Genomic DNA, 121,896 nt, shown 5'->3' with positions numbered 1-121,896 from the left:
CTAACATCTATGAATCTATGAATAAGATCCCAGTGGGGCAAGTTGAAGAGATACAGACTTGTTCATGGTGTCCACTAAACACACTCATTAAAAGGAGAGAGTATAAGTGTGTTTCTGTTCTGTTCAGTTAAACTGTTTCACTAACCAGTACTGAACCTTCCTTAGCCTGATGAAGGGTTTTTGAACCCAAAAGCTTGCTTAATAACTTTTCTCCAACTATTTGGCTTGGTCTAATAAAAGATATCAAATTCACCCAAGGAACCTTGTCTGCCTCTGTCCTTAGACCAACAAGGCTACAACCTAAACCCCTGCAGACATGAGGACTAGAGTTTGAGTAGATTTTATGGCCTTAGTCCAGGTACCAAATTTCTGCTGATTTTGAATATTCAGGAGTCTCCCCTGTATGTTCATATAAAGAGAACTGTTAATTCTGAAGACATCTAGAACAGGTCTGTCCAACTGGCAGCCAACAAGGGGTTAAGTTGTGGGTCTCAGGCTCCTGCCTGGCCACTCTTGCCATCTATGGCTGTGACTGCAATAGCAGCTAGTCTCCACCTTCCCACCCTCCTTTCCCTCAACCACTCTTGTTGCAGCTTTTCTGCCTGTCAGGAGTTGCCCAGCCCCCTGCTGCTTAGAAGTTGGGTAGCCCTGATCTAGAAGGTGCAGTCAAAATATATTTGGACAAATACTGTTTTGAGACACCATACAAGCTTAAGTAGTTTTGAAAATTTTATTGTAAAATTTCACACAAAAACCCTTTCACAACCCGCCCCCCCCAACCTTTCTGTTGGTGTGTTCATGGAAGTGCTGTATTGCTTTAAGTCTGTTGCATTTTAAAACTATGAAGCTTGAATCAGTCCTAGAAGTCTTTATTCATATGGTAATTCCACTGAAACAAGTAAACTTGTATTCCAGAAGTTTAAAGGATCAACTGTTCTTGCATACCTACAGTTCAGTTGGTTTATGGCTTTCTGCTGGACAGAGGTTTGTGTGAAGTGGGTAGGCATTTCAGTGGTGACTCTTCACATCAGAAGTAATTCGTGTAATAAGCCAAATCAGTTTAAATTTTACTACTGACAACTGTTCCAAATCCATTATCAAGAGATTGTATTGGAGAGGTTTTATGGTACTTCATATCTGCACTGCAACTGACTGTTACTCCTGATAGTGCCATAGGTAGTCAGATGATGCAAGATGCTTGGAGGCCAAGCACAGATTAGGATGGTTTATCAGCTAGGTCATGCTGATCAAAATACCTGTTGGAGAGAGACAAGTGAAATATATTGGTCTTTCAAAGGCAAATTAGAATGTTTTTTACATGTCTTTCCTTTATTTTACAGTATATTTATTGTCAAGGGGAGTATTAAAAACACTCATGCCAAAATACTTGTTTTCCTATGAATAGCATCAGGTTTACTCAAAGACCAGTAGCTGATCATCAGGACATTAGAAAACCCCCACTTTTTGGAGGGAGTTGATACATGCTTGTTTTAGCAGCACCAAGGCAAGACCAGATCCTTTCAGTAGAGCAAACGTATATTACAGTATACAAAAGCTTGGATTGGTTTTCTTTGCCTGGAAAGAATATAGATTATGAGAACATATGTACATACAACATATAATGCAAAAAGTCATTGTAATTTTTATTTAGATATCTAATTTGCAGTACCTGCTAACCAAACAGATTAGCAAATTTAGAGCAGACACTCTTTCTTCACTCTTGTTCTCCTGCAAAACAAAAATATTAGATCAGATACTTGCTACTGTGGTTCAGAAAATAATATTAAACAGCTTGTTGAGCTCCTACAATAATCTCAAATGTCCCCAGAAATTAATGATTATTTAAGTGAATGAAAAACAATCTACACCCAGTTAGATCTTCAGTTAGTTGAAAGAGTATTCCAGAGTCCTAGTTTTTCCACAACTGTCAGATCATCCCCACACCACTGTAACTCTTCTACTTTTACAGAAAAGGACCAGGGAGTTATAGTGGACAATAAGTTGAAGAGGAGCCAATAGTGTGCCCTTGTTGCAAAGAAGGCTAATAGCATACTAGGATACATTAGTAGGGGTGTTGCCAGCAGATCAAGGGAAGTGATTATTCCCTTCTATTCAGCACTGATGAGGCCACATCTGGAGTACTGTATCCAGTTTTGCTCCCCCACCACCCCCACAGAAAGGATGTAGACAAATTGGAGAGGGTCCCAGTGGAGGGCAACAGAAGTGGTTAGGGGGCTGGGGCACATGGCTTATGAGAAGAGGCTGCAGGACTTTGTCAATTTTCTGTTCTCCAAATTAAATGAGAGGGATTTAATAGTAGCCTTGAGCTACCTAAAGGGTGGTTCCAAAGAGGATGGAGCTAAACTGTCTTCAGTGGTGACAGATGATAGAACAAGGAGCAATAGTTTGAAGTTGCAGCAAGGGAGGTTTAGGTTAGATGTTAGGAAGAACTTTCACATTAGGAGGGTAGTGAAGCACTGGAACAGGTTACTCAGAGATGTTATGGAATCTCCATCCTCAGAGGTTTTTAAGACCCAGCTAGACAAAGCCTTGGCTGGGATGCTTTAATTGGGGATGGTCCTACTTCGAGTAGGGGGTTGAACTAAATGACCTCCTGAGGTCCCTTCCAGCCCCAATTCTGTATGATTTTAAGTTGGATCTTACCTCTAGTACTCTAACTTCAGAGCATCGCCTTGCCAGTTGGCGAATTAGAGAGTGGGCTTCAGGCAATAAAGGTTTTTCAAGACATGCCAGCAGAGCATAAAGCCATCTACCCTACATATATTAAAGTACAAAAAGGGAAAATTTATCAGCTTATAATTAAAAGTGACTGGTTTACATACCACCATTCCCATGCACTAGGCTTTTCTATTCCATAGCAGGGCTGTCCCAACTTCTCAGCACCTGGGGGCTGCACACTGAAAGAGCAAACCAAAGCACCTTCTGACCCACATCCCACCCAGTGCTACACAGTGCACACAGGCAGCCACCCCCACCCCGCTCCATACAACCCCTTCCCTCCCTTGCCTGCAGGTTCCCACCCTGCTAAACCATGCCTATGGGCTACCAGTCGGACAGTCCTCTCCTGTTACACCACACACCTGAGCTACTGTTCCACTGTACATGGGCAGCACCCCTCAACTCACCAGCTGCAGGCTTCCCTGCATCATAGGCTCCTGCATGTTGCACCACCCCTGGGACAGGCACAGGAAGTGGGAGCCAGAGGGAAAGCCCAGAGGCTGGCTGCTAAGCCAGCAGCAACAGGGAGAATAGATTAGTCCCTTGCAGGTTGCTTACGGCCTGTAGGTTGTCAGTTGGACACCCCAGATCTTTGGGATGCTACTGGAACTAGATACTGGTCTCATGCACAAGTCGTACGCATTATGAAATAACATCCACACAGGGAGGGGACACTGAGGGTCCCCAATCCCCTGCAAAAAAAATGCAGGATAAGCTATTCCTATAACCATTCCAGACAGATCCCTATCTGGCCGCTTCTTAAGACCTCTAATAAAGGAGATTCCTTAACTTCCATTGTCCGTTTGTTCCATTGTCCTACTGCTCTTAAGGATTTTTCCCTAAATTTGTTTTTCTGCAATTTACACGTTACCTTACATCCTGTCCTCTGTAGTCAGGGAGAACAGAGGCCCTCTTCGTGGCAGCCTTTCAAATATTTTAAAACGTTTCATGCCACCCTGTAATCTTGTTTTCTCCAGTCTATAATTCACCCACATATCAGTCTTTCCTTAAATGGCTTGCATTCCAACCCCCTTATCGTCACCACTCATTTTTTGACTCTGACAGTTTTTCAAGATGTTTCCTAAAATGCAGTTCCCTGAACAGGACATAATATTGTAGATGGGGCCTAACCAGGGTTGAAGAGTGGCATGACTGTCTCTTGTAAATTACATACAATACTTTTGTTAATGCAGCTCAAAATTTTTCTTTTTTTTCTAAAGTGGTTAGAAAATGATTTTAGAAAGACTTCTTTTTATTCCAATTAAGTGCCCTTTACTACATACTTTAGAGGCAAGTCACTATTGTTACGGAAATCAGTACGTTTCATGGGGCCTTTCCAAGGATTGGCTGAGGGCATCTAACGGCGAAAACCTTTTCAATTTCATGAAGTCATCTGAAGAAAAACATCTATTCAGAAATAAATCTAAAAACAAATAAATTATTCCTATCTTCCTACTGCATCACTGATCAGTTCTAATACAGCAAGTGTCCATAAACAAAACTGGGAACCATGTTCAGTCTGAGGACTCCAGAATTTCTAATAATTTTCATCCTGATAGTAGTATTAAAAGATCAAGTAGCAAGGTTTACTGCATTCATTTGATACAAATTTCTATAGTTAAAGTTACCTTTACAAAACTTAATTTTTTACTTAAAGTTAGTTATATTCTTCATGCTTAATTTTGGGCAAAAGCTTCTATATTTTTAGAAAGATTGAGGATGAAAGGCTAGAAAGCATTGGAGTTCATTTCAAAGCCTAATGAGGCATTGTGCGAACATTAGAGGAAATAGCTAAATATGCAAAAAAAACCCCAACAAAAAAACCCTCACAAACTAACCCCCCCCCCAAAGCCCTGTTAAAACAAACAAAAAAACCCTACAGGAAACCAAGTCTCAAGCTGTGCAACCTTAATTTTACTATGCAGTCAATGAAAAGTCCTATTTTTGAATGTGATAGGAACCTGTAACACAGGAGCTTCAATCCTGAACAGTGCAGCTCTTCTCATTGCTGTAGTGGAAAGAAATTAAAGGGTATGCTGGCTATAGTTGCAATTTTGTTTTGTAGTACGTGTGTGTGAACTGAAAAGGAGGGCACAGGATGTGCAATTGATGTACATATATGGAAAATAAGATGCAAAACACACTGGAGTCTGAGGTTGTTTCAGGAATAGATTCATTAGAAAGAAATACAAGTAGTTGTTTTAATAGAACTCATAGGAAAAATAACTGCAGACATAATGAGAATAGGTGGCATTTCTCAAAAAGTTTTGTTCATTTTTAAGACTGAGTGACTCATGAATTACAGCAGTATTTTAATCTAAAAGATGGCAGCAATATACAGAATACCCTCACATGAAACATATTTATATTACTTTAATAGCAATAGCAAGTACAATGAGGTTTGTGCATCCTTCTCCTTGTATCATTTTGATAGCGCATAATTTTCTCAAATTCATGTGTAGGTAGACAGAATAAATTAAAATTACCAGCTCTGGAGTAAACTCTTTCTCCCCAAACCAGTTAATCAGATATTCCAGGACACTAGTTACAGTTGCCTTTCAAAGACAGGAAAAAAGAACAAGACATTTGAAAGAGTCGCTGTGTAAAAACAGCTATTGCACATATTTGATGCTTTTACAGTGTAATTAGATTAGAAGACTTGAACAAGTGACTCCACTTTGCATAGTGACATAACATTTATTTCACTTCTACAGTGCATCTAGACAGGGCGTTTATCACATGCCGTTATTACACATACAATAGGAAATTTGGTAACAGCAGTTTCTAGAAGGGACTGAGATTAAATAGTAAGAAAATAAAAATGCCCAAAGTGGGACAGAAAGCTGAAATAATTAGAGGCCTGGGAAAATGTCCATATTAGTCTGAATAAATTTGGATTACTCAGTACTGAGAGACTAAGGCAAAAAAAATCAGGTGCCTTGTCTCATTATACAGGAAAACAAGGGCACATGCAATCACATTTAAAGAAAATATTTAAGTTGATAAAAGAAAATCAGTTACACACAACAAACAAGTTAGTGTGTGTAACTCAAACTAAGTTAGCTGTATTTGGAAGTATTAACAGGAGTAAAGGTGCACTGATACATCAGTTTGATATCGGATCAGCACTGAAATTGATTGCATTGGAAATCGGCCTGATGCGGCTGATCACTTGGCTGATAAATGCTCACGCATGTGCACAGCTGTAGTGCAGCACGTAGGCGGCAAAGAGCACAGCCCAGCAGCTTGGAGAGTTCCATGCAGCTGGTAAGTCTGTTGTGGTGGAAGGGGAGCATGGGGGGGCAGATCAATGCCCCTCTTGGTGAAGGAGGGAGGGGCTGGGACAGGCGCTGCTGGGGCGGGGTAGATTGTAGGACTGAGCTGCAGCTTGTCCGGGAGACATGGGGTGGGAGGGGCAGCTCCTGCCATTGTGTGCACTCCAGGAGGGCATGGGGGGGAACGGGTGGGAGGGCATGTGCCCCGGATCTGCATGGGGGGCCTGTGGGGTGGGGGTGTGCCAGGCTCTTCCTGGCATGTGGGGTTGCGCTCCCAGTGCGTGGGGGCTGTGCTTGGGGCGGACGGTGCCCAGAGGGGCCTACAGCAAATTTTGGGGTGGCTGAAGCCCCCCTAGCTCCCTCCCAGTGCTGCCAGCCACCATGAGCGCAGCCCCCACACACTGGGAGCACAGTTCTGAGTGCAGTCCTGCAGCCCCCACACACCAGGAAGAGCCAAGCACAGCCCTGGCCCCAGCTCAAACCCCCTCCCCTAATGCAGATCCAGGGCACATCCCCATCCCCCCCACCTGGGTGCATGCAGTGGTGAGAGCTGCCCCCCAGACAAGCTGCAGCTCAGTCCCATGCCTCGTTCTGCCCCAGTGGGCAGTGCCTGCCCTACTCCCTCCCTCACTGTGGGGGGTGGTGATCTATTCCGCCCCCAACACCCCTTCTCTCCCCCCTCCCTGTCCACCGCAATAGACTTACCAGTTGGATGCAACTGTATTGGAAATCGGATCCATGTTAGCTGATATGCCTCCTTAAAAATGAGCTAGCGGTATCAGCCCCCAAAATTCTGTATAAGTACACCCCTAGAGTTAAGCAATTTTTTAAACATCTGGATTAAGAGAAGTTATGCCAGAGAACTTGCATATTATCAGCAATTATTGCTAAACAGTTCAAAATAGGATGGATTTGATTTAAATCTCTGGTCAAGAAGCCTTGATTTAATCACTTATCTACAAAAGTGCATTCTTGTCATTTGATATCCTTTATTCATTTAACTTCTTGAAACTTTGCACTTTTAGAGAAAGGCAAGGGCTTGATTGTCTACAAAAACCTGCAGAGAGACTACAATGCCGATGAGTAGGTAAGCAGGTCTGTTCTCTTTCATCTCCATAGACTGCTGTTAACAAGGATGTTATCTCTGGAGACACAAATCCACTGTTTGAGAACTGAAACTAAGCATCACAGATGCTTAATGGGATCTTCCAGACTGAGCACTGAGTCCCATTGAGTAGAGTGGTTTTCTTTAAATCTTTACAAATCTATAGCAGAGCCTCTTGGAACCTCATAAGACTGGACCCCTAATATAGTCCATGGCCTGTTGTGACCTATTCATAAACTTTTTCTAAAAAGGTTACATGAATATATTGTCTCAAATAGTATATAATTAGAAGTTATAATCCCTATTCCCTGATGATATCTTTAAGCTTTAACATATCTTAAAACTGTATTTATATAGGTTTTGGTTTTTTTTAAGTCATCATATATATGATTAAATCTAAAAATGTGATTTAAATAAAAATCCAATTACATTTTTTAAAATGATTGATTTTTATCCACCCTGGTTCAAAATTAAAAAATACATCAATTTAAGTAAGTGAGAAACAGACAGTTGTTTGAAACAGTCCAACACTTGTTTCAGGCACTGCCAATGAAATAATTAGCCAATTCTCTTTCACACTATGATTCTAATAGATGAGGTATATCTACATTTGATAGGTAAATTATTAAAAAGCAACCCCTTCCTCCCCCAAACATTTTTGCTAAGTACAAATAAACTTACTTGATTCATTCGGCTAACAATACTTAGCAAAGGAGGAAAGCCCATCTGAAAGAAAAGCCAGATTGGAATTGTAACGCACAAAGTAAAGACATTTCCCAAATAAAGTTTTAAGGTTTAAATTAGAACAAAGTCTGAACAGGACACACATCCATTTATTTTTTCAAGCAATGTTTGTTCAAAACATCTAGTCTTAACTACTCATCTTCAAAATGCCAGGTAGAATAAATAATGGTAACAGCAATAATGTAGCAAAATAGTTAATTTAAAAGCCTCTACATACTGGGTGAGGCATCAGATTTAAAAGGACCTAAACTTAATTTCTTTCAGATCTCACCATCTTAATTATATTCTGAATTTATAGAAACACTATTTTTTTTGCTCTCTTACTGTTGTTTCAGGGGCATGGCAAGAGCATCACAAAACCTGGTTAGGCCCCAACACTTTTTTCCTCTATGTACGCATGCCTTCCAGGGCCTACTCTAGCAAAGCTCTTATTTATTGGTCAAGTTGTTTCAAGGGCTGCATCTGATCATCAAAACATTGAAGCTGGCTATGCTCCAGTAGTTACATGCACAAAAGACAGCCTATAATTTTGTATCAATTAACAATAATCCAAAAGAGTTACTTTATCTCATTTGGAAACTTAGGTGTAAGTCCAAGCTCCGATTTATCTAGGGTCCCACTTTGTATAGTAGGGAATTAGGTAGCAAGCTCATTAGGCAACCTGCTTTCAACCTGTCAGTTTTACTGACCTCAGCCCCAGTATACGTCACAGTAGGGCAACTTCTTAAATATTTTAATGAAGTAGAATAACCAAGAACTAAGTAGCCTACCTGTATATAATCAATTCCTAGATTTTCATTATCAGCTACTGTAACTGTTTCTGAATATGCTTTTTCACCCAGACAAAACTTTTTCCAGCCTTCTTCATCTTCTGATTTTGGCTGAAAAAGTCAGTGTAGATTAGTTCTCACAGGCAGCAAAAACACTGAAAGACTCAAATCTCTTAAAAAAAAAACACAAAAAAAACAAAAACCAAGAAAGAATGGATAAATTGTAGATCAGGATTCACAAGATGAACACAATTACTACAGCATGCCCGCCATCAGGATACATTAACAATTAAAAAAAAATTGTTTCCTAAAGTGTAATAAAAATTCTACTGACCATTGTAACATTGCTGTCCAAATTCTGTGACTTCCAGTGATTTCTGTGCTTGTTCAGACTCTAAAGGATAACAATAAACACACTTTATTTTATATTTCATGGTTATGTTATTCTAAATCAAAACTGTTTTCATCTTCCATGTGCTTTAATAGTTCTTCATAACCATTAAAAACACCTGTTGAAGGAGTATTTTTTTAGGAAAATGTTAGATTTCACATTGTTGTGAATGAATGAATGAATAATTGGCCAAATATTTCATGCATTTCTTTTAATGTAATTCAGATTAAGTAGTAAACTCTGGTTAACAATTTGTAATGATCTATGGAAGGAAAAATACACACATTCTTTAATCTACTTAAACTTGATCCTAAAGATAACCAAAAAGATAGTAATTAAAGCAAGTTCCATCCATTTAAACCCAATTGCTGGACTGGAAGGAGAACATTTCAGCCTCAATTTTAAGAGTTCACCAACATGTTTGTATTAGTATTTGACCCAATACTTTCTGTTTTAGGACAAAACTTAGATTCTGTGTAGTTAACTACTTGATAATATTCCTTTTAACATTAAGGAATTATTTTGTCCCTTATGCTGGTTGAGGATAATTCTTTTTTCCAAGACTTTCTTTGGAACTCTGTTTTCAGGGTAAATTAACTTTACAAACAAACAACCACATGACCATATGATGGCAGAAAGCCCTCAAGAGATTTTCTAATGTGAAACAGAACTGCTTTATCTATTATTTTCTTCCATCAAATGTTAAACCCCACAAAACAACTAGATCATCCCTCTCCCTGTAAGAAAAAATCCACCAAACTATACTGTACTAGTTTGAAAAAACACTGTTCTTTACCTGACGAACAGCTGAAAAGTGGACCACTTGTTGCTGCTGCCATTTGAGAGTTGGAGAATATCCTTCAGGGGCAGGTTGGCATCCTGAGAGCTAATAAAGCACAGGCAATAACTGTTATGAAAAAAGGAGTAGAAAAAGAATCTAAGCTGACTGAGTCTAAAATTAAGAATTTCTACTTGAAGCATGCAAAACTAACGAAATCAAGACAAGTTCTGCTTTGATATGGCTCCTTTTTGAGACTATGAAGTTAATCCTCCCAACCACTGAAGCCATAATTCTTAATAAAAACAGAACCTCGTCAACAAGAAGGTTCCACATTCTATACAAAGTCTAAAAAATGTGTTTTGACTACTAAATGTTCAGCTGTACTGAAGACATATGCAGTGTTGCCAACTCTCATGATTTTTGGCGTTGTTCTTAAAGTCTACACTTTGGGAATGTGAAAAACTTAGCTCTTTCTTTTATATATGTATATAACTATATATAAAAGAAAGTGCTAAGTTTTTCACATTCCTGAAGCATAGACTTGAAGAAAAATGCCCAAAATCATGACAGTTGGCGACACTGCATTTGGTGTCCTAAATAGATCTGCTATATAAATTAAGGGGTATTATCCAGCCACAGAAGGAGTTTTCAAGAAATAAGATGGAAGAAAAATTACATTTCCAGCTTACCACATACAAGCACCTGAATTTCTAATAAGAATTTGGGGGATGAAACCACTTTTCAGTGTTTATAGTTAAAACATTTATTAAGAGAAAGGAATATAAATATCCTTCCATGTGTATTTGAAAGTAGTACCATAAAAAAAAAAATGAGACAGAAGAATCCAAGATTATTATTCACCTTTGAGCCATGGAGTAAGTTGACACTGAAAGCCAGCCTCTAACAGTGATGAATCAGAAAACAAATTCTCCTCAAGACAAAATTACCTAAGTCATGCTGAAGTAGACAGAACAAAGATCCGGGGGATATATAAACACATTTACTCAAATCCAAGACAAGTTTTTTTCTCCATTCAACACGAGGGGAAAAAAACCCTTATCTTAGATACAAATATGGGCCTGGGGCAGGTGACTGCTGCCCCTTGGCCTCTGGGCTAGGGCTTTTGTTGCTGCCTGGCTGGGCGAGGGTGGCTTATATGGTGGAGGAGGGGGCACAATGCAGGGGGAGCACAAGGAAGACTGTACAGCAGGGGTAGGCAATGTTTTTTGGCTGGAGTGCTGAAAAACCCACAATGCCTACCTTGGAAGATGCTGGAGTGTCGGTATGCCAGAAAAACAAAATGAGGGCAGAGGGTACATAGCAGGATGCCCTGCTTGTGCTCCTTGTCCCCCACCCAAAGCCCCTGCTCCCCAGCCCTGCTTGTACCTCTGCTGCTCCTTGCCCCCCAGCCCAGGCTCCGTGGCTATCAGCAGATACCCAGAACCTGGACCAGCCGCAGCCAGGAGTCTGCAAACAGCTGCTGCCTCCCAGACCCAGCCCCGGGCTCCGGGGAGGCAGCACATACCAGCAATGCTCCCCGCTGTGCTGCCCTCACACACGCTGCACTCCCGGCCCTGCTGCCCTCCTGAGCACAGTGTGCGCGACCCAGAGTGGCAGCACAGGGAAGCTGCCTGCTGCTGCAAGCTCCATGCTGCCTGGGTCACACTTCCCCTGCACGGGAGCAGTGTGAGCAGCACACAGGGTTGAGCCCCTTGCTGCTACCCCCACCTGCGCAGTAAGTGTGGCCAGGGCAGTGGGGAGCTTAGAGCGGCAGGCAGCTTTCTGCACCCCCTGCTGTGCCAGGTTTCATATGCTGCTCTGCAGAACTGGTGGCAAGGGCGGCACACTGGGGAGCATTATCAGTATCTGCCATCTCCCTGGAGCCCAGGGCTGGATCTGGGGGAGGCAGCAGCTGTTTGTAGCCTCCTGACTGCAGCTGACCCAGTTTCTGGGTAGCTGCTGATAGCCAGGGAGCCCAGGCTGCTTGCAGCAGGGCTTCCATCCTCTCAGCCAGATTCTGGGAGCAGCCCAGGCTCCATGGCTATCAGCAGCTACCACAAACCTGGGCTGGCTGCAGCTGGGAGGCTGCAAACAAGTGCTGCCTCCCTGCGCCAGCCCTGGCTGTCTCCCAGCTCCAGGAAGACAGCAGGTGCTGGCACTGTGCCCGTTGGGGCCAGGGGCAGCGTGGGACTGGGGCTGGGGCCCACTGGCAGTGAACTGCTGGGGCTGTGGGGCCAGGACCACCCAGCAGCATGGGGCTGCAGCTGGAGCCGGGGCCAGGGCCCACTGGCAGCATGGGGCTAGGGCTGCAGCCCGGCAGTCACTAGTGCCGGGATGCAGCCGGTGGCAGCACAGGGCTGAGGCTGGGCCTGCGCAGGGCTGGGGCCTGTGGCAGTGCCAGCTAGCGCTGGGCCTGCACAGGGCTGGGGCCTTCGGCAGTGCCGGGATGGGTCTGGGTCCCACGCAGGCCCTGGCCACATCCTGATGCGGCCGATGGTCCCGACCCAGCAGTGGCACTGTGCTGGGGCCAGCGGTGGTGCTGAGGGCTGGAGCCAGGCCCACCAGCAGCTGGCACCACCACTGCGGCTAGGGCCTGGGCCCAGCCCAGCCCAGCCCCAGCTGGCTGCCAGCGGTTGGCAGTGCGGGGCCTGCACAGGCCCCAGCCCCATCCTGACACTGCCAATGGCCCCAGCCCAGTAGCAGCACTGGGCAGGGGCTGGCGGCATGGGCCAAGGCCAGGCCCGCCAGCAGTACGGGCCAACGCCGGCAGCAGCACATGCCTGGGGTTGGGATGGTGGCAGCACCAGCACAGGTTTACGGCCCCAGCCCCGTGTGGGCCCCGGCCTGGCAGCAGTACTGGGCTGGGGCCGGCGGCGCTGGCTAGGGCCAGGCCCACTGGCAGTATGTGGCCGGGGCTGTCTGCAGTGCCAAGATGGGGCCGGGGTCTGCGCACATCCATGGGCCCAGACCCCAGTCTCTTCCCAGCACTGCAGATGGCCCCAGCCCAGCAGTGGCGCTGGGCTGGGGTGGGCGGAAGTGGTGGAGGTGCTGGCTGGGGCTGGGCTTGCCGGCAGCGCTGGAATGGGCCCAGGGCCCGCGCAGATCCACAGACCCCGGCCTCATCCCAGCACTGCTGACAGCCCTGACCTGGCACCAGCACTGGGCTGGGGTGGGCGGTGGTGCCGGTCAGGGACGGGCCCGCCAGCAGCACGTGGCTGGGGCCATCTGTAGTGCCGGGATGGGGCCAGGGCCCACGCAGGTCCACAGCCCTGGCTCCATCCTGATGCTGCCAACGGCTCTGGCCCGGTGCTGGCATTGGGCCGGGACCCGCAGTGGCGATGGTGCTGGCTGGGGCTGGGCCTGCCAGCAGCACATGGCCAGCAGCGCGGGGTTGGGACTGGGGCCATCGGGGTGGAGATGGCCCCTGGTCCGGGGTCGGGGCCAGGCTGGGGTTGGGACCAGGGTCTCTTATCTGGTTGCGGCTGGCGGTGTGGTCAGGGTGTTCTGGGGCTGGGGTCTGGTGCTGGCAAGTCTATCTAATGCAGGGGTTAGCAGCAGCATAAAGCTGTTCCTGGGCAGCCATGTGTTGCTCAATCTGGGCACACCTCTTCCCACCCCTTGGGGCGGGAAGCAGCCTGCGTGCCAATAAAAACCATGCCACGTGCCACACTCTGCACGCGTGCCATAGGCTGCCGACCCCTGCTGCACAGTGTGGAGGGAGGGAAGGGACTGATGAAGATGTACGGGATACCTCCACTGCGCATTCTCCCCACTGCTCCCACTTGGCTAAACAGGGAAATCATGGTCCTCTTAAGAAAGAGGCTTATAAACAATGGAAGCTTGGGGCAGGCTCCAATGAGGACTATTCCATGATGGCCTGTACTTGCAGGGAAGAGATGAGACAAGCTAAAGCAGCGACCAAACAGATTAGCAATGGGAATCAAGGACAACAAGAAGTCCTTCTTTAGGTACATAGGGAACAGGAGGAAAACAAATGGGAGTGTGGGACCACTGCTCAACAACTCAAGAGAGCGGGTTACCAGCACACAGGAGAAAGCTGAACTCCTGAATTACTACTTCGCCTCAGTCTTTCACCAGACCAAGGGGAAAACCACACCAGGTAGAGTAGAGGATGAGCATGGTAGGAATAATCATCTTCCTACTATTTCTGAAGAACTGGTGTATGACCAATTTATAAAATTAGATGTAGGCAAGTCAGCAGGACCAGATTATCTTCGTCTGAGAGTGCTGAAGGAGCTGGCGGAAGTCATTGCGGAACCCCTAGCAAAACTCCTTTTCAACATCTTTCTTCATCCTCACATCCAAATCGTTAATAGCTCACTGGCCAAGTTTGCGGATGACACCAAGTTATAGGGAAGTGTGGTTATGCTTGAAGATAGGCTACAGTTACAGGTAGACCTAGACAGGCTAGCAAGTTGGGCAGATCGGAACCAGAGGAAGTTCAACATTGAGAAATGTAAAGTGCTCCACCTTGGGACAAGCAACCCCCAGCACACCTACAGGCTTGGTGGCACCAAACTGACTAGCACCACGAATGAAAGGAACCTGGGGGTAATAATAGACCACAGTATGAATGAGCCAGCAGTGTGATGCTGTAGCCAGTAGGGCAAATAATACTCTGGCATGCATCAATTAATGCATCTCCAGCAAAGCCAAGGAGGTGATTCTTCCGCTCTAGTCAGCACTTGTGAGACCGCAGCTGGAGTACTGAGTTCAGTTCTGGACACCACACTTTAACAAAGAAATGGGCAAGCTTGAGAGAGTCCAAAGAAGAGCCACCCATATGATCAGAGTCTTAAAAGGCAAGTCATACGAGGAAAGGCTGAGGGATCTAGGATTCTTCAGCCTGAGGAAAAGGCGGCTGAGAGGGGACCTGGTAGCAGCTTACTGTTACACTAGAGGAGTACGTTAAGGGCTTGGTGAGCAACTGTTCACCAGGGCACTTGAGGGGAAAACCAGGAGTAATGGCCACAAATTTCTGGAAGACCGATTCAGGCTCAACTTTAGGAAAAACTTCTTCACAGTCAGGGTGTCCAGCCTGTGGAATAAGCTCCCTCCAGAGGTGGTGCAATCACCTACCCTGGAAATTTTCAAGAGGAGACTTGCTGGGGTTATCTGACCCCTACTTGTATTTCCTGCCTGTTGCAGGTAGTTGCACCTGATGATCTTCTGAGATCCCTTCTGGCCTTATAATCTATGAATCTTCCCCACTGTGTGAGCCACCCCAGCCTGGCCAGGCAGCAGCAGTGACAGCTTCAGCCTTCAGCAGCAGGGAAAAGTGTAGAGGAGACCATGCAGTAGCAGGGAACTGCTGCAGTTCCAGCCCAAACATGGAGCTGCCTCTATTGCTGCTGTTTATCAGGGCTGAAGTCAGGCAGTAGAGGAGCGTAACAGGCAAATGGTGGGGGAGTGGGCAATGGTAGGGAGGCAGGGACTAGAGTGCATAAGCATGGGGTAGAAGGGAAGGGGGCAAGGAGTTGTGGGGGATCTGACTGTCTCCTTGTTACTGCTTTTCTCACCACAGCAGTGGGAGCGACAAATTTAAGCTGACCCTCCAATAATCAGATAGTATACATTCAAAATTATAACAAATGTATTATTTCCCTTGTATAGAATCTAGTTACTGGGACATCATCCTAAATTCAAAGTCATTTTGGATTAGGGTAAATACAGTAGTAGAAAGCAATGCTTCTTCACTCATAAGATGACAGACTAGGACAATTTAAGATAAATCATAGAAACTGGTTATAAAAAAGCCATGCAAGTGTCCAAGAATGTACTCTGCAAACAAAAGATAGTGCTGGAGTAGCACTTATCAACACAAATAGAGATATGATATAATTGCATCTTAACTGTTTTGTAATAAGCCTTTTTACATTGCTTATAAAGAAATGCAGTAAATATGGTAACATTTCCACAATTTTGTTGTATTTCTATACACCAAATGTAACTGCCAACTGAAGGTACAAATAAAATATACCTTCAGCTGGCAGTTACATTTAGTGTATAGAAATACAACAAACCTGTGGAAAAGTTACCATATTTACTGGAGTCTGCAGTGACTCTGAATGTAATTGGTTATAATTTTCCAAGTATAGGATCTAATTATTGGAGATTCATCTTTCATTCATCCCCCCACTGCTGTAGGGGAGCAGGCAGGAGGAGGGCATGTAGTATGGGAAGGTCAAGAAACTTGTCCTCTACCATCTCTGCCTCCTGCCTGCCTCTGCCAGCCTTTGCTCCCTACTTCCCCTCCAGCCTCTGCTCCAGGCCAGCAGGCTCCGTCCCCATTCTAGCCTGAGGCATTGAGCACAACCACAGTCTGGTCCTGTAAGACCAGCCATGCTGGTAATGTGCCACTTCTATGTGACCAGGAAGGGGCTGTGCTCAGTGCCCCAGGCTACAGCATGCACAAAGCACGAATAAGGGGGGCACTCACTGCTGGGGGTACCAGACACAGTGGACAGACAGGGTCTCCATGGAGACTGGACTGGGAGCCCCAGACAGGGTGCACTAGGCCGGGCAGATGGAATGGGACTGCAGGGTGGTGACAGCACAGGGCCGGGTCCTGGGGCAGAGCCGCAATCTGCTCTCGACATCATGGCTCTGCCCAGGCCTCAGCCCTGTGCTGTTACTGCCCTGCAATCCTGGCCCCACCCACCCATCCTAGCTTTAGACACTGCTTCTTGCACGCCCACAGCCCCATTCCATCCGCCCAGCCTAGTGTGTCCTGTCCATGGAGGTCCCAGGCCAGTGTCTATGGAAACCCCACCTGCCCCAGCACCCCCAAATGATAGGTGCGGGGTAGATGGACCAGGATGCCCAGGCAGCAGGGCTGGATCCAGTGGCAGTGGCAACATTGGCAGTAGCAGCCAGAAAGAGCAGCCACCAACAAGGATGCCAGGAAACAGTCTGGCTGCCACGCTGCCCCAGCCCCACTGTGTGCCTGGGGACGATGGGACCATCCACACGCACCAAAGCCTAGGCTGCCACCTGCACCTCAGCCAGATGGGTCTGAGTGACCCGCCACGACCTGGATAAAATGCTTGGTGGACCAGATCCAGCCTATGGGTTGTATTCTGGCCACGCCTGGGCTGAAGTCTTAGCTTCTGTAGCTGCCTGCTCTCTGTCCTTGTATTCACTTCTAAGACAAGGGGATTCCCTCTATATGAAGTGGGGGGAACCCTCATATTAGAATGAAGAAAATATGGTATACATTAGAACAACTGAGTTTTACAGAGACTGTAGTTTTTCCACCAATTCAGAATTTGGACTGCAGGGCTGGAGATTCCATTTACTTGTCCAAATTCTTTTAAGATATAGGGACAGTATATTTTAAAATTTACTTGAGACTTCCAGGTATTTTAATACAAATATTTTTCTATCCTAGAATTCTCATTTCATTTATTTTAGTCTGTGTTTTCTATAAGTCTCTTAAGAACATATCTCTACAAACTTACTGAAATATTCACGGTCTGCTTCTTTCTCAGCTTTTTGGGGTCTATCTGTGCCACAACAACATCTGGGCATTGTGAAGCTTCAATCCTAAAAAGAAAAAAACGCCACACATTTGTAATCCCTCTCTGCTGCATTCCTTAGAATTACATAATTAGTTTGCAAATAGTTGTAATATTTGCATAGGGACCAGATCAAAATATGAGGCACTTGCACAATTAAGTTGTGTATGAGAATGTATTAAAAAATGAAAAGAAGAGAGAATGCTTCTAGGAGAGGGTATGCAGCAAGGTTTTAACAGAAACAAACAAACGGAATAGAAACAAATGCAGGCATCTTTTAAGCTTGCTATTTAGGCCACAGTAGGTATATACCCTCATTTTATAGAGAGAAAATGAGAGCAGAGGTTAATTTGTTTTAAATGAGCCAAGCTGTGGCAGTCAGCAGAATCCCAAATCCCCAACTCCAGGAGTTCTCTGCCTTAGCCACAGGACCACCTTTCCTTTGGAGGCAGCAGTGAAGGCTATTACCTATTGACATATACAGCTAGTAAGATTGCATTTTAATCCTTCTGATTAAAGTAAACTGGATAAAGACTCCAAATGCTCCCATGTTACTCAAGAGGAGGTTAGATGAGTATCTAGCTGGGGTTGTCTAGACCCAGCGCTCTTTCCTGCTTATGCAGGGGGTCTGACTCGATGATCTATTGAGGTCCCTTCTGACCCCAACATCTATGAATTCCAACATAATACTGTGGGGGTGGAAAACAGATCATGATGTGCAGCATGGGGTCAAAGAGTCCTAAGAGAAACTACCCTGATACACAGATGAACATGGCTGAGTCATGTTGGGGGGGGGGGGGGGGGAAGAGGGGCGGATTGTGTGTCGGAGTGTGCAAGCAAGTTTCTATTTAAGTTGGTGTTAACAAAAAATGTCAAGATCTTAAACAAGGAAAGAGCAGTTACATTCACTGGCACCAAACTCAGCAGTTATTGGCACTACAGTGGCACTTGGGGGCTCCAGAGGAGAGTGAGCAGGGTGAGATGGTGCTGCCCAGACATGCAGCCCAGAGCATCTCCCTCTCAGAAGATTTGCGGCAAAGACCCCAGTGGGTCCTACAGTATGCAGTGCACTAGCTCCTGCATCCCGCAGGGCACTGACACGAGGCTAGGCGGTGCAGCAGCACCGGGGCAAGGCAAAGGGCTCCCGGTGGTCAAGCCGGTGCTTCAGTCTCCCATGGGGTCCCTCCGAGCCAGCCCAGCTGCAGAGCTCGGGGGAGCTGCTTCCCGCGGAGGCGGGCGGCGCTAGAACGTGCAGTGGGACGGGCGGTCCCAGCCCCGGCCCCGTCTCCGTCCGCTCCGCTCGCCCCAGAGCGGGGGGCGGCTCCTGCTCCCCGCTCCCACTTACTGCACCCGCTTGAGATACTCCTGCGGCGTCCGCGGGGGCGCGGTGGGATCGAAGTCCTCGGCGAGCTCGCAGTCCCATACTGGCAGCAGCCGCGGCATCAACTCCTCCATCCCTGCCTCCATGCCCGCCAGGACGGGCGCGCTCAATGATGTCATCCACCCGCAACTCACCGAACAATAGCAAACACCACCCCTAGCCACCAGCGGCGGGCGCGCTCGGTGACGTCACTCAGTCGCGACTCGCAAAGTGAAGATAACGTATAGGTGTGTACGCCCCGCCCCGCCCCCTGGGCTCTGCCTCGAAGGTGGTGACGCCCCTTGGCGGGGGAAGGGGCGGTGCTTGGGGCTAGAGCTGCAGCGCCCGCCGCGGCCGTTCTGGGGACTTACTGGCGATCTCCCCCGGCCGGGCCGCGGGGGAGGTGCTGCTGCTTGTTGCCCACCACCGGCCCGCGCCTTCTGTCGTGCAGGGGGCTGTGGGCAGGGCAGCCTGGCGTGCCGGGGTCTTCCCGCAACGCGGCTGTCGCGCGAGCTCGGGGCCCTGCGCCCTGCAGCGCAGGAGCGCGGAGGGAGGGGAGCTCAGTCAGGGCTCTCCGGTCGGCCTCCCACGCGCTGCGTGGGCACACTGGCCCCAGAAACATGACACTATCTAGTCGCAGCGGGACTCTGCCTGGGAGGAGGATTACTAGAGGTGAACGATGGTGCAGTCAGCTCCTGAGTGATTTAAAAATACCACATATCTTTTATTAGGTCAACGTGAATGGAAACATTCTTCTTTACAAGCTTTCGAGTACAAATACCCTTTGTCAGGCAGAGGAAGTGTCTGCCTGAAGTGTACCTGAAAGCTTGCAAAGAAGAATTTTTCCAACTATTTGAGTTGCTCTAATAAAATACCACAGCACCTCATTAAACTTCCCAGTAGTTACACCAACTCATATGTGCTCATTTGAATGATAAAAGTCAGATGTTACTAGAAGAGCAGAACCTGCAGGGTTCTGGTGAAGTGGGATGGATTCTTTCCCTGCTAATCTGTTACCACTTGGTTCCATGTGAGGACTCACCTATAATTGCAGGGACCTCTCTGAAGTTAAAGAGGACTCTGTGCAGAGTTGTCCATTGGGGTCTGGAGTTACCCCATTTCACAGATTGGAAACTGCAGCACTGAGATGCTGTTGAGTGGAGTGGGGACTTGAAAGTAGGTCTCCCAGTCCTTAAGGTAGCTCCAAGTTACTGGACCACCTATCCTTTCTGACACTTTACCCCTGTTCTGTACAGATCTACCCAGTCAGTTTGCTACTAGGATGAATAGTAATGAATGACAGAAAGTCAGCTAAAATATTTACTAAAGAAATCATTCTTATTTCATCTTTTCATCATCTTTGGGGCTTCCATAATGAAAGTTGGATTGTGGTTGAGGATGGATAGGAGGAAGCTCTTAAATCATCATGGTCTCTACAATGCTCAATGCAGCTTCTTGAAATGGTAGCCTTTGTTCTAGACAAAGAAATATTAAACACCATTGTGCACAAGCAGTTGTGTGATATTAATCTATAACTACCAAATAATGAAATCTTCAACAAGCCACTGAGTCTTTAATAACAATTCTAGGGACCTGTGCATAAAGCTCAGCATTAGCAAGTGGTTCTTTCAGGTCTAGTACTTAAGAACAAAATCCTGCTCCATTTCAGTCAACAGAAGTTTTCCATAAGTAAATGTACTGTGTTCATAATTTGTCCCATTTGGGAGTTCCCTTTGGCTTCTGTAAAAGTAGACAGAGAGCGTGTCTGTCTACATGTGCATTAATACACTTTTTCTAATGCGCATTAAATTTAGTACCTCCAATGTAAGGTACTAAATGTGCATTAGGCTGCCTTAATGTGCAGTAGCACAAGCTCATGTTTTTAGGTGCCACTTAATGCACAGTAGCTTATTTTACTGTGTATTAGCATAATAGCGCTGTTTTTTATACACTGCTTTAACGCACGGTAAAATAGGCTACTGTGCATTAAAATACATGTGTAGACATGCCCAGATAAATGTAATTATGAGTTTGATGTGAATTGGACTTTTGTATAGATAGATTACACTGTCAGTTTGGGGTATACCTCAGAAAAATAACTATCAAGGACTTCAAAATCAGTTATTTTATTTCTTTTTCATCTCACTTCTATGTATTTCCTTATTTCACCTGAAAGAGGATACATACAAACTCTCTTAATGAAAAGCAAATAACTCTTTTAAGAAAAATGTTAACTATTATATAGAATATGAAATATTCCCTACCCATCATATAACATGGGGATAATAATACTTGTTTCCTGTATAAAGCACTGAGTGATGGATAAAAATATACAAGAACATGGTGCTTGATTCAGTCGGTGGTACAGATATCCTATTGACTTCATCCCAAAAGGCCAGTGCATGGATATTAAATTTGATTGCATATTCTGTAGTTATACAGGCTTAATTAGATCCTATATGAAAAGCACCAGTAATGCCAGGCCAAAGTCTAACTGAAAGTCCCCACCAGTGTAAATCTGTAGGCAGTGTAGTTTAAACTGTTATTTATTAAGTTGCTAACTCAGAAGTCACTGCTAACACATATTCTTTGTGTTTTCTTTCTACAATAATTTTGATATAGACTGAGCTGTGCTGTGCTATCCACAATCTGGATGTTCTGCATGCATGGTAAAGATCAAGGGGTAACCCAAACCACTAGACTAGCCTCTTATCTCCATTTTTTAAAGTAGTATTGGTTATTTCTGAAGGACTATATTTTCTGAGCAGTTTTGAGCAAACACTACCCTAGAACTTTCCTCTCCATTTAATTTTTATTTGCTTTTAAGGTGTTTCCTGAAACCGTTTATGTGTAACAATCTGCTTTCTTCTGGAACCGGATGTAACTTCCTATTTCTGTGTGCAAAAAGTGTGGTCGTCATCACTTGAAAGAAGACCTGCTTAATTAAAACTACAATTGCATTTCTGCAGAATTTGACATGGTAGCCAAGAAAAGCCTGAACTCTATCAATCTGTAAATGGATATACTGAAAATATTCAGATGTTAGGAATTATAAATGTATATGTTCTGAAGAAAGGAATTATAAAAAAGAAAACAAAAACCAAATGCAGCATTATGATACAATTGTAAATATAAATTACGTTAAAATGATTTTTTTATTTTGATTTTTAAAGTTGAATGACATACATTCAATTAGCCACTTTTAAACTGTTGCAAGCAACAAAAGTGGTTTTCTAAAGATATCAAGATCACTGCTGACAAGACTTAATAATATAGTTCATTGAACATCTGGTGGAGCTAAACATGATTCAGCAGGTGAAGAAGAGAAAACTGTCAAAGATGAAAACTCTATCTTTTTATCAACTGCCTAGGAAACATAAAGGAGAAATTTCCCAATGGGAAGGTAAGTTGCAACCTGGGAATATTTGCCAAAAACTTTAAATGTAATATATACATCTAACATGGAAATAAGTGAAGTGTAACTGCATATTGAATACAAGGGGTAACAGAAAGATGTCATTATCTTAGTAGTACTCCCTGTTTAGAACCCAGATCTCCATTTTATTTTTCTACCTATCCATTCATCTTAGTACTTTTGCTTCTCTGCGTGTTCTCTATCATTATATTATCTGTGACACCTTCTCGGAAGGAAGTTTAAGATGCAAGTAATGCAGGATTTTGTCCGTATCAAAATGAAATCTAGTTTTTTTAATCATGTTAATAACGAAATGATTTTACACCTGTTATCCTCACTGGGATTTCACAATGGTACTCTCCTGGTTTTTTCCTTCCTCTCTTTCTATTATTATCTCATTTGTCTCCTTTTGCATGCCATCTACAGGCATGCCCAGAGTTACATCTCTTTCTGCTTTACACCCTTTCTTGGACAATCACTATAGTACTTGAGCATTCTCAGAACCTGCAGTACTGAGGGAGTCTTTCACTTGCTGAAACATCATTTATCAAGCAGATATTAGTCATCCCACAGCTGTGTGTATAGTTTGTCCTCTGTACAGGATATAACCAAATAATAGGGAGATAACATTTGGGGTTCCATTCTGTGTTGCAGGATAAGGAGCCCAGATATTCTTTATAACCCACAGCTCAATATCCCTTCCACCTGATGATGGCATTAGAATGGGTGGCACAGTCCTTCCATTTGGGTATGTCCTGTTTTTGGTTCAGATGAGAAATGATTGGTTGCGTAGAAATATGACTGTAAGTACAGCTGAAGTACCATAAATGGGTGTAAAAATGTTTTGGCCACTAATAGTTGATTAATGCAATTGTTCATTATTACCTGGCGTACATTTTCAAACTTTCAGAGACAATGTACATGACAATGGTCGTTTTTTGCCTTCCCACAGTCAGTTGTGGTAAAGACCACAGTTACTGCTTTATTTAGGACAGTTTATTGGCCTGTGTCAGGGTTATTGTTTAAACATCTTCTAAGCTGGTAACATTATTTTGCAAACCCAGTCATTACCAGGTATCCTGGTTTTCGCTGAAAAAAATATTGCAAATTTTTCTATTTAAAAAAAATTGGAAATTCTCTGATTAAAAACCCCAAATCTGTGATTAAAATGAAATGCCACTATATATAGGTATCAATTGAACACAGTGTTTTATTGATATATTTACAATTTTAAAGCATTTTGGAAGCCTACCAGTGCCTCAATCACTATAATAAAATAAATCCTATGTACCCATAAATTTTGGTATTTGAGTTGGGGTTTTTTATCATGGAAAATCAGAGCTCCTCCTCTCTCTTAGCTCACCAGGACACAGGTCCAGGCCCCTCATTCCCACCCACAGCCCCACAGTCCTGCTAGTGCCCCTCACTCCCCAGCCACAGTCCCCTGGCCCTACTGATGATTCTCACTCCTCACCCACAGACCCCTACCCCCCTAGCCCTGCTGGAAGGGGCCCCCAGCTACCACGGCTACGGGGCCAGGGAACTGGTCCGCAGCACTTGGCCCCCCCAGCACCAGCGGCCAAGCCCTGGCTGCTGCCCACAGGAGGCAGCAGCTGCTGTGATGTAGCAGAGTGCGGAGCCCAGCTCCCCTCTCACCCCTGCAGGCAGTGCGGCCAGAGTGGAGTCCATGGGGGGCCATGGTGCGGGGTGCTCACTACAGGCTCAGGGCTTCCTGCCCTGCTGCTCTCCACCTGAGGCTTCCATGGCACAGCAGGGGGGACCTAGTGCAGCAGGGCAGAGCGGGGCCAGGAAAGGAAGTTTGTTGCAACTGCAAGCTTCATGCTGCCCTGGCGAGGCTCCCTCTGCCTGCCCAACAGCAGCAACGGGCACAAATCCGTGCTGCCACCCCTGCTGGGTGGGCAGGTGGCGCCTAGCCAGGGTGGTGCAGAGCTCGCAGCAACAAGGAGCTTCCCTGTTCCTCCCTGCCCTGCTGTGCTTGGTCCTGCCCGCTGTGCTGCGGAAGCCCCAGGGGGAGGACAGCAGGGCAGGGAGACCAAGCTTGCAGTGGTCAGGCTGCCCCCACCTCTGCTTCACACACAGATCAGAGGGGCACACACCTCTCCCCCGATAAGCCACCCACAGCCCTGTACCACTCTCTGCCTGGGCCCTGCAGCCAGGCATTCCAGCCCCAGGCCCCAAGCTGCATGCACTGCCCCAGCTGGGCAGCAGCCCCAGACCTAGCCTTGCCCAATTCCCTCCCTCCCTGTGGGGGCATCAATCTCCCCTTCCCCCCATGCCAGACTTATGTGCGGGAGCTGCTTTCCAGACTGCCTAGGAGCCATGTGCATATACATGCACATGATGCCCTCTGCCTGACTGCCCTTCTCCTGCTCCCCTAGCCCCTTGCAGGTTGGAACTCTGCCAGCCTGCAAAGAGCTCTTTGTAAAAGTGGAAAACCCATGTGTTTCTCTGTTAAAATGAAAAAAAATCCGTGTTTTTGTCAAGTAAAAGGGAAAGTCCATGTTTTTTTCTTGTTTTTCTGTGGGAAATGGAAATCCTGGACCCTAGTCATTACAGCAATTTTGTTATGGGAGAAAACAAAAACTGATACACTACTTTTAACCCAAACAAAGCTGTAATTCTGCTAGGACTAATTTTGAAAATGATTATTTATATGTTGTTTTTCCCTTGTTTTTATTGAAGGATTTTGGAAAATCCTCATTTACATTAATGCATCTGGTAACATTTAAAGAAAAGTCATAAGAATTTAAATGTCCTATGAATAGTTAAAAAAAATAACAGCTATTCTGTCTTAAGTCTCTTTAGGAAAGATCTAACAAGCAAATATAATTGTCCTTAGAACAAGTAAGGCAATTAAATTATGGGTAGTAGTAACTAAGCACTGATATTTGGAAAAAAATATGTATTATTAATCTAAGTAGAGAATTAACCATTATGTTTCGGCTTTTTTTTTTGCACAGTTCATTGATTATATATTTAGAAATACCAAACACATGTTCTATCTATGTATACAAAAAGACAGCATTAACAAAGCATAAAGGGAATAACTCTGAAATTAATTAAAAACAGTAATTCTGAGAATATATTCAAATGATCATCAAGAATAGAAAGCAGTCAGTACCTTATTAAATACAAGTCTCAAAAGACAGGCAATGTGCCAAGAGAATTTGAGGAACATGTAAATGTTATTTTAGCTGTCTCTTCCATATTGAGAATTTTTTAAAATAGAAGAGTAAAAGAACAAAGAGCAGAAAAGAAGTGTATACAAATGTGCATTGTATAAAATTAAACATTAATAAATGGTAATAGTGGTTTTCCAATATAATTAAATGTGTTAGAAATAGCACATTGTAGCTAACGTTGGAAAGTGGAAAGAGAGAAAGCTCCATCTAGTGGTTATATCACAGCATTTCAATTTTAAACGTTTTGAGAATTGTATCAATAATTTATTAATACACACACTCTCTTCCAGTTAGAAAATGTAAAATGAATACAAAACCCCAGGAGCCTACCACAACTAGGAATGATCTAAAATAATTAGAAATGGCTAATTAAGGAAATCTTCCAGACATTAAAAGCAGGATACCGTTGATGCACAGGGTGGATCACCAATTGACAAAGTTCCTCTACCTTGAAAAAATGCCTTTGGACATCAGTAGCACATTAAATATGATTATGGGGATATGTAATTGAGCATGTGAGGGTCTCCTTTGTTCAGTGGCACTACTCATAAAGTTTGCATTGAAATGCTTTCCTCAGCTGGGGCCTAAATGAGGGAGTAAGTTCTGTATATATACACCAACGAATCTCAACCAGAGTGTTGCAGCATCCTGAAGTACTCTGAGTTCCTTTCAAGGACACCGTGGGATGCTATGCCCCATTGGTGACGTGTAGGATTGCACATGCACCCCCTGAGTGTGGTGGTACACCCCCTGCAAAAAGGTGCTGTTGACATTACCAGCGGCACCTGTGGGCAGTTGCCGCTCACCAACCCCTACTCGCTGCTGACACCACTAATGGCATCTGCCAGCGGTCCATGATCACTGCTGGTGCTCGCCACCCCCTCCCCCTGCCACCGAGAGTGCCGCAGCTGCCTGCAGGATCTCACTTTTTGCTGCTGCCACACTCCTGCTGTCACTGGCACCACCCCTGCCTGTGGAAGCTTGCTGTGTCCCCCTGTTAACTTTGTTAGGCATGCAAATACGAGTCACAAGATAAACCCAGAGATTTCAAATAGTAATCCATAGTGTTGAAAGCATTCCAAGCAGTTGTGGACTTTCCGAGTTCTTTGCAACAGAAGAATTGCTCTAGTACTTTCCTGTAGTCAAAAAGCAAGTGAAAACAAGAGGTGCCCTGAGTCTAACAAGGTGGAGAACTACTGTTCTATATGCAGGGGTGGATCTAAGGAGAGTGCACTGGTGCAGTTGCACCACCCTTTGATTCCTACTCTACTCAAACCTGAAAAGCAAGTGCCTGGGAGGGGCAGCATTTCTATTCAGGCAGAGCTGAGAGAGTTAGCTGACTTCATGGCTCATTATATTTTCCCCTATTCTTGTTAATCTATCTACTCCTCAGGTGTTAAGATCCTCTATCCTTCTTAACAGTCTTGATGTTTCATTATAGTCAAACTATCCTTCTGTAATTTTGCTGTCTGTTAGCTGTCTCTCTTCTAGTTCACAGCCCTGCAGACTGTTTTCAGCTCAAGCTAAAAACTTTAACTCAGATGTGGTAGCGTTAACTCAGGTGTAGCAATGACTGCCAGTGAAGTATTGGTATCACTGCCAAAGCACTCAAGAAGGCTAGATTTTGTTTAATGAATCTGAATAAGAAATGTTCATTTAACACTAATGACTCAAGGACAAATGATATCCCTTGACTGTTTTTTTTGGCCTTGTGGGTTGTGTGCTTTTTTTTAACTTTATATGTTCTCTAGCAAATGACTGAACATGCCAGTAGGACATTCTTTTTCTCATAGTGTATTAAAGTGTGGAGTTCATTGCCACCAGATGTTGTGGAAGCTTACAGTTTAGCCAGATTCAAAAATGGATTGGAACAATTATTGGAGGAAAGGAGCATCAAGTATCTATTCAGCATGGGAATAAGGGTCTTGTTATACAGTAAGTTTGGTGGCTTCTAGAGCTCTTTACCCCTGGACTGGCTGCCTGTTAGCACCTTTTAAGTGGCTTAAAGTACTCATTATTTGGTTTAAAGTTACACGACTCCAGGGTAGGATTATCTCCAATCCACCTAATTTTGTTCCGGTTCCATTACTGCGTGGCCACTTCCCATAGCTGTTCTGCCCAAGTTGAAGTTCTCTAGTATCCCAGAATGCTGTGCCCTCTCCTGAGACAGGATGAGCAGGGACATTGGAGTACAGTGGGGCTGAGTATGTATCTCACCCCTTGGGGATGTTGGGCAGAATGAGCATTGCAGCCCCAGAGCACCTGGCAGCTTTGGTGCCTCCCACTGCTGCCTAGACTGGTTGTGTTTGCGCCAGTGGTGGCACAGTGGGTGGCCACCGCCTGAGCTCTGGAGAAAAAAGGATTGGGCTCCTTGGAGCTCAGGCAGCACCTGGCCAGCTGGCAGCCCAGCCCAGCCAGTGGGGTGCAGGACAGCAGGCACTGCCTGAGTTCTGGAGAAAAAAAGATTGAGCCCCTCAGAGCGAGTGAGTTGGTTTCCCTAAAACTGACACAACAGGTCTGCAATGAAAGTGGGACTGCTGGGTTTAAGCCATGCTGTCAGCACAGAGTTGCTATGTTGGTTTCACCAAGACCAGAGAGCCTCAGGGAAGCTGCTTCTCCAGGTCTTTCTGGTCTCTCTGAAACTGACACAGTGGCCTTGAACTGAGAACTGGCCACCAGGCATAAGCCCAGGGTTCAAATTATACTCCGACTCTTGTGGGGGTCTGTGGTGCTGGTAGCCAGAAGCTGGAAGGAGCTGCTGTTGCCCTTGCTGCTGCCTGAGCTGCTTAGTCTCTTATGGGGGGTGGGGGAGGCTGTCGTCTCTTATGGGGGGGGTCAGCCCCCCCCGAACTCCCCCCTAATTTGAACCCTGCGTGAGCCCTGACAGCCTTGCTCTCAGCATGGAGCTGCTGTAGCTCAATGAGACCAGAGAGCCCAAGGCTTAAGCCCAATATCCCTGCTCTCAGTGTGGGGCCACTGTGTTTGGTTCAGTGAGATCAGAGCCCCAGGGAAGCTTATTCCCCAGGTCTCTCTGGTCCTGCTGCAACTGACATGGTGGTGAGCTTGCTGCCTGGCAGGAGCAGCCAAGGGGTCCTGCTCCTAGTCCTACTCACCAAGCTTCTAGTGGCAAGTCACAGCTGTGCAGGTGAAGGACAGTCTGAGCGGAGTTGCCTTACTGTGTGACTGCTCCACTAAGACGATTAACATTTGTTCAGCTTACAGCATGAACGATGCGTGCCTCCGGAGGCTGTGGGGGGCACAGCAACCACCTGCAGGCGGTGGTGGTGGCAGTGTTGTTGGTAGTGGGGTGGCAGTGAGGGGGGACTGCCTGCAGGCAGCCGCAGTGATGTTGGCAGCGAGGATGGGCCAAGTGGGGACTGCCTGCAGGTGGCTGCACTGGTGTCAGCAGTGGGGCTCACTGGTGTCACTGGTGAGCGGTGGGTGGCGAGCAGGGACCGCCTGCAACTGCCAGCAGACGCATTGGCAGCGAGGGGGAGGTGGCAACCACCCACTGAAGCTGGTGGCAGCTTTGGCAGTGGCCACCAATCTCAGGGGGAGGGACGTGCTCTCCTGTGTCCCCCCAGGCATTGCCTGTGGCTTACAGTGTAATGTCTACAAGGCCCCAAGGGCCACAGCCTGTGAATCAGAACTTCCTAGACCAGGGGTAGGCAACGTTTTTTGGCTGGAGTGCTGAAAAAACCACACTGTCTACCTTGGAAGGTGCCAGAGTGCCTACATGCTGGAGCCCAGAGCAGCTGTTTGCAGCCTCCCGGCTGCAGCCAGCCCAAGGAGCCCAGTCTGCTTGCAGCAGGGCTTGCAGCCTCCCAGCTGCCTGCTGGGAGCAGCCTCTGCTCTGTGGCTGGCAGCAGCTGCTTAGAGCCTGGGCTGGCGGTGGTGTACCGAGCAAAATGGCCTTGTGTGCCATGCTTGGCACATGTGCCAGGGGTTGCTGACCCCTGTCCTAGACCATGAATGCTGGAGGCTGCAAGTGAGAGAGGAACAGCAGGAAAAAACCTGGTCATACCCAGTTCCCTCTGCCTTTCAGCATCCAACCTCTGCTGCTGTGTGACATGAGGTTAAGGGGGGTTGTTATGAATGTTTCCTAGTCTAGGTCTGAATCAGATCTCACTTGTTCTTGGCTTTGTGGCTCTCAGGTTTCTTCGGCAGCAGCATCACCTGGATGTCGGACAGGACCCCACCTCGAGTGATGGTGACCTCAGCATCTTGTTCAGCTCATCACTGTGGACGGCCACCTGGAGGTAACAGGGGATGAAGTGAGTTTTTTTGTTGTCAGGGCAGTGTTTCTAGCCAGTTCCAGGACTTCGGCCGTCAGGTAGTCTGTCACAGCCGCCAAATGGACGGGTGCCCCAGCCCCCACTCACTCAGTATAATTGCCCTTGCAAAGCTGAGGGTGTGCACAGCTTACAGGAAGACCTACTTGGCCTTAGCCAGGACCTTAAATCCCTGCTTGCCATGACTTGTCTTGATTTCAGTCTTACGTGATGCTGCCCCTCTGCAGAATGGAAAATGGGCAAGGCGGATTTATGGCCTGACCCAGCAAATGGCAGCTCTTAAGTGCATTTGGCTTGTGCTTCCATCTCAAACTGGACTGTACCCTGCTGCCCAGTCAGTAAAGCTTCTAGCTTCTGCTGAAGTGGAGACAAGCCTGTGCTGTGTTATGGGCCGCTCCTCTGCACCCCTCTTTTCCAAAGCCTAGATCCACCCCTGGCTGCGGGCTGCGCCTCTGCCCGGCCAAGCCCTCCCGGCCGTGCCCGGGGAAGGGCCTGGCTCGGGGGCTGGCAGCAGCGGGCAGGCGGCGCCTGTCAGGCCCCGCAGCGCACAGGAACCCCTTGCTCAGCTGCCGCGGGCACCTGCGGGGCGGGGCGGGGCGAGGAGCAGCCCCCGCTGCAGGCGCTCGGCTCGGCTCGGGCCGGGGGCGGGGCTGGCGCCGCGACCGCGACCGCGACCCGCTCCCTGCCCTTTGACGTGGCATCGACTCTCCCATCAGCCATGTTGGCTGCGTCGGCGGCGCCGGGGCTGCTGGGTTCGCGGGGCGGGCGGCGGCGACGGCGGCTCCTCCTCGGGCTGGGGCTGGGGCTGGGACAGGGACAGGGACAGGGACGCGGGCAGGTGAGTGCGGGCCGGGGGAGCTCTCCCGTCTCCCCTGCCGCTGCCCCTGCCCCGGCCGCGGGGCGGCAGCTTTGGGCGCCGGAGCCCCTCACGCCCTCCTCGCACCCCCTGCCAGAGCTAGGGCCGAGGCCGGGGGCCGGGCAGCGGTGTGAGCATCTCAGCCCGCCGGCGGGTGGGGGAAGGATCCTGGCCACTCCAGAGCAGCGGCCGCCTCAGCCGCGTCTCACCGCGCCCCGGGCACCAGACGGAAGCGGCCGGGGGACGCCGCGGGCTGTTGAGGGCGGTGGGAGCTGCCTCTGCCACAGCATGACCCCACCCCTCCCCCCAGGAGCTCTGGGTAGGGGGAGCCGCAGCTCACACAGAAAAATTGCCCTTCTGCAGCCAGCCAGGGGAGCCTGAGAGGCGGGCAGCAGGTTTCTGTCCCCAGTCCCCACAAACCCAGGGTGCCGCAGGTAGGGCTGGTTGCCACATGGGTCTTTGCAGCCCGGTGTCTCAGCTGGAATAAAGAGCAGCGCGGGTCCCAGTGTGGGGGCAGCTGTCCTGGCCCCAGTTGCTTGCATCTCTGTGTCACACAGTGGATGTGGCACCTTTACACTTATCTCTGTGGCAGCACTGGGGGATTTGTACTGCATTAACTATATCAGGTCTGGCACCCGTATGGTTAAATCTGTGCCAAGTCCTGACCATGTCTTTCCCTTAGTTTAGATTTCCCTTAGATTAGATTTCTCACCAGAAGTGGGTCACCAAAACACATGAAAGGTTGCAAATAAACTTTGAAAATGGATTCTCCTTTGATGGAGAAAAATGTGGGAAACGGTGAGTTTTCCCTTGCAGGCTGGGAGAGCTCCAGCTTGGGGCCCCCTTGCCCTACACACTGGGGCTGAGGGTGGGGGCAGGAGTGAGGGGCACTGAGTCAGGACTGCTCATCGCAGTTTACAAATGGGTCTTGGTGCAAAAAAGGTTGAGAACCACTGTCTTAGATGGCCTGTGACAGTGGTTTCCACAGTGCGGTCTTCAGATTTTACTTAGCCCTACCATTCTTTTCCACTGACATGTTTGACTATAAAGTACGTGGTGGGTCCAGGAGAAATGTTGACGGTTGACAGTGTCTGGTAGTGTATAACATTTGTGAACTGCTGGCATGGATACCATACGCTGATCTTAATGGAGGGAATTTGGGGAGCAGGACTAGGACAGGAAGTCAATGAAAGTGTTACCATCCATTTATTAATGCTCAGTTACATGCTGTCATTTTGATAACTTGAGAGTTATTCCTGGTACCTGTCAAGTACTGCCTTGATATAATAGTATCTGATAATTTACTTAGAGACAGATAAAAAAGGATCACTGAATCAAAAATCAAGTTAACAGTGGCTCAGTAGATTGATTAAAGGTTGTTTGCATTAATGTCTAGTATAGTAGATATATTTTATTTTTGAATGAGAGTGCACTACATTAGGCTGTTTTTATGTTATTTAAATGTTATTGTATGTCTCATGTCCTACTGGGATTCGTACCAAAACAAGATGTAGCTCTCTGGAGGTTTTGGTAGTCTCATGTTTATTGGATATTTATTTCAAAGTAGATTAACGGGTTTCTAAGAGAGGTTTGGGAATATGTAAGTATGTAGTTTCTATGTTCACAAATGCTGTAATAAATGGGGGAGGAGGGGCTCTTAATATCTGTTTCTGAAGAAACCATATCATTGAATGCCTGGCTGCCTACATCAATCAGTCAGACTAACAGCTGTTTCTAGAATGATTATTCAAAGGCATGCATTTAAAAATAGTATAATTATGGGGTAGGTTTCTGTAATATAATACATCAGTTGTATTTGGCATATACCAAGGATAGAATCCTAGAAAGTGTTAAATGTCTTATACTTTCAGTGACTACTTAAACAACTAGGGATATTTACATGAGTAAGCATATGACCCTTGTTTCAGTGAAAAAGGCATGTGGATAACCACAGTAACTCACCACTGCAAAATGCATTGTCTGATAGTCTGTATCCTATTTTGGTATTAAATTGTAACACGCAAATGTTGTTGGCTCTTGGAAGGGAAGGAAAGGATGGAAAGAATGGGGAGGAGGGAGATGGAAACAAACATGCTTTCTAGACAGGACTCTTAAGAGATGGAATAGTATTTAACTTATCGCCCACCATGAGTATCTGTCTGCCTGCATGCTTAATAGTACTATTAGTCATCTTACAACTCTGTGTGCACTTTGCTCTCTGCACAGTAGGTAGCCAAGTAATAAAGGGACAAATAATTTAATGTGGTCTTATTTCAAAGGACTAGCAGCAGGAGGGGCATTCTCCTACAGTGGGAACCCTCCTGGAAGGGGTTTGTGCTGCAGCAGAATGCCCCTGCCTTGCCCCCACCACTGTGGGTCAGCTGGGAGTAATACAGGGCGAGACTGGCTGCCCTCCTGTGTGTCACTGAGCTGAGCCTTGCTGTGACAGCAGAGTGCCCCTCCCTCACCTACACTGCTCCACATTGACCTATGGGGTGAGGCAGGCTGCCGTGTCGTGGTGGCAGTACTTATGGAGGCTTGCTGTGATGGCAGAATGCCCCCGCTTCCTCGCATTTACCTCCCTGTACTCCTGTAGGTTGGCCCAGAGGAGTACAAGGAGTGGGGACTCCAGGAGGGTTCCCACCATGGGAGAATGTCTGCCCTGCTAGTCAGAGGGATGATGGGATGGGATGGGGAGGCATTCCCTAGGGACTGGAACCCTCCCCTGGGTATCTGTGGCAGGTGCTGTTATTCAGCAGCTGCTAACTCCCAATTGATGGCCTGCCCCCTTCCCAGGCTGGGGAGAGAGCGGGCTGTCAATAAACGGGTTCCCATCATGACGGGGGTGTCCCAGGGAGCTTCCCTCTATTGCCTTCTTGCTGGAGAGCTTGCTTGTGAAGCTCTCCAGCTGTCGGGCTGCAACATGACTGCTTCAGTGCTCAGACTGTTTTTTTCCAGTAAGAATTTTAGAGAATTCTTCAGGGGTATAGGTTGTAGCCATGTTGGTCTAAGGACATAAGCAGACAAGGTTCTTTGGGTAAATCCAGTATCTTTTATTAGACCAACTCACAGTTGGAAAGATTCTTCTTTGCAAGCTTTCGGGTATAAATACCCTTCGGCAGGCGGAGGAAGCAACTGCAGTTGGTGAGTGGTCTTCCTGGATGGAATGAATAGTGAAGAAGCCAGAGGCTGGTATGCATGCAAGAAAGCCAGTCAGTGGAAATGTAAATTGAGGAGTCAGTGGGTGAGGGACAGGCTGGCGGGGAGGGAAGAGGGAATGAATGTAGCTGGTAAATGGTGGAGAGGTACCTGGGGAATTGGATGTTAGGCAGGTTATAATGTGTCATAAATCCAATATCTATATTTAGTCCATGGTCTTTTGTATCCAGTAGGTTGATGAAGTGAAGTTCATAGGCTTGTCTGTGAAAGGTGTTTTATAAATTCTCTTTGAGGATTAGAACTGAGAGACTGGAGAGAGAGTGGTTTTCTTGTGAGAAATGTGCCCTCACAGGTAATTGGGTATTCTTGTCTTTGATAGATTTCCGGTATGCATTCATTTTGGTGCACAGTTGTTGTTTGGTCTCTCCTACGTATTTTCCATCAGGGCATTTGGTGCATTGGATGAGATGTATTACATTTCTGGAGGTGCAGCTGTAAGATCCAGGAATGCAAATGGTTCTGTTATGAGGTATAGGAATTGTGGGGGTGGCGAGATACATTGGCAGTTTTTATATTTCTTGTCATGCTGTGGTCTGGATCCATTCGGTGTCTTTTGGGCTGTAGGAAGTTTGCTTCTGGTGATCATGAGGTTAGCGATGTTCAGTGCTTGTTTGAAGGCTACGATGGGTGGTTCTGGGAAGATCTCTTTAAGAACCTGGGTAAAGAGATCTTCCCAGAAGATGCTGGGTCCAAAGTCAGCATGCAGTCCTGGACTTGGTGAGCCAGGTGCTACCCAGCACGTGGCTCTGGAGCCAGTGTGTGGGGCTGGAACCAGCACATCAGTAGGGCTGTGCAAAGCTTCGGTCCCTGATTCAATTCGTCAGAGATTCGGCCCGATTTGGTGGCCAAATTGCCGAATCTGAATCAAAACATAGGACTCTTGAGTCTCTCTGAATGGAATCGGAATCCTCCAAATCGATTCAGAGAGATTCGGAAAGATTCGGAAATTTGGACATAGAGACAGTTTTAAATGTTTTTTCTACATACCTCTAGGTAGCAAGGCCTCATGATTGCTGCAATGCTGGGGCATATGGAGCATCCCGCAGAAGCACAGGTGGTCCCCAGTGCGCTTGGCAGCAGGCCCAGAAGTGGACCAAAAGCACTTCCAGTCCTCTGCCGGGGAGCGTGCTGGGGGGCCCCCCCGCACCCTCTGGCTCAGTGACTGGTGCCTCATGGGTCGGGGGGTGCAGGGTCCCTCTGCGGCTGATCGCAGAGCTGGAGAGGCCCCTAGCGTGCTCCCTGGCAGACCCAGAAGTCCAGTCTTCTTCCTGGTTCTCCGCCTAGCACGTGAAGGGCCCCCCCCGCACTCCTGTGGGATGCTTCATGCACCCAAGCATTGCAGTGATCACGAGCCGTGCCTGCTACTTCAAGGCATGCAGAAAAAAACTTTTAAAGCTGTGTCTATGTCCGAGTCACCGATTCTCCGAATTGGCATCAAATCTTCAGGTTTGGATTTGGCCGAATTGAATCGGGGACAGTGATCCGAATCAACGAATTGAAGCACTGTCCCTGATTCAGGCCCAATCCGACTCTGAATCCGAATTGAATAGGGCCCACTTCGCACATGCCCTACACATCAGATCTGAGACTGTGTGCTCGATCTGGCTGTGGACCAACCCTGTGCACTAGCCTGGTCCAGTTACTGATACCACTGTTCCTTCTCTCTCCCTTTGTCTAATTTCTGGCCCTGTGAGGATTCCTTTTTTATCCATGTAATGCATGCCCCAGTTTCCCCCCAAAATCATCTGGGGAAGAGGTGCAGGTTATATTTGAGAAAGTATAGTATTTTTTTTTAAAGATTATTGGTATGTTGTGTCTTTAAATACTGCTTATTCTCTTAGCACATTCTAATCATCACGAAACTGAAAATGTAAAAACAGTGAAATTCCTTGGTGAATTAGTTAATGGAGAGTGGCAGATTAAATCACTGCAAAAGAAGCAGAATTAATAATTAAATTCCTTCAGTGGTGATGCCTAGAGCAGTCTATAAAGTAGACATGAAACCATTTTTTTAAACAAGTCTCTTTCAAAATATCTTTTAAAATGCTTACTTTTTCCATGTCCTGACTGCTTATCTGCTAAGCTCCTGACACCACTCTGGAACTCTCTCATATATGTTCCTCTTACTGAAGCTAATTTGAAGGTGGCATGTTTCAATGCTGTTCATATATTTGCAAACCAGGCAATTATTTAGCACTTTCAAATAAGTTGCTACACCCTGCAAGTGTTTTCTCTTTTTTCTTCTTCTTGGAATTATATATTTTACATTTGAAACAGCAGAAACATACATGTTTCTGCAAGAGCATTTTTAACGAAAAGTATAATACAATATCAGTTGCAGTTTGGATTTTTCTTTCTAATTTTGATTTGTTCTTTTAATAACTCTGTGTATCCAATTAATTAAATATCTTTAATTTCAGAAATAAAGAAAGAGGTTAACAATGACAACCTTCCTAGAATTCATCCAGCAGAATGAAGACAGAGATGGAGTTAGATTCAGCTGGAATGTTTGGCCTTCAAGTCGCCTTGAAGCTACAAGAATGGTAGTCCCAGTGGCTGCTCTCTTTACACCTCTGAAGGAACGACCCGACTTGCCTCCCATTCAATATGAACCAGTTCTGTGCAGTAGGACTACATGTCGTGCAGTTCTGAATCCCTTATGGTAATCTTACTGCATAAGCTTATGTAATACTTTCTGTAGATATATCTTTTATTTAAAATATTTGAAAAAATGAGTACGAGCTGATCATGAATGCATCTTAGGAATTAAAAGAAAGTTTTAATCATCAAGAGAACTTCCTTCTCTTTTTGTGTCCCTGTGAGAAGGTATTTAACAGCAATTATAGATTAGTTGGAATCTGACAGGCCATGCTGCAAGCACTTCTGCTATGGCTTTGAACTTGTGACTTCTGGGCTATCAACTGTGCACCTTAATGCCCGCACCATCCTAGTTCCCCTATCAAGAGCACTGAAATTCGGAATAGCCGGCCAACAGGAATAGTGAGGGCACAGCTCCATAGCCGCTTTCAAGCCTGAGCTTGATCAGTTGGTGAACGTGGTTGCTGCAGTGACCAAGGAATCATTGCTTCAGTCTTACATTCTTAAGTTAGTCCACATCACAAACCATTGGGCTCAGTGTTTTGATTCTGTTGTTCTTCAAAGGGAGGACCTAGATAGCTGTAAAGTGAATGTTATTGGTAAAGTGGCAGTGTTATGCTGGGAACCTGGCACAGTACGTGTGTATGACTGAAGTCAGGTTTAGCACAAGATTTACAGAAAGTCTCTAGACAAGCAGGACATTGAATCTGTTTTCATATGTTCCTAGTCCTGTTACTTAATTATAATAACCTCCTTCCTTTCTGATCTGCAACAGGGTGATTTAGAAAAATATTTTCTGGTTGGGGTGGGGCCTTTTTGAAGCTAACACATCTATGACAATAAGGGAAATTGCATTGTAAACATGAAAAGTGCATGTTTAGTGGGCTACATGACACACATCTAATATAAAAGCTTCTAAGTAAACTAAAACTATTCATAATGCATTAACTTTTTTTAATTCTTATTTTTATAGCCAAGTGGATTATCGGGCAAAACTTTGGGCTTGCAATTTTTGTTATCAGAGAAATCAGGTAAGAAAATGGAGTATTTAGAATACAGGATGATCTTTTAAACGAGGAAAGTGAAAAACCGTTTATCAGATTATACATTTGAATTGGACTTGGATATTAGAAGGATATTAATTTTGTAGATGTCTCTTCAGTCTGAGAGGTCAGAATCAAGGGATTTTTTTTATGATAGTGATAACTGACATTTGTTACAAATATAGGTCTTGATTTTTCAAAGATTTTTTTGTAATTTTGAAACTGGTACTTTATATGTTGTTTTTTCTTTTGCAGTTTCCTCCTACTTATGCTGGTATATCTGAAATGAATCAGCCTGCAGAACTTTTACCTCAGTTTTCTAGCATTGAATATGTAGTCCAGGTAAAACCACCAAATAATTTATTTGATAAATTCTTTGACACTAGATAGATGCTAGCTATGTGGGACATGGTTTAATTTTATTCTTGTTCTGATGTAGCAGCAATTAAAATTCAGTGAATAATTTACATTGTTTAGCTGTAAACCTTCAACAATCTTGTCTTTTCAAAATGAAGAGGACTAGATTTGATTTAAGTAACTATAATCCAATTTTAGGACTACAGTATTTACATGTTAAGGCCAGTAGAGTGTAAGCAAATTCTCTGTGGTTTAGACACCTAAATTTTATTGTGTTGTGTTTCTTCACAGCAGTTCAACTGATTTTGTGCTGCCCATACTGCAGATATTATTCATACTACTTATCAACAGAATTTAGTACAAATTTTAGTATTGGGTCAGTCTTTGAAGTGAAGTTTATATTTAAAAAATCATGTGTTGGTATTGGAACCGACTGATTTAAAGAGCAGATGGAGAGTGATGCAGCATAATTAATACAATTTGGATGTTCTTTCTTCATAATTTTCTGTCTACATTTTATCATAAGTAATGGTAGTGACTTAGAAGGAAGGGTTTAATAGGAGAAAAGACCTGTGACAAACTTCAAAAATAAAATTATTTAGATTGGAAAATAGGGGGAGAGACAGGAACTTCAGCAAGGTATCCATCTTGGAAAAGGTAAAATCAGAACTGGTTAGCTCTTCCTTTTGCCTTAGAATGATTGCTAATATTAAAGTGGAGTTAATTTGAAAAGACCAAAAGGAAGTTCTGCTTTATAGAGTCAAATTATAGAATAAAATGCCACAAAAATCATTAGGTCTAATATTCTGGTAGTTTTTCCCTTTTTTGAAGTTTTGGGTAATTAATTGATAGTAACATCATTGTGAGTAGAGTAAGATAACATATTAAAGGTTGGTAAAATCATCTCATGCTTCCACATTATTTGTGCAGGTCTCTACATGTTTTTTCTGCTATGTTTAGCATTACATTTCTGTGCAGATTCCATTATGGCTGGTAATTAATTCTTGCAGCATTAGATCCTGGCCATTACTTGAAGGGGCTTGCCAGATTTCACGGTATGAGCTGGTGTGGCAAATCTTGTATTTAATGAAACTTTTACAATTTTTAGTTTTGCAGTGTTCTTCTTTAATGTAGTAAGTGCTGAAAGATTTAGTTTTCATGCAAGTATTTTCTTTTTTCTTAAAGCGTGGTCCTCAGATGCCTTTGATATTCCTTTATGTTGTGGACACTTGCATGGAAGATGAAGACTTGCAAGCCTTGAAGGAATCCATGCAAATGTCATTAAGTCTCCTACCACCAACTGCATTGGTAGGTCTTATTACCTTTGGAAGAATGGTACAGGTTCATGAACTTGGCTGCGAAGGGATTTCAAAAAGTTACGTCTTTAGAGGAACAAAAGACCTGTCTGCAAAACAACTTCAGGTAATAGGCAAGAAATAATTAAAGCAAAAAAGCCCCTAAATAGTTTGTGAAGTTGACTTTCAAGATACTGTGGAGACAGTTGTTATATATTTTTGCAAATTCATGCTCTTTTTTCACTTTTTTTTCCAGGAAATGTTGGGGCTTACTAAAGTAGCTGTTTCTCAAGTAGGCCGGGGTCCTCAAGTACAACAGCCACCACCTTCGAACAGGTAGGTTATTTAAAAAAAACAAAAAACCTGTCTTTGCTATAGTGCTTCAGCTTACCATTTTTTTTCTGCTGTAATGTGTAATTGATTCATATGCATTTTTGCTCAGGTAGGCTGACTTCCATACATTATACATTTTAGTAGAAATAGGTTTTTGGCTTTAAGAGTAACCTGGAAAGTATGGGGAGTTTTAGCTCAGCAGCCTCAGAAACTGAGGTAGCTGTGAAAGCTAAGTGTGATGCTAGTGAATTCTGCATTAGAAGAGAACAGTCAAAGCTCTGTAAGTTAAGGGCCCTAGAGAAGTGTTTGTTAGGAGCTTATTGATAACAGATGCTCTTTTTTCTGAAAAGAAATTGGGCAAGGAGAAGAAAACTATAAGAAGACTTGGATATGAATAACATTAATTTAGAAGAACGAAGTAGAAATCTTCTGACAGAAAATTATATATATATATGGAAATAGGTTTATGGTTTTATGCTGGAAGGTATTAATGACTGCCATATTCCTCCTTTGTCTCCTGTGCTAGGGACTCTGTATGCATCTTGTTCTTTCTCAAGCATCTCCTGTGCTCTAAATTCTTGGACAAGAAAAGACAAAGTATAACTGGGGCTCTCTTTCCTGCTTCACACCCCCTCTGCCTTCTCCTTCTGGCAGAGTATTTGACCCACAACCTTTTAAAATTGTTTTCTTGCTTTCCTTGCTAAGTGCTAATGATTTCTTAATTTTTCTGTTTTTCACTAAATTCAGTGGAGATCTGATGGATGCTTCTGAGAACATTCCCTTAAATTGTGAAATTAACTGGACATAGGGTTCCAAAGTTCATTGTACTGTATCCCAGCAGACAAATGGGCCACCAAATGGACCCTAAGACATCATTTATATTAGTATTGTGAGAGGGTTTTGTGGTTTTCAGGCAGCTTTTAAAATATACCCAGTGGCTTAATTTTCTTTGAGAGACTGAATGGGTACATTAGAGTTGAGCAGTTAAGTTTATGAATAAGCTTGCAAAGCTGCATCAAAGCTGCATAAAGAACAAGGCATGAGTGCTCAGGCCACAAGGTGAGTAAGCAAGAGGGGAGTGTGCCTTTGAAGTCTAGTGATTCTGTCACTCTCTGGGTGAGGGTGGGGAACTTAGGTTCCGGTCCCTGCTCTCATGGTTATGTCTCATTTTTAGTCTGGAAAATGCATAATGAGTCCAGGAGCAGGGACCAGAAGCAAGGATTCCCCACCATCCAGGCAAGTGATATAAATTGATAGGCTTACAGATTCCTTTTTGCTTGCTCTTTTCTCTTTATGACTCTTGGAATCTTGGCAGCCCAGTAGCCTACTTGCAATGGAAATGGAGGACAGTGTCTCCATATGGCCTGTTTTGTACACTGATTGTTAGGGCATTCTCCTGGGAAGTGCTAGGTAAGTTTGGAACTCCTTCAGGACAGGGTGGATTCAATTTAAATCAAATCGATTTAAATAACTGGTCAGGAAGCCTTGATTTAATAATTGTTTTCTCTAAAAAGTGCATTCTTGTTGTTTGATATCCTCTATTCGTTTAACTTCTTGAAACTTTGCACTTTTAGAGAAAGGTAAGGGCTTGACTCTGTACACAAACTTGCAGAGAGACAAGAGGGCTGATGGGTAGGTAATCAAGTCTGTTATCTCTCATATTCATGTACTGCTGTTAACAAGGATGTTCTCTCTGGAGACAAAAGTCACAGTTCGAGAACTGAAACTAAGCATCACAGAAATGCTTAATGGGATCTTTGAGATGGAGTACTGAGTAGAGTGGTTTTCTTTAATCTTTACTACTTTATAGAGGAGCCTCTGGGAAACTCATAAGATTGGGCCCCTAAAATAGTCCATGGCCTGTTGTGACCTATTTATAAACTTTTTCTAAAAAGGTTGTGAATATATTGTTTCAAATAGTATATAATTAGAAGTTATAATCCTATTCCATGATGATATCTTTGAGCTTTAACATATCTTAAATTAAAATTATCTTTATATAGGTTTATTTAAAAAAGCATCTTAACAAACATTAAAAAATATGGTTAAATAAAAATCTGATTTTAAATAAAAAAATCCAGTGTTTTTTATTTAAAAAAATAATTGATTTGCATCCACCCTGCTTCAGGATGAAGAGGGTCTAGACCCCAAGTCTTTCACTTCCTAGCTGCGTGTGCTAACCACTAGGTTATAGGGCAAAAGGTGCCAGGCAGCATCACCACCCCTGTCAGGTGGCAGGCTTTTCTCAGAAGCGGTGCTTTGCATTCTGAATCTTAAGAGAGTAGAAGCACCTAATGGGTGCTGATGGACATGGAGGAAAACCCCCCCAAACAAACGTGCTTTACCAGAAGAGGATATGTGTTAGTTTAACTCAGCTCTGCAGCTTCTGTATAGATTGGGCGCTTTGGCAGGGCTTTTTGGCACTTTTATCTAAAGCTGATTCAATCAGGTATTGGATAAAAGCACCAAAAAGTCACGCTGAAGTGTCTGATCTATATTGGGCAGGCTGGGTCCAACTAATGCAATGCCCCTTCTGGGCATATGCTGGACTTGGTGTGGGGACCTGCAGAGTTTAAAGTAAAGAACCTTTTCTTTTTTTTTTTTTTTCTTAATGTCTTTAAGCAGCCAAAGTGCCCTGTGATTTGGTGTCTAAGCTCTTGGGAGATGTATGTTCATGTTTCCTATTGGCTACTTCTAGGTATCTCTGGGATTTCTTAATTGCCCTTTGGAGGTACTTACCTTTTTCCATTCTCTGTTTGGGGTACTTAAGTGCTGAAGTCCTGTTTTGGGGTGCCTGCATCTCCCCATTGACTGTATATAGGTGCCTAAACCTGGTCAAATTGAATCACCTAGCTGGCAAGTTTTAAGTGTTCCAGTTCCCAAAGGGTAGGCACTTCTGGAACCAATTTGATCTGACACTTGGACAGTTCTGGAAATGTAATTTTTGTTTTGCTCACTCTCCAAGTGTATCCTTTTCTTTTTAGTTTTTTGCCCAAATTTCCTTGATGACCAGAGCTGTTCTTTTGGCTGGATGTAGTTCTTTCTGGAACCTGGCAGTATTGCTAAGTCAACAGGCTGTGTTGCTGCAATGTGTTATGCTGAATACTTTCTCTCCTCAAGCTGGGTATGTTGTTTATGTGGTACTTGCAGGCCCTGTCATTCTTGTGAGCTGGTGACAGTGCTCTGAACCAAGTTTGGGATGTTTGTTATTTCAGTCCAACAGATTGTCCATGAATCACCAGATATGATTTGTTTTTAAAAGGTCTTATAGCGAAAATAATTCAAAAGTTAACTTCATGTCATATTTGTTTCTAGATTTTTGCAGCCAGTGCAGAAAATTGATATGAATCTCACTGATCTATTGGGTGAATTGCAACGGGATCCTTGGCCTGTTCCACAGGGGAAAAGACCTTTGCGGTCCTCTGGGGTAGCTCTTTCTATAGCTGTTGGACTCCTTGAGGTAACTGTTTTACCTACAATTGTTCTGAAATGCTAAAACCTTTAGAGTAAGAAACACATAAGAATAAAAATCTCAGTAATGAGTGTATATTGGATTTTTCATAAGACTTGAGCATCTATAATTTACTAATATTCCTCTAATATAGTCCTCTAATATTCTATAGGAAGGAATGTTGAGCAAAAAGAGAAGAAATAATATGTAGCCCAAGCATTTTAAAAACAGTTTTATTTGTGGCTCTTGTCCAATTTGCCTGTTTAGTATTATTAAACTTTGAGTTTTAGTTGTATAAATTATGCTCAGTCACTTTCTGACTTTATTGCCTGCTCAACTAATATATTTTCTTTTAAATATATTTTCTGTTTTTGTTTATTTTCTCCCATTTTATTTCTTAGTCCTTTTCTTAATTTCTATTTTGTTGTTTTTTTATTGCTTACCTAGTGCAATATTTGATATTTGCAATGTTTTAACTCTTTTATTTACCACCATTTTTTTAGCTTTATTTACTCTGCTCCAGTATTTGACTCTGCCAGTTCCTGTTCCTTTAAGAATGATCTGTCTGATGTGGGTTACTGAAACCCAGTGGTATTGTGGCAGCATAGCCATTGTTTTAATTTCCTTTGAATTTCAATGGCCCAACCTTCTTTACCAACAACTTTTTTTGCAGCCTTTATAGACAGATGTTCAGGTGATGATTTTTAGCTGCAAATGTGAGGAAGGCTTGTTTTGACTTTTGTATTTATATTTATAGTTTATATGTATTCGGAGTAATAAACAAGGGGATTTCTTTATTATTTTTCTTTCTTCCTCAGTTGGTCCTCATAGTTGATGAGTTATAGAACATGGAGACAGGTTGATTTTGGTTGAGTTTAACAGCGATGCTTTTAAGTATGTCTATATTTGGTTCTTTTCAAAAACATAACTAGAAGCTGAGCAAGACGGTTCTGTGTCCCAACATATCGGGAAAAAAAAATTGAAGAATTTTTTTTCTGTTAATAAAAATCCATTTTTGTGACTAACCTTAGAGATATTAAAAAGACTAAAAACCATGTTCATTCTTTTTGTTGCTTATTATAGTACTAAATATGTTTTAATATGAAGTGCAGGTGAAAGATACCAGGTTGATAGCCCTGAAGATCAGTCATATATCTGACTGATATTCATAGAAAGCACAGATTTAGGCAACATGTTGCAAACTTCCTCTTGATTTTCAGTTTCAGAAGGCTCCACTGTAATTAGGAAGCTAGCTTAGTATCCTAAACTAGCTTCCTAATTACAATGGGCAGTTGGGGAGCAGAAGCCATATTGGGATGGGCAGCAGCTGCAGCTGTAGCTTCAACTCCAACCTCAGATTGGGGCCAAGTCAGAGCCAAAGCAGTCATTTACCCTCCTCCCTCCCCTCCCCTCCCCTCCCCTCCCCTCCCCTCCCCACCTCTTTGCTGCCTTGTACTTGAATCCAAGAAAAGATGCTTACTGCCCCTTCCTCCTCCCATTTAACATGGGGAAAACTTGCATTGGAGTTTAGTAAATGCAGTATTACTCTATTAGGCACTAGTCTTGGAGGTCACCTAAAAAACTTTCTACATTCCTTCCCTTATGCTTTAGTTTTATGCTTGCATGGAAAAAAGGATATTTTGTATGCATATTTCTTTTGTTAGTGCAGTTTATTTTCCATGTAAAATTATTTTTGTGAAGCCAACCACTTTAAGTGTTGATAAAAAGAAAAAGCTCTGATTTCAGGTATCAAACAAGGAATCGAATACATTCTTCATAAAAACAGTTTCCCATTTCATTGTTTCTAGTAAGAACTAAGAGGGAAAGTGAAATGTGGTGGGTCAGATCCTCAATTTGTGTAAATTCACTTCAGCTGAGATCAAACAGTGGGGCTGTGGGAACTTACACCAGCTGAGGCTTTGGTCCTAACTGCGTGTGGAACCATTTTATTCATTAAAGGAATTAATCTTAATGAGACAAGAATAAGGCTTGACATGAAATTAAAACTTAATACTTCTGATAAAGTCTCTAAGTGTTTACATTAATTGACAAATTCATAGTTATTTCCTGTTACTATTATCTCATGTCTTTCCTTTTCATAAGAAGAGCTTTCTGAGGTATCTTTTGTTTCCCACAGTGCACTTTTCCTAATACTGGTGCACACATAATGATGTTTATTGGAGGGCCAGCTACTCAAGGACCTGGCATGGTTGTAGGAGATGAACTGAAGTTGCCCATAAGATCATGGCATGATATTGAAAAAGACAATGCCAAATATGTGAAGAAGGGTACTAAGGTAAGACTGGACAACATATGAAATTCTAGGCCTCTTGCTAAATAAATGCCAGTCGATATAGACACATTTGTCTGATAGATAATAACTAGTGTATAAACAGATTTAATAAACTGTATATGTATAAAACGAAGAGGAATCTACACATTTGATCAATTTTAGCTACTGTTTTCCAAAATTTCATAAGGATTGTCAGTATGTTAAGTTAGAACCTGATCCAGTTCCCACTAAAGTAAGTTGGAGTGTTTTCACTGACTTTATTAGGAACAGGATTGGGTCCTGAATACACAGTGAAGTAAAATGTGACATGGATTTTTAAGTAGAACTCCCCATCAATTAGTGTAGCACAAATTACCTTCTGAGCTGTTCAAGAGATATAATTGTGATGTTGTAACTGCAGTAGTTTCGGGAATATGAGAGAAGCAAGGTTTATTTAGTAATGTTTTTTATCGGATCAATTATATAGTTGTGCATAGAAACTAAAAGTTTTAGTCCTAGTTTTTTTTTTTAAGTTTATTGCTGTCTAATATTAGGGTATAATCTAGATAAAATCTAATTTAACTGTTTTAGAAGAATTCTGGAATTTGAGGTTTTAATGTAAAAGATGTGACGAGTTCAGTTTGCACATTGCTATAAGTATATTTTCATTTTGTATTTAGCATTTTGAAGGTCTTGCTAACCGTGCTGCTACAAATGGTCATGTTGTTGACATATATGCATGTGCATTGGATCAGACTGGCCTTCTTGAGATGAAGTGCTGTCCCAACTATACTGGGTATGTGTTTAATATTTTTTAAAGTAGTGTATGAAAGTGTGTTTTTCTAAATAGCATGTTCATTTTTTTTGTTGTTGTTGCTAAGTATCTGTAAGCTATGGCTATGGGTGCCTTGCATTTGAACCTAATTTGCTCTTAGGTTGTGGATGAATTTGTTACCATAGCAATACATCAGTTCCATAGGGCAACAGTAATCTTGCCTAATGTTTCCTTGCTGGAGGGCATTGTCTCATGGGAGTTGTAGTTTGGAGGGCTAAAAATAAAAATGGAGCTGACATGTGACACAGCCCTGCTAAATGGGAGGAATAGGACCCCTGCTAAATGGGCAGAAACAATTGGTGACGGACAGGGGGGACAAGGCTGAACTCCTCAACGAGTTCTTTGCCTCGGTATTCCTAAGCGAGGGGCACGACAAGTCTCTCACTGGGGTTGTAGAGAGGCAGCAGCAAGGTGCCAGACTTCCATGCGTAGACCCTGAGATGGTTCAGAGTCACTTGGAAGAACTGGATGCCTTTAAGTCGGCATGCCCGGATGAGCTCCATCCGAGGGTACTGAAGGCGCTGGCCGACATCATTGCAGAGCCATTGGCGGGAATATTTGAACGCTCGTGGCACACGGGCCAAGTCCCGGAGGACTGGAAAAGGGCCAATGTGGTCCCCATTTTCAAGAAGGGGAGGAAGGAGGACCCGGGCAACTATAGGCCAGTCAGTCTCACCTCCATCCTTGGCAAAGTCTTTGAAAAAATTATCAAGGCTCACATATGCAAGAGCACGGCAGGACAAATTATGCTGAGGGGAAACCAGCACAGGTTCGTGGCAGACAGATCGTGCCTGACCAATCTAGTCTCTTTTTATGACCAGGTTACGAAACACCTGGACACAGGAGTAGGGGTGGATGTCGTATACTTAGACTTCAGGAAGGCCTTTGTTACGGTATCCCACCCCATATTGGTGAACAAGTTAAGAGGCTGTGACTTGGATGACTACACAGTCTGGTGGGTGGCAAATTGGCTGGAGGGTCGCACCCAGAGAGTCGTGGTGGATGGGTCGGCTTCGACCTGGAAGGGTGTGGGCAAGTGGGGTCCCGCAGAGCTCAGTCCTTGGACCGATACTCTTTAATGTCTTCATCAGCGACTTGGACGAGGGAGTGAAAAGTACTCTGTCCAAGTTTGCAGGTGACACAAAGCTATGGGGAGAAGTGGACACACCGGAGGGCAGGGAACAGCTGCAAGCAGACCTGGACAGGTTAGACAAGTGGGCAGAAAACAACAGAATGCAGTTCAACAAGGAGAAATGCAAAGTGCTGCACCTAGGGAGGAAAAATGTCCAGCACACCTACAGCCTAGGGAATGACCTGCTGAGTGGCACGGAAGTGGAAAGGGATCTTGGAGTCCTAGTGGACTGTAAGATGAACATGAGTTGGCAGTGTGACGAAGCCATCAGAAAAGCCAATGGCACTTTATCGTGCATCAGCAGATGCATGACGAATAGGTCCAAGGAGGTGATACTTCCCCTCTATCGGGCGCTGGTCAGACCTCAGTTGGAGTACTGTGTGCAATTCTGGGCGCCGCAATTCAAGAGGGATGCGGATAACCTGGAGAGGGTCCAGAGAAGGGCCGCTCGTATGGTTAAGGGCCTGCAGACCAAGCCCTACGAGGAGAGACTAGCGAAACTGGACCTTTTCAGCCTCCACAAGAGAAGGTTGAGAGGCGACCTTGTGGCTGCCTATAAGTTCACCATGGGGGCACAGAAGGGAATTGGTGAGTATTTATTCACCAAGGCAACTCCAGGGGTTACAAGAAACAATGGCCACAATCTAGCAGAGAGCAGATTTAGACTGGACATTAGGAAGAACTTCTTCACAGTTCGAGTGGCCACGGTCTGGAACGGGCTCCCAAGGGAGGTGGTGTTCTCCCCTACCCTGGAGGTCTTCAAGAGGAGGTTAGATAAGCATCTAGCTGGGGTCATCTAGACCCAGCACTCTTTCCTGCCTATGCAGGGGGTCGGACTCGATGATCTATTGAGGTCCCTTCCGACCCTAACATCTATGAATCTATGCTACATAGTAAGTCACTCAGATCCAGTAATCTCTTATAAGTTATCTCCTAAAATGTGTAGCAACTATATGCGGAAGATTCATCCACACTTTGTTAGTTTCATCATAGATAGCCATTTTCTCAATTAAAACTAGTTTTTCACTGCTTCCTGGCCAGGTGCTATAATATAATAGTGCCTGTTGTAGGCAGCTAGCTTCTGAGAGCTGGTTGTGTGCCCATTCCTTGCTATAGAGTAAATTTACTATGGTGTAGAATTCTAGGTGTATTATAGTAATTGTATCATGTTTCCTTCCCCTTGGTATTTTGCTCTTCTTCAGTTTGCATAATACTATTCTCTTTTAATTCCACTCCTCTGACTCATCTAAAGATTTTTTTGCTTGCTTTTTATGGTGAGAAGTATGCTGGCTAACGCTTTATTTTTTTCCAATGTCCAGGGATACCATACTGTTCTGGTACTGGCCACTCTTGTTTGCTCCCTTTTTCTGGGAAGTCTTATTAGATCACAGAGCAGCAACTATAGTTTCCATGTTGGTGACTCAAATGTACCTGCTCATTTCTGACTGGCTCCTACCCTGGGGGTCTTTAAGAGGAGGTTAGATTAACACCTCGCTGGGGTCATTTGGCCCCAGTACTTTTTCCTGCCATGGCAGGGGGTCGGACTTGATGATCTGCTCAGGTCCCTTCTGACCCTACCCACTATGAAACTGACTTGCCTCAGTGACTGTGTCTGAGATCTTCTGGATGTTTTGCCACCAGTTAAGTTTAACAGGGCAAGCAAATCCCACCCCATCCTGTGAAATGTTGTCCACTCCTCCATTCTCTATTCCTGTTTAATATACCACATGCCCATAACCTTTTTTCACCTTTTTGTTTGCATTATGCCACAGGCTTAGATTCTGTCAGTTCTTCCTCTACAGCTTTTCTAAGATCCATCATTTTTGTAGTCCCTGTTACTAAAATTCTTTCTCTCCCAGAAGTCATAATTTTGCATCTTGATTACCATTGTGTCCTATGTTCTAGAGTCCTTGACCTTAATATTATCCCTGTGCAGCCTGCTGATAAGATTATTTATTATGCCCGTCAATGTTGACAGTGTTAACTCTCTTAGAATCCTGCTCCTGGCTCATGATTTTTTTCTGCATCAACTTCAAGCTTCCTGTATTTGGTATGAACGTCTAGTTCTGCTTCTTTCGTCTCTTTGTTGCATCAACCTGTTCCACCTGTGGCTTGGGGGTTAGGGTCCCATGCGTGCTAAGGTGCACTGTTGACAGCCCAGACCTCGCAAGTTCAAGGCTGTAGCAGAAGCACTCATGGCATGGCCCTGTCAGATTCCAAAGAATCTGTGAATTTTGCTAAATACCTTGTCACAGGGACATGAAAAAGGAAAAGAATCTGTGGTCCTTCACTAAAGCCAGCCTTAAACATAGGATTTATAAACTTCTGTAGCTCTGTCTTCTGTCAAGTTATCCCCTAGGTATATGGTGCTTTTTCTGTGTAAGTCCCTATGACCTCAGTCCTTTCTGTATTTAAATATCTCCTTGAAGACATACCTCTGCTGAGATGATTAAAAGAAAATACTAAAAGAAAACTCTCCCTGTGCCTGAAGAAGGGTGTTTGTACCTGAAAGCTTGCAAAGAGCAATTTTTCCAACTATTTATTTGGTCTAATTAAAGATACCACATTTACGCAAAGAAGCTTGCCTGCCCAAAAGAAAATACCAGACTTAGAGACAAAATTGAAGGCCATATCTAGCACAAACCTTATCAAATATATAATTAAAATGTTTTATGTTAATATATGTCGAGCACTACTGGAGATAAAATGGCTGCTTACATTATTATTCCGTAAGTACTAATCCAAATAGTTTTAAAAATACTTTAAAGTACAGAATTGTCATAACAATGGTTTTGCCTCCAAAGAGCATTCATTCCTGAGCTTAAGTATCCATTTTATGAGGTGGTTTCAAATTTGAAATACTTATTCAAATGAGTGAGGCGAAGTGATTTAGATATATATTGAAATATTCAGTATTAAGATAAACTGATTGGTAGATTCATTTCTCTAAGGCATGGTGCACAATCTTTGTTCCACAGGGCCATGTCACCTGGCCTGTGGGGCTTCCTGCAGGTCTGAAAATTTGGTGACAGGGGAGAGGTGGTATTAACATTGCCAGTGGTTTCCCACAGCCAAATTTCCAAGCCCTCTGGGTCAGATGGCATAGCCCAGCACACATGGCTGGTGCCATGGGCCTGATCCAGTGCACAGGGCCAGGGTTGGGGCTGAATCTGGTGTATAGGGCTGGAGCCACTTACTGGGCCAACCCCATGTGCCAAATTGGGCCTGTGGACCAGATTTAGCCTGCTGACTGACCCCACACCACTCATCCAGGCCATAGGGCCTGAACACTACTGCTCTAAGGTATCACTGAAAAAAAATAACTACAATGATAAATCTCATTATAATGACTTCCTCAGTTGAAAGACTTGTGTTTTGTTTTATATTAAGGTGATTATGACTGACATACTGATCTTGTAAGAAGCCTGTTTATGAAAGTTTCTCTGTAATGCTTTAGCAATGTTTTCTCTTACTGATGACAGAATAGTAAACTGTCCCTTTTAATGAGATTTTTAAAAAGAAATGTTACATCTTGAAGTATTTTTAGTGTAAACTCTTCAGGAATTCTTTGAGCAGCTTTGCTTTTCACCAAATATCTTTCCACCAAATTATTGCCTGATAAATAGTTTAGATGTTTTTTGGCTTGTTTTTTTTCATTTGGAGGTGTTTTTTGTCTTTTGATTGTTCATCCAGAGGTTACATGGTAATGGGAGATTCGTTCAATACATCTTTATTCAAACAAACCTTTCAGAGAGTGTTTACCAAAGATATGCAAGGGCACTTCAAGATGGGATTTGGTGGCACATTAGAAATAAAGGTAAGAATCTTAAGAAATTTAATGTGAATGTTGTCAGTATCTGGTGTTGGTTTTCTCTTTGAATATCACTGCAGATCACTGCAGTATTCATGTAAAAAGCTCATGTAGACATTTGCAGTTCATAATGCCAATTTTGCTCATTTCCTCACCAGTTTTGAGCATACTTTGGTCCTAGGTAGGAACCTGCCAAATTCACAGGCCACGGCGGCCAATTCACACAGATGCTAGGGTCAGAAGGGACCTCAACAGATCATTGAGTCTGACCCCACTGCCTGGGCATGAAAGAGTGCTGGGGTCAGATGACCCCAGCCAGATGCCTATCCAGCCTTCTCTTCAAGACCCCTAAAGTAGGGGAGAGCAGCCTGCCCTTGGAAGCGGTTCAGGAAAACTGCTTTCATGGACACAGATGCATGGCATTTCTCCTGCCAGGTTAAGAACAGGCACTAGGGCCAAAACGAAAAAGTGTGATGTACTACTGCAAGTGTCACATCAACCCCCACTGGGCTACGCCCAACTGCCTCCCCGCGCTGCCAGGCTCTGGCTAGTGAGGGTGATGTGGGAGGAAGGGGAGAAGAGCCTCTCCTCTCTTCTCTTCTCCTTTCCTTTCCTCTCCTCTCCAGCTTCAAAGAAGAGCAGCCGGACGAGCTCCAGGGTGGATCAGCCCCGAATTACATGGCTGTAACGTGGCTGGGGCCCCCGATTTTTCTTGGTCGCATCATGGCTGGGGCTGCCATTTTGAAGGTGGAGCAAAGCCCCCCCCATCCTCCGTACACCTCTGGCTGAGATGTGCTGTATGTCCCACCCCTCCCAGGCATTGATTGAAAGCCCTAGCTCAGGGGTAGGCAAAATAAGGATTCAGCCCACTAGGTGATTTGCACAGGCTTGCACTGGGGCAGCCTGCACTAGTCTCTTGCTGGTGCCTGCTGGGCTGGGCCCCGGCCAGCATGCAGATTCGGCTGGGGCTGTTCCTGGTGCAGCTGCAGTCAGGTGGTGCTCTGTGCCCCCAGCCTCCAGCAACAGTTCTTGCTTGTGATCTTGCCTTTGCTGTGCCTTGCTGCACCATGCTGCGGCATGCTGGGTGAGCAGTTTCAGCCAGGTGGCTCCTACTCCATATGCAAGGCTTTGGTTTCAGCTTCCAGACATCAGATCTGGAGCTGGGGCCCTGGCACTCTTCATGGAGCCAAGATCTGCTCGCTTGCACCAGGGCAGCTCATGCTACGCTCCTGCTGGTGCCTATACCCTGGCCAGGTGCTGCTCTGTGGCCCCCGCATCCAGTTCCAGGATCTGGAGCCAGACCCCCATGTGCCTGCTGAGAGTGGTGCAGTGTGCAGCAAGAGCAAAAGAAGCCACCCTCGGAACAGCCGGCTGGAAGTTGCTCCTGCCCCTGCTGCGCCATGCCGCGCCATGCCATGCCATTCTGCGTGGGCATGCAAGCAGCTTTAGCCAGGTGGTGGCTCCTGCCACAGCTCCTGGCTGCTTTCCGGGGAGCTGGAACTGGATCTTCATGTGCTGGGGCAGGAGCAGCTTCCCGCGGGCTGTTCCCTGGGCGGCTGCAGCTATCCGCATGCTGCTCTGTACTCTCTACCTCCAGCAGCAGCTCCTCCTCTTGCTCCTGCTCCACTGTGCTGCACTTCCCTTTGCTTTTGCTGCACCATCCTTCTCCACTCCCAGCAGGCACATGGGGGTCCAGCTCCAGATCCTGGAACTGGAGATGGGTGGGGTATACCCCTGCCCTTCTAGGAGACAACTTTTTGCTGGCTCTTTGCCGGCTTTTTGAAAATAGCTGGTTCTCCGTGCTTTTCCATGGGGAACTGGATATTTTACAGGAGACTGTCAGTTTCATAATTTCCTTGAAATTGTGCATTTGGTAGGTCTATAACCCTAGGTGAGTCCCTAAGGGTGAAAAAAAAAAAGCTAAAAGTTCCAGTTTACATACCTGTGGAGTATGCTAGAGAAAATGTACCATCACTTTTATCTGGGACAATTGTATGTAGTTTCTGGCTTATCTATGTTAATTTTCAGAAGGGCAACATGATTTTGAAGTGCCTCAAATCCAATGTCAGTTCTGAGTTGAAACCTGGGACAAAAGAGAAGCTGCCCCTCCCTTTACACCCAGTTTGTCCCTGGAATGAATGGCTATGAGCCCCCATTGTCATAGATTTCATAGGTTTCATCGACATTAGGGCTGGAAGGGACCTTGGAAGATCATCGAGTCCAGCCCCCTGCCTGAGGGCAGGAAGTCAGCTGGGGTCATAGGAGCCCAGCAAGATAAGCATCCAATTGTCTCTTGAAGGTGTTCAATGTAGGTGCTTGAACCACCTCCGATGGTAAGCTATTCCAGACCTTGGGGGCTCGGACAGTAAACAAATTCTTTCTTACGTCCAACCTGAAACGATCTTGCAGTAGTTTATCACCATTTGACCTCGTCATCCCTTGGGGCGCTCTGGTGAACAAACGTTCCCCCAGATACTGGTGGTCACCCTGATAAACTTATAGGTGGCCATCAGATCACCCCTGAGCCTGCGCTTTTCCAGGGTAAAGAGCCCCATAGCTCTCAGCCTGTCGTCGTAAGGTCTGTTTTCCTGACCTCTGATCGTGCGTGCGGCTCTTCTCTGGACTCTCTCAAGCTTCTCCACATCCTTTTTGAATTGTCCTTGAAAGATGGTGAGCACAGTTTTTATCTGGCATACTTCACAGGTTCTTAAAGTAGGACAATGAGCTTTTCTATTCCAGGACAAAAAGCTTTCTTTAGAAAGAAATATGACATCTGTTATTACCTTGAGAAGTCCAAGATGTCTTTTTCTAGCAGATGGCTTCTCCAAGTGTCTTTTCAGTGCAGCCAGTTTCTTGCTTCCTTAGCCACACCCTCAACTGGAGCTCTGAAAGCACTCCTTCCACCCTTTCTTTTTGCATCTCTGTAAGTCCGTCTTGGCTTTCCCTCCTCAACACCTTGAGTCTATGCCATGGCTGCAGCATGGTCCAATAAAGATGTTCTGGAGCAGTGCTCTGCCCTGCCCCCTCCTGTTTGCATGCTCCAAACCTGAAAGTACACTGCAAGACAACTCTGAGACCATCCCCAGTGGCCACTCACCAACAGGCTGGGGATTTGAGAACAACTTTAGTGGGGAGTCCCTAGAGCAGCCTCACCACAATAATTCTGGATTTGGTATGTGTAAATGAGAGGGATGGACTGGACAACCTTCCACTGTGGTGTTAGATTTTCCCTCAGGCTCCGTGCTTTTTAATGCCTGATCTGTTTTATTCCCCTGTTCAGGGATTTTCTACTTTTCCAAAACCTCTTCCTGCAGGCAGATTCAGCTGCACTGGCTTTACTAGGTATCAGCTATCCTATTCTTCTAAACTGCTTCCACTCGAATGGAAGCTATTGAGGTTTTAATGACCCTCCCTTGTTCCTGGTCTGGGAGACTTGTGACACATTGCTGGCAGAGTATAGCAGATTCCACATACACTGACACATCCAATGATGCAGCAATTTCTTAACCACTATGAGAATTCATAAATAATGTGAAGATACAGTCCCCAATTTGTTACATATACATACTGTAGCTTTCTACAGATCCTCCAAGGATGATCAGGCCTTTTGTTTTGCACAAGTATAGTTATGAATTTGGCTTGAAACTGGAAAGCAAATAGAAAAATCTTAATGCTATTGAAAAATAAGGATGTCTTTGTACAGTATAATTACACCATAATCATTTGGGGCATTAGGTGCTGCTTTTACCAAAGCATGTTTAGGGCTAAGTGCAGACATTTGGGGAGGTTAAATTGGGTTCAGAATGGCTGCCCAATTTAAATTTAGCTTGTCCCAGTGCCAACCTTACTCTTACAGACCTGGTCTTAGTGACCAGCAATCAGTTTAAACTTGTAATTGTAAAGAAGTTTCAGTCATACAGATTGGTCTAAAAAGTGCAGAATTCAGGTTAGGATAAACCTGGCTCTATGTAGTATCAGACTTGCTTGATTTAGGTCAAACTGGTGCGTGGAACCTCTGTACACTTTCCTCTAAGCAGCCGAGGGCTGGGGATATCCAGCCACTGGCCCCAGCCCTAGGGATGCTCTTTTTACCCCCTCCCCCTCACAGGGCTATTTTTTGCGACCCCTTAGCTCCTTGCTCCCTCTGCCCCCTGCCCCATACCAGGTAGCCCTCTCAACCCCCATCCCACAAGCTGCTCTGGGTGCAGTCACATTTATGAGCATTTGTCACTGCCAGAACTGAGCAAATAAATCCTGGTGCAGGGAGGGGCGGGAGGGAAGGGGGGGGGTGTAGGTTTGCCTGGAGGGGTTGGGGGGCTAAAAGTTACCCCCGATCACCCCCATGGACCCCATGAACCCCACTGATTCTTCCAATTAATCCCATATCCCAGTAAAACCCTGTGGGTCACACCTGCCCCCCCCTCCGTCTTTAGGTTGCGCTTGCCCTGCAACTCCACCCATGGGTCGTGCCTGCTCCATCACTCCTCATGGGTTGCACCTGGCTCTGATTCCCGCCAGCCTGCTGGACTCCGAACTCCCCTGTGAGCCCCCAATCCTGGTGTATGTGATGTTGGGCAGCCATTTTGAGAAAAATTAACTTCCCCCTGACATCCCTGAGTCTGTACTGTTATGAGGTCTTGTACTACGTATTAATTTCAAGACTAGGGCATGGTTATTACTTAACCAATAATAAATTTAATAAGCCTTTAGTAGTTACAAGTTTGGTGCTATAGTTAGTCAAAAGCATTACAACAGACTCATCCTACTCAATCACTTACCAGTGACTTTTACCCGGTTGCCTGCATTCTCCACCAATTTGTTATTGGTTAAGGAGTAACTATGTCATAGTCTGGAATTAACACCTGGTACAAGGGCCGAATTGAAGTTACAAGATATAACAGTACTTAGCCTAGGAGACAGAGAATGTGAATTTGATGTAATATTTATGCAATCAATATGGCCTGTCCAGTGGCCCCTCAATTTGCACATCAGATTGAGAATATTTTAATGTCTGTCTTAATGATAAATGCATTTTGTGTGCTGTACACTTCACATAATATGTTTTCTGGGGCACTTAAGGGTCTAAAAATATTGTGCTTTCTTTATATTAATTTATAACCATGTGTAATCCTATTTGTATTCATAAACATATTGTAGTTTCAGATATACCATGTGTTGCTGCAAATGTGCTTAAAGTGACTATACATGCTGTTTCTGTAACACCAATATATTTATAATTTTTTCTAAAGGTATCAAAGAAAAACTTAATGCCTACCAGAAGAGTTTAAAAAAATCATTCTTATTATTTTATCATTGTTTAAAGTGCATGTAACCATACCTTAATCTGTTACATATTTTACTTTTGAATCTGCAGACTTCAAGAGAAGTAAAAATTTCAGGAGCTATTGGACCCTGTGTTTCCCTCAATTCTAAAGGACCTTGTGTGTCAGAAAATGTAAGTCAACTTTGTTTTAAATTAATATAATTTAGGATAGCAAAATAATTTCTGATTCTAGACAGAAATGTAGAGTTACAGGATTGGGAGGGGGACTCTAGGATTGTGTATTTAAAACCAAACTCTTGCACAAATGTAGGGTGCTGTATTTGTAACCATCCCAGATAGATGCTTGTCTAGGGAATGCACCATGAAGGCTCCTTCTGTTGCTTCTTAGGCTGCTGACAGATGTGAACTCTGCTCCATTCCCTCCCAAAAAGCCCCTAACAGCTATGCTTTACTGGAAGAAGCAGTGTGTTAGTTTGTCCTGGCTCTGCAGTATCTGTATAGAGCAGATGCTTCAATAGGACTTTTTGGTGGTTTTATCTAATACCTGATGCAATCAGCTGTTAGATAAAAGCACCAAAAAAGTCTTGTTGATGTGCCTGATCTATACAGACTTTGGGCGAGCCAGGTGCAACTAATGCAGTGTCTTTTCTGGGCTTGCACTGGGCTAGGCACAGGGATGTGCCAAGTTTAAAAGTAAAGTGCTGTTTTTTTTACATCTGTAAGCAGCCTTTGATAGAAGCTGTGATGAAGAGCCATTACAGAGCAGTGGAAATAATGGCCTGTAGTGGATAGAGGCAAGAAGTGTAGCACTATTAAAATATGTTAGGTATTTTAATCCTACATCTATAGCTTTATTAATGTATAACAAAGAAATACTTATGTTTTTCAAAGCATTATGTACAATCTGTTTACAGGAGATTGGAACTGGGGGTACATGCCAGTGGAAAATCTGCGGACTTAATCCCACTACAACTCTTGCACTCTACTTTGAGGTAGTCAATCAGGTAAGGAAAGTTTCTCTTTGTAACAAACTCAAATATAGTTTTGTAATTAGCCTTTCAGATTCATTTACTTACAATCAATTGTTTTTATGGTTTCCTTAATGTTTTCCACTTGTATATGTCTGTTGCCATTCTCAAATGATAGAGTCTAAATTAGTTGGTGTCTACTCAGTAAGATGAGCTGACTTTCTTTATAAAAAGTGTGCCAGCAGTAATTCATTTTCTCAGTGACAGATATCAATAGGTGGAGAAACGAATACAAGTTTGTCAGCTGTGGAATGTTGAGTGTATTGTTCAAGTGTAAAACCAATTTTAAAACGATTCTAAAAAATCCTAGAAAACTTTTAACTGCATTTGCACCGAATGCACAGAAAATCTGTTGATGGGAAAGAAATTGGTATGTTGTAGTTGGAAGGAAAGTAAGATAGTTTATATTATCATTGTTAAATAAAAATACATTTTTATGCATTTTTTTCGTATTAGTAAAATAATAATCATGGGTATTTATAAACTTTTTGGCAAGTCTCCATAATATTATGAATTTAAAATGCTTTGTTAGATTAAATTCAACAGTTCTAGTTCTGGCCTTCTAGTACCCTGAGTACTAATTTGTTTCTTCATATGCACACAAAAGTCAGTGTGGTACTTGCTGGAATAGAACATTTGCTAGCTAAAGGTGCAGGCAGAAGTGCAGCTCTCAGCTGTAACTCAGAACGATTTTTGCAAAGCATCCTGAGTTACACCATTACCCCAGACCAAACAGATGTTCACTGTTGGTTCCAGCCAGGAAGGGAATCTAGCTGTGGGCTGGGAGCCTGCATCCAGGTTCCCATAGTGAGGGGCAGGCTCTCTGCCAGTGGTCACTGATTTCAGAATGGGAAGGAGAAAGGTTTTTGGAGCTCCCCAGCTGCTGCTGAAGGGTGGGGTGGGTGAATTGGACCCCCCCACTCCCACCTCAGGAGGGCTCCAGGGAGGCTGAAAAACCCTCAGACTGAACTTCCTCTGCTGTCTTTCCCCCCTCCCATTCTCAAAACAGCAACAGGCTAGGAGCTTGGAAGACACAAGTTACAAAAGATGCTAAGTTTTGAAACGTCTTTATCTGATACTTCATGCAGTGAGGGGGGTCAGATTTTCACCTGATCAACCATTTTTTGAAGCTGTGTGCAGCTGTGCACTTGTGTTTGGTCACATTTATAGACTGCTTTGTGTGGCCAGTTCAAGCAAAAATTGTCACTTCGGTCTGTACCCTAAAGTTTCAGTCTTTCTTGTTAGGTCTAGTTCAGGGGTGAGCAATTATTTTGGGTGGAGGCTACTTAATGAGTTTTGGTGAACTGTCGAGGGCTGCCTGAGTAGCCCTGCCCCTTGACAGTTGCCCTGCTACCTTGTTGCCATCTTGTGACCAGAAGTCCCACCCCCTAGCCCATGACCTTTGCCACTAGAAGTTCTTCCCCTTACCCCCCGGAAATACTCCTTTTGGGAGAGGGGATTACCGTCTTAGAACCAGAAAAAACTCAAATCATACACTGGAAGTCAAATACCTACCATAACATATTTTAATTTTATTACAAAAAATATTTTTGTCACAATTTGTGTTTGTGTACTGTATATAGAGGTGATTGCATAATAACTCAAGAATAAATTCTTAGTTTTGTATATTGGGGGCGTATGTATGGTAGGGTGTGGATGTGTGGGGTGTGTGTGGTGTGTATGTGGTATGTGTGCATGTGTGGGGGGATGTGGGTGTGTGATAGGATGTGGGGTATTTGTGATGGGGTGTGGATGTGTGGGGGGGCATAGGGTATGTTGGGAGGGTTGTGTATATTTGGGGGGTTGGGGCAGGCTGTGGGTATTTCATAGACATTAGACATTAGGGCTGGAAGGGACCTCGGAAGATCATCGAGTCCGGCCCTCTGCCCAAAGGGCAGGAAGTCAGCTGGGGTCACAGGATCCCAGCAAGATAAGCATCCAGTTTGCTCTTGAAGGTGTTCAATGTAGGCGCTTGAACCACCTCCGGTGGCAGGCTGTTCCAGACCTTGGGGGCTTGGACAGTAAAGAATTCTTCCTTATGTCCAGCCTGAAACGGTCTTGTAGTAGTTTATGACCGTTCAACCTAGTAGTCGTCCCTTGGGGCACTCTGGTGAACAAACGTTCACAAAAAATGTATGAGGGGGGTGAGTGGGTGACCCCTACACTCCTCCATGGTGCAGCAGCAGGCGGGGTGCTCAGGGTGCAGGCTCCTGGCCGGGTGCTGTTCTATCCAGTGCTGCACATTGCAGCGAGGGGCGCAGCCTCTATCACTTATGCTCCCCGCCACTCACATGCAGCCCCTGTATTTGCACAGCAGGGCGGGAAGCCCCGCACTCTGGAGCCAGGTGCCTTCCCTGCCAAAGTTGTGTAGCACTGGAGAGAAGCATCAGCCTGGATCTTATTGTTTTCCCCGCTGTGGCTGCGTTGCAGGGGAGGGAAGCCCCAGGCGCCTTCCTCTGCAGGGTGGAGAAGGTAGCCAGGTCCAGCCTGAGGCTTGGCTTCTCTTCTGTGTTGTGCAGCCCTGGCATGGAAGGCACCTGGCTCCAGCACATAGGGCTTCCCCCACTGTGCCTGATGAGTGTGGGGGCTGCATGTGAGTGGCGGAGAGTGCCAGCAGTACAGATGTCTGTGTGGAGGCTGTGTGCTGCAGTGTGCAGTGCTGGCTGGAGCCGCGCCCTGCTGAGCACCCCACCTGCTGCTGCTGCCACCGCCTGCCAGGGCTGTGCGCCATGAGGGAATTGTGGGAAGGATCCCCCTGCCACCCTTCCTCACACCCACACGCTGCCCACCCCAGCTTCACACTGCTGCTGCCCCCTGGGCACGGGCTTGGCGCTGCCACCAGCCACAGCCCCAAGCTCTGTGCTCCCTCCCAGATCCAGCCCTGCCTCCACTGATTCCCTACCCACTGCCTGGAGCAAGCAGGAGACTGGGGAAGCAAAGTAGGTCCCCAGGGGCTGCAGCAGCTTCCTCCCACAAGGATGGGAGCCAGGCAGTAGAGTTCCGTGATACACATGGGTGAGTGTACACATGGGTGTCTTGCTCCCACCCTTGTGGGCAGGGCTGGCTAGAGCAAAATGTGTTTGGGGGCCCCGCAGGTTGGTAAAAGTGCACAGCCCATGGGCTTTGTTTTGCCCGCCCCCAGTCTAGGTAAAAAATTCTGTTCCAAATGACGTAAGGTTATTTCAATCTGTAAATAACGTTTTTTGTGCTTTTCAAGTAGGAGAAAATTAATTTCCTATTTCTCTCGGGGAACAAAAAGACTGTCTCCCTGGTGCTGAATGTAGTGCTCACCAGCTTTAGCTGTGTGTGGCATGTGGAGTACAGGGCTGCATCTGGGGCACATGCTACATGTGACACTTGCGTCAGAGTAGCCCTGAGTGCTGGATCTGGCACGGGTAGCCCATCTATGGACCTCATCTGTCCTGTCCCTAGATCCAGTGTGCAGGGCTTCTCCAGTGCGGGCACCGCATGCAGCATGTAAACAATATTTGCTTTTATAAAGGAAGTGTATAACAGCACTTATACACTTCCTTTATAAAAGCAAATATTGTTTATTATCTTCATGAAAGACTCTAGCAGTGTTTTGCAGACTACTCTTTACAACAACTAACAGCTGATCTCAACCAGTTCTCTTGGAGGGACAGTCCCACACAGCATGCCCCAGACCAGCCCCACGCCATTTGCAGCCTGCACCAAGTGGGCTCCATGCATCACATGCAACAAATAGGGCTGGGGCCAGCACATAGTGCATGTAGCAGGCATCATTTTGGGTGACTTGATACAGCCCCACATGAGACTCCTGTACTATATAAATACCAAAGTAACTGCCACATAAATTCTAGCCCCTTAAATTCTGCCTGTATTTGCAACTGGATTCATTATTCCACACTTCCTGTCCTAAAAAGTTATGTAACAATGTAACTTTAAAATATTGAACAGATTCCTCATTCAACACCATCTGTTGTGTTTAAATGGTGGGTGAAGCTATTAATGTATAGTTTAATTGCTGCATAAATATAATGTCACACCTCTCAGATTTCAATGCTTGTACAGAATCTGCTTTCATTAAATTGCATTGGAACTTGATCTCCACCCTAATTAAATACATGGTGTAATACATTTAGTGCAGGAAATTGGACAATATAACCCTTCACATGGTTTCCCCTGGGTCAGGGTCGGAATTTGAGTGGGAGCTGCTTCAGCCGCCTGCCTCAGACAGTACTTAAATCCAAGATCCTCCCCATGTTGAATGCGGGGAAAAGCTATGTCTTGGATTCCAGTAAATTCAGCAGTTCAGGGTTCCTTTATTTTCTTTTGGAATCTTAAAAAATAGACCTCCCTCAATTCCTTGGTAGATAAGGATCCCTTTTCATAAAGAATACAATACAGTTAAGAAGTATTTTATCAGACATTGATCACTTTCCTGTTGTGCTTTACATTGACAATACTTACAAGCAATTCTGTAGATGACTTGTTAATGTTTCTTAGGCATGTCATAACCAGTTTCAGATTAATCTGTTGTTAACAGATTTTACCTGTAAATATAATAGTCCTCTGAGGCAATTGAAGATGTGTCCCAAAATGTAGTCTTTATTATTGCCCCCCTAAAGCATTAAAATATTATGAGTCAGGTACCAAAAAAATCAGAAGCTTGACTGAAAATCACGAATTCAAAAAATAATAATTTAGGTTGTTTTTTTCTTCTTCCCAGCACAATGCTCCGATTCCTCAGGGTGGACGTGGTGCAATCCAATTTGTGACTCAGTATCAGCATTCAAGTGGGCAGAGACGTATCAGAGTGACCACCGTTGCCAGAAAGTAAATTTTTCTTATGATAAATGTATTCAGAAAACAATGCAGCACCTGTTTGTATTTCATTTAATAATCTTCAGTTATTTAACCAGCTCAGTGTTTTAGGATGTACAGTGTATGTGGCAAGGAAAGGATGGTCCCTCTGAATCCTGTGTGCGTTTTCTGTCTGGTGTGTTGTGAATTGTTCCATATCCAAGAAGCTACAGGCTGAAATGCCCCAAAATGACTGAAGTTCTACCTGGAACATGAATTGCTTAGTGAAAGTCTATGGTCTGTGTTGTTCAGGTGGTAAAATAATCCCAAAGTTCCCTTACTTTAGGGGCAAGGATTTTTGTGATATCTCCGTGATATCTCTTATTGGACCAACTGTATAGTTTGGAGAACTGGTGGGCAAGCTTTCAGGCATCAGGTGCCGTTCTTCAGATCTGAGAGAGGAGCAGAAGTAGGCTGAGCTAAATATCAAAGAAAAGACTCTCTGCAAATACAGTCTGCTTGAAGGGATGGAGGAAGGCTAAGAATGAGGAGGGAAATCACCTTAAAATCTGGCTCAACTTTGATCTGTGTGGTAGAGTACAACTATTCATCTCACACCAAAATGTTCACTTGCAACTTCTTACTTTCAACTAGCTTCACCATTAGCTTACTTAGAAAGTGGGCACCAAATCTTATAGAGGCAGTTGATTGTGCTGAGGAGTGTTGGTTTTCTTTAGTGTTGTACAGATTAATGAAGTATGGTTAATTTGTAGGAAGATGTCATTTATCAAAGGGGTTGTGGCAGTTATCATTACTATGGGTGTCAGGTTAATTTTCTCTTATTGTGCTATATATTAGTGAAATATTTTTAGTGTTCAATAAACCAATAAACACTGCTAGCATACAGATCTCTTCCCCGCCCCCCTTACACAGGTCAAATTAAGACTTATAAAGACACAAAGATCCACAAGCAACAGATAATATCACTTGATGGAAACTGTCACACTGTGTAATGTGTTTCATGTTCAAAGGATGAGCTATCCAGTGGGGAAGAAGAATCTGGGAAACTTTCTCTGCCAGTGCTCTCCAGCAAGTGGAGCTGGGGAGCTGCTACCAGGGGCTGTCATCTCTCTCTCCAGCTGTGCTGGGAATGAGTTGTCAGCTGGGCTTCACTTGACTGAAGAAGCTGCAACCCAACCCTTGTGCGGAACTGGGAAGACCTGTGTGAAGGGTCAAGGATGGGGGGATGAAAGGGGCCAAGAGCAGCAGGGCTCAAACTCTCCAGGGACCTTGTTAGGTGCTTTTGTATATGTCCTTGTCATGCCCCCAGCTTTCTGAACAAATTCCTCCCCCATCTTTCCCTGTGTCAGACAAGTAAAGTATGTTACTTCAGTGCGTGTTTACACTCTGGCTTTCATGGAGAAGTTCTAATGGCAGTCTTAAAGAAGCAGACAGAAAGCTGGTTGAAGGAAGGGCAGTGAATCTTGACATTTTGCTACTCTGGCCTGGGTCAGCAAGGTTAAGAGTCACAGAGAGTCTCCCCTATCAGGAAGTGGGTGGGGAGAGGGAGACATCTACCTTGGGATGCCTGAGGACCTGGGCAAACACTATCACCTTTTGTGTGACATGATATGTTCAAATGAAAGCTTGATAGAAACCAGGTACAAACTGTTCTATGTTTTTCAAGCAAGGACTTTGCAGCTCATTGGTCATTTTTATGGCTTGTTGGCCATTTTATTGTGCAGTAATTACTTTGCATGTGTAGCATGTCTAAATTTATTGTACAATTAACCAGTTAATTGCACACTAGATGTACCTTGCATCAGGGGCTATATGTGACATACAGTGCTTGCATTTTTATATAATCAAAGAAAATTCCTAAGAGGGAAGGTTCAGCAAAGAGGCTCTCAGCTCACCCCAGATGAGGTCTGAAATTCCATGACTTTTCTATGATACTGCTCTCTGTTTCAGTTTCAGTAGAGTCTGCTGAGCTTGGATGACTCTCTATACAACTGCTTTTCTTTTGCAGCTGGGCAGATGCACAGACACAGATCCAAAACATAGCTGCTTCTTTTGACCAAGAGGCAGCTGCTATTCTTATGGCTAGATTGGCAGTTTATAGGGCAGAGACAGAAGAAGGACCTGATGTGCTTAGGTGGCTGGACAGGCAACTCATACGACTGGTAAGAGCTGCTTCCCTATTTATTAAATCAATTGGGTGTCTTCAAGTTTACATTATTAAATGACTTGTATTCAATGGTTATCTTAAACTATTATGTAAAGAGAGACCAAATACTTATCTATGCAGAATGTAGAATTAATCAAGATTTCCAATTTAAATAATTAAAATAAAATTAGCACACAGTCACCACTGTGAGGCTTCCAACTGTTAATGGGTTAGAATAAGATTAAAGATCTGGTTTAGGTGAAATCGGACTTTAAGTCTTTTCTTATGCGTGCACTGTGTGTGCAGTTTTAAATATTCATTTCTTTAAAAAATCTTTGACTGTCTTGAATACTTTGAATTTTCCCTTGTTACTTCCTTATAAGATTAATTGTCTATTAGTCTATTCCATAAGTATGGAAGCGACTGTTCTAAGCAACTTTCTGTAGCTGAATTGATATTTTTTCAGTAATTGTCTAATTGTGTAACATTTAAAAAAGCACATACTACAGTGTGATATGAAAGGAAATTACTACTTGCCAAAAACATTTTTTTCATGCTTTATTCTAATTTACATTTTTACTGTAAAGGTTCAACACTTCACATTTGATATGTATTAGAAAAATTTGAAAAAATTCTAATGATATAACCAAAGTTGTTGTGTTAACTTATACTTTTATTTTCCTTTTATTTAAGTGTCAGAAATTTGGAGAATACCACAAGGATGATCCAAGTTCCTTTAGGTTTTCAGAAACTTTTTCACTTTATCCACAGGTGAGTAGAAGGAAGGTGTTAGAAGTGGACACCTTCTACATAAGAAAGTAAACAACAAGTGAATGATTATGGATAAAGAATGGATGTAAGAGGCAGTCTGGTATAAGGCAAATAGAGCTTTTGACTGGGAATCAGAGCTGGAAGACCAGGTCTATTTCCAGCTTTTCACAAACTTGCATGTGATTTTGCTCTTTAAGCTTCTTGTCTTGTTTCCTTTTTGGATCTTCTTACCATATATATCTGCAATGCTTAGCATAATGGGGTCCTAGCATAATAAGGGTCTTTATCTTACTTGAATGTTGAAGTACTCATTATCAATGGCAATCTCTCGCAGTCAAGGATGATTGTCTTCCATGACTGTCTTATCTGTGGATCTGAAGATGGCTGACAAGGTCTATCCAGGATCATAGTTTCATAGTTGGTAGGGTCGGAAGGGATCTGAGCAGATCATCAAGTCCGACCCCCTGCCATGGCAGGAAAAAGTACTGGGGTCAAACGACCCCAGCGAGGTGTTCGTCTAACCTCCTCTTAAAGACCCCCAGGGTAGGAGTCAGCACCACTTTGGAAGTTGGTTCCAGATCCTAGCCACCCTGACTGTGAAGTAGCGCCTCCTGACGTCTAGTCTGAATCTACCCTCTGCCAGCTTGTGACTGTTATTTCTAGTCAGTCCTTGTAGTGCTCGGGGGACCAGGGACTCCCCCAATGCCTGCTGGTCCCCTCTGACTAGTTTGTAACAGGCCACTAGATCCCCCCTCAGCCTTCTCTTGTAGAAGCTGAACAGGTTCAGGTCCCTTAGCCTCTCCTCGTAGGGCCTGCCCTGCTGCCCCCTGATCATGCGGGTGGCCCTCTTCTAAACCCTCTCAATGCAGTCCACATCTCTCCTGAAGTGCGGCGCCCAGAACTGGATGCAGTACTCCAACTGCGGCCTGACCAGTGTCGCATAGAGGGGGAGGATCACCTCCTTGGACCTGCTCGAGACGCATCTGTGGATGCATGACAAGGTGTGGTTGGCCTTCCTGACCGCGTCCCCACACTGTCGGCCCATGTTCATTTTGGCATCAGTAATGATTCCAAGATCCTTTTCTGTCTCTGCACTGACAAGAAGGGAGTTCCCCAGTCTGTAGGTATGCTGCTGGTTCTTCCTCCCCAGGTGCAGCACCTTGTACTTGTCAGTGTTGAAACCCATCCTGTTCTCATCTGCCCACCCCTGTAAACTGTCCAGGTCCAATTGTAGCCTATTCCTCCCTTGTAGCGTGCCCACTTCCCCCCACATCTTTGTATCATCAGCAAATTTGAATAGGGTACTTTTTACCCCCTTGTCCAAGTCACTGATGAAGATGTTGAACAGTGCAGGTCCGAGGACCGAGCCCTGGGGGACCCCACTGCCCACGTCCCTTCAGGTTGAAAATGACCCATCCACCACCACTCTCTGGGTGCGGCCCTCCAGCCAGTTAGCGACCCGTTTGACTTTGTAGATGTTGACGCCACAGTCCCCTAGTTTTTTAATGAGAATGAGGTGAGAGACAGTGTTGAAGGCCTTCCTGAAGTCCAGAAAGACTACGTCCACTGCTACCCCTGCGTCTAAGGCTTTTGTGACCTGGTCATAGAAGGCCACCAGGTTGGTCTGACTGGACCTGCCTCTAATGAACCCATGTTGGTTGCCCCTAAGCATAACCTCCACCCCCGCTGGCCCCTCGTGGACATGCGCCAGGATAATTCTCTCAAAAAGCTTACCCAGGATCGAGGTAAGACTAACTAGCCTATAGTTTCCTGGGTCCTCCTTCCTCCCTTTTTTGAAAATGGGAACCACATTGGCCCTTTTCCAGTCCTCTGGCACCACACCAGAGCACCACGAGTGCTCGTAAAGCCATGCCGTGGGTCCTTCAATGACCTCTGCTAATTCCCTCAGCACTCTGGGGTGGAGGTCGTTAGGACCAGCTGATTTAAATACGTCCAGTCCCTCCAGAAGTTCCCTGACTAGATCCTCGCTGACCCTAGGTCTGGGTGTGCCTCAACCGGGGCCTGAGGGGGTCCCGGTGGATGGGCTGATCTGGTCCCTGCTCAGGAAAATGGAGGCAAAGAAATTGTTAAATAGGTTAGCCTTGTCGTCTGGTGCGACAACCAGATTTCCTAGCGTGTCTTGTAGAGGCCCCACATTACCCGGTACCTTCTTTTTGCCACAGACTCTGTTGCAGCTCTGCAACATGTTTCCATGCAAGGTGGGTGGCTCTGGGTTCTTGATTCTTTCCACAACATGCTGTTTCTCCTGTTTCTGCTTTTTCAGCTCCTTTTGTCATTGTAAGGTTTCAAAGTACTGAGATCCTTGCAGCAGACTCTTCCTTCATTTAGGGCAATCCTGGGCAATACTCTCGCATGAGTTGATATCAATGTTGCGTTTTTTCAAGTTGGCCTTGAGGTTGTCCTTGAAACACTTTCTTTGCCCTCCTCTTGAGTGTATGCCTCGTTTTATTCTCCCACCTCAGTCTTGCTTTGTGAATCTGGAGTTAGACATCTGGATGATGTGGCTGGCCCAGCAAGTTGATGGCGGATGCTCATTTCTCAGTGCTCTTGGTGTTTGCTTGCAGGAGGTTACTAACATTGGTGCATCTCTCTTCCCACTGGATTTGAAAGATCTTCCATAGACAGTGTTGATGGTACTTCTTCAGTGACTTCAATGTCTCCTGTGTGTTGTTCACATCTCAGTTCTGTACAGTCAGGTGGGGATCATGACTGCTTGATAAACCATGAGTTTGGTTTTGAATATGATGTTGGGATCTTCGAACACGTGTTTCCTCAGGCATCCAAAGGCTGCACTTACACTTTTGAAGGCTGTTGGATTTCTTCATCGATGTCAGTCTTCTGCAAGAGATGACTTCTGAGGTACAGGAAATATTCAACGTTCTCCAGAGTCTTACTGGGAATCTGAATTACTGGAGCTTGGAACTGCTCATTAAGAGCTTGTTGATAGAAGACCTTAGTCTTCTGAATGTTAAGCATCAGTCCCATATTCTTGTATGTCTCGGTAAAGACATTGGTAAAGCCTGAAGGTCTGCTTCCAACTGAGCACACACTACAGCATCAGGATACTGGTGCTCAATGATTGAGGTCAGGGTGGGCTTGGTTTTGGCTTGGAGTCAGCTGAGATTAAACAGTTTACTATTCAGTTGGTAGTTTAGCTTCATTCTGACTGGAAGCTTGTTGGTGGTCAAATGTAGCATGCCATATGGAATATTGAGAAGAGTGTTGGAGCTATGATGCAGCCTTGCTCAACTCCTATTTTAATCTCAAAGGAATCTGTGATAAATCAGTTGTTGAGAACTACCACTCTTATACCATTATGGAGCAGGCAAAGAATGGTGACAAATTTCAGTGGGCATCTGTACTTCAGAAGGATCCTCCACAGCCCTTCTCAGTTGACAGTCGAAGGCTTTTGTGAGGTCAAAGAAGGCCAGGTACAGAGGTTTATGTTGTTCCCAACATTTTTCCAATATCTGGCGAGCAGTGACGATCATGTCAGTTTTGACTCTTGATGCCCTAAGCACAGACTGAGATTCTGGGAGGAGCTCTTCAGCAAGTGGAAGGAGAAGGTTCAGGAAGGTTCTTGCAATTATCTTTCTTGTGGTGGACACAGTAAGGTGATCCCTTTGTATTTTCCACACCTCAGACTTGTCTCCTTTCTTGAAGATAGTCATAATCATGGTGTCCCTGAGGTTGTTTGGGATTTCCTCATCATTCCAGATCCTTAAGATGAGGGTGTGAAACTGTGTTGCGATTTCTTCTCCTTCCTGCTTGAAGATTTCAGCAGGGATTCCATCAGCCTTGCTGTTCTTCATCTCCTTGATGGCTTTCCTCACCTTGTCAAGGTTTGAAGGGATTCCAAGATCATCTCTGGCTGGGTGTTGTGGGATGGAGTTGAGAACACTTTCATCAGCAACAGAATCGCAATTGATAAGCTCTTCAAAATGCTCCTTCCAATGGGTGCTGATGGTTCCTCATTCCTTGATCAGGTGTCCTCTATCCTTAGGTCTCAAGAGGTTGGTCCCTGAGCACTCAGACCATAAATGGCTTTGGTGTTGCTGAAAAAAACATGCATATCATGGACGCCAGTGAGATGTTGAATCTCCTTTGCCCATGTTGTTCTGCCAAGCACAAAAGGCCTTGTGCTTGCAGTCGGCATACTCTTGGATTTCCCGGTCATTCTCATCAAGCCAGTCTTGCTGTTTCCTGGTAGAGAATCCAAATTTCTCTTTGCAGGTGCTGCTGCTGCTGGACTTAAAGGTACCCCAAGTGCTGCTGACATTCTCTCGTTGTTGTTGATTGGAATTTGCCAGTTTTCCATTGAGAAAACTGGTGGAAGAAATCTTGCTTGATTGGGTCCTTGAGTCCTTCGACATTGATCTTCCATCAGCACTACTTCTGCTGCAGCCATCATGTAGGAGCCAGTTTGAATGACATAACCAAGCAGATGAATCTGTGATCTGTTCAGCAATCATCAGCTACTAACGTAACTCGGATGATGTGGACATCTTTGCGATCCTGGGTATGAACAATAAAGTAGTCAATCAAGTGCCAATGCTTAGCTTATGGATGTTGCCATGATGTCTTATGCCTGTTTTTCTGGCAGAACAGGATGTTGGTGGGGTTGGGTCCATGTTCCGTGCATTTGGTCAAGAGGAGGATATTGTTGGAGTTGACATTTTCCACTCCCTTTACTGATGGTTCTGTTCCGAAGTTTTGAGTCCCTTCTGACTCTGGCATTGAAATCACTGAGAAGAATGAGTCTGTTTCCTTCTGGAACACCAGAAAGGACTTGTTTAAGGTTGATATAGAATTCCTCCTTGCTTTTGTTGGTGGCATCAAGAGTTGGGGCATACACACTGATGACAGTGGCATATTGGCCCAAGACAGAGTTATGTGGTGCTTATTAATTCCAATAGGGAATTCATTGAGTTGGTTTGAGTTTTTTCTTGATGGCAAAACCAACTCCATAAAGCTGGTGTTTTTCTTCGTGTTTGCCCTTCCAGAATAGTATATAACTGCCTCCTTGTTCTTTGAGCTGCCCATCTTCCATTCTCTGGGTCTCGCTCAGTGTAGCGATGTCAGTGTTGTATTGCCTAGTTTTTGAGCCATGATTGTAGTGTGGTGCTCTGGGCATTCACTATTAGGATTGTCCATGAGAATCCTGATGTTCCAGGTCCCAAATTGAATGTGTCCTCATTGATTTCAACTGCAAGTAAAGGTGATCCCACTGGATACAGTAATCCAAGCAGGAAAAAGGTAGTCAGACTATGTTTAGGGCATCTTTTCTAGCCCCCTTCTCCCCATGTGGCATGAGCAGAGAAAATCTGGAAGAGGACTGCTCAGTCGCAGGTACAGTTGCCGAATTGCACTCTTGATTACCTCATCCAAGTGCTAGATGACCTTGTAACTGCATGCCGGGTCATGACTAGGAGCTTCCAGACTTCTCAGTTCTGCTCTTGTCACTAGCTGGTCATGAAAGGTCTTGAAGAATGTGCTGGAAAAGATGTTCCATGGAATATGCCTGTACATGATTTCTTTTATTGTGGAGAAACTGCTGCATATCAGTTTCCACATGGTTCTTGACAGAACAGGACCTTGGTTCAGTGGCAAGGAGGTTAAGATGATTTGAGATCTCATTTGAGATCTTCATTTGCCTTTGCAACCATTGATATTCTAGCATCTTTTTCCACCTGCTCCACCGTTGAGGACTTGTAGACCCATAGCTTTGCGTTGGGAAGGCTTATTAAAATGGCAGCCTGTACTCTCCATGTCACCATGTCCATTGATGCTATCAAGGTACTAATGTAATACAAATAATAATAAATCGGTTTTGGGGAAAGTGTGTGCAATAAATTAAAATAGGATAATTTATAGTCAAAATGAACTTAATCCTATAAAATTTGGACCTAAAATACTTTTTATTTACCACTTAAAGTATTAAACTAATAAGACAAAAGACTTCATTGATGTTTTGTTAGGTAAATTGAAATTAAGACTGCTTGCAGATGTTTAAACAACAAAAAAAGGTGCTTTACTTTAAACTCCATGCACTCCTGTGCTGAGTCCAGCACATGCCCAGAAGAGGCAGTATGTTAGTTGGATCTGACTCTTCTGATGTCTGTATAGATCGGGTGCTTTAGTGAGGGTTTATGGTGCTTTTTTCCAAGAGCTGATTGACACTGCTTTAGATAAAAACGCCCCAAAGCCCCTCTCATGTGCCCAATCTATACAGATGCTGTGGAGCCAGGCTGAAGTAATACACTGCTTCTTCCAGTAATGCGTGGTTTGTTTCGGGTTTTTTTGGTTTTTTAATGTCTGCAAGCAGCTTAAAGGAATTGTGCATTTATTGGTAATCTATTTCAGATCACCTGATAAACCCTGTGGCGTCTGGGCTTTTTATAGACCTCAGTGGAACTTCAGTTTAAATTGCTTGTCTGAACATAAAAATTCTAGTGGAAAGATTGGTTTAACATGAAGGGGATTTGAATTTTCAAATTTCCACTACAAGGTCCAAATTTACTGATCTTAAAAACTGTATTTCTTTTGATTGTAAAGCTACTGTTAACTCATGCTTGCGTATTTAAAATTGTATGCAAACTCCTAGAAACTGTAGAGTTAATTTACAAATGTGATAGTGTAGTAAATATTTTAAGAGTATTAGAGCATGCTGTTTTATGTGTAAATATTGGCGGTTAAACTTTACGCTTGCTAGAAGCTGCTGTGTGTGTTTATCTATTTTGAGAGTGACCTTTATGTTTAAAAAGAAGCATTCAAAGGAGGTACGTGGAGGAATTAGAAATGTTAAAGATTTGAAATTCAGTTTGGAGCAGTATGCTTCTGAGGTGGCATTAGCTAGTACCGGTTATTCTGAAACACATTTTTTCCGTCTGTTTTGTGCTCACCAGTTCTTGGAATTCTTTTGTTTTGCAGTTTATGTTTCACTTAAGGCGGTCCCCTTTCCTGCAAGTTTTTAACAACAGTCCTGATGAGAGTTCATACTATCGTCATCATTTTATGCGTCAAGATCTAACACAGTCACTTATCATGATTCAGCCAATCCTTTATGCTTATTCTTTCAATGGACCTCCAGAGGTATGATTATATATAAAGTAACAATAGGGCAAAAGAACACTATGTAATGGGATTATATTGGTGGGTATATTGTGTGTGTTTACATAAATATTAGAACAAACACGTATTTATTACCCATGTGTGCAAGCATTTGTGTTTGTGAATGTGCATTATATAAAATGAACTATGAACAAGACAGGGCCATGAATGCACCCACCTGAATTCTGGTTGTATCTCAGTAGTCTTAAGAGCAAAACTTGCTTGGTTACACAACAACATTTCAAACTAAGACGAATAGAATAAAGGTCTGGCTCTTTTGCAGTCAGTGAGACTCTTGCTCTTGCCTTCATTTGCACTAAGACAACTCCTTTTGTAAATCAATTTTTTCAAGCTTCACTTTTTAATAAATCTTGAAAAAATTTGCACATTTATTAGAAATAACATGGTTTATGTTTAAATATAAAGCCAAAACTCTTTCCCTTCCTTCTTGTTAGTTTTATCTGATTGACTGTTACAGAAAAGAAGATCACTTTTATCACTTTATTATCACAACATACAGAAACTTTAGTTTAGTTATGGATCAAGGTCCTATTATACAAGGTGTTATACAGATGCAAATCAAAAATTGATATCTGTAAACACCCCAGCATTTACAGCCTCAGTATGAAACAAGGTAGGCATGGATACAGGGAGATGAGAGAATACAAACAAACAAGGCGGTATGGTCAGCACGATAGGCAGAGTTCATGGGTGACCATGATCCTATAGCTGAAACTGGTGTTTCTAGAGACAGGAGGAGAAGCGAGGGAGAGGAAGGGGTATAAATGTGGGGTTAGGAATGATGGCAGAAGAGAGGGGGAGAATGTGGGAAGGGGTGACATGAGTGAAGGCTGGCACCGGGGAAATAATAGCAGAGGTGAGATGGGACAGGAATATGCAGAAGTGGGATTGGGATTTGTGCTGGAGAGAGAGGGTGAATTGAGGAAGAACAAAGGATCAGATAGGAATTTTAGATTGTGAACGTAAAAAGGAAGGGGAAATCAGAGTAAGGACAAGAAGGATGCATACTCTGATGCAGAACAGGTGTGTGGTGAGAGCCATGGGCAAACACTGATGGGCAAGATAACTTTCCCTTCTACCCTCAGACCTCCTCTGCCATCATTTCAAAATTGCACAGTGAAAGCGATTGCAGCAAGTATCCTGTTTCTGAGCTACAGTTTTATGGGCTTTTAACATATCTGAGCGTACTCTTTTGCCATATTCAACTGAGGCACTTATTCTTTGTTTCAGCCTGTTCTTCTTGATAGCAGCAGCATTTTGGCAGATCGCATTCTTCTTATGGACACCTTTTTCCAAATCCTTATCTATCATGGAGAGGTAAGATCCAGTCATTTTAAGTAAACTTCTTGCTTTTTGTAGGAATGTTCTGTTACTAGTTCAGGCCCGTACTTTCTAAACACTTTCTTGAATGCATGGCTTCATGTGTATACATTATTGAACTTGATTGGACTACTTGCAGGTATACGATTAAATGCATATATGTACAGGATCATGGCCATAGTTTTATACAGTGGCATGTGGCATTACCTGCTATTTCCATTGAAAATCCTTGTAAGTTGGGGTTCATTTGTTTTAATATCCACTGAGTTAATGGTTGATCTAGATGACTTTAACATTTAAAAAAATATAGATAAACTTCTGCGTAGAGCAACATAATTTTTTTTGCAGTTTGGGATACATTTTTACACTTAATATTTATTTCTGCTGTGCTATGGGGTGAGTATGAGAGATGCTTGGAGACAAGATTGGTCTCTGACCTCCAAAATTTCTCACTTAGCGAAGCGAAGGTTGACTAACAGAGATGGGGAATGGGTCTGAGCAGTACAAGGACTATGGTACCAAAAGATTTATATTATCTGCTTTCATTACTTATACATCTTGTTAGATCTTGTGCTTAGAGATATTTCTTCAATAAGTTAATATATTGGCATGAACCAGTCTGGCAGGAGGAAAGGAGTTGTGATATAAAGTTTCAGTAATGAACATCCTGCTGATGAGTGATGACTTTATTCTGCATTTTGTTTCTTTAGACCATAGCTCAGTGGCGAAAGTCAGGCTACCAGGACATGCCAGAATATGAAAACTTCCGTCATCTGTTGCAAGCTCCAGTAGATGATGCCCAGGAAATTCTCCATTCCAGGTTCCCAATGCCCCGGTACATTGATACAGAGCATGGAGGCAGTCAGGTACAGTAAGCTGTATTGTTAATCAGAAGAAATAATGTGTCAGCAATGTGCAAATAATCCTGTAAGCTTTTGTTTCATTATAAAAACATATTTTACAAGATGTTGAAATTATGACTGAACAGCTGGGAGTATGACAGAACTAAATCCAAAAGTAGCCAATGCTTATTGCTAATTTCACTTTTGCCATCACCATGTTTAGAGCCCCATAGTCCAGATCTGGGCCAGGGGTCGATGTGAATTTGACACCTTTGGGTTCATATTTCAATCATACAAAGAGCACTAATTTAAACTGACTTAAGCTTCCCTATTACCCATACAAGACCATCCTGCTCTCAGTTTTTTGACTGTATGAATTTACGTTGTTGTGTATAGCACATGGGCACATGTTGGCACTTCATTAAGGTTAATTTCATTGTTACTCAGAGAGCTTTACCCTGAAATTAAGAACATTGAGAAAATTAAGAACATAGAATAGGGGTAGGCAACCTTTTCCAGCCTCAGGCTAGAATGACCCGTCTTGACCCACAGGTGGACAGGCACCAGGACTCTGCCGCCGCCACCACCACCACTTGTTCCCTCAGTGTTCCCTGGGAGAGTGCCTACAGGAGTGCCCCCCCACTTCCAAATGCCACTAAAGCCCTGTGTCCACAGGCTGGATTCAAAGACACTGCAGACTGTAGGGACATTTTTACATGTGCTCTGGGAGGCTTGCAGGGGCGCTTTAATTAGTGAGTCGCATTAATTAAAAGCTCCCAAGTGTCACATGTATCACATGAACAGCAAGTATCACGTGTATCACAAGAACGAGCTTTAGTTCAAAGCACCCCGCTGCCATTTTTCAGCATAGGGATGCTGATGCATGTGACGTTAGAGTTTGCTGGAGCACGTTAATTTTTGCTCTCCAGCAGATTTGATTAATGGAATCTGCTCTGATGCACTGGATTTCCAGCGCATTGGAGCAGGCTTCTTGCACATATATAGGAGCCCTAGGTTCCTGCCCCTGGGCTAGAAGGATTAACTGCTCATTGCATGTGTTGAGCAGTTTTCAGTTGCTAAACAAATCCATTATATGTTGCTTAGTCTGTACTGCAGATCCTTGGAGCCTCAGTTATGGTCTAGCTTCCTTTGGGCTGTACAAAAGTAGGTAAAAAAGGGTGGGCCAATGCACCAAAGAGCTTAACCAGATACCAATTAATTTTGTTGGTATTGACACTTTTTAACTAATATTTTTCATGTTTTATTCGACTAGTTTTGCATAATTTTATATATCCCACTTATTTGAAAAGTTGTCAATATTCGTTTGTTGTAGTTTATAAAATCCAGGCACGTTAACATTTTCTTTTATTTTTGGATGCCTTTCTACCTCCTCTTGCAAAAAAAAAAATCTAAAGTGACAGATGCATGTTGTTGGATTTCAGGTAATTGAGGTAGTTTTCTGGGAATTTAGAAATTTTGTTATTCTAGTTGAATGATTTTTTTCCCATTGTTTTATGTCTTTCAAGGCCCGCTTTCTGCTTTCTAAAGTCAATCCTTCTCAGACTCATAACAACATGTATGCCTGGGGACAGGTAAGTCTTTAAGACATTAGGTTAAGCTTATTTGATCGGTGAATATTCTTGAAGGAATATTTCTTTATGTCCAGAGCTTTCCAGCTTCAGAAACAACATGAAACATTGTTCTGTATAGAGAACATAATTTCAAGCATTAAGACAACATGAGAAAAACATACAGTATTCCTCCATACTGCACAAAGGTAGTAAGATTATAAAGACAAGGTTCCTGATTACTACTTTATCCCTCCTAAAAATAGTTCAATTTGCTTGTAAACTTCTTTTGGGCTTGAGCTGAAATATCCTTCTAAGTCAAGTGCTTTCTTCGCATTCCTTACAGTGAGAAGAAAGCTGATTTGGGGACATTTAATCCCTGTGCAAAGACATTTTTATACTATATCCAGAAAATCAGTCTTAGTAATATAGCTTAGGAATTGTATAGAATGTGGGCTGCTCCCTCAGGTCAAATTTTTGAAAATATCTGTCAGCTAATAGATTCTGAGGTTGAGCTTTAACAAGGGCTGGGGAGTGCATCACTGTCCTGTCTCCAGAAGGCAAGCTAATTTAAATGTACAGGAGTTCAGGAATTAGGGATGCCTGCAGCAATTTATTTTCCTGACTCTGCTGCAGCTATGGCTAGTGTGCACCCCCCTCATCTGTTCTTGACTAGCTTTGAATGTAATACACAAAAATAAATATAGCTGTGGTAAATGTGAGCTCAAGGGCAATTTCTTAAAGTAGTGTACTCATTTTGGGTATATATACACACGTATTGGGGTCTAGATAGCAGATGTGTTGCCAAGTAATTTGATGGAAGGTTTATTCGGCTTAAAGCATTAAAAGATAGAGCTGATCAGAAATTCTTTGACAAAATGTTGATTTGTTGAAACTTTTCACATAAATTTGTCATTTTTAACTTTCATCAATTTTCTGGCCAAATCCAAAGAGACCCATTGTGGAATAGCAAATTGTAGTCACTTGACATATGGAAGACCCAGGTTCAAGTCTCTGGTCTGAACTAAGCATTATACTTTAACCCTGGGTCTCTTCCTGCCCCTTCCTCCTCCCAAATAGTGTCAAAAGGTCTTGAGTTTATCGTAATGTATGGAATGGACACATTTTTTAAATTTAAATTTTTCATGGGAAATTTTCATGAAATGCTGCCCCAAATTTATAATGGAAATAGGGGGAAAAAAAGAAACAATATAAAAACTAAATAGTATTTTATGCTAGGCAAGGTAGATTCTTCTGTGATCTAGCAAAGGAGAGACAAGCTTCCGTAATGCTGAAAAGGACTCTGTTGCAAAGTAAATGTAGAATTATGTTTCTACATGATTGGCATATGATTGTGTGCTCTATGTCTGGTGCTCAACCTTCTGGCTTTGTGGATCACATGAATGGCATGGGGCCAGTTTGGGCTGGATCCAATGAACAGGCTCAGTCCATGGACCGGATCCAGTATGGGGTGCAGGGATGTGCAGGGACAGTCTGTAGGTGTAACCCTGTGTGCTGGCCAGGCTTCAGGTACCAGATCTGGCTTCAGTGCAGGCTTGGCTGCCAGTGGAATCCAGCACACGGGGCTGTGTCTTTAGGCCTCTGGATCTCCCCATGAGTAAATGTGGCGATGGGGGAGTAGTGGCAGGATTAATGGATGCAGCTTCCTCACCTGTGGTAAGTAACATTGCCATCAGTGCCCATGCCCAGTTTCTGGACCTGTGAGAAGCCCCATGGCTGAATGGCCCTTCTCTTATGTAAACTTCTGCAAGATCAATTTTTGGTAACTTGTGTACACTCTCAAGTACAAGTGGTCTACTTCTAGGTCATTCAGTGATATACGCCATGTTTGCAATTTTCAAATAAATTTTAAACTGAATTTCATAGTTTCATAGTAGCTAGGGTCAGGAGGGACCTGAACAGATCATCTAGCCTGACCCCCTGCCACAGGCAGGAATGAATGGTGGTTTCACAAGACCCCAGACAGGTGATCATCCAACCTCCTCTTGAATTTGCCCAAGGTAGGGGCGAGGACCACCTCCATGGGAAGTTGGTTCCAGATTTTGGCCATCCTAACTGTAAAATATTGCCTTCTGATCTCTATAACCTAAATCTAGTCTCCATCAGCTTATTACCATTGTTCCTTGTCATCCCAGGTGGTGCTGGGGAGAAAAGAGCTCTGCCTATTTGCTGTTGATACCCTTGATGAGCTTGTAGGCAGCCACCAGGTCCCCCCTCAGCCTCCTCTTGCTGAGGCTGAACAGGTTCAGGTCCTTCAGTCTCTCCTTGTAGGGCCTGTCCTACCCTCTCACCAAGCGGGTGGCCCTCCTCTGAACTCTCTCCAGGCTGGCCACTTCCCTTTTGAAGTGCGGCGCCTAGTACTGGACGCAGTACTCCAACTGTGGCCTGACCAAAGTCGCATAGAGGGGGAGTATCACCTCTCTGGACCAGCTTGAGATGCACCTTTGGATGTACGACAAGGTATGGCTGGCCTTGCTGGTTGCAGTCTGGCATTGGCGGCTCATGTTCATCTTGGAGTGAATAATGACTCCAAGATCCCTTTCCACCTCTGTGCTTTCAAGAAGGGAACTCCCAGCCTGTATGTATGCTGTGGATTCCTTCTTCCAAGGTGCAGCACCCTGCATTTGTTTACCTTGAACCCCATCCTATTCTCGTCTGCCCACTTTTGTAGTCTGTCTAAATCTAGTTGCAGCCTCTCTCTCCCTTCAAGTGTGTCCACCTCGCCCCACATCTTAGTGTCCACCCCCTCGTCCAAGTCGCTGATGAAGATGTTAAACAGTGCGGGCCCGACGACCGAGCCCTGGGGTACCCCACTGCTCACATCTCGCCAGGTTGAGTACAACCCGTCCACCACTACTCTCTGGGTGCGCCCCATCAGCCAATTTTTTACCCATCCAACTGTGCAGGCATCAATGCCGCAGTCACTTAATTTGTTGATGAGGATGGGGTGAGAGACAGTGTCAAAGGCCTTCTTAAAGTCTAGAAAGACTATGTCCACAGTGACACCATCATCCAAGGATTTAGTTACTTGGTCGTAAAAGGCAATCAGGTTGGTCTGGCAGGACCTGCCTTTGGTGAACCCATGCTGATTGCCCCTGAGCATGATCTCCCCTGCAGGCCACCCACAGATGTGCTCGTTGATGATTCTCTCCAAGAGCTTCCCGAGCACCGAGGTGAGGCTTACAGGCCTATAATTACTTGGGTCCTCCTTCCTCCCCTTCTTAAAAACAGGGACCACATTAGCCGGTTTCCAATCCCCTCGTACCTGGCCAGATGACCACGAATGCTCATAGAGCCAGGCCAAGGGCTCTGTGATGACCCCTGCCAGCTCCCTCAACACCCTTGGGTGAAGGGCATCTGGACCTGCAGATTTAAAAATGTCTAGCCCTTCCAGAAGATCCCTAACTACATCTGCACTGACTGAAAGCTTGATAGAGCTATCCCCAAGATTGTCCCTCCCTCTGGTAGGTGGGATATCTTGGTCCCTGTTCAGGAAAACAGAGGCAAAGAAACTGTTAAAAATATCAGCTTTCTTGTCTGGTGTGGCCACCAGATTACTGTTTGTGTCTTGCAGGGGCCCTACATTGCCTGGTGCCCTCTTCTTGCTCCCAGTGTACTTGAAAAAGGACTTTTTGTTGTCCTTAATCCTGGATGCTAGCCTGAGTCCCATCTCTGCCTTGGCCTTCCTAATAGCCCTCCTATACTCCCAGGCCAAGGAGCAGTAATCCTCCTTGGTGATAGTTCCTCCCTTCCACTGGTTGTATGCCCCCCTTTTAGTCCTCAGGCATTGCTGAATGCCCTTGCTGAGCCAAGGGGGTTTCTGAGCACTCTTACCCCCCCTTGCTTCTCTCAGGGACTGTTATCCTTTGGGCCTGGAGGATCTCCCCTTTAAGGCGATTTATTTTGCTCCTGATCTTTTCCTGCACTGGTTGGGTTATTTTATATTGTCTGTCCGACCCACAAGTTGATTACAATCACTAGTAAAATTTGTTGCTCCAGATTTGACCTGAAGAGGGCAGTAGTACACCACCAAAGCTGTGTTTCAGGAAGTGATGATTTCATCAAGATGATAATTCATGTAGTTTACTCTTTAATATGATACTATAAGTAAAGGTTTTTCAGACTTCAACATATATCTGCAAATATGCCAGGTACGGACATTACACTTCTACCAGTATAAGTGATCGGAAACTAGTCTGTACCCACAACAGAACAGAAGTTTGGCATACGTAGACTGGTTTAAAAATGGTGGAACCTGGTCTAAGATTTGCCCCCCGCCCCAACAAAGGGCGAATGTGTATTTTGTTTGCTACTGATCTAAACTATGTCTTTTCCTAGCCATAGTGTATTTTAAAAGTTATTAGAACATAAAAATCTTAACATGTCACTGTAGTGTTCCTTATATTGCTTTGAAGGTATATTTTCAAGTTGAAGTACTGAAATAACGTACACTGAACTTGGACACAAGATAACAAGCTACCTGTGTATATCACTGCTTTCAGTTTCATTCTTCCCTTTTGTGGTGACTGGGGTTTTTATGGTTGAAGTCTTGACCAGTGCCCAACATTCAGTGGTCATCTCTTTCTGTGTTTTATGCCCTGTAGTACTAGATTTTAAATGAACACAACAGTAAAGCTTCATGTTGTCTATACAAAAACAGCCATTTTTCATGTACTTCTCAGACTCCTATATGAAACCTTGCTAGTTTTCATTTTGATAGACTCCAGAATTTTCAACAGCAAAATGCTGGCTTTGATCTTTACTTGAACTATTCATAGTTTCCTATATTCTCTATAACGGTTTTGTAACTACATAGTGGAAGGTTTATTGGATGATGTGCTCTCCTCCAGTGTATAAGTTGTGGAATCCTCCCTCAGTCGCACATGAGCACTTCCCATGATGATGTGACATCATACTTTGTCTTAAAATTGCAAATTTACTGGACAACATGCTTAGCAATAGATAGTTCCAGAATGTTTTGATAACATTAAGGGTGCATCCTGATGAGCGCACATGTGCACAGGCATGTGTTTCTCCCTGGGCGTGTGCATTCCAATGTGCAGCAAAGCGACCTGGCTGGGATAGGGAAGGCAGGGGTCAGCACCTAATGCTGGTGCCAGCAACCTTACCTGGTGTCCTGGGGGCCTCCTGGGACAGCAGCAGTGCCGAGCTGACCACCCGGAGCCTGGCCAGCAGCCAGAATCTCCCTTTCTGGTGGCTCACACTGTTGCCACATGCACCATGACACTTTTTTCAGTGGTGGGTTGTTTTTGTTTTGTTTTGTTTTTGACTCTGGGATCTCCCTTGCCGCACTGCTAATTTGCAGCACAGCAAATGGATGCATGTGCACTGCATATGGTTTGCTGTGTCTCAAACTGCTTTGAGACACTGCAAACCACACGTGCGTACTTGTTAGGATGCATCCTAAGAGTAAACCACATAAATTGATCAGTGGACTTCCATAGGGATTAGTCCTTGCGCCTGTGTTGTTTCATTCATAACTTCTTGGGCACCTCCTCAAGAAAATTCATATATGCTGATGACATAGCTGATTGCCTGAGGTGTGGTATCATGCAGATCCAACAGAGTTCCATTAAATGCACATAGAGGGCATTCAGAGATGATGTGATTCAAAGTTTGAAAAGGGGGCCATGGTCACAGTTCACAACAGCCCTTGTTATTCAATAATCTTGTTTCTCCAGAGCAGAAATACTTGCATCTGATCTGAATACTTTAGATACCTACTATAAACAATACCTCTGCCTAAATTCTGGGAAAATGGAAGTATCTGCATTTCACTTGAATAATAAACATGCTAATTATCAACCCATGGTTGTTTTCAGAAATCAGCTTCTATGTTATAACAGTACTCTTAAATATTTAGGAATCAACCTAGATAGAACACTGTCCTATAAAAATCACTTAGCCATGACAGCAGCTAAGTTAATAACCTGTAATAATTTGCTTCAGAAACTTGCTGGGACTTCTTGGGGACCTGATGCTGATGCACTGAGAACAACAGCCTTAGCACTGGTCTACTCTTTGGCAGATTACTGTGCCCCAATCTGCTTAAACAGTGCTTACACTGATAAGGTTGACATACAACTTGACTAAGTAATATGAATCATCACAGGAACAATCTGATCCACTCCTCTTCAGTGGCTCCCTATTCTTAATAACATACATCCTCCCCCATTAAGGAAAATTGCCTTAACTAAATTATGGACTAAAAAAAATAACCCGTAGCTGCCTATACATGAAGGTCTCTTAAACCCTCTGCGTCCAAGATTGAGATCTAGACATCCCACTTGGAGAACAGCAGTTCTTCGTGAGCAAGACTCATTTAACATCCAAGGTGCCTAGATGCAAGAATGACTCAATTCACCCCCTAATACAGAAATTATTATTACAAGTCCTACTGTTAGATCAGCTGGCTTTGATCTCCCTGGACATCTTTGGTCTTCTCTAAACCAAATCAGGACAGGACACAGCAGATATGAATTTCTGATACATTGACAGGGCTGGACTAGTTCACTAAACTGCAGCTGTGGCCCTCTTTTCAAACTTTGAATCACATCATCTCTGAATGCCCTCTACGTGCATTTAATGGAACTCTGTTGGATCTGCATGATACCACACCTGAGGCAATCAGCTGGCTGAAAAATTTGGACATAAAATTGTGAATAAGTTTCTCCTTGTTTTGTGATCGCTGTATTATCATACAATAAATAAAAATTTCCCATGAGGCCAAGTTTATGGGACTTGGTTATTTATAATCCTGTTGTTTCTTATACAAACAGAGGAGAGTTCAGGCCATCTCACTAGTGCTCACCAGTGAGCAAGGCTAGAGCCAGAATACTATTATTTTCACCCTGATACCAACAGTTGTAGAGGCAGTATTGCTCAATGTATTGACTGTGGTGGGGTTTTAGCCAGGAAATCTTGGTCACTAATCCTTGGCTCTGCTGTTCCCCAGTTTGTGGTTTTTGGTCAGTTAAAAAAGTTCTACTGATTTTTTGAGTTCCCTACACCAGGGGTTGTCAACCGGGGGTATGCCCTAGGGGTACTTTGAAAGATCGCAGGGGATACGTGGGGACAGAGTGCTACCACCCCACACTACTGCACAGGAGCCAGGCTGGGGCAGGGTGAGAGCAGGGCTGTACAGATGCTGCGCTATCACCACTCTGCTGCTCAGCACGCTCCCTGCCCCCGCTCAGTGTCTGGCTGCTTGCCACACCTCTGGGGGGGTACACTTACTAAAAAGGGGGCTGCCAGGGGTACACTTCTTAAAAAAAGGTTGAAAACCCCTGCCCTGGGGGTACAGACAGGCAGGCAGGCGGGGACAGAGCGCCGCCATGCACCATCCCGTGCTGCTGCTCCATGTCTGGCCGCCAGGGGTACACTGATCCAAAAACGGTTGAAAACCCCTGCCCTGTGCCTGTGTCTTGATCTTGAGAGGTTGTGTGAGTGCTCACAGCGACTGCTGGTTTCATTTGAAGTGGTGGATGCTCTCACAGTTTCTAAAAATAAGACTCTAAAATGCTAAATTGGGCATACAAAGATAGGCACCCAAAATTAATGATCACTTTTAGAAATATCTCTGTTCTGTCCCCTTGCTCCCTTTCCCCCCATCATCCTTTTATTATTCCTACTACTAATATTATTGCTATGATTAGGAGTCCTAGTAGTCCTGGTTTAGGACCCCATTGTGTTTAGGTGCTGTTCAAATTCTGAAAAGATCACCCCTGCACCAGTCTAAATATAAAACAACTGAGGTACACAAGGAGAACATGAGACCATATTGGTCAGTATGGTTGGTAGTGGTATCAGCATTCTGGGTGGCTACCATTGTTAAATTTTTGCCAGATATCAATGCAAAGGAGAGTTTTATGGAGGCATTTGAGGCAGATATCTACAGGGAGTTCCTCTACTTATCTGTAAAATGGCAGTAAGGGCAATGATCTGCTTTATAAACATTCCTGGGAGGGTTGGTTGGTTAATTAATGTTTATGAAGCTGCCAAGTCTGTTGTTATTTCTTCACAGGTTTTGACTCTATCAGGAAAATTGAGTAGTCTACAGATCTTTTTCCCCAGATACTGGGTTTGTGGCTCCGTGCTGGGTAGATTTAATACAAGAACAAATTTTGCATGTTTAAAAAAAATAGCTGTTGTGGTAAAATGGCTCAAAACAATCTTTTGGTTCCTTGTCTTCTCTATAAAACCCCATTCTATCCTTCACACAATGTACTTTCAAGCAAAAATGCCTCTGTTAATACTCCAGATACTCAAATTCATCCTCTTAAAATTTAACTTTTGCCATGAGAACTTCTTATGGATCTTATTGAAACTCTGTAGGCTGTTCCTTCAGGTCAAAGAGGTAAAAAAAAGGGGGGCGGACCACATTTTTTTTGGATCCCTGATTGTTCAGTATATGACTTTTAGATGTCTTTTCTGCAGTCATTAGAATTGGTACAGAATTTCAGGTAACAACTGATCTAGCAACTTTTGAAGTCGTGGAAAGCCTCTCAGAGACTTCACTGAGCCATTTGGATCAGGTTCTTAGTGGGTTATTATTTTTTATTTCCCAGTTGATATTTTGATAGTTAGTTTGGCAGTAGTAGTAACTTGCACTTCTCTGGTTCTCTATTTGCCTTGTTGCACTAAGATAGAAACAATAAGTGAATATGGTATGAAAGATGTTGTTTGTTCCCTTTTTAAATTTAATATTCAACATTTGGCAATTAAAACACCCCCAAACTCCAGACTTCCAAAATATATAAAATTATCTCTCAACACTGGGAATTGTTGCAGAATACATTAAAATTTAAAGGACAGTAGCTTCGGTTTTTGCCTGAATGTATGCAAATATATGACAATGTATGCAAATTTTATAATCTACTGTTCTTTTGACAGTATATTTTGTCAATTATATGCTTGTAAAATCCTTCTAAAATATTAAACTATTAATAAATTGTTTTATTAGGCTTGATGAATATATGTTATAATATAATAAATCTTAACATTTTTCCTTTGTCTTGTAGGAGTCCGGAGCACCTATTCTTACAGATGATGTCAGCCTGCAGGTCTTCATGGATCATCTGAAGAAACTTGCTGTCTCTAGTGCTGCCTGAAATTCTGCAACATACTAAAGACATTGACAAGCTGAAGCCATATTTAATTTTTAGTTTTTATTTACCCTTTTCATTGCGTCTGCAAACAGAATGCTCTGATATGCATAAGCTGCCTAACTAGATTCAAAATGGTGTTGTTTTCAAGTTAGAGTATTTGTTATCAGCAAATGTCTTAATGCAAATTGCAGTTTCTAAAAATGACATATAGGAGGTTAAATTGGAATATAATCAGAGGAAAAAGAACAAAATCTTTTTGGTTACTATGATATTATAATTATTTTAGACCATTAATGATAACTCTCTCTCTGTATTTTTTTTAAAATGGTCGTGTGTATGATTCTGCCTTGCACTACAAAGACGTTAAACATTACAAAGGAAATCTATAATGGCACTAGCACTCGTTTGCCTGGTGCCTAGTTCTGTTTACTCATTTTTAACAGAGAGGAAACAAAAGCAGCAGCAAAAAGCATATGGAATAATATAAACTCATTGTTTTGATTTTGTCCACAGAGCATTTCTTTTCTGCAATAGTCAGTCATATGTTCATGTGTAGTCATTCTTTAGAAAAAATATTTTCTTTCAAGTATTCAAATACCAATGATTTTTGGTTACAAATTATTGTATCTGATTTTTGTTTAAATAGTTTGAATACAGTTGACTAATTTTAAATAAGCTCTTGTCCAAAGCTCCAAAGCTTAAAGCTTAGAATCCACACATTATATCTTTTACAAAAAACATACTTATTAGTAGTATCAAGCACTACCGTATATAAACAAAATTCAAAGCAGAGGACAAAAATAAATATCTGATACTTTTTAAGCTCGGTTAAAGAAAAAGCCTACACTATAGATGTGAAGTGACTGGAAATGTAGTCTTGACTTGTTTCAGCAAGTACATAATTTTTTCTAAAATATTCAGATTATTTTTTTATTATAGCCTTATATTATACTAATTCATGACACTACACATACTTTCTTGCTTCTGCTTCCTTTTGGTTATATAAACCCAGTAGGCTGCAATTCTTGTTGAAACAGTATTATATAGTATATGCTGTGATTGTAATAAATTTGATATCCAGTTTTTGCTTGATTTTTCTTGTAAATGAAGATGCATACACATTTACTGTTTTAAAGTTTACATATGGAACAGATGTTTACATTGTTAATACTATTTTGACAGATAATAGACAAGTAGATATGTGAATTGTGGTGATGGATAAGAACAGTTTGTGCAGTGACTGAAGGAAGAGAAAAAATTTTGACATAGAAATCCAATCATAAGCTCCTGAGATAGGTATGAATTTTCTCTTGTTTGTAAATTCTGCATTACTTGATGAAATCAGTTGTTCTGTTTCATTCTGTAATTTTCTTTTATCTAAAGGAGATACAAATAAAGTATACATTTCTCTCACTTTTGTAGTTAAGCATTGGTTCAGTAGATGTACAGTTGATAAAGGGGGTGTAAAACTAAAAATGTTGATTATGAATGTCAAAATGACTTTATTTTTGGATATACGGTTGTATAAGGCATCTAACTTCTTGCCTCTTATTTTCTGGATCATCACAGCTACAACATAACTTGATAAAACTGGTTGCAACAGAAACTTGGGTTTTCCAGTAATCAAAATTTTCTCAAAAGTAGCTGATTTCTGCAGAAAATTTTGATATATTAAACTTAAAATCAAGTGCCTGAGACCTACAAGATTAAGATAGTGATGTAACAGAATTTGAGTTGTAGTGTGGTTACTTCATGTTCATTCTACTTTTACCTGCACCCCTGCTGGAGCCACACAGCTGATAGCTGTACCCACACTGTTGCTGCTTACCCCAGGCTCCATTCCTGCCCTCCAGCTATGGTGTAAGTGTAGCTCTCAGCTGGACGGTAGTTGTGCCGGTGTCAGGGAGCTGGAAGCTGCTTCCATGCTGCTGCTGCTTCTCTCTTCCCCCTTCTCCACCCCTATTCAACCTGACCACTGTGCAGTTCTGTTCCAGCCAGAAGCTGTACTCATGCTACACTCTGAAGGAAGGGAGAGGGAGGAAGGTGGGAGAAGGAAGCAATGGAGGCATGCACACAGCTTTCAGCTCCCTGGCCCCAGTGCTTTCCCCCATCAGCTGGAAACTGTGCCTATACTGCAGCCTTTGGGGGGTGGGTGGAGAGAATTTGTAGTGGCATAGGTATAGCTTCCAGCTCCCAGCCAAGGCACAGCTCTTCAGTTCTTAGCCCCAGTGCAGGGACAGGCACAGGCAAAGTGTGTAGCTCCACAGGCCAGATCCAGTGACTCTGTGGATTATACATTACCCACCCTGATGTAGACTGAAAACCCTGTGATAGGACAGACTATGTGTTGATAAACTTTTTATGACCCAACGTGGTCTTACACTTCCCATGTGAAACAAATGCCTTCAGTCTTGACATACAGTCAAGTTGTAGAAAGAAACAATTGCCTCCCAGCTGAAAAGGCAGCTGGATGCTTCAAGGACAAAGACATCATCTTTAAGATTCAATGGACAGTCATAGTACATCATTAAGGAAGTAACTGATGTCTACCAGTAGCTATTAACCACCAGTAGATAGTAACTATTACTAGGTATTACTGATAGTAACTATCTGTGCCAGTAGATAATAACTAGTATCACATTTTTGGCATACCACATGAACCTTTTGCAGGGGAAGAGCAGGGAAGGCAGAATGAAGAACAAAAGATTTATTTCAGTTATGGCTACATAGAACAGGGGCAGAGCCTAATCTTCAGCTCACTCACCCTCCCTTTTCTGCTCAGGTGAAAAGCTACAGTTTTAACCCTTTCACAGCGGAATTGTCTGCAGCTCTTGACTGAAGACTAGCTTGTGACATGACTGATAATTAAGACTTGGGGACATTCCAGAATGTACGTTGTAAAGGAGGGGATAAAACCTGAGATAATTAACTATCTACCCCTACTGTGGTTGGGGCTGTGAACAAAGTATCTTTATATTAGAAGGTACCTCATTGTGCTTTAATATCATTGACTTGAAGTTTCCACAGAAACTTAAAGGACATTTTCCAGCTGCTGTGGGAAGTAAGCTATTTATTATGAGCATGTACTGGTCAATATTTAAAATCAATAATATGTTCCAGGGCTGCACTAAAGGAGAAAATGACTTAAGAATGATAAATTGCTGGCTATTTGTTGTCTTTGTTAGCTTCAGGATTACCTTGGCTTTTTTTTTTTGGTAAAAAGGTTTTTCTGAGGTGTTCAACCTGTGGACAAATAATGGCCCTCTCACCAGGCTTAGTACACTTAACTCTGCCTGGAGGTTTTGGAGTGACTTTTTGTTATATTTGACATTTAAAATAATATGTACCCTGAACTTTTTGTAAACCTCTTCATAGGTCAGATACACATCTGAAGCATTATTCTATCTCAGGGAGGTAGTGGTGGTGCGGGGTGGGGGGAGGTTGTTGAGCTCAGAGGCAGTGAGAACAAGTTGATGCTTTGCTGTGATCATGGTAATGGATAAAGTTCTGAAGCGAAGTGATGTCGGAATCTCAGAATGAAACAAGTGTATAATAAAAACTGTTCCATAGGGAAACTGAGTGCTTTTGCCCTCAGTGCTCATGTATGATGTTTGAATATTGTCCAGCTGTCAATCTGTTTTAGTTTGGATGTACATATTGTGAAAGCTGGTGCTACTGATAGCATTTCTGTTTGTTTGAGGATGGGCACTCTGGGAAATAATTAGGTCTTCCTTGTAGGCACTGGCCCCATGAACTTAGCTTCTAAATCTATGGAGAGGCACAAGGAACAATTTCATAACAGTCTTGCAACATATTCCTTGTGTGGTTCCTACTGTGCAGGAAAAGAAAACGTACGTACAGTCTTTGTAAAATAATAAGATTGCAGCAAAGAAATACCTGACTCTCTGTCATCAACTCTTCTGCAAGATGGAACCAATAGGTAATACCAGAAATATTGTCTACCTGCTTGGGCAAAAAAGAGGTAAAATTATACACAGTGTGCGTGCCTACACATGGTCATTTATTGAGGATTAGCCCAATTTAAACTGCATTAGGGGAGCGTGTCTACACATGCACGCCCTTAATACAACTTTAAAATGGTGATTTTAGGCTAGGTGAGCCTAAATTTGATACATGTCCAAACCAAGCATCAAATTTAAGCAGGATTAGTTAATGCAGATTAATGCACATGTAGACATGTTACTTCGCATTAATGCAAGGAATTTAATCTTGGGTCTGCCCAACCACTAGGAGCCTCAGGGCTCCTGGCTATCTGCTCTCTATATAGTTTGCCACTTGTAAGCAGGCTTTTTATTGTGGATAGGTGGGTAGGGTGGTGGAAGGGGCACTGTTTGTTGAGGGGGAAGGGATATGGGGGGGTGTTGTGAGGGTAATAAAGCTTTTTTGTTTCAACCATGTGCATGTCCTGGGAGTGGTGCTGGGTGTAGGTGGTGGGGCAGATGGGCTGGAGCAGGGAGTGCAGGAGGAGGGGGTCAGTCAGGGCCTCCTGCAGCCAGTGCCTTGGCCCTATTGGTGGGTGTGTGGCTGTCCTGGGGCCTGGGCAGGGAGGTGCCTGCTGGAGCCAGCAGGGTCAGCACCATGGCCATCAGGAGTGTGGGGTGCTGGTCGTCATTGGCAAGGCCCGGGCTGGAGCAGCGGGGTGGTGGGTGTTGCTGGCAGGGGCATCTCTGGAGCAGGGAGGCAGGGTGGGCAAGGAGGGAGTTACTGTGTGCTGCCCCTGTGCTAGGCATGTGGCTCCTGGGCAGGGAAGGGGCTAGCCAGGAATCAGAAGGTGGGGATGTTTTTCCAAGATGACTGCCAACTGCTGGCAGCTGGCTCTGGCTTCAGTATGGCTGCAAAGTGCCAGAGGCTGGAGCTCCTTCTGGAGGCCACAGGGGCACATGGCAGGGCTGAAGCAACCTGGGACTAAAGTTTGTCCCAAGTCCTACCATGTGTAGACAGCTGTCAAAACGCTCTTAATCCACATTAGTTTAATGTGCATTAAATTTAAGCCTGCTTAAATTCATGTGTAGACATGCCCAATGATGGGGAAAACTACTGTTCACTGCCACTTTTCTGCTTCTAACTTTTCCTGTGTTAATTGGGAGAGCATTCTCTTAATAAAAACCCAGAGAAAAGTTGGTCTTAAATATTGTGGAAATTAAAGTAAAAAAAAAAATCTTTTAACCATTAAGAACAAAAATACTTTGGGTTTTCATTTGTATTTGTTTTACATTAAGACACCAGATCACTTGAAAATGTGATTGATTTGACAATTTTAGAAGGAATAAATACCAGGAACCTTACTGTGTAGTCTGAGTGAAATGGATGGATAACTCTCTTTTTATGGTGGGCTGCTTTTTAGACCAAATGGACATCAGCCCTTCTTGCTGCCAGTCATCTTTTCTCTCCTCCCTAGTGCTGCACTCCACTTCAGAAACTAGAAATCAATGTACCTGGATTTTATTTTTATTCCTTACAAGTTGTTTCTCTCTGCCTAATTTCAGAATCAAAACAGAATAATGTTTAACAGGATGCTGTCCTGTTCCTCTACCAAATAGGAGACAAGTTGTTTCGCAGTCCCTTAGAGCAGCAGTTTCCAATCTATGGTATGTGTATCACCAGTGGTACGCAGACTGTCTGTCAGTGGTATGCATTAACAGATTTATTATAATTATATGACAAAAATTTGCTGGTGGTACTTAAGGTTGAACTGAAAAATGTGCTGATGGATACTTAAGGTTGTATCATTTTAAATTAGTGTTGCACAATCTGTCAGAATTTGGGAACCACTGCCTCAGAGGTTTGTAAAACTCAATAGATTTGAGCTTAGTTTGGCTTTTGGCATTTTTGGTTCATATGAAAGTTAAACGTTACATGAAACTCAATGAGCCTGAACAGAACAGATGGAAAAATTAATGAAATTGTTGTTCTGCTCTGAATTTAATGTAAAATCTTTCTTGAAATACCAGATTGTACTTAATAGTTAAATCTCTCACCCACAGAAAGGACTGTGCCAGTAATGCAGTAAGAGTAAAACTGTTGTCCGTAACTGTTGATGAATAAAAAAGTGACAAGATAGTCACTAAATACGTTGAACCTTGACCTCAGAATGCTATTAACACATGCTTGCAGACATCACATTAGTTTCACCATTCCAGCTCCAGGGTTGTATCTCTGAGTGTCTTATCTTTCTGTAGCTCTTCCCACCAGTGGAACTCTGCTTGGAGTTTACTGTTTGTGGAATCAGAAAGAATTCCTCCTTTTGCATCTTCCTTTCTCCATCTTCACTGATGACAGGAATAGGGAAATATGCTGGGGGATTAGTCACTTCCAATACTTCTTCCTAAAAGCCATGTTTTCTCAGGAAGGGGGAAAACAAATGAACTGTATAGGACATGGTGGAAGGTAGTAGTCCTCTGGGGATGGTCTGTGAGTTCCCTGTAGCTCTGCTTTCCTCATAAGCCATAACTCATCTCTTCCTTGCAGGCAGTGAATTGTCCACCAAAAGGAAAATCTAGTACTTACAACTCCATGGGCTTGATTTTTATCTATCACTAGAAACAAATTAATAGAGTTAGACTGGTCCTGAATGTGTAATTAGAACTGAGTCCAGTGAGTTCAAGTTCACAAAGTCTGGATGATCCTCTGCCTTTCCAGAGGGTAGCAAGTTTTTCTCTTTTGCTTTTTCAAATTGTACTTGCTAGTTTGGGAATCAATTCTAGTTTAAAACATGAACATTTTAAGAACCTAGTGTCCATGACATTAAAAGGTGAGTTTTTCTGCTGGACATGTCAGCATTGCAAAAAAGAGTGAAGGTTAATTGAAGCAAAAGGAAGATTTCAAAGAGCTATCTTCACTTGCAGGCCCATCACACCTGGCTAAAGAAGTGGGCTACTTAAGTGTTATGTAGTACTGTTGATTTTTAACAGAGACAAAATAGCTCTCAGGTGAAATAATAAAGCTGCAGAAAAGGGCTCACAATCAAACTCTTTCTAGAAAACAGATGACGGGTGGATAAGTGGTTAAAATATTGCTTCCTGCATCCTTCTGGTATGTCACACAGCTAAAAGAACAGTGAATGACCCTTGAATGTATTTTGTTGCAGTAACACATTTATCATCTGAGTGGGAGCACAGCTGGTGAATTCAATTCTGTTTGTCCAAGAGGAAAATAAATGTGAATTCTAAGGGTAGCAGGAAGGGGCTAGTTACTTATGGAAATCCATCCATTTGATAGTCAAAGAGTCGAGTGGAGTCATTATTTTAATCACTGAGGAGCTTGCAATTTCAGTCAACACTGCCAGTGTAATTAGGACCAAATTTGACCTGCCGTATGCATTTTTATATTCTGTTCTCCCATTTCTAAATTTCTATATACAACATATAAAAAAAAATCCAAACTAGCCCAGCACCATTGTGTCTGCACTACCACAACTTGAGAGGATCTAATTCAGGTTCCAAGCTTGCTTCCACTCTCCTCTCTGAGGAGAAGAGGGGGAGTCCTTCATCTCATAAGTGGGATAGTTGATAGCCACTAAGAGATGGCACCATATAAAACTCTACTAAGTTAGATCGCAGGCTAGCCTTCTACTTTTCAGTAAAAAAAAAAAAAAAAGCATAAGAAAGATAGCTTAGCAGAATATATATTCTGTTCCTCAGAGCAATTAGAATTCAGCCAAAGTTTCACTTTGAAATTAAAATTGGTTGTCCAAAATGAAACACACTTTACAAGGTTTATCCTATACATTTTAGTACCACAAATAAATCCCCACCCTATTTCTATTCTTTGCTTTTGACCCACAATTAATAATGAAAACTTAAACCAAATGTTCTTTGATACCTAATTAAATGATAAAATAAACCCAAACAGAATTAATGGCTAAAGTGTTCATTTATTGCACAAATAAATTATTTACCTCTGTTAGTCAGAGCCCATTAATAGGACACTGTAGAGTAAGGATGTGGAGGCTGTGAGAGCTCCTGCCCCTTCAGGGAAGAAGCAATAGTCATAGAGTGGTTTAGTGACTTCTTTACGGCATAGCAATGAGAGAGAGGTCTCTGTCTTTCCCACCCAGGTGGAGAACACCAATGCACAGGTTGTGTAGGTGTGGCTTACATGGATACCAATATGCATTTCATAATGGCCCTCAGTCTTAGGAAACAGTTTTATAAAGTTCTCAAAGTCTCTTTAGCTCATTCATTAATTTCAACTTTTTTGGTGAAAAGGTATTTTACTTCTATGCAAACTGAGGTAATCCTGTGCTTGTTATATAGCCAACTATAAGCCTGATCCAAAGACCACTGAAGTCGATAGAAATGTTCCCATGGACTTGAATGGATTCTGATTAGATCTCAGGAGCCCAGTTCTGAGATGCTTAGTGATACCTGGGGATGGTGAATGGCGTTCACTTCCATTTAAAATAATTGACTGTGTGTAAGTACAAAGAATATTTTAAAATATTATTTTAACATCACTGGATCAGAGAGATGTTTTTATTGAACAATGTGTACTGTGAGGGGAAGGTTTTTCAAAGGTACAAATGGGAGATAAGTGGCTAGTTCCAATTGTGTCATGCCAGATCATGGGCAGCCACATCTCAGGGACACCTCAGGGTCAGGAGAAGCCAGGAAGTCAGAAGCCAGGAGATCTGTCCAGGGAATCAAGCTGGAGATCCAGAGGGTCAGACAGGCAAGGAGGCTAGCCAGGTCAGGTATCCAGTGAATCTATCAGTCAGCAGCAGCACAAACCAAGGCTATAGCAGCCCAAGTACAATATTGCACTGTGTTGCCCAGACACTTCCTCTTCTGGGTCAGGGGCTTATATGGACAGGGGTAAGAGGTCAGCTGACCTTGTCTAGCCAATCCAGTGGCAGGGAATGGGTATGTGGTTCAGCTCAGCTGGAGTGTTCTGGCCACCGGTGTCTGCCCTAATATTCTGCTCAGGAGGTGGCAGGCTGGGGTGAGCTACCATACCAGGTTGGTCAAGGCTCTGGGTTCAAGTCCACAGCCTGGCACACGAGGTCAGATAATGCCTGACTTGAGCTGCATCTAGTTCAGGGGTGGGCAAAGTCTGGCCTGTGGGCCAGATCTAGCCAGCAACAGACTCTATTTCCCAGCAGCCTCTGCCTGTGTTGCTGTGGCCAGTTTCTATGAATACCCCAGGAAGGGTGGAGCTGGGGTTTCCATGGAGACCAGCCCAAGCAGCACTTGCAAGATGTGTGGCTGGGTAAGGAGCTGCACCCCAGGCAGGGATGTGCAGGCAGTGAATCAAGGCCCTGCCCTAGTGGGGTGTGCAGCCTCTGCCCTGGTTTTGGACTATGCTGTCATTACCACAAAATCCCAGCTGCAGCCCCAGAGCAGCTCCCTGCCCAGCTGTATGCCTTGCCAGTGCTGCTTGGGCCGGTCTCCATGGAAACTCTGGCCCTGCACTGTCACAGCCCTGCCTCTCCTGGGGCTCCATGGAAACCAGCTGCAGCAATGTGGGCAAGGGCTGCTGGGAAATGGAGTCTGGTTGTCGGTCCGGTCTGCCATTTTGCCTACCCCTGATCTAGTTAAGAGTTCTGAAGTTGCTGTTCTAACATAAACATCTATGCTGACAGTCTTGAACCTTGGTTTAGTTCAGGAGTTGTCAACTGGGGGTATGTGTAACCCCAGGGGTACTTGGGAAGGCCCTAGGGGGTACGCATGGGGGTGGGGGGACAGAGCGCCACCACCCCATGCCACTACCTCCCAGGAGCAGGGCGGGGAGGGGGGGTGGTGCAAGGGCAGCAGTGCCCTTCTGTGGGCTGCACAGGTGCTGCCTGGCCAGCCGGACTCAAGAAGGGCAGGGGGGAAGCTTGCATGTGGCTGCCAGCACCCACCATCCTGTGTTGCCACTGCTTTGCATCTGGCTGTGCACTGCCCCGCCCCCCAACTGCCCCTTGCTCCACATCTGGCTACCAGGGGTACACTTATTAAAAAAGGTTGAAAACCCATGGTCTAGTCAGTTTCTTTTTCAAGATAAAGTGAAATGTCTTGGACCAGAGACAAAAATGTGACTCCTGAGCATCCTGAGTGGCAGTAACTTATGGAGCAGCATCACTGGCTGTTTGGTGGGCAACAAGACAGTCACTTTTCTGGCAGTTCAATTGCTTCTATTTTACCTCCCTCTCCCCTGGGATCAGTGCCCAGGGCTAGTGCTCCTGTTGCCCCACCACCTCTTCTAGGCTCCTATCTTGGGAGATTTCTGAGGTAGTGTAATTTTTGCTCATAAACATCTGAAAAATAAGTAGTGAAAAGTCCTCTTAGTTTTTGCAAGAATCAAGGAATGGGAAGTTCTCCAAATAGGCCAGTTGTACTTGAAGAAAATAAGTTACAAGTAAAATATGGCTTTTGCAAGTCTAATGTTATGATGTTATTTATAATTTGCAGAAGAGAAAAGTACTTCAGCATATCATTATCATGTCCACCTTCCCTCGAAGGACCACAGTGTCACTTTAAGTACAATTCTGAACAATCTGGAATAGCAGACCTGAGTAAAATTAACTGTCACTCTTACTTTGACAAGTACCTACAGTATGTTCACTCCAGACACAACTGTCCTTATTTTGATTATATATTTTGGCAGAATGGTATGTTATGCACAAGGAAAAGCCCTGTATCGCAACATATGTCAAATATATAAATAGGACTTCTGACAGGTGCAAGCTTGAATCCCAGTCTTGCCAAGATTTAATGTTTTATTTTACATGCTGAGAACAATCCCACCAAAATCAATGACAGCACTCACAGTATCTGAAGTTAAACATGTGCATTAGGTCACTGCAGGATTGGGGGGACTTTGACAAAAAAGGTAAAAAATATTGGCTGATATATCTTTTGAAGTGCAAGAGCAAACGGTGCAACAATCAGTAGGTATTTTAGTTGAGGGCAGTATCATTAGTAAACCTAAAGAAGGGAGAAGGTGCATAACAAACTCTAATCCAGATTCTGTTTAGAGGTGTCTCGGTTACTGGTTTACCAGACCACTGAAGTCATTGCAGCTCTCTCTGACTCGTGTTGGTGTAAATCTGATTGGAATCGTGCCCTACAATATTTGCATACATTTGTTTTCACTTGGAAAACATAGTTGTAATTCTTTTTCTTCCCTTTCTTACTGTTTATGCTATTAATGGTTGAAATCAAGTCTGACAACCATTGAAAGCAGCTCACCTGCTATCCCTTAGAGCAATTCCATAGCTAAATTCTTGCTTATCCATGAAATGATCTGGCAAGACCTACTACAGGGAAAAAGACATTTAATAACTGAAGTAATTACTTAAGTAACAGAGAATAAATGTAAGAATACTGCCTTAATTATAAGCAAAATCAGGAGTAGATCTAGATGGGGTGTGGCAACATGGCTGTACTCCCCCTTTGGCTGTGTTGTATGTAAACTCTGATCGTAGGGTCTGGCTGGAGCCCTTGCTTTTGCATGGCTCCAGAGCCTGGAGGGTGAGTATTGCCACTGCTGCTTGTCCCTTCTTTTTCCCTGCTGCTGAATTCAGCCAAGAAGGGTAGGGAGGGGAAGGATGAACAGCAGCTGTGTTCACCCCTTGGGCTCTGGAGCTACATGAAAGCAGGGGCTCTAGCAAGACCCAACCCCATTAGTTGATCAGCCCAGAGCTCACTGCTCACACAGAGCTCTGGCAGAAGCCCACACTGACCAGGCGGTGAGCTCAGAGCTCACTGAGCATGTGTCATAGCCAAAGTTGAGGGAGGCTGTGCTCCTCTTTCCTGATTCTTGGATGTCAGTGTTCCCCCCTTGGTACCATAGGTATTAACCTATCACTTGCATCCATTTATGTTTTTCCATGATTTGGTCCCCAGAATTAGTTGTACTTTCAGTGGCCTACCTCTAACTATTAAGGAGGGCGTGCTGTGTATGTCCTGGTGGAACTATGCTCATTGTCAATGTATAACAAATAGGCCTGTCTCTGACAGTGGCAGTAGTCGATGTTATGGTGGGAGAATATATGAACAGGGCATGTCCAGAGTGATTAATCCTCTGTCAGATCCTCCCTGGCATCAACCATCATAAGAGAGAGAGATTTTAGAGAGGATAAGGTAGTGGTTTTCTGACTTTTGATGGGAGTTTTTCTCAAATATAAGGGATAGCATGTAAGGTTCTTAAGAATAATTGGGCAGCGAAGATCAGCATTGTGGGCAGTGTAAACACAGATTTTGGCTTTGCAATAAGAAATGTGATTGAATGTGATTGAATAAGTGATTGAATGCAATAAGAAATGTGATTGAATAATTGTATTTTTTTTCCAGAGGAAAAATCAAACACACGACAGCTTGCAGGACCATCCTTGTGATCAATTATAATAGGAGTTGGCAACCCCAGGCACATGTGCCAGCGTGACACGCAAAGACATTTTGCTTGGCACGTGTACCTTGTGGTGGACGACGGGGAAGAGGCTGTGCTCCCACAACAGAGATTGGGCCCCTCATGGCTCCCATGCCATCTGCCCCAAAGTGCGCGTGCACCAGCTGCCAGCAGTGAGCTGTGCCAGGGCTCCATGGACCCTGGTATAGCTGCTTGCAGCCTTCCTGCCACCTGGTGTGAGCAGCCTGGGCTCCATGGTAGGTGACAGGGGCCTTCCCGGAGCCCGGGTCGGCTGTGGCAGGCGGCTGGGATGCAGCAAGCAGCTGCACTATGGTCCACAAACCTCTGGCCTGGCTTGTTGCTGGTGGCTGGTGCATGCTCACCTTAGGTTGGACAACAGAAGAGCTGCAAGGGGCCTGGTCCTTGTTGTGGCAGTGCAGCCCAGACCCCTTTCCTGCCATCCACTCCAAGGTACAGGTACATCCACCACTGGCAACAAGCTGGGCTGGGGCTCTGTGGACTCCTGTGCAGATGCTTGCAGCATCCTGGCTGCCTGAGACAGCTGGCCCAAACAGGCCCTTGCTGGCTGCCACAGAGCCTGGGCTGCTTATAGCAGGTGGTGGGGACACTGCAAGCAGCTGTACTAGGGTCAACAGAGCCCTGGGTCAGGTCATTGCCGGTGGTGGGTGCATATGCATGCGCACCTCTGGGAGGATGGTGGGGAAGAGGCCGGGGCTGCACTGCAACAACAAGGATTGGGCCCCTTGCAGCTCTTCCACTCTCCTGGGCTGCTCATGGCAAGTGGCGGGGAGGCTGCAAGCAGCTGCACCAGGGTTCATGGAGTCCCAGCCAAACTTTGCCCTGCTGTCCACCCCTGGTACACCAACATCTTCCAAGTGAAGGTTATGGGTGTTTTTGGCACTGCCCAAAAATGTTGCCGACCCAAGTTATAATATAATGTTTATATTAAATGCACAGGTATGAGCAATGTATTGTTATTTGCCTGTCCTTAGAGGAAGGATTAAGAATCTTTAAACATTCTCAACTACTATCAGAAAAATTGACCAAGAAAAACAGGTGATACATCTATAATATACCTTTTGATGGGGATGGGGCACATGACTACAGTACTCCAGAGTCTACACTGGCTTCCAATAGTTTCTTGGATGCAATTCAAGGGGCCCTACAATGCTCTAAATGGTCTGAGCCCTACCTACCTAAAGGATTGCTGTCTCCTGTATGTTCCATCATGATGATCTCTAAGGTCATCTGACTGGGCAAGGCAGCACTCTAAAGTCACTGGTAATAGTAGGATTAAATTATATTTCTAAAAACAAGTACTGCACCCCAAACTAAATTTGTACTAGGGGCCATAGAAGTTACATTTGTCCTGAAACAGCAGTTCCTCCTGGATAATTAAATTCTGTGCATTACTGTTTATTTCATAAGTTTCTATAGTAGATGTCATAAACTTAAGTCAGACTGCACAGAATATGCTGGAATATGCTGGAGGGTGAACAGCAAGCAAAGCTATTGGAAGACAGGGTGAAGAAGTTAGAGTTGCTTTATTTAACATTTTACATACATCAGGACCTCTGCTTGAAACCATACTGTTTTGAAAATTGCTCTAGCCCAGTGATTCTCAACCAGGGTGCTGTGGCACCCTGAGGTGCCTTGAGATCCTTTCAAGGATGCTGCAGGGTGCCATGCAATGTTAGCACTGTTAGGTGTTCAAACATGAATCGCAAGATATAGATATCAAGTAGGAATCTACAGTGTTAAATACATTCTGACCATTGTGGTCTTTCTGAGTTCTTAGCAGCAGAAGAATTGCCCTAGTATTTTCCTTAGTCAAAAAGCAAGTGAAAATTAAGAGCTCACATTTTTTGAGGCGTGCCTTGAGTCTCACATGTGGTGCCTTGTCTAAAAAGGTTGAGAACTACTGTTTTAGCCCAATAAAGCTTTATTCTCTATAGAAGGCAAATCTCAAAGCTCCTGCAAATTCATAATGAATAGGACAAACGTACATTTTGAGTCAGTTAAAAGAAGTTAAGTTTGTCTCTCCTGAAATAAAAAGGAGGTATGAACAGTGATGTAACAGCATGGCTGGGCACTGGGGAATTGCCACACAGGACAGCTTCCAGTTGCTGCTATGCCACGTGATCACAATTGCAATCATGCAGCTGTAGCAGTAGCAGCCATTTTTTCAAGCCCCTCTCTCCTCTCCACAGGCACTCAGGGTGGCTCTCCTGGTTGCCCCTTACTAGTTATGGCACAGGACATGAGTCTTTACAGAGAAAACTCTTCCCTTTGGAAGAGCAGCTTTAATGACAAATGAGACTGGAGATTTATCAGTGATAAAGAAATGATTGTGCATAAAACACTTGCAGACAGCTACTAGACTATTTGTTACAGAGTATTTTATTTCTTATATCTAGAGCTCCTCCACCTTGCTACAGCAAAGCACCAGGGCCACCCATTAACAAAAACTATATATGTATTGGCCCTGGTGCTTTGCTGTAGCTGTAAAGCAAAGTTGTGTATAGATTGACATCTAAATCACTTACAGGGCAACAGCGAAGAGGTCAGGTCCTCTGGCCTGGAACAACAACTATGTTGTTCTATAACTTTATCATCTCAAACTCAGCAAGGTAAGGGCCAGACTAAGTTTGAATGAGAGGCTGCCAAAGAGCACAATATGCTGCATGAAGTGATTATGAATGCTCTTTAGAGGGCATTCAGAATTTATAGAGGTAAACCGGGACAGATTTCCAGCATAAAAGAGATATTAATAGAGTGCCTGAAATGAAACATGGCATGGAGGAAAAATATAGCTAAGGCTTAGCTTTTGCATTAAGTGGTTTTGCCTTTTGTTGTGTTGTGCTGTGCTATAAGTGAAGATAATAATGTATTAATGTTACTGCAAAAGCAGACTCTTAACCTCTCCAATGAAATGTAGTACTTTCACTGGTGTTCCAGTCATGGGACATAGAATACAATGTATGTGGTCTAATGTGCAGATTTAAGTTTCTTCACATTGATTTGAGGCCTAAATCATAAAAACTTTCTTGGGTAGACTCATATATGAGAAGTCAATGTTATTTTAAGTAAAGTATACAGATTTTTTATTTTATTGTTCGAAGTACATGTTCTGAGTCATCCATTTATTCTGCTAGTGGGGATGGGATCAAAAAGCATTAGAATTCTAGCAAGAGAAACAGTACCTTACCTTTGCTTTTTGGTTATAAAGGGTATTTAATTAAATATACTAGATATTTAGGTCTCATTTCAGCAAGTCTTTTCAGACATGAGTAATCTGATTAGTTTTGATGGACCTACTCAAATGTGTGATGCTAATTGGGTTTCAATGTCTTGCTGAATCAGGACTTAAGGCAGCTTATACATGTGATGATTTTTGCCATTCAAAATGTTCTAAAGCCTTCACTTAATACATGTGAGTGATTTTAGAATATTTTTAAAATGGCAGAAATTGCCTTAATTAAACCTTGTTGTATGTGTTTTAAATGCAAGGTGAACTGCAGTAGTACATCTCAGAATACCTAGTTCACCTTTATTGCATGTGTATTTTACTGGGGCTTTTTAAAGTTGTAATTACTAATTGCTACCACCAGGTGTAGCTAGCTCTGCTCCTGGTATCTGCATGGTGCCCCCTGCCTCCTACTGTACAGAACTACAGCAAGACATGAAACTCGCACCACGCCATGGAAAGCCTATTAAAGTGCTGTACCTAAAGCGTGCAAAAGTTACAGCACCTTTGGAAATGCCTGCCCTGCACGTGTATAGGCACCCTTCTAGTGACTAGTATGTTTGGTTGACTTGATAGGAAATTTATTGATTTAAATCCACTTCATTATTTAAAATATCATTGCATGGGAAGAATTAGGGGTCACATTTTCAAGGTTTGCTTACATGTGTAGTCCTTATGCTAATACTCCCACTACTCACACTATGAGGGATTATAGGATAGGACCATATTCCCATAGCAGAACATTATTTTTTTATTGCAATTCAGTAGGTTACCATAGAGATCAGAAAATAGCACACTTCGTGTTTTTTGGAGAAAATAACTAAGACCAGTATTAGATGTACTTGTATAACCACAGATGGAAGCAAGAAGTATTTTGTTGAGAATTTTAAACTTACTACAGCTCTGACAAGGAATCCTTGTATTTTGCCACTGGAGAATGTTAGGATGTCTGTAAAATATCTCACACCCTCATTCACAGCTGTACCATTGATGTCTATGCTAAATAAGTCTCTTACATACTGTAACAGGATTTATTCCATTAATGGAATACCTTTTTAGTATGCTCTTTTAATTGTACTGTTCATTCAAAAATAAATGAATCCAGTTGCATTGCTAAATCAGCCCATGATTTTGCATGGACAGGCTTGTTTTCCTTTCAGTTGTAAAAGAAAGCAGCTCTGTTTTTGCAAAATCACTGACAGTTCTATCAATGCACCAGGATTTATGTTTTTTTTTTTTAATTTAACACTTTTAAAATGTTTTAAAAGGCAGATTATTCCATTCCCACTGCACCCCGTTATATTGAATCTAGAATTTTTACTATTCATAGATGACAAAAATAAAGAAATTAAGAAGCAAGAAGAAGGCTGGACAAAATAAAGAACCAGAAACTTTGGACTTGATATTATAATCAGTCATTTGCAGAGATCCACAACTTGCTTGAAGTTAGTTGTCGAACAGCAATGCTTTTGCCTTTACTACAGGACTGAAACTTCCGGTGATCAACTTCACACTCAGTATGAGCATGTGTACAATGTTACTCATCCACTTTGGTGTTAACAGCAGCGACAGCAGCCCCATGGTGTGTCATGTTTGTTGTCTGGCTTGCTCTAGTGGCCTTCCACAGGTCACTTACCTATCTCAGAAACTGCTTTGAGAGGAAGAAGTGCTGAATCCCCCTTTTATGGGCACAGGTGCTGCAGTGTTGTTTTGAGTGCTGTGCTCAAATGAGGATCCTGAAGCAGTAAGTAAGCAAAAGACCTTGCAGAATCTTTTGAAGAGAAAGAAAGGAGCAGCATGGAAGGTAAGTTAGAATTCCTATGTCCCTTTATAGTCATATTTGTAAAGGGAAAATGAAAGATTATTATAAAAGAACCCCTTGTAGCTGGATACAGTGTGTTAGAAAGGCTTAGTTTAGTATAAATCTGCTTTTAGTTATCCAGTCTCTTTCTTTGCTCATGTTATGTTTCAATCTTTGCTTTTGCTGTGTTTTGTTTGAATAGGCCACTGCATTCACATACATGTGCAACAAGTGGATGGGGTTTTGTATGAATGCAGGGGTCTACCTAGTTAAAATCTAGTTGGAAGACGGATAAGTGTGAGTTTTGCTTCAGAAGAAAACTTTATAGACTGGGAAACTGAAAGGGGCTGGGGGCAGTAAAGAGCCAGAAATAAAACATGCCTGGTAGTTGAAACAGACCAATAGATATGGAGAATAGGGAAGATGAACTTGGACCAGGAAAGAGTTTGGGGTTCTGAGGGACAGGGGTTGGGAAGGCAGGGCTGAAAGCAAGGAGAGATGTTTGTCAATAAAACAAAATGCAAAACCCAAATAAGCAAAACATGAAACAAAAAAACCAACCATGCTGGAATCCAATGTTAGTAAAACCAGTGGGACCAGAATAGTGATATATTATGAAGAGACTTCTAGTTTTCCCTTGGGACTCATCCAGATACTTTATATAATAATCTAGTCCTCTGAAACTGCCAGACCTATCTTGGGGCAGATCAGACCATTGAGAAGGTGTGTAAGTCTTATGCATGATCTCTAATCCATCTACAAAGATTACTTTCAGGTTTCACATAAGGCAGAGGGAAAATTGCTACCTAGTGTCATTCCGCTAACCATTAGTTAAATGATGGTCAATTTATTGTAAGTCTACAGTGATAAAAGATACTTATCTGCCACAACCAGTCCTTTCTTCAAAGCCTTCAAAGTTCAAGGCTTTGTATGAAACACTATTAATTTATTTTACCACTCAGATTAGTTTTTCTCATTCGGGAAGCAAGAGGGTTATGGTTGAATGTATCTCTGTTTACCTACTTTCAAAGCAATTGTAACTTTGTTTAGGTGTTTTTATTTGGATTTTTTTTTTTTTAGCGGTGCTGTATTATGCAGTTTGGCCAGAATTACAGAGCTGGTTGGTTGTTCCTTGGCTTATCTGCAGACTGCTAGAAGAGGTTGTGGGGCCTCCCAAATGCGAAGGACTCCTTTCTGAGAGGAAGTGGTGAGAGCTTCCTGCCCTGAGGACAGAGAGGAAAAAAATACTTGTATTAGCTAAATAAACAGTCACAGAGAGCTGCCTCTGCATTCTCCTCCAGTGATGAGCTGATGTTGCCCAGTTGACTAAATGAATTCATAGAATCATAGAAAATGAGGGTTGGAAGGGACCTCATAGGGTCATCTAGTCCAACCCCTTGCTCAAAGTAGGACCGTCCCCAACCAGATCATTCCAGCCAAAGATTTGTCTAGCCAGGTCTTAAAAACTGCTAAGGATGGAGATTCCACCATCTCTCTGGGTAACCTGTTCTGGTGGTTTACTACCCTCCTAGTGAGAAAATTCTTCCTAATAGCTAACCTAAACTTCCCTTGCTGCAACTTGAGACCATTGCTCCTTGTTCTGTCATCACTGAAAACAGTCTAGCTCCATCCTCTTTGTAACTACCCTTCAGGTAGTTGAAGACTGCTATTAAATCCCCTCTCAGTCTTCTCTTCTCTAGACTGAATAAGCTCAGGTCCTCAGCCTCTCCTCAGAAGTCATTTGCCCCAGCCCCCTCACCATTTTTATTCCCCTCCACTGGATTCTGTCCAGTTTGCCCACAACTTTTTTGTAGTGGGCACAGTACTCCAGATGTGGCCTTACCAGTGCTGAATAGAAGGGAATAATCACTTCCCTTGATTTGCTGGCAACACTCCTATGGATGCAGCCCAGTATGCCATTAACCTTCTTGGCAACGAGGGCACACTTTTGCCTCATATTCATCTTATGTCCACTGTAACCCCCAAGTCCCTTTCTGCAGAGCTGCTTCCCAGCCAGTCAGAACAAAAGAATCCCATGCACCAGTACAGGCTTGGGGCTAAGTGCAGGACTTTGAACTTGTCCTTATTGAACCTTATGAGATTTCTTTTGGCCAGTTCTCCAATTTGTCTAGGTCACTGAATCCTAGCCCTACCTGCCAGCTTATCTACTACTCCCTCCAGCTTGATGTCATTTGCAAACTTGGTGAGGCTGCACTCTATCCCATCTTCCAGGTAGTTGACGAAGATATTGAACACAACCAGCCCCAGGGCCGACCCCTGGAGTACTCCACTTGATACCAGCTGCCAACTAGGCAGCAAGCCATTGATTACTACTTTCTGAGCCTGATGCTGCAGCCAGTTTTCTGTCCACCTTATAGTCCATTCATCCAGCCCATACTTCCTTAGCTTGCCAGCTAGAATGTTGTGGGGGATCATATCAAAAGCTTTGCTAAAATCAAGGTACACCACATCCACTGGTCTCCCTGCATCCTCAGAGCCAGTTACCTTGCCATAGAAGGCAATCAGGTTGGTCAGGCATGACTTGCCCTTGGTGAGTCCATGCTCACTGTTCCTAATCACCTTTTACTCCTCCAGGTGCTTAGAAATGGATTTCTTGGGGATCTGCTCCACGATTTTTCCAGGGACAGAGTTGAGGCTGACTGGTCTGTAGTTCCCTGGATCTTCCTTTTTCCCTTTCTTAAATATGGGCACTATGTTTGCCTTTTTCCAATCATCTAGGACCTCTCCTGATCACCATGAGTTTTCAAAGATGATGACCATGGCTCTGCAACACGTCAGGCAACTCCCTCAGCACCCTCAGGTGCATCCCATCCAGCCCCATGGACATGTATGGTCCAGCTTCTGTAAGTAGTCCCTAACTTGCTCTTTCAATACTGAAGGCTGCTGCTTACCTGCTCCCCAAACTGTGCTGTCCAATGCAGTAGTCTGGAAGCTGACCTTGCCTGTGAAGACTGTGGCAAAAAAGGCATTGTGCACTTCAGCTTTTCTGCACCTTCTGTCACAAGGTTGCCTCCCTCATTCAGTAAGGGACCCACACGTGCCCTGATCCTCCTCTTGCTACCGACATACTTGTAGAAATCCTTCTTGTTGCCCTTCATGTCCCTTCCTACCTGCAACTCCAATTGCACTTTGGCCTCCATGACTTCCTTCCTGTATGCCCAAGCAATATTCTTACTCCTCCCAAGTTGTTTGTCCAAGTTTCCACTTGATGCCATCACTGTTGTTCTAGACCAGTGGTGGCCAACTCCCTTCCCTCGAGTATTGCTTTGAACCTGCACTCCCAGAGGCATGCCTGATAGAGTTGCCCTCTGGGGATTTGGAATGGAGGCAGGAAAAATTTGATCCTCTGCCTGTAACCATGCAGAGTAGATCAGGGGCAGGATGTTACCAGAAGAGGAGGTGTCACCACCATGAGTCAGGTTAACCCATTTCTGTTCTTGTAGCTGTTGCTGTCTTAAATGGCCAGCAAGGATCAAGAGCTCTGAATTTGGGGGTGGCTGTGGGCCAGGGAAGGGATAACCTGGCTCTTGGTGGTGATATCTGACACTTCCTCTTGCAGTAGTAACCTGTCTCTGCTCCATTCCCTGCCTCTGTTCCAGTGCCTCCTTTTACTGGGCACCCAGGGTTTATGTGCCATACATAAAGAGCACCTTCTCATTCCACTTCTGGTATGAATGATGCAGGTTGGTTACCTCTGTTCTAGACACACCACCTGGCTGTGCTAACCTACAATGAGATGAATAAGACCACTGATAGGATGAGGGTTAAAAAAAAAAAAAGTTCATTTATATCCAAGTCATGTTCAACAGGGTGTACTATACAATATAGAATGTAAACTATTGTATTTTATTTCAGGAAACTGATTTGCAGTGCATATCTAGTTGAGCTGATAGATAGCAGAACTGCCTCCAAGAAGTTTCTCTCCAACTAGATGTGAAATTAATGGTGTCAAGATTTATAATGTTATTGACCACATGCACCTTCCGGAATATAATTTGCCTAATATGTCACATTGGATCTCACATTCCTTGTAAGACAGTGCAGTTTAGAGTTTAAATAAAGTTTTTTCCAGAAGTAATATTTTAAGTATGGTACTTAAGAAAACCAGTTTTCTTCATTGCGTACGTGATGGTACTTGGATGAGGAGGGCATTCTGTATAAGTTATTCATTTTTCTTTCAGAATAGGGACAACAAAAGTTGATGATTGGGGAATTCACAGCTGTTAATGAAATGGGGGTGAAAGCTTGCTTCTCTCCTTTTTGGGTAGGAAAGAGTTTGTGCTTCTAGTTTGATCTTGGAAAATAACATATGTCCTTGAACATCAGATATTTGTTTGGTAGAACAGCAGAAAACTACAATCAAAGCAGTTCATTCAGCAGTCTGAGCTCCATTCTTATGTTTGTCTCTGTAACGTCAGAGATGGTTCCCTTTTATTCTGTACTGCACAGAAATTTTTAGGGTATGTCAGCCCTAAATAGCAGAATAGATATTGTTGCTGCCTCTGACCCGTACTCATAGATTCATAGATCATAGATTCATAGATGTTAGGGTTGGAAGGGACCTCAATATATCATCGAGTCCGACCCCCTGCATAGGCAGGAAAGAGTGCTGGGTCTAGATGACCCCAGCTAGATGCTTATCTAACCTCCTCTTGAAGACCCCCAGGGTAGGGGAGAGCACCACCTCCCTTGGGAGCCCGTTCCAGACCTTGGCCAGTCGAACTGTGAAGAAGTTCTTCCTAATGTCCAATCTAAATCTGCTCTCTACTAGATTGTGGCCATTATTTCTTGTAACCCCCGGGGGCGCCTTGGTGAATAAATACTCACCAATTCCTTTCTGTGCCCCCGTGATGAACTTAAAGGCAGCCACAAGGTCGCCTCTCAACCTTCTCTTGCGGAGGCTGAAAAGGTCCAGTTTCTCTAGTCTCTCCTCATAGGGCTTGGTCTACAGGCCCTTAACCATACGAGTGGCCCTTCTCTGGACCCTCTCCAGGTTATCCACATCCCTTTTGAATTGCAGCGCCCAGAATTGCACGCAGTACTCCAACTGCGGTCTGACCAGCACCCGATAGAGGGGAAGTATCACCTCCTTGGATCTATTTGTCATGCATCTGCTGATGCACAATAAAGTGCCATTGGCTTTTCTGGTGGCTTCATCACACTGCCGACTCATGTTCATCTTGGAGTCCACTAGGACTCCAAGATTCCTTTCCACTTCCGTGCCACCCAGCAGGTCATTCCCTAGGCTGTAGGTGTGCTGGACATTTTTCCTCCCTAGGTGCAGCACTTTGCATTTCTCCTTGTTGAACTGCATTCTGTTGTTTTCTGCCCACCTGTCTAACCTGTCCAGGTCTGCTTGCAGCTGTTCCCTGCTCTCCGGCGTGTCCACCTCTCCCCATAGCTTTGTGTCATCTGCAAACTTGGACAGAGTACATTTCACTCCCTCGTCCAAGTCGCTGATGAAGACATTAAAGAGTATCGGTCCAAGGACCGAGCCCTGCGGGACCCCACTGCCCACACCCTTCCAGGTCGAAGCTGACCCATCCACCACGACTGTCTGGGTGCGACCCTCCAGCCAATTCGCCACCCACCAGACTGTGTAGTCATCCAAGTCACAGCCTCTTAACTTGTTCACCAGTATGGGGTGGGATACCGTATCGAAGGCCTTCCTGAAGTCTAAGTATACGACATCCACCCCTCCTCCTGTGTCCAGGTGTTTCGTAACCTGGTCATAAAAAGAGACTAGATTGGTCAGGCACGATCTGCCTGCCACGAACCCGTGCTGGTTTCCCCTCAGAATATATATATTCCCCTCAGTGAATATATACACTGAAACCCTCTGAGCAGGACTCTTGGTGACAATCCATTCTAACTCCAGAAGCTCTGCTGAACGTCAGAACCTGAGGTAGAGCCCCCTACTAACATGCCCCTCCCAATTGTGTTTGGAACCAAGCCTGCAGGCAGCAAACACAGGAAATTGGCTAACAGCAATCCCACAGTTCCCTATTCTTGACAGGGAAGACAGCTCTAGCTCTTTTGTACCCAGCCTCCTGGCTCCATTATCCATAATTAGAGCTAAGCATGGAAGAAGAAACGAGAGTGATTCTTAGAAGGACTCTGCTTGAGGAACAAGTAGCACACTGTGTCTGAGTGGAATGCAAAATGCAAGGCAAGCTATAGATGCAGAGGGATGGTGCACACTGATTGAAGGTGACTTTTGGGCTAGGGACAGACATTCAAAAAGCCTGAGACTGAATTGATTCAATCTTTGCAAGTTAGTCTAACCTGGCTAGGCTAAATCAGTTTTGTAACTGGACAGACATGCCAGAAATGCAGGCATATGCCTGCCCTGCAGTGACTCAGGCTAGAAGCTGGGGGACGTTAGAGCAGCCCTCCCTTCCACAGCGTGGGAGCCATGGCCAGGCTCTGGCAGGAGCTCTGATTAGCCCAGCAGGCAATTGGTAACAGTGTTTATCACCCAATTGAGAAAACAACAGAGGGACATTGGCAGCTACTTGTTGATTCTGCCTGTTAATTCAGTACAGAGGGTAGCCAGCATGAGTTGCTAGTTAATACACAGACACCTCCTCAGCAGGGCAGAGGGGAGGAGGGAATTCCTGCTTAGCAGGGAGTGGTGAGGAGAGGAGGGAAGTAGCCTGCAAGTCTGTGGAGCTGCAGCCAGGGAGCAGAGGAGAGGGGCCGGCCCTGCTGTGGAGCAGAGGGTCCCACCTAGCCCAGAGAGCATGCCAGGGTGCTGAGGGTGTCTGGTTTATCTTAGACCAGAAAGGGGTCTGGGACAGACATTGCATAAACTGATTTGAGCCAAATCACTTAAGTCTGATACTACATTCAGCCAGGTTAATCTTAAACCGGTTTCAGCCAGTCTCAGACTGGATTATGTGCACTGAACATCTGTTCTGTCACAGATCTAAACCAGTTTCTGATCACTTAAACCAGTTTGTGTCATGTCTGTACCTAGCCTTGGGGGTTGACCCTAGATGTCATCCTAGATATACCCTATGTATAAACAGTCTTCCTAATAAACACAACTACTGCTGAGAAAATAAGCCCTACCCACTTGATCCTCCTAAGGTGCACCAGGGATTGATTGATGGTTAGACTTCAGGGAGATGGTAAAGACAAATTTATTGTTATTTCTGGGATCCACTGGGAAGCAATTCTATCTTCACTTTCCTCCCCGGGAAGAGAAGGTATTGGTGGGAATTGAACCTTTCACTTCCTCACAGGAAGAAATTCTTGAGCTACACATTTTTGACTCCTTAACTTTGGGTGAGATTGTATCATTCAGGCCTGATCTACGTAGTGTTTTTGTAAACTATTTTTGTTGGCCATGTGATGTTTTACTGTTACAGTCAACTGGTATATGTTGATATTAGAGAAGTATAAAAGTACTACATACCAGTAGCTTATTTAGCTTCTCCTTTGAACATAGCCATTATTGCTGGTCAGAAGTTTTTCAACAAAAATATTTTGTTGGAAAATGTCTATTTGTTGAAGCTGAAACAATTTTCAATGAAAATTCCATTAAGAAGGTTTCTCAGGTCCAGGATGGAATTTCTAGTAAAGAAACAGGATCTCTAGTACTTCTGGTATGTCTGTCCATCATGTGTTTTATCTCTCATTGTGAATAATTTTGAAATTTGAATGGAAAAGTTTGAAACTTTGAAAAATTGCTTGCAAGGTGAATTTCTTGTTTTCTGGCCAGCAACAGTAGCTGTTATTTATGAAGTGCCTTTTGATTAATATATGTCCACATTTGGGGTTTATCTTACTTTAACGATACCAGCTGTGTATATGTATGTTTCAGGCTATGACTTGTGATTATTGAGTTGGTTCATTCTTTGAGAAACTGTGGATAAATATGTAGAAATAATGCTCTTACACAAATATAACTTCACTGGAGCTGAGAAGCCATAGGGAATGAAACACTAATACCTCCATGTCTTTTTAGAGCTAAACAGTTAGTCAGTCTTTTAGTGTGAATGTAATAAAAACAGGAAAAGTTCCCACTATACTTCTGTTAGAGTGATGAGAGAGGTAAATAACAGAATGAATCAAAGTTAACAAATGTATTGCAGAAGAAAAAGTTAAATCTGATCAGGGCAAAAGCATCCTTAATTACATTAAGTCCTAATTTACATCTCATTTCCCAGACAGGTCATGCAAAATGGCAGCAGAACAATCAAAGTTTCATAATGTAGTAATCATATATTCAGGCAACAAGGCCATAAATTAAAGCCAGGATAAATGAAATCACGGATGGAGATGAAGATATTCTTTTATCTTCAATTACGTTTATTCTTTCAATAACTAGTAAGCCCACATACATACTGAGAGGCACACGAGAACAAATTTTATGGTAACGCGGTTGAATGCCAGATATTTATCTCCTTTCGAGTGGTGTAAATTGAGAGCGAGTCCATTAAGATCAGTGCAGTAAAACTGGCTTCAGCAAGAAGGGAACTGGATTCCTAACCTGAGAATGGAACCTTATTTTTTTTTCTTTTCATCTTTTCCTTTATAGGCTGTTCTTCAAGTACTCTTGCTTTTTAGTTGCAGTGAATGCAACAGTATGTATTTTTGACATTTCTTAAAGACCTGTGGGGTTGTACGAATGAGTGTGGTCTCATGTTGATTACCAAATCATGTTTTAAGTTTCTATAGGATCTTCAGTTGGCTTGGTATCAAACTGCCCTGGTTTTTGTATTGGATTCAGTTTGTAGTGCTTTTATAGCTCAGCCAAATTAACCCAATTGCCTTTAATGGTTGAGGTGATCTTGAAAAATGGGTTTGAAATGTAATATGATTTTTATTTTTTATTTTTGTAAGATAATATTTTATTGGCTATCCATACATATGCCTGATGTCAGGATGTGTCAGATGCAAATGACAGTATTTATCTAAACCAACTTCCAAAGTAATCTTCAAAAAATCTAATGGTTTTGTTATGGGTCATTTGGGAAAGGCTATTTCTTACCAAACTACCTGTGCTTATGTTGCTAAAACACTGTATTCCTAAAATGTGGGCAGTTAATACCTTGTCTACTGATACAGTCCTTCTTACTGTTTTTTCCCCTTAGATAGCATTCTCTCTTAGGAGAAGAGATTTTTTTTTTTTTAATGATAGGAAAGTGTTTATTATGGCAGTACTGGAAACAAGGTAGCAATGGGAAAAGCAGTAGTCTTAATCTGACAAGGCATTGGTGATGGAGGCAAACTGCTAAGTAAATGATAAATCTTGAAACTGTAAATTTATGGCCTGAAGCCATAAAAGAGGAAAGTTTGCTGTAAATTCCAGGTAACCTAAAACTTCCTAGAATTCTGGGTGGATGGAGACCCTCTAGGGGGGAGAGTCGTTTGCTGGACTCTGTGGTGAGTAAGAGGAACTGACTAGTGGGGCTGGGCCTTAATTAGAGGCTCATTTGCATGTCAGTTATGTGATAACGTGGCAAATGTCCTTAAAATTATAGTGATTTTTTTATTTTGGATGGATATTGGATGTACAAGTGGACAGTGTCAAATATACCCGTGATCAAGGTCACTAATCAAGACTGCAGTGGTTGGGTGAAAGAGCTCTGGGCGCAACCAAACAAGATGGAAAAAATGTGTGTGCAGGAAATGCTTTTCTATGTGGGAACCACCTTGGAACTTTTTGTATGTAAATGGTCCCTTTGCAGACAAGAAATGAAACAGGCAGTTAGATGGACATCCAGGTGTCCGGCTTTTATTGGGTGCTTGTCCAAGTTGCACCTCTCCTGTTACCACGTCACACTTTTCTTGTTTCCACATGACCAAAATTGCCTTTAAGCCACCTAAATCGTGTCTGCAGATCCATGTTGTCAGCTGATTTTTATCGTTTTAGGGTTTGTTTTTTTTGTGGTAACTTAAAACATCTCCAATGTTTTATTTTTAGCTCCTTAATTTCTTCCATGAGGGTTTTTTTATCGTTTTAACTTTTCTATGTGGATCTGACTTATGCCTGAAAATGTGATTTTTCCCTGCTTTGCAACTATTAAACCACCAGGTGCCGCTTGGGCTCACTCGTAAACCCATGGAAATCCATTGAATTTCTCTTGCAATGATTCAACTGGACACCAGGTGCTAATCTTGCACATTTTTACTGATTATTAATTTACTGGGTATTTCAGATTAATGAAAAATGAAATTGCAAAAAAAGACATGTTCCGCCTTTTCACACGCACTTCGCTTCTGGCTGTCCTCTTACCCACTGCCACTTATCAGAGCCGGCCAGCCTCAGCCTCATTCCACCCAGCCCCCCAACTGATCTGGCATACCCACACCCGACCAGGGGGTGGCGGTCCCCCAGTGCCTGATTGCTGAGCCAGCGACGAAACTGGTAGTGCACTTCCGGTCCCCCACAGCCAATCCTGCCAATGGGAGTGGGGCAGGTGGGGGGTGGTGTTTCCCCGTGGCTGATCTCGCTGCCTGGGGGAGGTCCCCCTCACTGCAGATCCCACGACAGCCAATTGCTGCAGCTGCTTTTGGGAGTGGCTGCAGCGATCGGCTGGCACTTGCAGGGGGGGCACTGGCACTCCCGCCTGCCCCCCCTGCCCATCGCCTAAGTGGCGAGCACGGCCGGTCGGGAGGTGCACCGGTGCTCTCAGGGGGTGCACGTGCACCCCTGTTCACCCTCTATGCATTGCCACTGCTGATTCAGAGCCGGCCAGCCTCAGCCTCATTCCACTGGGCCCCTCAACTTTTTATCCTGCTCATGCAGCAGGAAAGAGCCAGGGAGGGAGGGAGTGTATGTGGATGGAGTGTACATGGTGCCCAAGTAAGGGAATAACGTAGTAAAAAATTTGGGCTACATGAACAAAGACAAACAAAGAAAAAAGTACATTACATATATGATCCTTGAAACAAGCTAATGAAGCATATTTCAGTAAGTAGCTGCTTGGACTAGCTTGACCATTTGTAAGTTTTGAGCATTTTTAAATCTTGCACACTGTAGGCCAGGCCAGTGAGCCATCAAAAGGAGCAGCAGGAAAGGCTGGAAGCAGGGCAAAAAAAATGACAAAGAAAGATATTCATTGGTAAATACTGGCATATTCATATATGACACAGAAATATTAATTTTTAAATTATAAAGGGAGCTTAGTTGCTGATGTATTTACAGACTATGAGGACTTGTCTACATTGTGGCAGAGAGAGGCTAATGGTGAATTCCCATATGCTTTTTCAGTAATGAGTCTAAAAGGATATTCAAAGGATCAAATAGGCACCTGGCAGTGACATTATCAGCATGTTTTCTGGAGACAGAAATGGTGTCAGGTGATTGTCTCAGCCTTGTATTCTTCTTTTGCCGGTTGTGCCTGATGGGAGAAGCATATGAAGCATTTGGGAACTAGAAATAGGAGGGAGGGGGAAGTTAAGAGCATGAGTATTGTAAAACCACCATGCAGTCACTGCAGCCCTGAAATGGGAGTACCCTCCTGTATGCAAGCGGGGCAGGGGGAGAGGGCACAGGGAGGTGGAGAAAGGCAGCTGAGGGGCAAGAAAGGGTGGGGAGGAGGACTTCATGCTGTCGGATACCTAGGAACTTCATTCACACCAATTAAACCCCATTTACATGAAAGTTTAAGTAAACAATACAAGCCACCCTGCTTCAGGGTACAGCCCTCACTTACCTGTGTGTAAATGTCCCAGCTGGTTGTGGAACAGGTTGGGGTGTCCTCTTTCAAGTGTTGCAGAAGCGGCCTCATCCTGCACTGAAATGCAATACTGTACCCGACATCAGCAGCGAGCAGCAGAAATTGGTGCTGTGCCATCCAGGGGCAAGTGTCCCGCAGGGCTGGGTCCTTGTGCCGCTGGTGTGTTGCCATCTCTCATGCACCTCAAAAGTCTACAGCATTTGCATCCCACTCACTCACTGCTCCATGAATTTATAGGCAGTCAGGGGACAGACACCTCATCTTCCCCCCTCCCAGCTGACCTTGTTCTGGTGTAAAAAACCCCTATACAAACCAGTCTGGCGCTGGCCTGGTACGTGCGTGAAAACCCCCATGGCTGGAAAAGCGTGCGAAAAGTCCACCCCAAGAAAGTGGTAAAATAACTTCCCTCTGCAAAAAACAAAACGGGAAAAAAAATTGCTTGGGGCAGCTTTGCAAAGTGGGTGGGAGATGCAATGCTTGTGTACACTTGTGAGGAGCCCTGCAGAGCTTTGCATGGAAAGATTTCGCGCCAAAACTGCCTGAACGCCCCGGGAACAACTTGGGGGCAACTTGCACCCAGGAAAACTGGGGGCAACTTGCACCCAGGAAAACTGAGGGGCACCAGGCTAGGGCAGGGGGTGATGCTTGGGTACCTCGCACCCAGTGCCTAGTGAAAACAGCATGCAGCCCTAAAGCTACCCCCTAAACTAGCCCCAACCCAGCCTTGGGTAGATGTAATGCTTGTGTACGCTTGTGATGAGCCCTGTGAGGCTCTGCACAGAAAGATTTCATGCCAAAAACTCCCTGAACACCCTGTGCAACTTGCACCCCGGAAAAGCAAGGGGCATCAAACTAAGGCAGGGGGTGATGCTTGGGTAGCCCAGAGGGTACTCTGCACCCAGCGCCTGATGGAAATGGTGTGCAGCCCTACGAGTACCCCCTCCAGGTGCAATGCTTGTGTACACTTGGGGAGCATGGAAGGATTTCACGCCTCAGCCCTCCGAGCACCCTATGCAACTTACACCCAAGAAAAGTGGGCAGCAGAAGTGCTGTGGCAGGTTGTTTCTTGTCCTAAAGCGCTGCTTTGCAGTAAGGTAGTACTGAAAGGGCAGGAAGGTAAAATTGTTCTGACGTGCCCGCTAATGCATTTTACTAGTTATAGCATAATAATCCTTTATGTGGTAAATCATGTCCATGTTATTTATTTAGCCATCATAAACTAAGAAAGGAAAATTAAACCAGGAACATTTTTAGCAGGTAAATGCTGATCATGTGGACAACCACTCATTGTGGCCAGGATTTGTGATTCTTCTCTAAAGAGTTGTATTAAAATGCTGCAGAGGAAGTGACCTGATGGGTAAGCACCTGCAGTGATTATAGTGATGACCAAAAGCAGAACAGTAGGCTCAGTGAAGGATTCCAGTGAAGTCCTCCCTACTCAGCATCAGAGCAGAGGCTGCTTCAGTTGAGATAGGTAATAGAGCCCCTGCAAGCTGTGCTCTTTGTCAGGAGGAGAAATTGACCTTCCAAAACTTGGACTTCTCTGGGGCTGGATATTGAAATGGCAGTGGGAGGGAGGAAGGGAGGACAGTAGTGGCTAGCTACCTCATCAGTCACTCAGAGCTGTGGGAGGAGGATTGGCTTCTGGACTAGTGCAAAGGGATCCTCAGTTAACTTTGCCTAGTTATTATTCAGGTTCTCCTTAGGTACTGTTTCACTGTTTCCCACTCCCTTTAATAAAGTCCTGTTTAGTTAATGCTGAGGACCTGTTGCTTGTGCATGAGGAAAACATTGGACATGTGAGCATCAAGATGATGCAAGTCAGTTTCCCATGTTTCTGGATAGGGCTTGATCCACAGTATTATTTGAATAGGTAAATGGGAACCCAGAAGGCAAAACTGGCCTTTTCATTGCCAAACAGTACCTAGTGGAAGGGTTTCTAGGCAGTGGTCAAATATTTTATGCCACCACTGAAGCTGGCACAGTCTGCATTAACAAACAAACAAACAAACAAAAATCAACAGATGGACCATATACAAACTTCAGTGGCATCTTTCAGTTTTCATTCCCTTATAATGAGTTAAAATTTAATTCCCTTGCTCAATAAATCATTAGTCTTACAAGACTTTAGCTCCACGACATCCTGTCACCAGCCTCCCTCCCCCCTCCCTGGCGGGTAAGGAGAAGGGAGGTGAGTGGTGTTTTGGAACTGCACTGAAACAGTAGGGATTGCTACAGCTGTGGTGCCCATGTTAACAAGCCCCACTGGAAGAATTCAACTTGCTGAGATCAGCTGTTTGGCTTGTGAGCATCCTTGTGGACTGGATGGGTCACCTCTGTGGACCAGATCTGACCCATATGCCCCATGTTTGACACTCCTGCTCTATCACAGTTAGATTGTTGTGTCTTCCTTTGATATCAGCATCCTTTCACTACTGCTGCTGAGTGGTAGCAGAATTTGGGGAGTTTTCTTGCCAGCTATCCAGTAGAGTAGAAATCCAATGATATGAAGGCTGTGTGCATCTAAGTGTAACTCTGTTTACACATACAGATACAGTGGCGATACGTAGAGGGTGCACAGGGGTGCACGTGCACCCCCTGAGAGCACTGATGCACCCCCTGACTGGCCACGCTCACCACTTAGGCGGTGGGCAGGGGGAGCAGGCGGGTGCATCGGTGCTCCCCCTGCAAGCACCGGCCGGGGAGTGGAGCACCATTGCACTCCCAGAAGTGGCCGCAGTGATTGGCTGTCAGCAAGATCAGCTGCAGGGGGATGCCCTCCCCGCAGTCGGTGGGATCGGACCCCCGGTTGCTGACTAGTTGCTGGGGGGGTCACATGCCCCCCCCACCGACTAAGGTGGCACCAGTTGCCCATGTATAGATACACCAGTCCTAGACCAGAGGAAATAACTAGCAGCATGCAAGCTGTTTTCTTTCCTTCAGAAATCTCAATGTGCACACCAGTGCCTGGCTCAAAAGAAGCATAATTGTCTCAGGAATGGCCCACCCAAGTATATGATAAAGGAGACTGCAAATATTCTACTGTCTGCCATGGTTTGCCTCAAAGCATCACTGAATGACAGAACTCACAGCAGCATACAATTTCTTCAAAACTTAAATGCTTTATTGCAGGGGCATCAAACTAGCCTCCTGCCCTGGGCCAGATCCAGACCGTGACAGTTCTTTGCAGGCTGGATCCAGCCTGGGGCACAGGGTGGCTCTGGTGGCAGCAGCTCTGACTCTCTCACCTGGGGCACAATGATGGTAGCAGCTGTGACTTGTGCTACATGCTGAATACTCCATGCTGTAGCTGCTGCTGTTGCCACATTCTTTGTGCTGTGGTGCAAGTGGATGGAGTACACTGTGGTGACAGCTCTGCCTTCAGTTCTGGCATGGGGCCTGCTGTGCATGGAAGTGGCAGAGCCATTGACCAAGGAGGTAAGGCCACTTTGGTGACAGATGAAGTGACTGGAAGGTAAGCAGGGCTGTATCAACCCACATTCACCCTTCAGGTGCCAGTCACTATGTCTACCAAAGCCCAAAAGCCCGAGATTCTGTGGCAAGAAACTCCTCATAGCCATGCCACTAACTTCTGGGCTAGGGACAGACTTTCAAAAAGCTTGTGCCTGAATTGATTCAATCTTTTCAGGTTAGTTTAACCTGGCTAGGCTAAATCAGTTTTGTGAGCCCTGCCCAGCTGGACAGACATCCCAAACATGTAGGCACATGATTGCAGTAGCTCAGGCTAGAAGTGGCCGGGGCGGAGGCGGGGGCGCTAGAGCAACCCTCCCTTCCTTCCACAGCATGGAGCTGAGGGCAGCATGAGCAGGAGCCCTGATTATCCCAGGAGGGAATTGATAACAGTGTTTATTACCCAATTAAGAAAACAACAGAGGGACATTATCAGTTACTTGTTGATTCTGCCTATTAATTCAGCACCCACTGTAGCCAGCATGTGGTCTGCTAGCTAATACACAGACACCTCCTCAGCAAGGCACAGGGGAGGGTGGGATTCCTGTTTTGCAGGGAGTGGTGAGGTGCGGGGGGAGGGGAGCTTCAGCCAGGGAGCAGAGGGGAGGGTCCAGCCTTGCTGTGGAGCACAGAGCCCTGCCCAGCCTAAAGAGCATGCTGGGATGATGGGGGTTTCTGGTTTATCTTAAACCAGCAAGGGGTCTAGGACAGATATTGCATAAACCAGTTTGTGCCAGATCAGTTAAGTCTGATACTACATTCAACCAGATTTATCTCAAACTGGTTTTGGCCATTTTGAAACTGGTTTATGTACACTGAACATCTGTTCTGTTACAGGTTTAAACCAGTTTCTGATCACTTAAAATGGTTTGTCCCTAGCCCTGGTGGCCTGCTGGTACCCTGGTGTGTCAGATCTGGCCTGTAGGTTATATATTTGACCCCTTCTTTATTACATGCTTTAAAAACAAAAACAAACAAGCAAAACTCCACCCTTGTAAGACTGTCCCAGCAGTAGTGGATGACTTCTGTAAACATGGAATAAGGACATATCTATATATAATATGGGCCCAATCTAGGAGTACTGGAAGTCAAAGGTTGTGTAGATCAGTGATTCTTAACTAGGGTGCCATGAGATCCTCTTCATTGTGTTGTGGGGTGCCATACAATGTCAGCTCTGTTTGGTGTACATGGTTCACATCATCATAAACATGATTCACAAGATAAAACCCAGATATTTCAAATAGGAATCCAGAATGTCAAAAGCATTCTGACCTGTTATGGTCTTTGAGTTCGTTGAAAGAGAAGAATTGCTCTATTTTTTTGCTGTAGTCAGAAAATGAGTGAAAACAAAGACCCATCATTTTCCAAGAGGTGCCTTCAGTCTAAGAGGGTTGAGAACCACTGGTATAGATGTATTGTTTTATCTTTGCAGAACACACTCCATTTTATATTGGCAAAATTCTCTGTGATGGCATGTGAATGAAATAAAGCAGAGATTGTAAAATACATGTCAGATTTTAAATCCTTCACTGTTAATACTGATGGGGCAGTGAACAAAATAGATATGGAAAAATTCCAGTCTACCATTATCAAAAAAATTCCATATAACTCTCCTCAACAGAGTATCTGTGCACCTCACAAAATTAAAGAATTTACTCTTGCAGTACCCTTCCAAGGTTAGGGAAGCTATTACCCTTATTTTTTAGATAAACATGGACTGATTTGCTCATGGTCATATGGAAAGTCATGGCAGTTTCAAAAATTGAACTTTCATTTCCTGAGTCCTAGCCTGGAGCTTTAGCCAAGAATACATCCTTATGCTATGGTAACGATATTACAAATCAGATGGGTATCTTAGTACAAGTGTTTAGTATGGTAGTGAGGTTTCAGAACACCTGCTTAAAAATGTAATTAGGCAAATAAGTTCAGTGCCTCAACTTGATTCTGTGACATCATGAAATTTCTTGTTCTGCTGAATAACACTGCTGATTAATGCAACTTCACAGTTACTTTTCTTCTTGCGAAAATGATCCTTTGTTAATGTGCCAAAAGATCTTGTCATTTAAAAATATTATTTTCATATCTGTACTTGCTTTCCTAGAGCTTAATGACCTCATCTTTAAAGCATTTTCCCCTAACAATTGCTTCAGTCATCTTATGGCCCTTAAAAAAAGGAGTCTAAAAGCAAAAATACCTGCTCTTCCTTTTCAAAGGGTGTGAGCCTGTGAAATGCTGAACTGCTTTGAAGTCAGTAGAAGCTGACAGTTCTCCTACAAGGTAATCACCTTGTAGGAGGTATTAAAATGTGGATAATGCAGCCTGTTACTATTAGCCAGAGGTCTTCATGTTACTAATAATTTTGGTCTATGTATTGTTATATAATGTTATTATGGGATAATCAGATATCTACTGAAAATAGGTGAATGTTTTTATTAAGGTCTCATAGTTTTAAAGGATGTTGATAGAAAAGAAACAAGTTGGGGAAACCCTAAACAAAGCCCAATATCAGAACTTACAGATGTAACTGATGCTTTGATTTTTTTTTTCTTTTCACATCTATATAAGTATTAATTTAGGGGTGATTTCTTTCTTGGGGTGCAACTTCCATGAAACAATTTGAACCTGGACCACTTTCATCATTCATGTTTACAAGGATTCACTTAAGATATGTAAAGAGAGTACAGACACAGCACACTTGCTTTAGCCCAATTAGCCACCTCTGCATGGGTTCATTAAATGCTGCTTATCAGAAATAGTGAAAGCTATTGGAAATAAAACATGAAAGGTAAGAAGGGGCAGACACAGAACTGAGTCATTTCAATAGAATTTTATTAATATAGGTAAATAACTTTCATAATGAAAGAAGGCTGGCATATGAAAATTTAATGATGACAGATGTGAATTCATCTGACTTTTAATCTTGTTCCCTTATTACTAAAATTAAGAAAAAATTACAAATAAAATCTTATTATGGATTTGATGTTTTAATGGCTGGATAATTTGATTGATGTATTAGGTGTAGTAAGACCAGGAAGGGAAGAATAAGCTAAAGTAAATTCAAAGCCAGTTGAATGACTTTGAGAGGGTTTTTGTAATTTGTTTTGTGGTGAATTTTTTTGAAAGGCTCTGGTCAGAGACCTGCCACATTTTTGATGGTGTTAGGATTGCAACATGGCAGTAATACACAGAGGGCCAAATTTTGGGCTTTCCTGAGGGACTTTGGGGCAAAATAAATAAAGGAAGCAGGACACGTTGTATAATAAATCTAAATAAATATTGTTGCAATGTGCAGAAAGAGGCTTTAAGGGATGCACCAGAGCAAAGGTGCAACTACATATTTTGGCACCCTGAGCAAAGCTTCCAGGGGAAAGGGGGTAGAGGGCTCCTCTATCACAAGTGGAACAGCCCTGTGCTCCCCCAGCCATGGTAGCTAGGCTGGAGAAGGCCCGCGCTGCTGGGCTGTAAGAGTTGGGTACTGGGACACAGCAGGAGTGCACTGTGCTGCCTGGCCCTAGAAGCTGAGCTGAAGCAGCTCTCCTATGGCCAGGCAGTGCAGGGTCTTATCTGTCTTGGGGACTCAAAGGCCCCCACTCATTGCTCCTCCCATGTCCCTGTACCTGGCTCCTATGGCTTTGCAGCATGGGGCTGCTTCAGTTTGGCTTCTTGGGCTGGGAGTGTAGGGCTGCTCCAGCTGTGGCAAAGACTGGGTGGGGTGGGGGTGGGGTGGGGTGGGGTGGGGTGGGGAGGGGAGAGGCATCATTTTGGCATCCACTTTAGGTTGGCACCCAGAGTGGAAGCCTCCCCGCCCACCCAACTTATGTTGCTATCCCAGAGTATAGGACCTAGAGCCTGTGGGATGAAGAGGGGTGTTTGTTTTGTGTACTGCAGGTTGAGTAATCACATGAGAAAACTCCATGTTTCTAAACTTGAACTGGCTCCTTACTGAGACCTGTTTACAGAGGAATCTCAACCATCAATAGGCCTGACACACGTTATTTGGAAGAAATGAGGCATATGTGCAGTATGGAGGACTAACAGGACACCAAGCAACAGAAGGGAGTCAGCATCAGGGTGGAAGGGAGTCATCTCCCTCCGTCAACCATAGCACAAACTAGAAATAGAGACTACTTGAAAGAATGAGGCCCACAGGCTGCAATGGGCTAATTCTCCAAGTTTTCCTTGTGTTGACTTCACCCTGTCCGTCCAGCCTGTTGTTATTCTGCTGTTATATTTAGTTTAATCTCTGCTGCTGTCCTGAGTCTGGAGCTTCCTTGTAAGACCTGTGTCTTGGGGTAGCTTAGAGTGGTGTATTTTGCCATTGCGATATATGGCTATTTGATGGCCATTTGAACAAGATGTGATCTCTGGTCTGTAGTAGCCTTAGGTCCTTTGGTCTTCAGAGCATGTTGC

The 121,896-nt window shown here is 43.9% G+C and overlaps 2 protein-coding genes and 1 long non-coding RNA gene across 4 annotated transcripts; 1 reads left to right on the top strand and 2 right to left on the bottom strand.

Annotated features, from left to right (window-relative positions):
- Positions 1–716: 716 nt before the first annotated feature.
- Positions 717–19,340, bottom strand: GEMIN2 (gem nuclear organelle associated protein 2). Of its 2 annotated transcripts, none has more exons than XM_059723070.1 (10): positions 19,075–19,340; positions 17,287–17,371; positions 9,821–9,910; positions 8,968–9,027; positions 8,634–8,744; positions 7,801–7,845; positions 5,226–5,294; positions 2,665–2,775; positions 1,670–1,728; positions 717–1,256 (listed from the first exon to the last, which is right to left on the bottom strand). In XM_059723070.1, the coding sequence occupies exons 1-10, from the start codon at positions 19,323–19,325 to the stop codon at positions 1,217–1,219; spliced, it is 921 nt and encodes a 306-aa protein (XP_059579053.1). In that variant the 5' UTR covers positions 19,326–19,340; the 3' UTR covers positions 717–1,216. The 2 variants fall into 2 exon arrangements, with proteins under 2 accessions (XP_059579053.1, XP_006268400.1); XM_006268338.4 differs by lacking the exon at positions 19,075–19,340 and adding an exon at positions 18,689–18,896.
- Positions 19,341–21,839: 2,499 nt separating this feature from the next.
- LOC132248801 (uncharacterized) lies at positions 21,840–30,372 on the bottom strand. Its single transcript, XR_009460224.1, has 2 exons — positions 30,193–30,372; positions 21,840–29,574 (listed from the first exon to the last, which is right to left on the bottom strand). It is a non-coding gene; the product is annotated as an uncharacterized LOC132248801 (long non-coding RNA).
- On the top strand, positions 30,372–86,294 carry SEC23A (SEC23 homolog A, COPII coat complex component). The gene is made up of 20 exons (XM_006268337.4): positions 30,372–30,451; positions 36,109–36,350; positions 37,260–37,317; positions 37,585–37,671; positions 38,872–39,108; positions 39,238–39,317; positions 42,630–42,774; positions 44,903–45,061; positions 45,718–45,833; positions 50,698–50,821; positions 56,190–56,270; positions 57,014–57,103; positions 61,839–61,945; positions 63,942–64,095; positions 64,773–64,850; positions 71,802–71,963; positions 73,233–73,319; positions 74,033–74,188; positions 75,691–75,756; positions 84,795–86,294. Exons 2-20 carry the CDS (start codon positions 36,130–36,132, stop codon positions 84,882–84,884), a joined length of 2,298 nt encoding a protein of 765 aa, XP_006268399.1. The 5' UTR covers positions 30,372–30,451; positions 36,109–36,129; the 3' UTR covers positions 84,885–86,294.
- Positions 86,295–121,896: the final 35,602 nt, after the last annotated feature.

This window comes from Alligator mississippiensis, chromosome 2 (genome assembly GCF_030867095.1).
Source record: "Alligator mississippiensis isolate rAllMis1 chromosome 2, rAllMis1, whole genome shotgun sequence".
Classification (NCBI taxonomy): domain Eukaryota; kingdom Metazoa; phylum Chordata; order Crocodylia; family Alligatoridae; genus Alligator; species Alligator mississippiensis.
Note: the sequence above shows the minus strand (reverse complement) of the source record. Positions and strands in the feature narration are given on the sequence as shown.

Coding starts and splice junctions, on each gene's coding strand:
- GEMIN2 (XM_059723070.1), bottom strand. CDS start 19,325: ATGTTTCTGGGGCCAGTGTGCCCACGCAGCGCGTGGGAGGCCGACCGG. Junction 17,372..19,074: donor CCGGCCGGGGGAGATCGCCA/GTAAGTCCCCAG, acceptor TTTTCTTTTTAG/GATTGAAGCTTCACAATGCC. Junction 1,257..1,669: donor CTAATCTGTTTGGTTAGCAG/GTACTGCAAATT, acceptor TCTCTCCAACAG/GTATTTTGATCAGCATGACC.
- SEC23A (XM_006268337.4), top strand. CDS start 36,130: ATGACAACCTTCCTAGAATTCATCCAGCAGAATGAAGACAGAGATGGA. Junction 64,096..64,772: donor ACAGGCAACTCATACGACTG/GTAAGAGCTGCT, acceptor CTTTTATTTAAG/TGTCAGAAATTTGGAGAATA. Junction 75,757..84,794: donor ACATGTATGCCTGGGGACAG/GTAAGTCTTTAA, acceptor TTTGTCTTGTAG/GAGTCCGGAGCACCTATTCT.